Source organism: Cornus florida, unplaced genomic scaffold (assembly GCF_030987335.1).
Source record: "Cornus florida cultivar Cherokee Brave unplaced genomic scaffold, ASM3098733v1 CherokeeBrave_3.0.0_Hap2_Chr11, whole genome shotgun sequence".
Classification (NCBI taxonomy): domain Eukaryota; kingdom Viridiplantae; phylum Streptophyta; class Magnoliopsida; order Cornales; family Cornaceae; genus Cornus; species Cornus florida.
In genome coordinates, this window is record NW_026775581.1 from 133,294,039 (window position 1) to 133,438,217 (window position 144,179).

Genomic DNA, 144,179 nt, shown 5'->3' on the forward strand with positions numbered 1-144,179 from the left:
GATTTCACTAGAAAGATTGAATAGATTGACTATGATATCTATTGAAAAAAATATGTTGAAAAAAACTTGATTGGAGCACTTTAATTGATAATTTTGCAACTCAAAATGTAAGATGATCACATTTACATTGATATGAAGTTGAATTTTTTTTTTTTTTTTTTTTTAAGTCGTGTTGAATATATATATATATATATATATATATATATATATTCTTATGTAAACTATATCGTATTTTTTTATAAAGCACCAAGTCCGAGTTTTGATTTGTGTTTTTTTTAGCATTAATATATTTTATGTACTTATCGTCTAATTGTAATAAAAATTTTGCACTCTTATAGTTTTTTTGTACTTGCAAAATCTTATGTATAAAGGGCTCATATTTGAAAGTTAATCTTGAGTCTCTCAAAATTTTGAAAATATATTATGCTACTCCGTAAGGAGTAAGTTCCACCTTGTAAGTAAAGGGTATGTATTGTTCTATTACTAATAGTCACATTCTTTTTATTTTGACTATTTTATTTTTTATTTTTTCTGTTTTAAAAGTATTATTCTTTATTTTATTTATTCATCCCCGTATCTTTTAATTAGTCTGAAAAAAAGAGAGTAGAAAATTACATACAAATGCGTTATAGTTAACAATTTTTATAGACAAAATTATATGAAGTAGAGAATACACAAATATTTCATATGTTCCAATTCAAATAAATTAATTTATCATACTCACAAAAATAGTTCATATTTTGGTGACGTTGCAAGCCAGTCCCACCTTATCAATGGTATGTTTTGTTCTTTATAGCCATCCAACGTCTGTTCACACTTTAGTTGTGTCTGTTGTCATGGAGATCATGTTTATGAGATGAAAAAGGTGAAGATATTGGAGTATAAGAAAGTGCTTGATTTATTTTGTTTTCATAATAAAGAGTGGGATAATCTTGATTTTCTAATGGCCATTTATTTTTAGTGTTGATTTTATAATTGCAATTCAATTTTTTTTAAAACAATTTATTAGAAGAAAAAAATGTGTTAATGTTGAGAGATTGGAGAAAATTAATTCTAAAATCCGTAAGAGCCAATTTACAATATTTTAACTTATCATGGGTTGGTAACAAAATTTGAAGGGTTTTGAATGAAAAATAGCTCCTTGTTTAATTTGTTTTGTATAGAAAGTTTTTGACATGTTTTGTTTGTAACAAACCTATCATTGCTGATGAAAATAAATATTACCTATATTAATTTAACAAATAAAAATATTTACCCGTATTAATAATCATATTGTATATTAAATTACAGGTATTGATGTAGTTATACAATCTACTATCTTTATTTTAGACTATATTATAGTGAGTTGAAACAAGATATTATTGACTTACATTATTTGAGGATTGTGTTTCATTTCATCCCTAAAATATCAAGATATAAATCGAGATATACTTTCAAATCTATGTCAATAGTTTATTTGTTGAGTTTTTACCTATTTTATTTGTCCGGTGAGAATTAATTAGAAACTAGTCCAATACATATTTTATAACAATCTCTGACAACTGTTTGCTTCATAGTAATATATATATATATAATTTTGAACCTCTAATAAATAAAAAAAAATTCAGATGATCGTACATTTATAATTATCTTAAATCAATTTTATTGTTTGGTCACAAAATTTTAGTTACAGCTTTTCCCAAGTTTATTTACTACAAATGACTGGTGCTCCTTTTACCAAAATTTTAATATAGTTCCTGTTTGGATAAGACAATAGAGTAAGTATATGTTTGCCATTAATATGAAAATTGACATTTCAGTTTTTGCCCAATCAAGGCCAGAATAATTAAGTGACTTTCCGCCAATAAGTTTCAATACTTCAACAAAACTTCATATTTAATTTAAAATTCTAGACTTTGATCGAATTGATTGGTTTGAAATTTTTGTCCAAAACCTAAAATTTTATATGCCTACTCACATGTGATGTGAGGTTTGGATGATGATGATATGACTGCCTCCAAATGTTTTGACATTTAGTGAGGGGGACTATTTTAAAAATTTATTCTTAAGGTGGGGGCTCCTTCTATCTTTTTTTTTTCGGAAAGTGTGGGGGCTCCTTATAACTGCTGCCACTATAACTACAACAAAATTATACGAGTATATATATATATAAATATATGTATGTACTTATATCTATCTATATAATGGGGTTTGTTTTCATGGGCCATCTTCACACCTAACCTTGTGTTTTCTCCTTTGAAATTGAGCATCTTTTGGCTTGGCTTCTCTAGAATAAGGTCTCATTTTATGGAGAAGTATTTTTGTCATGTCATCCTTTAATTTCGGTGACAAAGTCATTTTAATTCCATGGACTTATGTTTAGTCTATCTGTAACGTTGAATGTCATATATTAAGACAAAAATAAACACATTTTTAAAAAAGTTATTATTATTATTTTCAATTAAGCCAACATCTCTCTCAAGTTAAACCAAATTACAGTTTTACTACTTTTAAGGTTTATGGTTTGATAACATTTTCTTCCTTTCATTGACTGTCAAAACTGGTCGGGCGCAAATTCTCTACTGTGAGAATCCTATACGGTCCCTATAGTGAGTTTTAAGTGGCCTATATTTTTCCACATCATTCTTCAGTTAATAACTCTTGAGGTAGCGTTTGGGTGCACCAATTACAAAAAATTAAAAACCTTCTTCATCACCATTTATAAGTATCTTCACCTTCAAAATAAGGTAATGCACATAATACAAACTAAGTAATGTCACATACAAACATAACTCAATTTAACATGCTGTGTTTGCTAATTATAGCACCATTTATAAGTAACATTTCACCATCATTTATAAGTATTTTCATCCTTAAATTTAGATATGCACATAAATGATGATGTTACTTTAAGAATTTTGCGATATTACTTTTTGGACTCCTGTGATATTACTTATAAATAGTAGTGAAATGTTACTTATAAATGGTGGTGTAATTGCCAAACACGACCTCAATTGTCAAATGATGGTGAATGACGTGACCAAATATAAATCACATAAGAACTCACTGCAGGAGACCGCATAGGATTCCACAACAGAGGATTTGCGCCCAGACTGGTCAATGTAAAAAATTGCATATGCTTCCATAACATTTGCTTAAATTTTGTTTTTCTTCAAATATGTGTAAAAGCAATCCCCCGCGGAAATTACAAAAGAAATTCACTTTTGCCTCCCATCACTAAAAATCCTAAATCCGTCCCTGAATGGGAGCTTAGCTATGCACCTCTTGAGTCTTGAAATTTATAAAAAATGAATTATTCAGTGGAAATGGTTATTCATATTCGAAAAGCAGCTCATTTGTATTCACTTTTAATTTACTAATTCTAACACCACCACTTATTAAAATTTCAAAGTTATAGGCGTACACCATGGGAAGTAAATGCCTGGGCTCGCCATTCGGGTTAGCCCGACTAGTGGACTGTGTCATTTATCGAGCTGGTCTGGGCCAAGGACCAGCAAAGTAGTTGGGCTCGTGAGCCTTGCCCATTTCGACAGATGAATAAAAAAAATAAAAAAATAAAAATCCATATATTTTGAGTTTTGGCATGAAATATTTATTACGTCTGTAATATAACATTGACCTATTATTATTTTTTATAGAGTGGCAAAAAATTTTAAACAATCATAACTTCGTGTCCAAATTATTTTGATTTTTTTTTACTCTCTTAATTAATGCAATAATAATATTATTTCAAATTAAAAATAAAGTGTAACAACTATAAAAAAATGTTTTATAATATTAATTAGATCACTTAATAATTCGTAATTAAAATATTTATTTATTAATAAACGTTGTTCACTTGGTAATGCCCTACTAAATATTTAAAATATCTATTAATAAATGATTCCAAACAATTAATTGATTGACTATCACAAGTGGGTCCCAATGGACTATAGTTTTGTTTTTGTTTTCGTCTTCCCAATGTGGAGAGCAATTGGATGGACATGGATAACGACATAGCCCAACCTAGAAAAGCCCAGCCCATCTACAGCTAGCTTATTCAAATCTCTTCATCATGGTAGATGATTTGGCACATCATAAAAAAGAAGCCCCCACACCTTCCGACTTGATTACGTGGAAGAAAATAATTGGAAACCGTTATGTTGGCGCATGTTACTTTTTGCATATGATTATGCTTCCAATGTGTTTTTTTCGGATTTTTTTTTTTATTTTTTTTATTTTTTTTTATTTTTTATCAAAGTCCACAATGATGAATTGTTTTATTTTATATATAATTATTTGTCAATGGTCTGATTTCTTAGAATAATATACTTCATACGATTTACATAAAATTCTTAGGCTTGTTGGGTATGTGTTTTATATTTTGCATTTTGTTTTAATCAAAAAAATAATAATACTGTTGTAAAGTATTTTAAATAGTATTTGAAAGCTTGTCTAGTAACGTTTATTTATTACAATATTTTTTTGAAACAAAAATATGAAAATATATTTAATAAAAAAAATATTATAACTTTAAAATATATAATAATAATTTTAAAATATCATTAATTTTTTTTTTAGAAAAAGAAAATTACTGTTAACATCAAACGCTACCCCCAAACATTTTATTACTGTACAAAACAAAATAATTTTTACTAAATGTGTTTTTATTATTGTTCACAGTTGCCGTACTTGATAAAAATAAAGATTTTGAAAATAAATCGTTACTTTTCAAATATTATAAATAGCTGAGATATCAGAAATATTCATAAAAACATTTGGATTTAATTTTATTTTTAATGAATTGTTTTATTTTATGTTTTACAATTTAATTTTCTGCCAATAGTGGTGATGTTGTACTTCTTACTTAAGTTACACAGTCTTCCTCTGTCATGCTCCAAACACGCTCTTGCCCTTACGCTCCTCACACGTTCTCGCTCAAATTATCCATACTTATAACTTAATTTTACCGCTCTTACATTCCTATTCTCGAATTTGCTTTTACTCCCGCTCTCACTTTATGTGACCTAACTTCTTACTACACTTAACAAATTTTACAAAAAGAATTTTTGATTTTATATGCACAAAATAATTTTATAAAAATTCATAGCATTCGAATAAAGTTAAAAAAAAAAAAAGTATTGTTTTATGTTTGAATGATATTGTCATTTTAATAAATCGAATAAAACACAAAAATAATCAAATACAACGCCTGCTACCAAACAGGCCAGAGAGAGACAGAGAGACAGAGAGAGAGATTGAGATTAGGGTTTGCCCACATTACTATGCCAGACGAAAGTTTACTTCTCTGAGCTTTGAACAGTTGTTCCTCACCAAAAGAATATCGGATGATTCAGTAGATCAAAAGGTAATTCATCTACAATCAGAAAGCTATCGTTTTGCAATTTCATATTGATCTAAAAGATTCAATCTTTCAATTCGAATCGTTTCATTATTTGTAAAATTTGTTCAATTGGGATCTGAGAGGAAATCTAGGGTTCTGGGTCTTAGTTTCTAATAATGCTGGTTTTGCCCATTGATCAACTGCGCTTTTAGTTTGTGGGTTTAAGTTTTTTTCTTTTCTTTTTCCCCTGTGGATCTGATAGCATAAATCCAATTCACAGTAAAGCTGGAAATGTTGGATCTTTCGGCTTATGGAAACATGAATTAGGGCTTGCATGTGGCATTTGAGTAAAAATTGAATCTTGGGTTATTGGGATTTTGAGTTTCAATGGCATGGCTGGAATTGGAGCATCTATTGGATCTGGTTCTGGGGTTTTGAGAAGTTGTAAATCTCTTTGTATATGTGAATGAATCGGGGTTTGGATTTGGTGGTTAAATAAGCCCTCGTTTTTGGTACAGTGAGGGTTTTTGTTGATTGATAAAATGGTTGCAACTGGGGAAACTTCTGTTTCTGGGTCTAGGGAATTGAGTTTTCAAACAGTTAATAGGGGGTCTTCTCGTGAGGAGGATAGTTCTCACAGCCAATTGACTCATTATGGGGGAGGTGGGTCAAGAAATACAAGCCCAATAGGCCGAACAGGTTCAAGGAATACTAGTCCTTCTAGGCAGAAGGTGATTAAGACCAAGCCACGGGGTTTAGATGAGGAGACGATTGCTACATTTGGTAAAGCCACTCTCCCGGATGTTCAAATGGAAGATAATATATGGGCAATGTTGCCCGAGGATTTATTGAATGAAATCTTAGTTAGGGTTCCTCCATTCATGATTTTTCGGCTCAGATCTGTTTGTAAAAGATGGAATTCCATTTTGCAGGATAATAGTTTTCTTAAATTTCATTCACAAGTGCCATCTCATGGGCCATGTCTTCTCACATTTTGGAGGAATCCACAGACCCTGCAATGCTCAGTATTTAGCTTGCCATTGAAACAGTGGTATAGAATTCCATTCACATTTTTACCACAGTGGGCTTACTGGTTGGTTGGCTCTTCAGGGGGTCTTGTATGCTTCTCAGGACTCGATGGGTTGACTTTCAAAACTTTAGTTTGTAACCCCCTCACACAAACTTGGAGGACATTGCCTGGTATGCATTATAATCAGCAAAGACAGTTAATTATGGTCGTTGATCGGACCGACAGATCCTTTAAAGTTATAGCCACTGGTGATATTTATGGTGACAGGTCATTGCCAACTGAAGTATATGACTCAAAGCTTGACCGTTGGTCGCTTCACCAGATAATGCCCGCCGTTAATCTATGCTCCTCAAAGATGGCATTTTGTGACTCTAGGTTGTATCTAGAAACTCTTTCTCCACTTGGATTGATGATGTTTAGGCTGGACACAGGATACTGGGAACACATACCAGCTAAGTTTCCACGGTCTTTATTGGATGGGTATCTGGTTGCCGGCACTCAAAAACGTCTTTTCCTAGTTGGAAGGATAGGTCTTTATAGTACTCTTCAGGGTATGAGAATTTGGGAATTGGATCATGCAAAGATCGTCTGGGTTGAGATCAGTAAGATGCCACCAAGGTACTTTCGTGCTCTCTTGAGGTTATCTGCAGAGAGATTTGAGTGCTTTGGACAGGATAATTTGATTTGCTTTACGTCTTGGACCCAAGGGAAAGGCCTTCTTTATGATGTGGATAAAAAGGGTTGGTCTTGGATTGCTGGCTGTGCTCTTCAGTCATACAACAGTCAGATCTGTTTCTATGAGCCAAGATTCGATGCATCGATCTTTTAAGCAGAGAACTTGGCTTCGTGGTTTCCATTTTTATTGTTGAAAGATTTGTGAGGGGTTATCACATTCACAGTGCATCTTCGTTTTTCTCTCTATTCCCTTCAACCCCTTCTGCTTTCCTGTTTTCATCTAGTACCAGGGGTCTTTCCAGGACACAGGTGTTTTGTTCTACTTGTAATAGCATAATTTTTGAAGGGCTGCGCTTGCTAACGGAGTTATTAGATGGATGATGACATTTTGGGGACTAACTGTAAGAAAAAAGTTTTGTCCAACTCATGTACACTGATTGAAATTGTTTAGCACATTCAAGCTCTCTTTCTGAAGTGTTTGCTACTTTTCTTACTTGTATATTACCCTGATGAATCATTTATATATTATTAGCTCATTGTCATACATATTGTATTTATGTTTTTTTTTTTTTTTTTTTTTTTTTTTTTTTTTTTTTTGAAATATATTGTATTATATTCCTTGAATCCAATTTGCAATTTACTAATCTTTTTCTGATTTTGTGTTACTTTACGACTACTTTTGTCTGTAAGTGATGGTTGGCAATATTTTAGTCTTTCATTTGGGGTTGATAAATTTCATGTTGTTACCGTATGCTCTCTTAATTTCTTTCATTTCTTGTAGTTGTGTTTCTATATTACCTGTTATTATTATTAAGTTTTCTTCATTGGCTTGTGACATATGCTTGTATCATATTATATTTTTAATTTTTTATATTCTGCCAGTAACTAAGAAACAAATGATTCCACTGGTCTGTGATACTAGTAAGTATCTTTTGTAGGATGTAAACACAAAGATGGTAGAACTAATCCAATTGAACTGGTTTTGGGTTCTTGAAGTTCATTATGTATGGTGTTATCCAGATCAGATCCTTCCATTGTTTTCCCGAGCTCTTGATCCTTCTTTATTATATTTTATATATAGTTCTCAATTTATTACTCAAGGAAACACAATCATATTTTGGATAAAATTTCCGTAGTGTTTCATCCTCTACCTTTGGAAAATGCCTAAGGCTTTGCTTCCCATTTTTCTTCTTCTTCTTTCGTCTTTCCATTTGAGGGATTGGGGTGCCATTTGGTGATGTTTGTAGTGTCTTACTAGGAAGCTTGCCTTTGACAAATACTTGTAGGGTGATTTTTCCTTTCGTAATTCTGGTACTGTAATTCGTAACTTGGAAAATGCCTAAGGCTTTGCTTCCCATTTTTCTTCTTCTTCTTTCGTCTTTCCATTTGAGGGATTGGGGTGCCATTTGGTGATGTTTGTAGTGTCTTACTAGGAAGCTTGCCTTTGACAAATACTGGAACTTGTAGGGTGATTTTTCCTTACGTAATTCTGGTACTGTAATTCGTAACTTGAGTTATGGTGTGCTTAAAAGCCTAGATAATCCAAGTCTAATGCTTTGTTTGGTACGAAGGTGGAGAATTTGGTGCAAGGGAGATTAGGAAGGGTGAATGAGGCATCCTTAGAGAAGGAAATGTGTCCTTTCCCCTTTTGTTTGGTTGAGTGAAAGGGAGCATATGGAGGTGACACATGTTATTGTTTGGTAAGATGGAAGGGAAGGAGAGGTTTTTTTTTTTTTTTTTTTTTTTTTTGCCCTACTATTATACCCTCATTGTATAATTTGGCAAAATTTGATGAAGGGTAATAATATCACCTTACATTATATGCAATAATTATCTTTCTCTTCTGTCCAATTTTGGAGATAGTGACATTATTTATATAATCCACCGGTACTCTCTTTTTGAGTTTCCATCTGGAGAGCTTGCCTAAATTCTGGAACAGTTGCCATGACATATTACTGATTAACTCTGAATAATCTAGGAGCTTGCTTTGACAGTACTTGAAGCTAACGATCATTCTTCCTAACATTAATTTGTTTGAGAAAATGTATTGAAATATATATCTAGGAATATAAAAATGCCTTTCTCGGACTTAAGTCCTACTTTGAAAGGACCAAATTCATTTGATTTACCAGTTTCCTTTGAGAGGGCTACTTTTGAATAAATTAAGCTGAAGTTTCTTGCTTAGCATGTAAAATTTGCTTGCTAGCCTTAGCTTAAAGTCAAGCTTGAAGAGTGGTGTCTCCAGTACGTTGATGTGTATTACCGCTTCTTCTAGCCAATTCCTCTTCTTTTAAGCTGAAAATTTTTAAAAAGGAAATTTTCAGGGAAATCATACTTTTAAAAATATAAGACTATCAAGTCCTATCAACGAACAAACTTACTGGGATATTTTTTATTTTTTTTATTGATAGGACTTGATGATCTTATATTTCTGAAAGTCTTTTTTTTTTTTTTTTTTAAAATGCTATTTTATTGAAAAACTAGAATGAAATTTCGTTCTTCAAGTTTCAAATGGCGAATTTTTCTGTACATTATAGGAGTTCACAGTACAAATCTGAACTACCGACTCCTTAAACCTTCTTAGGATTAACCAAAATGTAAAGTACCTAAAAGTGGTGGCTTATTGAGTGTAGAGTTTTTGATTTATAGTTTTGCCAGCTTGTAGATGTGATTGTGTTAGAATCTAGTCATGGACTTCCTTTAGCAATCAAAATGAGCCATGTACATCAAGAACAGGAGCATACCCCCATGTACAGCCAACGCGAAAAAAAAAAAAAAAAAAAAAAAGAAGAAGAAGAAGAAGATGGGTTTACCAGTCCTATAGAGACTAGCATTATAAATCTCTACAATATATCACTCACAAAACCAAAATGATCTATACTCAGAATTAAGGTTAGTCAAGATAGCTATACACAAAATATATCGAGGCAGGCTATGATAGCAGAAACACAATCTCCAAACAGAGAGGGGAGCTTGCAGCATAGGAGCAGAACAAAACCTCTATAGCACCTGGAATGTCCGCCAAAGAAGAAATGTAAGGGTGAACTATATAGCAAGGTTCCTTCAGAAGTTAAGGCGCAAGCAGTCAAGTGGTATATCCCCATAGTTGAATAAAGATATTGTTGAGCAGGCCCCATTCCCTTTGTAAACACAGACCCTCGTGGGATTGTTTAAACCCCCTTAGAGACCACATTCTATGCTTGACTGTATCCACTATGCTCCTTTGCAAGGACATAATATCATAATAGGAGTTAGAGAATAATCTGTGATTTCTCTCCCTCCAGATAGTGTAGATAAAAGCTGAGAAAGCAATGTTTATTAGAGTGGTTTTAATGCAACTTTCAAATAACTTATCTGTACAGTTTCAGTGCTAATTTTCAAATAATTTTGTTTGTGTTTGTTAGTTCTTGGAGTCACTGTGAATGGCTTAAATTATCAGTGCTGTTAAGCACACTCGAAAATGATTAACTATATGAATTTTGAAATTGATACTGTAATCAGCAACAGTAAATCCATCTGCAGAAATGGCATGGGGGAGGCCAAATTAACACGTTTTATTGTGGGTATCCGATTGTTACTTCTATGAGCAATCAGAAAAACATACAGAAACTAATTGTAAAGAAGAAATAAAGAAATTATTAGCACTTTATAATGACAAAATTGGGATTATCCGACATGCCATTTATTTGCCGATATGTTCACTTGGTTGGTGTCCACCGACCACAGTAGGTGGAAGACATTTTCGTCGTTAAAAAATGTGTTCCAAAGCCAAAAAGTAGAAGGAAAAAGTGCTATCAAATGGAAATCTTTTCTTGGGTTGTCAAACACATTCTTGGTCATATTATATATGATTAAATTTATATTACGGTGACAATGTCCTTAGTAGGCCCGCAATATACCATTTCACGTCAAATTCCCCAGCATCGCCTTTTTTTTTTTTTTTAATTTTTTTTTCTTTTCTTCAAAAGTTTAAACAACTGAATTAATAACGAGATTATGGGCTTTTGGCTAAAACAGCCCAGAAAACTGGAAAGACAAAGCCCTATAAATGTGCAAAACTAAGGACTAAGAACGGGCCCAGCCCATGAACAAATCAAATCACCTGATTTAACGGTCTAATTGTAGGCTTTGTAGCCGTTAAAGCTGGTTATCTGAGCAACAAATCCGCTAAACAAGCCCTAGCAACCACCATGAAGAGGCCGTTGTGGGTATTTCTGTTTGTTAGCGGCAAGTTCTGAACTTGACCGATGTGACACCATGAACTCTATGATATTGTGTGGTTGTTACTTGTTTCCCTTTATTGATTTGTGACTGGTTTAGATTGTTGTATTTGGCTTCTTGTTATTATTCAACTTTATTTGCTAAAAGATAGTACTGCGCCTGTTTTGGGTTCATCAAATCTGCTGGGCTAGTTCAGTGACTTGGTGAATATTAAACCCAATGACAAATCGAAAATAAATAATAATAAAAATTATAAGTGGTTATAGATTACTTCAGTAATATATAAATTGAGGAAATTAAATAAGGTTCAGAAAAATTAACATGTTCCCAGTTTCTCGCATTCCATCCATCCAGTTTTTTAGTATCATATTTTTTGTGGCAATAAACTCACATACTCGGACAGAGCCAGCTTAGGCCCCCCGGGGTAGGGGCCGTGTGTCTCCCCGGACCAAGCTGGTCCACTAAATTTTATATATATATATATATATATATAAGTATATAATTTGTAAATTATTACTTTGTGCCCTTCCTGAAATTAAATCTTGACTTCGTTCTTGCACATGCCCCTTTGAGAATTTGAATACTCGACCTTTTAATTTAGAAAGCGAGGATGTATCACTAGGCTACAACCCTTGGTTCGTCAATCCAATTTGACTTTGTAGACTAATTATAAATACACTTATTGATCCTAGTTTGCACACTACTTTTCTAATGAAAAAAGGATAGATTTCATCAACACTATAGCTTTAACAAAGGTTTTTAAAGTCATGATTGTGGAGCAAAATGTTGTAGTAGTACTTATCTTTTGATCAGCACACCAACCTCAACCCAATGGAACCGACCTGAGTCATGACTCATGATTCATTAGCCACACACTACTCTCAAGGAGCAACCACTAGGATCAGGTTGGAGGACACACCATGGTGTGTGGTGTGTCCTAAACTCCTAACACGAGTGCTTAGTTTATTATGATTGTACATTGTTTAAATAATGGTGGAGTTAGTACTTCTATGCATAGTCACTTGCTCATGTCCCTCAAGCTCTTCATTTGATGCTCATGCCTCTTTGGGACCTGGGAACCTTGCATGCCTTGCTAATCACCCTACCTCGCCTCCTCAAGCATTACTGAGAAGAAGAAGAATAATATTTATTCTTACTATCTTTTACTTGTGAATTTTTTATTTTTATTTTTATTTTTTTATTTTTTCTGAATTTCTAGTTTTCTCAAAAAAATCTTTGTATGAAAATGCATCTCTTATATATTTTATGATTTGATTTCATGATAATTGGACATTATGAATACTTTTTACTACGATAATATTCAATTAATTTTGCAATTGTCAATAGTGTATGAAGGGTTCTCAAGCTGCAGGTGTATACTAAGTTATATTCTTTGATTCATTTTAAATAGGCCTAAACCCTAAATGGTATCCAAGGGATAATTTATTTGTTTTAGTATACATTTCTTTACTTAATTCAATCTGTGGACCGAATCTCTGACTCAGACCTTTGTGTGATTGACCCTTTTATCTAATAATCTTTGACAGTCACATGTTCTGGTTTCATGTTTAATAATATGAAAGAAAACAGCTCATGGTTGATTTATCAAGATAAAAAAGCTCAAAAGTTTAATTAATTAACTTCAACTATTCTCCAATTGTTTGACTTGTCAAGAGATTTGATGCTTAAAACACTTCTAGAAAAATCTCAGAAACCTTAACTTAATAAGTGCAGTTCAGTTTAAACATTGAGCTTTAATAACCTATTGAAAATGGAATAATTAATAAATACAATAAGAAAATGAAAAGAAAAAAAAAAAAAAAAAAAAAAAAACTTTTTGGGTATATATGGCTATTTGTTCTTACACTTACTTTGTAATTATAAAAATATGAGTATTCTTCCCTTTATATACATGAATACTTAAAAATCATGTCTGTTCATGCATGGCGGTGGATAAGCACAAAACACCATTATGTCGCATCCAAAGTTTACCGTACGCCTCAGGACTAACAATTTTGGTTCAACTCAACTCATGACACCATATTCAAACAATTGAAATGAAGAAGACTGATTTTATTTCTCTCTTTCAGAACATATATATTAATTTAGTTAATTAAATATTTATGTTAGCTTCCCTAAGCCCTGCACATACCCAGGAGTCAGGACCCATTTTTTTTATTAAGCCAGGTGTTGGAAACCTAGCTCTGGTTTGAGGTTTGAACTCTATAAAATTCACATTGTGTTTTCATTTTTATTCTCTTTTGGTTGCTGAGCAACAAACATAGCTAGGGAAGAAAAGGAACTCATAAATGGTGACTATTAAGTTTGCAAGCTTAGTACTATGCCTTCTCTTTGTTTTGCATGCCCTCAGGAACTCCTCTGCACATGCTCATCAAGGTAGGCAGTTTAATTTCTTCTTCAATAACTATTTTTTTTTTTTTTGTGTGTGTGTGTGTGTGTGTGTGTGTGTGTGTGTGTGTATGAAACAAGCAGACTATGACAGGTTCAGGTGTATAATTGCTCTTTTCACCTCTTTTTGTAGGTATGATGATTGATGGAGCTAGGCCAACCGCGACTACTAAAATTTTTGCATCTGCTCAAAAGGTACCTAGTCTTGTTATTGTGTGTGTGTGTGTGTGTGTGTGTGTGTTTTAGCATGTTAAAAGTTATATATCTTTTATAAACTTTGATAAACAAGTGTAAATGTGATTGAACAGGAATTTTTGGACACAATTCCTGCTGCTGCTGCTAGGAAAATGGGGATTGGAGGAAGGAAAATGGCAGTAGATAAAGAGACTTCGAAGATATCAGGTGCAACCCATTCTTCCAGAAAATGTTATGATCTTGAAAGGAAGGGGGATTTGGATGTGAAATATATAGTCGGTGACAAAAGTAATATTCTCAAGAAGTTCAAATTGGCTGGTTTTGTAGCTTCAAGTGCTGATTACCATTTGCCAAGACACCACCCTCCTAAGAATAACTGAATGAGGAAAAAAAAAAAAAATGAAAAGAAAAGAAAAGCAATTGCTATGCTTGGAAGATCCCCTTTTGTTATTAGAAATGTTCTAATTAGAGCATAGTATATGGGAAATATCAAACTTGTATGTATGTAATGTAAATATCTCAATTTCTAGAGAAATTAACTCACTATAATGCTAAAGGTGCTCTGTTTTATTAGTAAATTCTGTTTTAATTCCATTCTTCAGTTTCATTTCTGAACCTTGTAGTGTGCTACTTGATAACACACACACACACACATATATATATACCAACTCAATCAAGATGTTTGTTTTCGGACAAGGTCCATTCGGTAGCTTATGGTTCCAACTTTTTTATTTGGTTAATTGGATACAGGAAAGGATACAGATGCTTCAAGTACATCACTTAAAAGACCTCAATATCGCTCGATTGATCAGGTCTCTCTCCCCCTCTCTCTTGATCATACACACGCACTTGCACTCGTTCACATAAGTCTGCAACTCAAATTTTTTTTTTCGTACTCAGAGGGTGTTGCAAATAGATGTTTTATGCTTCTAAACATCAAAATCTTCCTTAGGAAGATGGATGCATTTGTTATGTGACCTCACTAACATTGACATCAATGTTAATGTTTTAATGACAGAACAACAGCAACATGTTGGAGCCAAAGACATCGAAATCTGCAAGCTTGGGAATTCCAGGGAATGAGCCAGCCCATTTCCGAAATACTAAGACACACTACTCTCAAGTTTCAACTAAAGCCGGTCATGGAAGTTCTTCAAAGAAACAAGTCTCTCGAGAGCCTATTGATGCTATTGCTCATAAGGATGAAGCACAGAGACTTCTTAAGGCCACCCATGAGATTGTGACCCTGATGCATAAGGATTATAAAGGAATGGATAAGCCAGGCCGCAAGCCACCAATCAACAACGATGAGCCTATCGACTAAAGGATTAAAGATAGATGCAGTAGTTAGGTTTAGGCTCACAATTTTGCCCCCAGTAGAAGTGAAGTCCACTAAAAATATGTACAACTTAGCAGCTTCTTTTTGTCTTGCTTACAAGTGCTGTTTGTTTTTCATTCTTTTAACTCAACACTAAGTAGTAACATATATGTTTGTATTGTAAAATATAGAGTCTTGTGAAGTTAGATATTACCATAATGCTGCTAATGCTACTAAGTTTAGTCAAAATTATAACCATCTGTGTCTCTGCATTAAAACAATGCTTTCAATTCATGGTGCTAATTTGTGATCGATCTCTATATGAACATTAGGGTTACAATCTTTGATTCATTTGTTCATACCTTTTACATAATGCTGACCAACCTTGCTTGCATCAGACTACCATAGTTGGATTGTGACAATTTCTTCAACAATCCAAGAAAGAGTGTACAAATTTTTATCTTATTTTCAAGTAGCTCTTGGCCTCAAGATTAGGGTAAAGGGTGGGTTGGGGTGGGCTAGGGTTAGGGTGTGACAAGGCACTTGTCCATGAATTAGTCTAGATTAAGACCAAGATTAAAAGGGGGGAAAAGGTAACAATAGAACGATTGAATCCTCTATTTATTATTATTTTTTTTTCTTATGGAAAAAACTCTCATGTTATGTTCAGTTGCATGGGGTTGATGTCTTGAAATTGGAATTCAAATAAAATTAGTTTAAATGTTGAACTAAATCTTCTTCAATTTCAATTTCAAGACATCAATTTCATACAATCGAACATAAAATCGCTACAGACTGATATATTGATCCGAAAAGCTTGTGTGCTCCTTATTGAAAGAGAACAAGCTCAAAAACAATTGCAATCAAATGACCATGGTTACACTATATTAGGTGACAGCATTATTTTTCCATTCTTTATATTTGTTATAGTCTAAGTAAGGGGTTAGCTGTTACCATTAAGCTGCCTTTGGGCGTACATCAGCAATGAATTACAAATTTTTATTTTATTATTTTATTATTATTATTATTCTATTGCAAACAATAAGAATCAATCCCCGAGTCTTACATAGACTTTTACCTTTTGATACTTACTTGGAATAAGCCAACACAATTCCAAACCAAATTCAAATTCCAGTCTTGTTAATCCTCTGACCCTTTTTCTAAAGCATCAAAAATGTCTTTGTGATAACCTAACCCAGCAAGAGACAAGGTTTTGGTTCCTCTGCTCCTATTTGGGGCAAGTCAACTGCAAATTCTTTGTAGACTGGGCCTGAAATGCACTTGTATATAATACTAATATATTAAAGAATTTATAATTATTTAATTACTTTGTTAAAATTTTAAATTTAATTTTACTCTTGTGCAAAGCAAGTACAATTTCACTAGTGTGTGTGTGTGTGTGTGTGTGTATATATATATGTATATAAGGAAAAAAAATTGGCACTTAAAAGTCAGAACAGTGGACGTTTTCAAAGGGGGTTAGCAGACCCACAACCCTTCTGAGTTTGTTGGCCAGACTTTTGGCCGGTAAATCAGTGATATTTTGAAAAATATTTGTATTTAGAATTTGTTAGGCAAAAGTTTTTGTTTTACATTTTTGTTGTCATTTGAAACAGAAATAATATTTTTTTATTGTTATTTGGGAAGATGTTTGATAACGTAAATTTGTTATAAATTTTTTGGTAGCAAAAACTTCAAAAACATATTTAGTAAAAAAGTGTCGCAAACAAGTCTTTTTCTAAACAAAAAACAATTTTAAGAGAATAATAAAAGACAATTATCTAAAAACAAACTTTTTTTATAACTGAATTTTTAAAAAACTAAACCAAGCAGAATTTTTTGTACAGTTTTCTGAAAATAAAAAACTATTCTAAGAGTTACAAATCTGTCCAAAATGACTAGTTAAAAATGTTGTTTAGCTTGTTTTTTTTTTTTTTAGGTACAGTTCATGGACAAATATTTGGAAACCCTGCAATCCCAATTTGGTGTCTTCATTTTGACCTCTTTTTCGCAAACAAAAACAACATTATTCATATTGCAATAAAAGTAATCAAATGCGTTTTTGATGCTATTGACAAACTAACCCTTAAAAATTTGATTTAAAAATGTGAATAGCGAGACCCAATAATATGTCTGAATCACTTATAATATTTCAAATGTATTAAAACATGTATTTAGTATGACCTACTTTGAAACATATGATGGTCAGACTATTCGCTTTGAATAATATTGCCATTGTAATTTAAATGATATGTCTTGTTTGTTATTAATTGCTAGTATTTGAAATTTATTTACAAACTCATACAATATGGAATAAGAATTGCACTTTACTTTTCTATGTTTGCACTCCATTTTACTTTTTTTCTTAATGTGAATGACAAAAAAGATCCTTAGTTAACTAATGTATTATTATACAGTTAAAATCATAAAACTCCCACTACTTTTAAATTTTACTCATAAAACCCCAATCTATTTTTAAATTTTACTCATATAACCCCAACCTATTTCTAAAAACTCTTACATTTTTAAAAAGTTATCACATTACTCCAATATTCATATCGGACCCGTTAATCAAGGTATGAAATGACAAATTTAACCTTACTATTTAATGTTAAATTATAAACTAAAAACATTTTTTAAAAATTACAAAAATACTCTTTAAAATTACAAAAATTATGTTTGAAAGAAAGGGTGAAGAAGAAGATTAAAAGATATTTTGTAATTTTTAAAAAATAATTTTTAGTTTAGAATTGCTAATAACCTAATGCATTCCGAATTATTAATTCAACAATAAACATTAAGCCACAATTCAGAAAATTAACAAAATTCGGCCAGTGTAAATCAATAAAATATAAGAATAATAAATTGATAAAATCGAAGAGAATTAAGAGTGGTTCGTATGATTGATGGTTGCTACAAACTTTGTAGTGATTTGAATTGTATGATTATATATATATAACTAAACGGTTCGGTTTGGTTCGGTCTTAAAGGATTTCAAATCGTGACTAAACCGTTCACAAATTTAGAACCGTGATCGAACCAAAACGATAACAAATCGAACCACACTATCTGGTCCAGTTTAGATTTTCTATTTGACCGAATTTCTGTGTACTCTTAAGTGTAATTATAAAAGAGTTGAATGAGAATATGACCTCTCTATATAAAAGGATATTAATTTTTTTGTTACCTGTATAAAAATATATATATATCTCGTATATAGTTTCTAAGAAGATGGGTATGAAAAATGCTTCTTAATTGCCTAAATCATTGTCACTCGAGGGTTAGTCAAGGCATTTACAAGTCTTGTTTTATTGGTTGTTTTCTAAAGCAATTAAAGATCAACCAAAGTGACCGGAGAAGAAAACAGTAAAAAGAAAAGAAAAGAACGAACCAAACGAGAAAAAGCACCACACACAAACAAAGACGGATAGGTGCAAAAAAAAAAAAAAACAAAGGCGGATACATCTAAGACCCACATTCCCTCTCTCCTGTACGGCCAATTCTTAGACTCTCTAATACTCATTCCTAGACTCTTTAATTGCTACCAAAAACCATATGTCTTTTTCAATTCATCCGAGCAAAAGCTCTCTCTCTCTCTCTTTCTCTCGCTTCATCAAGTTGGTCTTCTGCAGGCAGACCTTCAAGTCTTCTCTTCTTCCTTTACTCATCAGTACAGCAGAACGGCTTTGTAGAGCACATAGAATTTACCTATGAATTGTTGGTTTCTCATCTATGAGGTATGTAATGTTGACCAGGGTTTAGGATCTTTGTCAATTTTCAATAATTCTTGCTTAATCGCGTTCTTTCTTGGTTTTCACTTTCTGGGTTTTTAGTATATTGTTGTTATTATGTTGTTTTGGCTTCATGGGTGTTGCTATTTTGGAGGTTTAGGAGAATTCGTTAATCCTTATTGATTGATAGATGATCGTTGTAATTCAGGCGTGCTTCCTGATTATGAGAATTATTACTTTGTTGTTATCATTCTTTGATTTTTGGTTCTCTGCTGTGTGTGTTTCCTTCTCTTTTTCTTTTTCTTCATTTTTTTTTTTTTTTTTTCTTTCCTTTAATCAGAAATAAGAAACAAACCATCCTTAACTCAATAACCCTCCCTTGTACCTGCTTTACCAACAGTTAATCACTCTGCTACATCAGCTGTGGCAGGTTTTTGCTCTCTTGATGTTCTCTTAGTGTGTTTTAGCCCTGTGGGTGTTGTCATTTAGGAATTTCAAGGGGACCCTTTAAAGAATCAGAACCATAAACCAAAATTCCTATTGCTGGCTTTAAGAAAAATTGTTTATTCTTGTTGGGTTTATTGTGTTCTTTTGGTGGGTTTGGTTTAATAGGTCTTTGTCGCTTTGGAATACCTAAGGGACCCTTCTAATCTATTTGATTGATATGTTGGTTGCCACAGTGGTTTGATGGAGAAAATCTTGATGGGTTTTTCTCTAATACAATTGAAAAACTTATGGTGTAATCCATTTTGAGTTTTCAAGGAGTGTTTACTTGCTAATATTAATACCATGAACATGAATGGTTACGTACTAATTTGAGTTTTCATGTCCATAATTTCTTTTTATAGAGCATTTCATTTTTTATATTTTTTAAATCACATAGCGTTTGTGATCCTTTTATGATGACAGTGAGCCTGTTGCATTTTCCCTACAAGATGTTCTCATTTCCTGATTCTCTAAAGAGACCAAAGAATGTTTCGTAAAGGTGACTTAGTTGTTATTGGGATCTCTGTTGGTGTGGCCCTTGGCCTTTTTATAGCATGTCTCATTTATTTTACCATACGGTGGTACAAAAGACGGGCTCATCTTCGACGCTGTGCAAATGAGCAAAGTGCAGCGACTCTTCCTATACGCACAAATGGCCTAGGTACAAGCCTCAACTCGAGTGCATCTCTTTCTAATTCTGTTACTGTTAAGGTATCAGATTACCTTGCCAAGAATTCTCCGCTCTCTTGGTGGAGTCACCACAGTAAAGATCGGATTGCTACAGCATCTGGCATACCAAGATACTCTTACAAGTATGTTCCTAATTTGAACAAGTTTCATCTTTCTGGATGTTATATTGAACATAAATTGTGTATTGCATTAGTAAAATCTTCCTTTGCACTTCATGTTAAATCATTGCAGCTTGTGTGAGTTCAAATTTTTTTTGACCTGTTTAATATCCTTGCTGACTCGAGGGCAAAATAATGTTTATTTTCTTGAGGATAGGATCTGTAGCATCTAGAATGCTACTTTTGTTTATCAGTCTGTTTGTTCGTTTATTTGTCTGTTTATTGTTGTTTTTGGCTTTTACTCCCGTGAAAGAGGCAACAATTGGCTCATTCACAAGAATGCATCTCTTACACTCTTTCAGGCTGAAAAAGAATTCTTGAACACTGAACAAAAATATCATAGCAACTCCATGGGTTCTCTCTGGTTAATTGTAAATTTACTGGAAATGCTATTATAGGCAATGAAGCAGTTGTCATACAATGGAAAAATTGAGAAGGGAAACCATAATTCTGGCATTGTTCCAGTATATAAAGGGCAACAGTCAGTTATGTTGGAATTGTCAAACCACTCAAAGATTACTTCCCAGTCCATTAGATTTTGAAGGAACCATGCAATAAAAACTAGTTCTTCTTAACTTGGTGTTTTCAGAATAAATTTACATCTCGTTGGGTTTTTTTTATGCTCAATGTTCATATTTCCTTATACATCCAAGTTATTATCTTAAAAAAGGAAACTTGATTTCAGAGATTTGTTCCCTTCATGCTACATTAGAGCTCATACTTGCAAGTTGGAATAAGATTCTAAGATCACTCTATAGATGCCAATCCTGACAGTGTCATTCTGGCAGCCTACATGGTAGTGGACAAATCTACAAAATTGAATTTGAACTCATCATTCTTGTAGCATTCTCAGCTATCTTTGTCAATCAACTTTGAACCTGTCCATTACTCTGCTTTTTAATGTTACGAATTCGTTTCAGAATGAGTCATCTAATTCCTTGAAAATATGCTAGCACAAAAGAAAATGTTATTTATTAATTGTTTGGTGTTTTATGCGATAAAAGAATATCTAATAAGTTAAAAAGGAAATTCTAAAGGATAGTTAATTAGGCTAACTATCTTGTACGAAGTAGAGTGTTGGGCTTTAAAAACAACATAAACAACGCATTCATGTAGCTGAAATGAGAATGCTAAGATGGATGATAGGAGTGACTAGAAGAGATAGGATTACTAACCAAAGTGTGAGGGAGAAATTAAGAGTGGTGCCTATTAAGGATAAATTAGAGAAATTAGACTTAGGTGGTATGGACATATACAACAAAGACCTAAAGATAGACCAGTACAAAGGCTTAACATGGGATGAAGTTTTTAGAAATGTTTTTAAACAGTTAAATAAAATAGGAGAAATGGCTTGTACTAGAAAAGAATGGAAAAAGAGAATTGATGTAGCCGACCCTATTAATATTGGGATTGAGACAAGGATGATGATGATGATTGCACACGTCATGGAAGGAGATAAGATTCATGAAGGTAGTCTTCAAGCTTCGCAATAGACATGAACTCAGGTTTAGGGAATTATAGTTCTCACACTAATTTTGCCAACTAAGCTAGTTGGCATCTTCTGTTACGTGCTGATCTTCAGAAAATTTATATAATATTGAGTAAGAATGCTATGGGAGTGATTGATCTTTTCCCTTTTGTTTTCTAGGGACATTCAGAAAGCTACACAAAATTTCACAACTATTTTGGGACAGGGGTCATTCGGTCCAGTATATAAAGCTACAATGCCTACAGGTGGAGTGGCCGCTATAAAGGTTCTTGCTTCTAATTCAAAACAGGGGGAGAAAGAGTTCCAAACAGAGGTAAGGGCTAAAATAACATCATTTTAGTAGTAATGATGATTTTTTTATCCTCCTACAATTAAACATGAAAGAAAGATCCTTCCCGACAAATTTTCTGGCATGTCTTTACTACACAGTTCTTATATCCTTCTATGTTTGAAAAATACTTGCTTATACCTACATGATCATGGATTTTTGCTTCGAAGTGTTCAACTGCATCATTTTAAATACATCGAAACTAGGCTATAAAGGAAACCTTTTCCAAATAAATGAATGCATAATTATGGGCTCAGTAGGCTGTATGAATACCCTTCAAATAGGAGAAAGAGAAAATGAATGCATAATCAAGGGCTCAGTGGGCCATGGACTACCTACTTTTTAGGTATTGCTAATTTCCAATCGGCAACTGACATCTGGCAACTTCAGAAATCACGATTCAAATTTTTCTCCATTTAGATGAATTAAATTTACTTTTTCATGCTATTTGGTATGTATTCTGACTGGAAGCCTAAAGTTTATTGAGTTCATGTATTTGGCCCGTTCTTTTTTCAGGTATCTCTTCTTGGTAGGCTTCATCACCGAAATCTAGTGAATTTGGTTGGGTATTGTGTGGATAAAGGCCAACATATGTTAATTTATGAGTTCATGAGTAATGGGAGCTTGGCGAACCTTCTATATAGTAAGTTCAAGAGTCCCTTATATATTTATTTGAGGTTCAATTGGGAGAGATCATATCCACTTGGAATAAACATGGCAGGACTCAGTTGAGTGTTTTTTATTTTTATTTTTATTTTTGTGTTTGAGGTAGATAGACCCAAAGAGATGGGAGTTTATCATCATTGCATGTCTCATGGTGATTTCAAAACTGTTGGCATGACCTTGGTATACTTTCTTTGATGCCATCTAATTGCTGGAAAGTACAAACATGAACCAACAATTTTATATGATAAGAATAACACTTGAAACCAAAACTAGAAGGTAAATTTGTTTATTTAGAAGATATACGGCAGCGAGTCTGGCCAAAACTAACTTGGGATGAAGTAATTAAGAATGGCTTTAGAAAATTAAATATTAAGAGTAGAATGGGAAAAGAAAATTCTTGTGGCCGACCCCATCCGTTTGTGATAAAGGCAAGGATGATAATGATGAAAAATAACACTTGAAACCAAACTCATAGCTCTGTGATGAAAGGAAAATCCTTTGTGCTTAAGAAGTGCTTTTAGACATGAGAATTGAAATGACTCAATTCATTTTTGTATCCTAGTGCTATTACTATTCCCTACTCTATTTATGTTTGGTGCACATGTGAATAGCTGGATAACCTATTAGGCTGGAGATTGCTTGAAAAGTAACTTATTAATTAAATTCCTGGTTTCATCATTCAAATGATGTATGCCATCATATCTGTTGAGATATACTGGCCTACCAATTGGACATTGAAAAAGTTAAGCACACTGCTACTACTGCTAATCTGCCTCTTTTGTTTTATGGCATAATCTTCATTTCTTTTTTCAGTAAATATTATTTTTCTCCCAGTAAATCATCATCATGTTCATTTCTGCCAACTATTCAGTGCTTGGTAAATGGATAAATTGTTGAATCATTTCTGAAATTGACGTGTATGCATGTATGTATATTCATGTGTGCTGGTGAACAAGTTTTGACTCTGTCATACCTTCTATATGATGATTTAGAGATGCACTTTCTTTGTATTTCTTCAATATCAAATTAGAAGAATCATCCTGCTGTACATGTGCGTAGGTGAAGAGGAACGGTTTTTGAGTTGGGAAGAACGTCTTCAAATTTCTCTTGATATTTCACATGGAATTGAATATCTTCATGATGGGGTATGCCGTGATCTGACAACTTCTTTAACTTTTTACCAAGAAAAAAAAATCAGTTTTTTATTTATATATCAATTCTTGGAACAGGCAGTCCCACCCGTCATACATCGGGATTTGAAGTCTGCTAATATTTTGCTAGACCAGTCGATGAGAGCTAAGGTAAACCAGTTGCAGAAAAATGATTTCTTTTTAAACCGATTCATTTCTGAAAGTAATTGAGTAATGGTAAAATCATCAAAAGGAGAATATAAAGAATTATTGCCATAATTTTGCTAGTCATGCCAGATCGGGGGGCATTAGATGCACCACACTTGTGTAGAATGGCAATATCAAGAAAATTAGACTATTTATTAGATATAGAAAATCCAATAAAAATGGTACCAAAAAATGATTATGTTTTCCTTATTTGAATCACAGGCACCTGCATATGATGCTTGCAGGCATTGTTATTAACAGGGAAATGCTTCCAATTTTTTTCCTATTATTTTTTTTTTCTTTGTTGTTCTCTGTATGCTACATCTGCTTTTCTTTTTTGTCAATACCTTCTGCTTGAATAGGTTGCTGATTTTGGATTGTCAAAGGAAGAGGCCTTTGATGGCCGCAATTCGGGCCTTAGAGGTACATATGGCTACATAGATCCCGTTTACATATCCACAAACAAGTTCACAATGAAAAGTGACATCTTCAGTTTTGGTGTTATCCTCTTTGAGCTCATCACAGCCATCCACCCGCACCAAAACTTAATGGAATATGTCAATCTTGTAAGTTATTCACCTGTACAGCAGAGTGCATCCTTCTGTAAACATTAATGCTGAATTTTCTAACTTAGAAAACCTTTTTGTTATTATTATTTTTAAGGCGGCTATGAGCCCAGATGGTGTAGATGAAATACTCGACAAGCAACTTGTTGGGGATTGTGACCTTGAAGAAGCGAGGAGCCTGGCTAGCATTGCTCACAAATGCTTGCACAAAACACCTAGAAAGCGCCCTTCAATTGGAGAAGTTTCACAGGCTATATTGAAGATAAAACAGAGGCGCCTTGCTAAGGTAGATACCATGTCTTTTGCAGACGATATTTCACGTGCAACGAGCAGGATAGAGTGTCAACAGTTGGAGTTGAGACAAATGGCCAGCATAAATGAGAGGGTAACTGACTGACTGACTAAGTGGAAGTTGTTTTTCTCCCCCACCTTCTTTTTCCCTTCCATTATTTTTTCTCTGCACCTGGAGCTTTGTTCAAGTAATACTGGTGATACCATATATGATACAAAAGAGAAATGAATCAACAAGCTTCTTCTGCAAAATTAGTGTGATGCGTATCAACTATCATCAAAGCTCCATGCTAGATATTCCGTGTCTGACCTGTATCATTTTCTTGAACATCACTATTTTTCGAACCACCAAGTGCAATGGTTACAAAATTTCATCCACAAGATGGACTATATACTAAAAATGTTGAGGTAAACACCTCAATTAGAACAGCAATGAGGAACCGCGAGTATTGAGTATGACTTAATCTAGTTTTCTTTTCCTACTTAATTATTTAGATAAAACCATTTATACTCGAAGCATTCTGTCTTGCTTGTGGTGGATGATGGATTTCGCTTTTTTTTAGAAGGTGTTGTGCTTTAACATCCTTTTTCGGGTATTGGCAAATTGTATGATAGGCTCATAGTTTTCTGGCTGATGTTATGGTAATAGCGAGAGAACAGTTCAATTCTTTTGCTGTTGTGAGGATACTGGAATCAGTCAAACAATTAATTAGAAAGAGCATACCAAAACTTCACTAGGTATGTGCCCTATTATCCGTGGTGGTGCAATATGGGCATTCATGGAAAAAAATAACTACTGAATTGTCTCGTGAGGATCCTCTTCAGTGCACAATTGGGTCCAAAATCCTCCTGTACAGTTAAATTGAAAATACTAAATTGAATATTGCAATAATGATATAAAGGTGTTGCATTTTCAATTTATGAATGTTACATTTTTGTTGCATAGGTGTTGCATTGTATTTGTCAATTTAAAGTGCACCTAATGTTACTGCAACCCAAAGCGTACTGTATAGGCGGATACGATACGAGTCTATTTCCATCGTTATACCAACGATAATTATGTTCACGGTCTGCAAGTCGCCATGTTTGATTCGAACCAAATCAAACCGTCGTTTGGTTATTGTTGAGTTGCAGTTGATGGCGGGTCAGATTTTTTAAACTGAAGAGTTCTATATGATTCCAGTTTAAATTAATGAATTAATAATTCATTTAAATATGCAAAGTTTGACTAAAACAGATTTCTTTTATAAATTTAATGTTGATGGTACGGTATCATTAGGTAATTCAATAGTGACACCGTGATACATAGTAGAGGATTAACTGAAATAGTTATAAATATGACTAACAAATTTCGATTGCCCTGATATCTAAAACCATGTTTAAATAAATTTTCAGTCACTTGAACTTTGATATATATATATATTGCGCTGCAGAAATTTCTGAGTCATTTTCCTCCACACATGATAAAAGTGTTGCTGAATCCAGCAACCTAAACTTTCCCACAGAAAACCCATCCCCACAATACATCCTTGTAGTTCATACAATGCAATCCATATTTCTTCACACATACACAAACAATAGCTTTGCACGTAAATAAGCAAATAGTGCAAACAAAACATTAAAAAAAAATAGACAAATGAAAGTTCGCACAGAGTTTCTTGTCTGTCCTCTATTTGGGTTTTATTCATCTCACACATCAAAAAAAGAGAAGTAGTAGAAGTAAAGCATAAACAACCTAGCACCTTAGTTCTCGTCTCTCTCAGCTGATCACCTCCAACTTCTATATGCAAACGGTTTTTGCAAAGCAAGCTTCTAAACAAACAAACTCACAATCTTCAACAAATAGTAGCTAGAAATCTTATTCTTCTTCTATTTTCTTGTTTCCATTAATTGTAAATTTCTCAAAACTTGCATGAAGTCCCAAGCCTCTGACTCTGACCCACACTCGCTGATTTGCGATTAGTGAAAGCTGGGTGCAGAAGCTTCTGAAAATTATCAAGGAACAGCACCCACTCCTCTTCATTCATATCTGCCAGATTCACTGAACTTGCACTTCCAGGTAACTGTTCATTCACACTTGAGTTGCCAGACCACGTACCAGCCGAATAACTCTCTCTTGGTGGTGCACCCTGGTGTTGCCAACTCTTTTTGACAAGGCTTATGTTTCTCAGTGACCCGGAAAGCTTAGAAACTGCTGGAACCTGGCCCTGCACCCGACCACTGTATTCTTCCAATTTCAAGGGTTTCTTGGCAGTCTCACTCTCTGCCTCCCCCCCCTCGGTGCTCTCTGCTAGTTTAGAAAGTGGTTTTTGGCCATTGCAACTTTTAAATCCAGAATGGTTTGACAGTTTGTTTAATGAAATTTCTACCATCTTTGGAGTTGAATCAGCCTCCTCCTCAGAGTCCATACAAAATTGAAACTCATCCTTATTCCCCGCCTTCCCCTCAAAACACCATGAATCACTCTCATCCAAAAGCTTCCTCGCCTCCATGCATATGTCCTCAAGCTCACTTGGCTCTTCCTCCTGGACTTGGAACTCCCTACTCATCATCTCACCAATCTCAGCAAGACACAGACCGAAAGCTGCTGCCTCCTTGAGAAAAATTGTGCAGAGAACCAAGACCCGTAGGCATGCCTCTCGAATCATGGGAAGCTCCATTCGTAGCATTTCAGAATCCCGAACAGGATCAAGACTAACTATATACTCAAGTTCATCATCTGAGAAAGGAATTGATGCCTGCGGCCAATGAATCCACTCAAAGTACGGGTCCTCCAAACTCTCTGGAAGGCAAAGACCATGATCAATGGGAACGAGCTCAACCTGACCAAACCTCCCAATCTTTCTAACCAAAAGATTCCCTGCATGCCTATCTGTATTCAGAATACGTATATCTAATATCCCAATTCTATGTACAGCTGTGACAGAGAAGCTAGAAGTCCCATGATCACTGGCATCAAAATCATGAGGAATGAACTGCTGGAACGATGCAATCTTGCTATTCAGATGCTTGTTCCCATAAACCTCTTCATTGACATTGAAAATTGAGTGTGTAATCTTCACAAGGGTGGTCGGGGGCACATTGGCAAAATGATCATAGTCAAGAAGGTAAGCCGCAACTTCTCTATACCCTGTCTCCCCAACCCGCACTGACTGTTTAAGACCCGGTTGACCAAGTACTTTGCCTACAAAACCTTTTGGGTTGTTTGGCGCAAAAGGTTCCTCATCTGTTGGCTTCACAATAGCAACATTGTCACCAGTGCAATTCCTGAAATAGTACGCACCTCCAAGCCCACTATGGACAGGGATCGGATCAATGCCATCCTCTATGGCCTTTACAATATCCTTCACCAATTGTTTGGTTATGGGATCTGAGCATCCTAATATCTCTACGAGACCACTCTGATCTCCCTGCTGAAGATCCTTTCCAATAGGTGAGAGACATGGAGTAGATGAGCTTCTGTGCATGGAATTCCTCGTCAGAAGAAGTGGACAATCATTTTTTACAGTGCTGAGATCATTTTTTAACACCGTATCTCCATAGATCAGCAAGCTCTCCTCAGTGGGGACATTGAGAGCAAGCTGCAGTCTCCTTTTCACTGTATGGGCATTGTCACTACTGTCTAACTCTATACCCAACACACAGCCAGTTTCAGTTTGAACAAAAACACGTCTTCTCCTAGAAGGTTTCCCGTCCATACTCTTATTCCCATGGCAGTCACGACCAAGGGGTAGTTTGAAGGTAGCAACTGCCATCTGGGTCTGAACAGTGCTATCCAGATCAGGAGACATGAAAGGAACCAGAAAAGTGGTGTTTTTCAATGCCGGCAGCAGAGGCAGAGGCAGAGGCAGCGCCAGCAGAGATATCCTCTCTCAGGCAGACGCCAATCTCTAATGCCGACACCAAATGCGAGAGAGAAAGGTCTGTATCCCACACAATCATAATCGATCCAACAACTTCAAATTCCATCCGAATTTCTCACATTGGAATAGATATGTCTATGACGCAGAGAACGGAACATAGCAAAAAGTCTACATTGGAGAAGCCACCTGCTAATGCTGGCTTAATCAGAAGAATCAAAATCATTGTGTAAGGAGAAAGTGAAGAACAAAAAACTTTCAATGTAGAAGTACTTTTTTGTCAACAAAGTGTATCCCGCAAAATACATATATAAACATTACCTTTTAACATCAGAAACTCAGAAGGAGATAAAAAGTTGCAGTTTGAAAATTTTACAACTGCAGTAACATAAGATTTTTTTGACTGATTCCAGGAAAACCAAAATAAAGTTACATTGCTTTTCACCAAAGATTAATAAAATACAGAAACAACAATCCATGTACAAGTAGAAAATGTCTCCAACAGGCCTTACAGATACAGACCGAATAGGCATTATCCCATGAGGGGAAAGCAGAAAATAAGTCCAACTCCAGAATCCTTAAGGCAATTCCAACACCTAAATGTGCTACCCTCAATGCTCATAGAACGGACTCAGGTTTAACTAGACAATCAACTTTCAAAAGTTCTTTTTAATCCAATTCTTTTACCATATTTATCAAAATTTCAAAAAAAAAATTAGTATTCCAGATCAGTATTTAATAATCAACAATAATATATGGAAATTCCCGGAATAACTTGAACTTAAGAACAAGAAGTTTGGAAATGAGATGGAGCATGGGGATGGGGTGTATATATATCTGAATCTACAAAATAATAGCAAATTATTTATGTCCCAATCCGATTATTGAAATATATTGATAATTTTCATCAAATTTATAAGCATGTACAAAAGATAGCTTCCCAACATCATCAATCATAGCAACTCGCCTTAGCACGATGCATCACTAATGCCCCAAGGAGTTTCAAACTCCCTACGATATCTCCTGCCCCCTACATGTAGGCCAAAAGGTCATTGGAACATATATTCATTGAAATAAGTAACAAGCAACTTTGCCAATACATTGACTCGAATCTATTAAACAAGACACTTTGTTCCTCCTAAAATGGACTTAGTTTCTATAACCTGCAACCAAAAAAACAAATAACCTATCCTACAACACATGGTCAATAATACGTTTGTAAAATTGAAAAAAAAATTCATTCTCTATTCTATTTGTTTTGACGTAAAATGCTTTTGGGAAAATATACTAGTCATATTTTGGTGTTGTGTTTGGTTGCACGTCAAATTTTACTGTCATTTTTACAAAAACAACTTAAAAACTAAGAATCAGTAAGTCATTTATGTTCTCTTTTCTAGATAGCCAAAACACCTCTCTTATATCGATCAACAGACCTAGAACATTATAGAGTGGCGCATTAATCTTCCCCTTCCCTTGCCAATATGTTCTATTTCGAGTACGACATATCATACTTACTATATTTACTTTCAGTGCTCTCTCATTCGTTTGCTTTTTGATGTGTATTTCTTTAATTCTACTTTTTTTGGGGCTGGGGGAAGGGGCATTTTTTAAACAAAACCTGCAGTGGATTTTTGGAAAAATAAGCAATCTGCTCCAATTGCATGCTCTGTGTTTTTAAAAATTTTTACAGAAAATATTTTTAGGCCCAAACACCAGAAAATAAGAAGAATAAAATACATGGAAAATGTTTTACAATGAAAATATTTTACGTTAAAACAATCAAATCCCAAATCTAACTTGAAATTAATGCTAATATCCATTTTTATTCAAGAAAAGTAGAAAACACATTGGAACAATATTAACATCTTTATTTTTTCTTAAAGCAATTAATAGATATCATTTACAAAAAAAAAAAAAATTACCGTGAATCAAACACACAAACTGCAATACCAACTAATTCATATATATATATATATATATATATATATATATATATATATATATATATATATATTTGATCTATAAATAAATTTGTATCTCCATCGGATACACGCGCCAATTCACAATTCCGTACCCATGAATTCACCAAATAGACGTTCATTTCTAAACGAAACTAACCGAACAGAAAAAGAAATTGTAAATAGTATATTGTTGAAAATTCCCAAAATCAAAATTTCAGCCCAAAAAGGTTGTGTCAAAACTGAAGTTCGATGAGTAATATAGATTATGTGATCAATTTCAAAGTTTTTCGCATCGACGAAAATTACTGAATACTACTAAAGCCAGTTCAAAACCGATGAAGAAAAACTCACCTGCGACTGGGAAGATCCGATGATCGAATGGTCACCGCCGACGGAGGCCGTCGGGGGAGAGATTGACGGCTATGATTCGAGTTTCTAATGGATCAACCGCTTGAATTCAATGGGCTGTCTCAAGTTCTCTGTGCATGTGTGTGTCAGTGTGTGTCTCTCCCCCCCTCTCTCTATGTATCCCGCTTTCGGAGAATTTCCAACTCCTTTTCAAGAGAAGAGGGAGGGCTAAAAAGTAAATTTGTAGGATTATAAATCTTGTACAATATGAAGTATTGTAAGATACCAAATACCATTCAGAGATTTTACCATTCACAGAACTATGGAACTTTTTTCTTTTTGACTTTTTGTAAGCTACTGTATTTTACAGTTTTAACCTCAGAAGAAAAGAAAGATCTAGAACGCTACTTTGAGGACCGTTGGATTGGTCGACCAAGATTGTAAGACGATTCGTTGATGGTCCAAGGGTGGTGGAATTTTTGTTTTCGAAGACCAAGAGGTAAGATATTAAGATTCAAGCGACGTAAAATCTAGTACAAAAATGAGACAACCAAGTGGTCCAACAGTCCCACTCAATGGTGTGACAGTATAAGGCCCTTTTGCCTAAGAGGATGAAGACACACGTTGCAATTTTAGGGACTCAGGACAGGGGAAATTTATTACTTCATTAAGATAATAATTTGAAAATAATTATAAAAAACTCTGAAATACAGAAGTTTATTTTAAAAAATTACAAACCATAATTATTGAAAAAATATGTCTTTTTTAAAAAAATAAATTTTCAGAAATTGTCAATTAAAAATATTTCTTTTAATTATTAATTTTTTTTAATCCTGACAAACTAGGGTGGAGGACTCAAAACTCGAGTCCTCTACCAACTTAGGTTAGAGTTAGTGATTTAATTGACATATTTATATATCCCTATCCTTATGAGATTCTTTTTATTATTATTATTATTATTATTATTTTTTTTTTTTTTTTTTTTTTTTTTTTTTTAATAACGAATGAAAGGAATGAGGTAGGAATGCACAATTTGAGCACGAGTAACAACTTGTTGAGACTAAATCTTCTTCTTGTAAGGGGAAAAAAGAAAAAAGAAGAATAGCCCAATTTTTTTCATTCCTTGTTAGTGAAGTTGTTTAATCTTCAATTCAGCTTTTGAAGCAACAATTTAGGCGCAATAAAAAAAATAGCACAACATTTACATTGATCGTGTGTGTGTGTGTGTTTTGCTTGAGCAAATTGTTTTGATCAAGATTGTGCTTTACTCAATTTAAACCTACTAGACACAAGCATTTGTTTTACCTTTAGGAGTGATTAAACAAATTAATCAAATCTTGAGAGCATTCTACTGGTCTGGTACTGAGCTTAGGAAATCAGGAGCTAAGGTAGCTTGGAATGCCATTTGTAGACCAAAAATTTGTGGAGGGTTGGGGTTTCCCTGCCTTGACCTCGCCAACAGAGTTTCAAGTCTCAAGCACCTCTGGAGGCTTTGCTGTAGAAAAGATAGTTTGTGGGTAGCATAGACTTACAGGTATCTCATTAAGAATAAATATATATGGACAGTCAAATCTTCATCATTGAGTTCAGGATTTTGGAGGAGGCTTCTCAAGTTGAGAGGGATGGCAAGGGGTCTTGTGAGGCACAGAATAGGGGCGGGAAATTGCACAAGCATGTGGATGGACTACTGGTTACCTAATGGACCCATCACAATGCAGCTTGGTCTCTCTGATGTGGAAATTCTTCAGTTGGACCCTAGAGTCACAGTTGATAGTCTAATTTCCAACAATCAGTGGGAAGTACCAATCTCTCTCCAACAAATCCCTTTTTTCCAAAGCCAAGCCTTCACTTTACAGCTGCAAAATATCCAACCCCCTTCACATGCCTCAGATAAAGTAGAATGGATCCCTAGTTCTCCCAATGAATACTCTCATAGGCTCACCATGGAGTATTTTACTCCTCCCAATGCTTGGGATCAGCTTGTATGGTTCAAACATCGCATCCCAAAGCATGGCTATATTGTCTGGCTGGCACTTAAAAAGAGACTTGCCACACTTGACACCAAACCAATGATGACGAAACACTACACCAATGCATGCTACCTTTGCCTTGCACAAGCGGAATCACTTGACCATATCTTCTTCAAATGCCAATTCAGCTCCAGAATCTGGGAATTTGTTCAACATGCAGCTGGGTTTTACATTAAACCTGACAGTTGGAATGACATGGATGCAGGATCACTTCATCACTCACAAGCTGCTACTTTCAAGTGCAATCTACTTCATTTGGCAAGAAAGAAATGCAAGAGCATTCAGGAATAAATCTTCTCCACCTACTCATGCTATTCACCTCATCAAAGGTTGCATCAGAGCAAGATTTGCCTCCCTTAAGCTAAAGCACAACTCAGACATTAGGAGGATTACTTTGCTGGAAGGAATGCATCAGTTATTCTTACAAGGTTGTTCATATGCTCATGGCCAGTCATGGTTCCTCCTACAATAGTTCTCTTATCAATTCGTACTGCTACTTGAAGTTCAACAATGAGAGTTCATCCTTGTGAATCAACAATGGGAGTACACATGTTATAACTATTTTTGGAAATTGGGAGTACACTTTGCTGTAGCCTGCTGTAGAATCCCCTTCTACCAAGGAGCATGTTCTTTGGTTTGTTTAGTTGGTTGGAACACTTTGTACATATTCTTTTTATTTATAAAAGCTTACCCTTTTAACAAAAAAAAAAAAAAAAATTTCAAATATTCAATTTGTGCATTTGTTTGCTGGCAGCTTGATGTGCTAATTTGATTAGTTGTACAGTCTTCCTCGTCTTGGTTTTCGTATTTGTTTGCTCAAAGGTGAGACATCTTATTCGCTTTTTAAAAAAAAATTATTCTTTCAACTTTTATGAACATTTTACAATTTTTATATGAAAAATTAACTGTCATTTTCTTAATTGTGGAAAAAACTTTTTTCAGCCCACAAGGCAAAGGCTAGAGAAGTACATCCATGCCCAAGTATGGTTGAGGACGAGTCAAGAAGGGGAATTCTGTGCCTCGGAATCTTCCTGGGTATGCTCCCAGCAACTTTTCTTTGATTCTTTTATTCACAGTACATTAAGCTGTCGATTTGCTAGTGGTAACAATAATTCTGAAATTGTCTTCATATTTTTTACTGTCATTTGATAATTTTAATGCTCATTCACATAAAGAAGGGATCAAAATTTTATTTTAGAGGGGACACAATGCACTTATTAAAAAAAAAAAATCAATAAATATGACAAATATAATTTTTTAAAATCAAAAGACAAACAAGAAAAAAAAATAATTATAAAATAATATGCTAAATAAGTATTGTAAAAAAATATACTTACAAATATAAAATGAAAATATTGATTAATAATATTTTAATTAAATACAATCACAAATGTCATCGATAGAAAGAAAGAAGTGAAAAAAATGGAACAATACATAATTATACATAATTGAAAAAAAAATAAAAAAAAAAAGAAACAAAAATTAGAAATGGAAAAATATATGGTGTACTTGATGAAGGGGATGTATGTAACCTTTTTTTTTAAAAAAAAAAGGAAAGAAAATTAGAGGAATTTGAAAATTTTAGGGGCACTATTTAAAACTACCATATAAATATATGTATATAACAAAAATATATAAATATGTATAGTAAGTTCCTGGGGCTTAATTGACTCCGCCAATGCATTCACAGTGTTCCACTAATCAGGTCGTCAGCATTTGCATTCATGTTCCCTTATTTTGTGCCCATGCAATCTATGTACAGTTTTTGAAATAAATTACTGAATGATGAAACTCATTTGATTAATGCTACGCTAACTTCTTTTAATACCCTACCACCTTTCTTGAGATTACAGAGAATGCTGCATGACTTGTTAGGCCAACGCCGCAATATGAAAAAGACTGCCTTGATTGCAGTTGTGACACAAGAGGCCCAATCTTCCAAGATCAAGCAGTAATTAGCCAAGGTTGCATGAAATTGCAGATTTGTTTCCGCAACTCTTTCAATCGTTTGATCAAATGAATGCTAATTCCGTCAAAACTGGTGCACGGAAAGAAGCATCCTTTGTTATTCTGTCACATTTGATGCATGGGAAGAAGCTGCCTTTACACACAATTTTTTTCATTCCTCGTTAGTGAAGTTGTTTAATCTTAAATTCAGTTCTTTAAGCAGCAAATTTAGGAGCAAGAAAAAGAAAGAGAAAAAATATATATAGCACAACATTTACATTGATCGATCATTAGGTAAGGTGTTCAATCAGCATTTTCAAGAGCATGTCAAAAGCAGCAAATTAAACTGGTTATAAAGGTGGCTAACAGACATGAATTTGTTAAATTCAGCTCTTTCAAGTATCAAAAGCAGCAAATTTAGGCACAAGAAAAAGAAAAAGAAAAAGAAAAAGAAAAAAAGAACACTGAATTATGCCTGAAAAAACACTGAATGGCATGGCAATATAGTCGTTGATCAATGGATTTTGTATGAAATCCAAACAAAATGGTTTAGCAAAGACCGCATCACCGGATACTGGAAAACAAGAACTGCACCGATCAAGGATTGCTTCGTAACTTGGATTGGAATCGAGCGTGAGACCAATCCGAATAATGCCTGAAAAATCATCAGAAAGTTAGTGAAGAGAAGTAACGACTTAATTTAACTGGCGAAGAACAATAGAAAATCCATGTCTGGTTTATTGTTAAGCTTGATCTTGTACTTCGTGCGATTACTGTTTGAACAAAACTGAATAATGGCATGAATGGTTGAAATGGAAAGTTTTACTTTGCCTAAGGTGTCAAATGTCAAGAAAGGGCATCCCCTGACAAGAAAGAACCTGAGATTACTAGAAGGAAGATCCAAAGTAACACTGAGATCACTGTATGAAGAGAGTTTATGGGTTGAATTGGGATTGGTGTTTTTATTTTCCGGTAAGTTGCCCAATAAGTTCATTAAACCAAACATTTCCGAGTGTAGCAGAGATTTGCCTCATCAGTGGATTAGTACTGGTGTTATTTGATAAAGCAGAGATGGCAAGGTCCGGTTTGAAAACTTGGTCGGTGAAGGCAGAGTTGGAAAAGTGAGGAGTGAGAGGATTTGATGAGAGGGGTGGATGTATTCAGCTTGATCACCGTTTTTTAGTACCAAATTTTGGAAGAATGAGTTGGTGGGCAAAGGGGTTGAGAGGAGGTGGGGAGAGAAGAAGCGAGATGGGTTAGGGAGGACAGTGGATTGGGTTTGAGGAAAGAGGAAGGGATGGGTTTGTCCTTTGTGGACTGGTGTTGGTGGTTGCGACATGGCGGTGGGTGGTGGTAGTGGACCGGTGGTGGAGGAGAGGGAGATAGATGGTGATGGCTCTGGTTTGAATTGGGGGTGGGTTTGCGAGTCTTTTGAAATTCCAATATGCCGTTTACAATTCCCACCAAATTCTTTGGCTCTGAATTCAATGAGATGTTTTTAGTTCTCCGTGCTCTCCGGGGGTTTCGAGAACAGTTGGATTGGTCGACCAGATAAAACAACGGTTTGCTGACGGCCCAATAAAGTGATCTATTCATGTCGGCCCAAGGGTGTAATTTTTATTTATTTAAAGTCCAAGAGACTACGAATTTATAAAATAGACTTCATTCGACCGAGGGAAAATAGAGATTTGGAAACCCAGTGGCCCAACAGTCTCACTCAGAGGTCAATCCAGTGTTAGGCCCATTTGCTAAGAGAATGGATTATATAGTTGGTGCCTGGTGGTTTGCTTGAATGGTTCACCCTTTGGTCGACATCAGTGGCTTAGAAATAATTTATTTACGAATTAAATTCTCACCCAGTTAAATATAGAAACATAAATTATTTTTTTAATTTACTCAATGAGATCCGATGGTTGGTTAATACTTGAATTGTACATATATTTTTATTTTTTGTTGTTGTTTTTCTTTTTTTGAATATCCAAAATGAAAAGAATGAGGTGGTGATGCAGTTGGAGATTTGGAGCACAACCAACTCAATATTTGAATTATTTATGAGCATTTTTGCATTTGGAGTCAAAACGAATTAAAATGGTTGGGCTCAAATTGAGATATTGCATGACCTAAACAGAACTTTGAGTAATCACTTATTAGAGATTCATCTCAATTAATAAGGATATGCTATTCAAATTTATAGCATTACTTTTCTGTATATGCTACAATTTGTTTATATGATAAATAATTTTGGCATTTCTTGAGATTTGTCCACTTGTATATAAATAATTAAATTAGATCTTAATTTAAAAAATAAAAACTTTATAAAAATTTTGCATGCACTCTAACGATGGACTTGCATATTGTATACAATTATCACGGGCCATGGGCTTGAAAGCCCGGGCCAACCAAGATCCTTAGGCCTGCTCGTGTTAAAATATTTGGTGTATTATTTATAGTGTCATTTAAGGGGGTAAGTTTCAGAGCTTCAACTACTCCAATCTGGTATGTCCCTTTCCTCTCATCCTTCAAATCTGGCAATAAAATCCAGCACCGACTTTAATACATTCACTGTTTATTCTGACCTGCCAAAAATAACCAAATATAAAAATTCAAAATCGATGTACAGTACGCTTTGTTTGGATTGATGGAAATGGAAGGTAAAAAAAAAAATTAAAAGAAAGGGAGGGATAGTGATATTTATGTTTGGTTTGTTAACAATGAGAGAATAAAATAATAGTAAATTGGAAAGATTTGGAGAAATACACTCTCATTAACTAATTTTTCAAAAATGAAAAAATTTAAAGAGTTAAGGGTAGTGACACTTTCATAATAAGTCTCACACTAACATTGAGGTATAATAATAAATTAATTAAAATATTTTTATATTATTTCTCTTCTTTACCTTTTTTTCAAATTAGAAAGCCATCCTTTTTTTCATAATTTATCCAAAATTACTGCTAACTTGGATAAATTACTACTAACTTTCATTTTCTTTTCTCTCCTTATTAGTTTTTTTTTTTTTTTTTTTTTTTCCTCCTGTTTGGAACGAAGCCGTACAATTACATATTTATCACATCAATAATACGGAGTAGTTTAGAGTTTCGAGATAGTAGATTAGAAAGTTTTGAAAAGAAGGGGTGGGCCCACACCTCGCTCCCTCTTTCTATACTTACTTCATTAATTGTCACATCAATATCAGTAAATTTATTTTTTTCTAAAAAACTTTTCTCCCCTAAATCATTTCACACTTCACGACACCCCATTAATTTCTTCTCCAAACAATTGCTTCTCAGTGCCCACATCCCACCAGATTCTTCTGGTGCAAACCCGCCATTATCAGAAAGGAGACAGACCCACCCACTGACGAAAGCCAGTGGGTTCATTGTGAAAAGCTTCAATGTCACGTGATGATGGACTCAACATCACGTGACTCTCCTTGCCTATGCAGTGGATAAAAAATATCCCACCAAGGCCTCAAGAAAAGAACTACTACTATCACGCGCATATAGTGGCGAGACAGTGTCAAGACAATATTCTTCCCATTTTCACAAGTCCGTGAACGCACGCTCTACCAGAGAAAGTGGGTTGGTTGGCACTTCCTCTTGTTGAAGCACGGTGGGCTCGAACATGTCCGAGTCCTCTCTCTTCGTCCAATTTAACACCCGAAGACAAGTTGCATACGTGTCTCCATCCTTCTCGGGTCTTGACTTTCACTAACCCCCCCTTACCTTCTTCTTCTCTGTTGCGCTTCTCTTCTCCTCCAAGCCTACAGTGAAGAGAGAGTGAGATTTGTCTGGAGAGAGAGGAGAAGGGATTTGTTTGGGGAGAAAGAAAATTGGTAAAGAGAGATAGAGGAGAAAGGGTTGTTTGGGTGGAAGACAGAGAGAGTTCTCTAGAGAGAGAAAAGGAGAGAGAGAGAGACTGTGGTTGATCTTTTGTGGGTGATGAGGTGGGTGGCAATGAAAGGAGAAGGGAAGATGGTATTCAAGTCTAGGCTGAAGTGGGTTGGGCTGGTTGGGCTTGTTCTGTCGGCTTTCTCTCTCTTCACCCACTTCTTACTGGCTAGATATACAGAGGAGGGTATTACAGAGTACCAGTCTTCAATCACAATCTTCTCTTGGAGGCCCATCTTTGAGAATGCCGATCTTTCCATAACTGTAATGTGCCATAAACCTCTTCAAGATCTCATCTTTATCTATTCTTTATTATTTTATTTTTTTCATTCTAAAATTTATTGGCTTTTATGTTTTTATTTATATGTTAGTCTGAATCTGATTTTTCTTCTCCCCGTTTGGTTACTGAGAAAACTGGAAAGAAACAGAATTTCAATCGAATGTTTTTATGTTCATCTGAACCAAGCCCTATGGTTGTTTGTGTGCAGTTGGAGCCCTTTGGACGGAATTTCTCTCTTTTATGCTGCTAAATAATAAAATGGGCATGGTTTAGAAACAATGATTGTTTCTTCTTTTTCTACATTATCTCAGCAAATAAAGAGTTTATCTTCTTTGTTAATCTTTCTTGTGTTTCTTGTGTGTTAATAATGTGACTATAGGTTATTGGGTTTTACCATTATTATTGTTAATTTGTTTTTCGAGCAATGCCGGGAAATGACCCATAGCCATTTAACCAAATGGACTATGGAAATTGAAAGAGGGCTAATTATGGTCTTATTATATGATGGTATCTTCATCAATGAAGCTACATTCTAGCTTTTTAATTTGGCTATCAAATTCAAGTGGTTTCTTCGTCCAGTGGACTAACACACTCTTTCCAGCATGTGGAAATTGTTGGGGCCCAAATCTAGGGGGGTCTTCTCTTAGTCCAAATAATCAATCTAGGAGGCCCTAATATTCTGGTACTATTTCTGCTTTTTTCTTTATTATATTTATGTATACATTTTTTGGGTGGGGTGGAATTTGGGACTATTGAAGAAGGTTCAGGTAAGTTTCCTTATTTCTTTTCAGAAAATGATCTTCAACATTATGTTTGCTTTGTACTGGTCAATTTGCTTAAATTTCTTGGTGTACTGTTGGTTTTTCTTAGTAAAAGTTACCCCTTGAATCCCTTGTTTTTTCTCCTAAATATATGTATACCATGCCATTCTCACCTTTGCTCGAGTATGCGAGGCTTCTTATTATCTTCTGTTTTGTTATGCAGAGTCCACTTTATAGGAGACTGTGGGGTCCTGTTAGGCATATTGAGTCTTTACATCCACATGCCAATCCCAGAGGAAACTACGCAGGTTACATGCATCTTTTTTAATGAATATAGTATTTGTTATATGTTTTACATGGACTTCTTTTGTCAAAGAAGCTTGAATCATATTTCATCTGTGAAGTCCTAGTTATTTAATAATTAAATTTATAATGTTTGATAACCTTGGATACAAGTAAACCAAGCCATGATTGTCTGATCAATAAATCAATGTATTACTTTTTAGTTCTATAATATCTATAATAATCAACTTTCTCGAGACTTATTTGTGTGACATCTACTCAACTCAACAAAGCCTTTACAAACTATTAGGTGTTATGAATCTTGTTTTGCCACTCCCTTCTATTGAAGACCATAATCATAGCAAAATAACATGCTGTCATATATTTCATTACTATCTCACACGTGTTATTTTTAGTTGTCCTTTTATCCTTAGGATTATCTTCAATGTGGACCACATCAGTCTTCCTTAATGATATAGTTATTGGTCTTCGAATTTGGGGACTTCGCCTGTAACCCTATGAGTCTCTTTTATCATTTAAAGTTCTTCTGGAACCCAAGTTGGCTGTGTTAGAATTTACAATAAAGCTACTGCTAGAAACTTTAAAAGTGTATATTGAAGTTGGTTTATTAATGCATTTAGGGAAAAAAAAAAAAAAAAAAAAAAAATTTGGTTTATTAATGTTATTTTCTCTTTATTGAGTAGTATTATCTCTAACTTAATTTTTTCCCCCTTTATCAGCTCCCCTGTTGCAAACAAATGGCTTTATTTTTGTTAGGATACGAGGAGGTTTTCATGATATCAGGAACTCGGTGAGGATAATATGATTGAATTGCCTGCTTGCCTTAAAAAGTAAAAGAACAACTACTGAAAAGGTCTTGATCTTGTAGATATGTGATGCTGTTGTGGTTTCTCGGCTTCTCAATGCTACCTTAGTTATCCCTGAGATACAATCAACCACAAGCAGCAAGGGGATCAGGTGTCCTTCAAGTGTCATTTAATTCAATTTATTTATTTATTTCATTTTTGGTTTAGACGATATGAGAAGTGTTATTTAAAGTTTGAAAATGTCTTAAATTGATGTAATGTGCAATCATTTTTTAATAATTTATTTTATCATCTATTTCATGCAGCTCCGAGTTTAAGAGCTTTGCCTATCTCTATAATGAGGATCAGTTTATGGTAGCAGTAGCAAAAGATGTTAGGATTGTGAAAACCCTTCCAAAGAACCTCAAAGGGGCAAGAAGAAAGAAAAAGATTCCTTCATTTAGAGTTTCTCACTCCGAGTCTCCATATTTTTATCTGCACAAAGTTCTACCGGTACTAAACAGGCACTCGGTGGTTGAACTAGTTGTTTCCAATGGAGGCTGTTTGCAGGTAATGACTGCTATGGTGCTACTATGTTTACTTTACCGGGTGTATAAACTAGGTTTGATAATTTCATGTGCTCTAGTGATGTTAACAAATTCCAAACACGGGACCATACATGTGCCAAATGGATTGTTGTTTATAACCATGAGTTCTGCGGAAATTTATTCAAAAATCCATGTGGTTTCGTGTGAAGTTGTCAACTAGCTGCTGGCCCTATGTTCTCCACCTCCCCTTCCTTCTCTCTTTTGGCTACATAACTGATCTTGTTGTATTTACTATTTAGAATAATTAAGCTTTTGGATGCAGTCAGCCGGCGTATGCTTAGCATATCATTTGTATTCTTATGTTTTCATTTTCTCTCAAGGTATTTATTGTATTGTTTTCACATTTGGCTAACTTGATTCAGACCTGATCCGAAAATGCAGTTCTGTTTGCTGGGGCTTAGAAGCAAAGTTGGCATAATAAAAGGAGTGAGGTACTTGTAGGACACGGGAAGAGAGGAACGTATTCTAGTTAACTAGGAGTTTCCAAGAATACCGTCTTGATTTGTTTTTCTATCATGCTTGTATATTAGTGAGGTACTTGTGGACACAAAAATTGGAGATTTTAGTGATCAACCGTCCTTGATGTACAAAGTTTTGGAAATTAGACACACACTTACATCCAACACGGCAACAGGTGTACCTGTAACATGTTTGAAGTAGAAAATGATTATTTTTTACCTGACATAGAAAATGATTATTACTAGTTTTGTCTAGAAATTCTTATGTCAGATGTCTTTCTTAATATTTTATTATTCTTTTACTATTGTAAAAATATCTACAGATGAGAGCCATAACTGTTGGAAACCCAAATAATGCTGATCGACACGATTGCACTTCAAGGCAACATTACATGAAATATTAATTTCTATGATCTCTATGTTAGTTGGGTTCACTTGACTTGATCATTTGATTGGTATGTAATATATGTTATTTCTTAACCTATAGATTAGGAATTGAGGATTCGCAATTCTTTAATTTTCTAAATGTTTCCATTTGATGTCACTAATCAAGAGACAAAAGGAAGGGAATTGTTTTGAATGAGCTAATTTAGCACAAATTGTTGTGTTTTACAATTTACCCCTTTTGTTAAAACCCTTGTCAACATGTATCTATTTACATTTTATATGCTCACTTTAGAAGACAAAAAGGAGAAAAAATAAGATTTTTTTTTTTTTTTTGTAGATTGCTCACTTTACATTGCGTGTTTCTGATCATGGAATCTGGTAAATGTTTTTGTGTTTTAGTGTATGATGAAAATTTTACGTAAAGATTGGCAATTGCTGAAAATCTCCTGGCCTTATATATCTTTAGAAATATCTTTAAGTAGGTAGTTGGATTTTCCATCAAGATGAGACAAATATTTAAAAGAATCTTGGGTAATGTGTTGAATATTGAGATATTACCATTTTTTATTTTTATTTTTGGTAAATGAGAAATCAAAAGTGACATATCACAATTTCTTTTTTTAGCAAATTAGAAATCAAAACATTCAATTCTGCATGTTTATGTTTATTTATGCACAAATATATCTTTATGCTATTAGGTTTTGGATGGAAAAAAGAAAAAGTCAATCCCATGTTTCTACATTTTGATCTCATATTTTTTTAAAACTTAAATTTCTTGTACTTAAATTTCTTGTTACTATGTATATAAAATCATTTTGACTCCACGTCTCCTTCATGAAAGATTTTGCTGGTGTCCATAAAGATGGCGACAGTCATTGTTCCATTGCTGTCATGATCATACCTTTCATCATCTTTTAATTCTTTTTCTTCTTCTTTTTTTTATTATTATTATTTTTTTAAAATTTTATTTCCCTATATGCAAAACATAAGGAATACAAGAAAAAAGTACTCTCATATGAATCTTGCCACCTTAGGAGAACAATGTTCATAATTTAATGTTGTTATATGGCCTAATAATACTATTTTGCATTTCCAACTGATTATCATTTTTACTGGGTTGGCTCAGGCTATTCTTCCCCCCAATCTTGAAGAGTATCAGAGGTTGAGATGTAGAGTTGCTTTTCATGCCCTACAGTTCCGAGAGGAGGTCCAGGAACTTGCAAATAAAGTTTTAAATAGGTCAATCACTTCCATTATCTATCGTGCAGTTAGAGTATTTGTGTGGCTTTTTGCTCATTTCTGTACTTTTTTAGGTTAAGAGCTCCTGGTCGGCCATTCATCGCCTATGATCCTGGGATGACGAGAGATGCTTTAGCATATTATGGCTGTGCTGAACTCTTTCAGGTACCTGCTAGAAGTTCTGAAGTCGTGATTAACAATGTGACTTTAACCTTTAAAATTCAAAGCTTATTTAGCATTTGGTGTATGTTGTCTCCCTTGACTCTTTTCTAGGATGTACATACTGAACTCATTCAGCACAGACGGTCATGGATGATCAAACGTGGGATTATAAAGGGGAAGCTTTCTGTGAATTCGGGGGAGCAACATCTTAATGGTTCTTGTCCACTTATGCCAGAAGAGGTAAGAAATTCAGCACTTCTAGTCATTATTGTCCATTTCTGCAATAAATCACTCATATTTAAGATGGAATAAATCTCATGTCCTCTTAACACATTAGGTTAGACAGTTCTCCAATTTGCCTGTCTGGTCAACCATGATCAAATTACAGTGTACAACATGTGAGATTGCTTCCGTCTTATCATACAGGATGTACATACTGAACTCATTTAGCTTTTAAAGTTCACTTTTTTTTTTTTTAACCTCAATGTTGTGCTGCAAACTTGTTATAAAATGGACAAAACAACGAGGAGTTAAGCCCATACAGTATACATGGTTGAAGACAACTTAATATGGTACTTTTACTATCAAATATGTTTAACAGGTTGGTATTCTTCTTCGTGCATATGGTTACTCCTGGGACACAATAATTTATCTCTCTGGAGGAGAGGTCTTTGGTGGCCAAAAGAAGTTAATTCCACTTCATGCTATGTTTGAAAATGTTGTTGATAGGACCTCCCTGTGCACGCCATGGGAGCTCAGTAAAATATATGGTCGTGAGGCCAACCTAATTGACAACTATCCAAGGACGCCACCTCCTGTTAAGGAAGAAATCAAACTTGAAGCATGGAAAACATCAGGCCCGCGTCCTCGCCCACTTCCTCCTCCCCCTGCGCGACCCAAATCATATAATATTGAAGGGTGGTGGGGTTGGGTAGCTGAGAGCGATAACGAGCCTGAGAGTACGGTTATGGAGTTGAGGACTAATGCTCATAAACTATTATGGGAAGCAATTGACTACACAGTCTCTGTTGAAGCAGATGTTTTCATCCCTGGGTTTGATCGTGATGGTAACGGGCGCCCAAATTTTGCTAGCTTGGTTATGGGGCATAGACTCTATCAGTCAGCGGGATCTAAAACATACAGGCCTGACAGGTGATTTTACTTCCAGAACTTTGTGTGTTGGCAGGTTTTATTTTAGCTACTTATTATTTTTTTGTTTTGTTACCTTTTTCTTTTGTTTTATCTGTGTGCTCTAACTCATGAAATTTTCTTCCTTGATGATTCAACATTACACAACATTCAAAATGATTGATAAAATGAAATCAAGATTTGACCTGATTTACTCTTAACTATTGTTACTTGGGCTCAACATCAAAACTTCTGGTGTTAGGCTGTGATGCAAACTTACAAAACTCAATCTGACCCTATCAACCACTAAGGCCTGTGGCCCGGTGGTATTTCCTCTCCTTTTAAAACGAAAGGTGGAGGGTTTGAGTTTCCCCAAGAGCATTGTGGGTTATTTGCCAGGACAAAAAAAAAATTTAAAAAAAATTCTGATTTTATCAATGACTGTGAGCATAAATAAGATTATATTCTGACACTTGTAGATCTATAAATGGGACTTTAGTGAATTTTTTCCCTTAAATTGTTTGAAGCAGTCCATGAGAGGCTTAAGAAAGAGTAAATTCAAATAAAGCAAATTATGGACGCTATATGATATCACGAGGCATAATACACTTTGGATCTTTCATGATTAGGTTTTGACTTGTATTGAGTCACGCAGTATGTTTTATTCAAGTTTATATGCTGCTGGTTCAGTAATTATATTTGTTTTGTTGAAGTTTTTTCCTGAAATCACATTTTCATAATTATCTGATTTTCTAGACATTGGTTGTAGTGGTGGTCCATGGTGCTTGTGCCAGATCGCGTTCTCCTCACCATGTAAATCAAAAGGCTAGGAAAGATCAACTGAAACTTTTATAGAGTCTGTAGTTGGTTTAGATGGGTTTAATGAGTTTAGTTATTAAGTTTCTAGTTTTCAAGTCAAAATCCTAGCAGGATTAGGAATATTTATCTTAATACTCTTTGCATTCATAAAATCAGTTTAAAAGTTTTAATAAAGATCAATTTTACACCCCTGTTGCCAAAAATATTCTAACAATAATGGGTGTGATGCCTATCGTAATCAAACACTTTTTTCTTTATATAACTTATTTTCCTCTTTAATTTCTGCTCTTTATTGGCCATCAAAAGTCACAATATACCTTGTTGAAGGATTTATATATTTAAGTTACACCCTCTCTAACAACTTAAGCTTTTGGAGTAGATGGTTGTTAACATGGTATCAGAGCCAAAAGGTCTCGATTTCAAACCTCACTGTCCCCTAATTAACCAAAAGAAGGCCACACGTGAGGGGGCTTGTTGAAGGATTTATATATTTAAGTTACACTCTCTCTAACAGCTTGAGCTTTTGGAGTAGATTGTTGTTAACAGACCTTATCCACCCTTTCTATGATCATAAGATCCTATTTTACGAGCATAATCCCTCAACTATTTCAACCTAGCACCAATAATTGCACAAACCAGCCCCATTACTCTTCATGGGTAGTGTTCTGTCTGAAATCAGCTCCAAAAACTTTTATTTTCTTAATTTCTTGCTTATATATATCCCGGAGCCCTTACCCATCATTTACACCCTTTCAAACCTTAAAACCCCATAACTCTGTGAACCTTTAGCCTTATAAAAATTGCAATAGCTTGCCTTAGAGAAGCCTTCTATAACCACTGCTCTACATCAATGTTGTTATCGGTCTTCTGGGTAAGTGTTTCTTTGTACCTGTCCTAAATCACATTTGATTGGTTTTCGTCTCATCCAAGGCAAAAGGATTACTTATATGGTATTGGATGGTTAGGACTTAGGACCATGTAATTGAGGACATATGCAGTGCACTAAGTTTTCCCGGCCTCCTTATCATCTGAATGAACATTTATATATTTTCCTGGGAGCACTCCCTTCTTGAGCGCCTTTAATTAAACCTTACTTATAAACCAAAAAAAAAAAAGAAAAACATTGTGCAACATTAAAATTAGTAACAAGTGTGAGACTGCACGAGTTTGGCTTGATTCTGACTGCTTTTTATGCATTATGTTATGTCACAACACAGTAATATTGATATAAATAAGAAACACGGTTTTGGCTTGATTCAATCTGTCACTCTTGCTACATCAATGAAATAAATATGTGAAAAGATCACATCTACTGGTTATGGTGAGAAAAGAAGCTAAAAAATAAACTAAACCAGAAAACAATTATGGTCATTGACTTGTATCCCATGCTGTGCAAGTTTAAATGATTATTAGATGCAATAGTACTTTTAGGACCAGGCTTCAAGGTTGTGTTTGTGCGTTTAAAATCTTCTGGTGGACCCATCACTTGATTGTCCAGCTTCGTAGTGGCTTCATTTATTTGTATTTCTTAACAGTACTTGTTCATGATATCAATTGCAGTTTTCTTATGCTAAGCCTAGGTATGCCAGGAGCCCAAAACAAAAGCTGGGAGTTATATGCTGCAATGAACGAGCCATAACAGAAAACCATATGTTAAAATACCAACAGGATATTTGTTTGTTTATTAACGTTCAAAGTGCTCTTGGAGTCTTGTCAATTTGCTATATTATTGAATTCCTTTTTTTTATTTTTTTATTTTTTTATCTCGGCACAGAAAAGAAGTTGCTAAGCTTTTAGAAGAGATCCGTGACCACTTATATGAAGCAAATCATACTTGGATAACATCAATACGCAGGCACCTGAGAAGAACCTTACTCGATGCATTGACAGAAAGGTCAACAAGATCGAAACCATTTTCTTTTCTCTCTCACCCAGTCCCTGAATGTTCTTGCTTAAGATCTGCCCACACCCAAACATCATCTCATGCTCCAACTGCTTCAAATCAATCACAAGTTGAGGCCATTCTTGGGGTTACACACCGTTGCCCTGCTTGGATGGACAGTAATCCGATCTCACAATCAAGGGATAAAGAAAGTGAGGAGGATCTTGATGAGGATGATTTCACCTCATCTGGACTGTTCTTCCAGTATAGAGGCGTAAATCATGAAAGCGGAGGAGAAATGAATAACAAAGAAGAAGCTCCAATGGAGGATCAAGAAGAACTAGAAGGTAGTGATAGATAATGGAAGGCAAGATTAAAATTGCAGTAGTAGTTTCCCTGAGCACCAATTTGTGTAAATATATTACCTTCTATTTGCTGATCCTAACAAGTCGGTCTGGTCCTTGATTTTAGCTCAACTTGGGTCGGATCAATCTTGTTCTGGCGTGCAGCATTTTTTTTGGTGAATTATAGTTAAAGTCCAAGTCCCCTGTGGAAATATTAGTGTAGTTTGAGGTAACCTCAACCAATTAGTGTAGTTTGAGGTAACCTCAACCAATTTTTGATGTAGTTCAACATATTTTTAGTTGCACACTCAATATTTGGATGACATTCTAACCCTGCTTCAAATGGATGTAACCTGGTAAAGAGCATAAATTGATGAGACTTGTTGGCCTGACATCTATTTGAATGTTATATATGAAATGGTTTTTTGACAGGATAACAAGGTAGGTACTGGGTTGTGTAGTCTGTGATGCAAAGAGATGTTTACAAGCCTAGTTACTTGTCATAACAGCAATTTGTGACCAATGCTGTTGTCATCAGTACATTTTTTTTTTTTTTCAATCATTTTAATTGCTAGTACTGATCAATAAAAACATGGTTTACACTTTCATGTTGTACTGTAAGGTGCCATTGATTGGTGCAGGAATACAAATTTGGATTGACAACTGGGAGGACATATAATTCATGTTATATTACAAGGTCACTGGTTGATGCCAGCGATAAAAAAAAATTGGCTTGTAAGGTGTGAGGACAACATATGTTCGAGTCTGTTTAAGTTTGAATGTTTTTAGAATTTATCTAACGTTGTTTCTAGAGTGTCGAATCGGTGTTATGGATAATTGGAGAAGTTTGAATTCATCCAATTCCAAGTCTAAGACCAAGTTTGAATTCATCCAATTCCAGTTCTAAGACCGAGTGTCGAATTGAAAAAGTTTGAAGCTCTCAAACATGACATAAATGAATCCACTGTGCATTCATAAATATTACAGTAATCTCAACAAAAATGGATGGGTGAAGCATATCTGACATATCTAGAATACTCAATCTTAGCCTAGAGAAATGAATAGAACAAGTGGGAATTTTCAATATATGCAAAGTCTCATACTAACATGTGAGCTACGGTCTACAAATAGAAGTGTGAATTAAATAATTCAATGTTTACATTTAGCTAACTCTCTGTTGATTTAAAGGTGTAAAATGATTTGGTTTAATAGCTAATGTTTGCATTCTTTACAACGTCAGGCTTGTGTTAGAGGCACTGAGAGGGTAAAAAAAAGAAAAAAGAAATAAAAAATAAAAGGCCACCGTTCAGTGTTGAATCTACCAGGTGCTGTCCAAAATCCAAATGCATTGATATTGTTAACCTAAACGTAGTATTATTTCTATAGAAACATCTATATACTTCTGAAAGGTGTACATTGTTTTATGAGTCTTAAAAGGAAATCCATTTGAATATGATAACAAAATTTTGTTTTTTATTTTGCTATTTAATAATAATATAAAGATCAAATGATTTTTCATTCATTTTATTTTCTACCAATCAAACAACACCATAAAAAGTCTTTTCTTTTAACTTTATATATCTTGTTGTCTAAATTTTTTTATTTTTTATTTAAATCGGTACCCCGTTGCTTAACTTTTTAACTCGTTTACATCATTATCCTTATTACAAGAAATATTTTATTGCTCGTATTATATTAATAACTTGATATCACCAACTAATTAAAATGTGACACGTAATGATAGGATTCCCCACTTATATGACTCAATGGATAATTTTTTTGTTTTTTTGTCACTCTCAAAACCGAACAAAACAATGCTACAATTTTGATAGTTCAAATCATTTAATAGTTTACAAATATTGATCATAATTTTAAAATATTCTAAAATAATTTTCACCGTACTCACAATTTCAATAGTGACGGCTAAATTAAAACTCACTTATCCTTCTTTTTTTTTTTGTCACTCTGAAAACCGAAACAATTTGATAATTCAAATAATTTATAAATATCGATCTTAATTTTAAAATATTCTATAGTGACTATTAACTTAAAACGGACTAGGATTCTCTAAGTTAAACTTCTCTATATTATCCTAAGTTGAATTGTTATGGTTTTAAAACGTGTCATTTCAATATATGGCTGACAACGCTCCATGTAATTTAGTGATAAAAAAAGGCTTGAAACGACAATGTTTTGAGAAAGAAAAACAACAGTTTTAGGTTTCCAACCGCCCACCTCTCTACCAGTATTCTTGGTTTGATTTTTTTTTTTTTTTTTTGTTTCATCCCATGCAATTATATTCTCCTATTTTTTTTTCACATTTCATTGTCTAGCCTCTATTCTAATTATTTTTTTATGTTTAAACCTGAACTCTGCTTTTCCAATTTCCTTCCACTGGACATAAAGGTTGGTTGTTCAATTTTTATTTATTTTTATTTCTTTATTATCTAAATCAATGAGATAATTGTGTTCTTTTGAATATATGATTTGTTGTTTACTACAAATTGGTAACTGCATTTGATTCCTTCTAAGTGTTAGTTATTCAATCTAAACTGAAAATTAGGGTTTAAACTCATCGATGATCACCACAAATTTGCAAATTTCACCACCAATTCTATACCAATCCACGAAGAACCCATTAGTTTCATGCATAAGAGACAAAAAAAAAAAAAAAAAAAAATTGGAAATTGAAAAAGTTTTAGCATTGATAATGACGTCTCTCTGTTCATTAGTTAGATAACTTTAGTTTTTATTTTTTTATTTTTAATTTACTGATGTGATGCATTATAAATCATAGATCTGTGTGACAAAGGCCACATGTCAAAGTTTCTAAAATTCAACTTGGGATGGGATAATGTAGAAAAGTTTTAATTTAGAGGATACTAATCCCTTAAAATCCATTTATCTACTTTCCAAATTTTATAAAACCCCTTTTTCCCTACTTTTATTTTTCAAAATTAATATTACTATTGTAAAAATAAAAAGTGATTACCAAACAAAAGTACAAAGTATTTTCAAACTTTTGTCACTATACTTTATATATACCGTGTCGGTTTGCCCTAACAGTGATTTTTATCAGAATAATAACCATACAAAATACTAAAATAGTGGTTCTCATCTATAATTTGTTTTTATGAAAATGACATTCTCATAAAGTCAATGTGTTTTTTTTCATTATAGATTACCACTATTATCCATGAAAACAATATTGGAAGAAAGCATTAAACAAAGGTTTGGAGAAGATAAATTACGAAGATGCAAACAATTGATAGAAGAAATAGTTAAAAAATAAGAAAAAAAATTTAATTTAATCAGCAATTAGAACCCAAATTAGCGTGTATATTATATACATAATAATACAAATAAAGGAACACGAAAAAAAAATAACCAAAAATAAATCTTTTTTAAAAAAGGAGAAAACATGTAAAATACTTATAATGCCACTAGCGACATGTGTACATAAAAGAAGCTAGATTTAAATGTAATTAATGTCCAATCCCAAATATTTGTTATTCATCTTATCCATTATGTTTTCAATATAGGAGCCGCATGTGATTTGCATGTAATTTTTATATCCTTATTTTATACACAATTCAATATACGGAGTAATAATTATCTATAAACTTCTAATTTGAAATAATTTAGCCCTAAAATAAAAGAAAGTTTAAAAATATTGTATATATTAATTCAAAAAGTATGTATAAATTATTCATATTCCTATTGTTAAATAATATGAATAATTTATATCAATTACTCATATAATTACATATCACTTGAACTAAAAAAATAGACCATTTTATACTTACTTGTTTAAGTATATCATTACTAGGGATGGCAATTTCCTCCAACCCGCTAGGTTTTTGCCCCGCTCCGCTCCTAATGGAGCAGATTTGGTAGCTCCATAAATGGGTTTGGAACGAATATGGTAAAAGAATTGAAAACCCGAAGCGGGTTTGGGGCGGGGGCGGGGGCGGATTTAGTGATGCCCCCACCCCAGCCCCGCCCCCGCCCCAACCCAGATTATATATATATAATATATATTTAATTTAAGTGTCCATTAATATATTTTGACTAAATATTCGCTAGAATCACTACTTACTAAAATTCTACAATTGCGCACGTTCAATATCTTAGTATTCTATTCTAAGTCCAGGAATTAATTCAACAGTTTCAACTTTACCGCAATTAAACGGAGTATGCAAGGCGGAGTTGGTATTTTGTCTGCCGAAATTGGGGCGAGGATGGTATACCAATTATAAACCATCCTAAGTCCAGGAATTAATTCAACAGTTTCAACTTTACCGCAATTAAACGGAGTATGCGGGACGGAGTTGATATTTTGTCTGCCGAAATTGGGGCGGGGATGGTATACCAATTAGAAACCCGTCTCGGAGTTGGAACGGAGTTGGTATGACGAATTTTTTAATGGAGCGGAATAGGGTTTAGCCAACTCCATCCCAACTCCGCCCCATTGCCATCCCTAATCATTACCATCCACTTGGAAAGGGAAAGAAGATATTATTGAACCAAAAGGCCCTTAGTATATTATATATAATTAGTATTCGTATTAAAATATTACTTAGTAGTTAACACTTTGAGAGATAGAGAAAATATTATTGGACCAAATGACCCTTAGTATATAATTAGCGTACAAAAATAAAAATAAATACTTCAATAATAAAACTCCTTCCGTATTAAAATATTACTCAAGTTAATACTTTTCTTAGTATATAACTAGCGGTATTAAAATATTACTCAACAGTTAATACTTTTCTTGTATATAACTAGCGGTATTAAAATATTACTCCGCAGTTTTTATTTTTGTTAGTTAATTGTCGTCCAGTAATATCTTCTCAGTTAATAAAGTATTTAGAGAAAAAATTAATTCGAAATATTAGCTTAAAAACAAAGCTATATCTGTAATACTCCGTAGCTTAAAAAGAAAGCATTATCACATCTATACTATTATTAAATGTGCAAAGTATTTAAGTGTTTTAGTATTTCAGTATTTATTTATTAATATAAAAAAATATTTATTAATTGATATAAAACTCTTAAAATTACTTAATAAAATTCAAATTATTAAATGTGCAAAGTGTTTAAGTGTTTCAGTATTTCAGTATTTATTTATTAATATAAAAAAAATATTTATTAATTGATATAAAACTCTAAAAATTACTTAATAAAATTCAAATTACCTAATAAAATTCAAATTACAAATTACATAATAAATCTAAGAGTTTCTATAAAATAAAATAAAATCTAATTAGACAATAATAAGTCTACCACAAATTACCTATTTTTATTTTCAATAAAACCCTATTAGACAAAGATATATTTAAATAGTTTTCATAAAACTCTAACACGAATTACTTATTTATCATAAAAGAAAATCTAATTATACGAGTATTATTAATATAAAAAATTATTTATTAATAGATATAATAAAAGGAAATCTAATTAGAGGAAGGATATATTTGAAGAAAATAAAATAATATATTTATATAAAACTCTACCACAAATTACCTATTTTATCTTCAAAAAACTCTATCACATCAAAAAAGATAAAACTTTATCACATTAGACAAAGATATATTTAAAGAGTTTCTATAAAACTCTAACACAAATTACCTATTTATCTATGAGTTTTTAATAAAAGGAAATCTAATTATATGAGTATTATTAATATAAAAAATTATTTATTAATAGATATAATAAAAGGAAATCTAATTAGAGGAAGGATATATTTGAAAAAAATAAAATAATTTAAATAAAACTCTACCACAAATTACCTAATTTATTTTCAATAAAACTCTATCACATCAGAAAAAGACATATTTAAAGAGTTTTATTTTATTTGAAATTCAATCAAGAGGGCACGTGTCATCAAGCCTATAAATAGAGGCATAGAGGAAGAAGAAAATGAGACAAAATTTGAGAATTCTAGAAACCTCCATAAAGTATCGGTCTTGAGAGACTTAAAAGTGTAGAAATTCATAGACTTGGAGTATCAAACCATCTCTGCCTTGAAGATGGAATTTCTCGCCTGTGAAATCCTAATTCTCATAAATTGTTTGAACTAAATATTGCCATTCTACTATTCTTTTAGATGTACTCCCACTTCATCAAGCAATTGGACCCTGAATTGTGTATGGTTGTGATTTGTGTTATTGGAAAAACACTTGTTGGGAGACTATTAATTGCAACTTCAGACTTGATACTGGAAGGAGAATTTGGAAGGTTTTGATTTCTTAGATCCCCATGTCCTTGAATTGTGTATAGTTGTGATTTGTGTTATTGGAAGAACACTTATTGGGAGACTATTAATTGCATTCAGACTTAGGGTTTACAGTTGATGCTGGAACCAAGTTAGGAAAGCCTAACAACAAAAAAGTGAAATAATTAAACCTCTGAGACCAATGCTACTGAAAGGAGAATTTGGAAGGTTTTGATTTCTTAGATCCCAAGCTCATGTCTTGTTGAATTTTGTCGAGTAATTGTGAATACTTTACATCACTCAACAAAGAAAAACTGTATACTATTAAATACTTTAGTTCTATAAAGAGTTTTATAATGTTTATTAATTAATATAAAAATAGTCTTTATAAAAAGAGTTATTTATGAATTAATATAAAAATAGATTTTATAAAACTCTAAAAATTACCTAAAAAAATACATCACCACTTTCAAATTACCTAATATTCAAATTACCTAATAAATCTATTCTATTATTAAAAAAGTTTCTATAAAACTATAACACAAAATATAAAAAAATATTTTTAAGAGTTTTATAATATTTATTAATTAATACAAAAAATAGTTTATATAAAAAGAGTTATTTATGAATTAATATAAAAATATTTTTATAAAACTCTAAAAATTACCAATTAAAATAAACCACCACTTTCAAATTACCTTAAAAAATTTAAATTATAAATTACCTAATAAATATATACTATTATTAAAAGAGTTTCTATAAAACTGAAACACAAAATATAAAAAATACACGGTGTTCCTTTTGCAAAAATAAAAAAAAAAACAAAAAAATTTATCAGGCAATACTGTTGAATACTTTAGTTCTATAGAGAGTTTTTATAAAAAGAGTTTTATAATAATTATTAATTAATATAAAAATAGTTTTTATAAAAAGAGTTATTTATGAATTAATATAAAAATAGATTTTATAAAATTCTAAAAATTACCTAAAAAAATAAATCACCACTTTCAAAATTAACTAATATATCTAAACTATTGTTAAAAGAGTTTCTATAAAACTGTAACAAAAAATATAAAAAAATATTTTTAAAAGTTTTATAATATTTATTAATTAATATAAAAATAGTTTATATAAAAAGAGTTATTTATCAATTAATATAAAAATAGTTTTTATAAAACTCTAAAAATTACCTAATAAAATAAACCACCGCTTTCAAATTACCAAATAAAATTCAAATTACAAATTACCTAAGAAATCTATACTATTATTAAAAGAGTTTCTATAAAACTGAAACGCAAAATATAAAAAATATTTATTAATTAACATAAAAATAATTTTATAAAAAAATATTTATTAATTAACATAAAAATAATTTTATAAAAAAAGTTTCTATAAAACTCTAAAATTTACCTGATGAAATCAATCACCACTTTCAAATTATTTAATAAAATTTAAATTACAAATTACTTAATAAAATTCAAATTACAAAAATAGTTTTTATAAAAAGTGTTTCGATAAAACTATAAAATATTTATTAATTAATATAAAAATAGTTTAAATAAAACTCAAAAAATTATAAAAAATTAATTAGTATAAAAAAATCTATACTATTATTAAAAGAGTTTCTATAAAACTCTAACACAAAATATAAAAAAATATTTATTAATTAATATAAAAAGAGTTTCTATAAAACTATAAAATATTTATTAATTAATATAAAATATTTATTAATTGATATAAAAAGAGTTTTTAAAAAAAGAGTTTATAAAAATAGTTTCTATAAAACTCTAAAAATTACCAAATAAAATCAATCACAATTTTCAAATTACCTAATAAAATTCAAATTACAAATTACCTAATAAATCTAATTTCTATAAAACTCTAACACAATATATAAAAACAAATTACATAATAAAATTTAAATTTTAATAATAGTTTTTATAAAAAGAGTTTCTATAAAACTATAAAATAATTATTAATTAATATAAAACATTTATTAAAAAATATTTATTAATTACTATAAAAAGAGTTTCTATAAAACTTTAAAAATTAACTAATAAAATCAATCAACACTTTCAAATTATCTAATAAAATTCAAATTAAAAATTACTTAATAAATCTGTACTATTATTCAAAGAGTGTCTATAAAATTTTAACACAAAATATACAAAAATATCACCATTTTCAAATTACCTAATAGAATTCAAATTACAAATTACCTAATAAAATTCAAATTATAAAAATAGTTTTTATAAAAAGGGTTTCTGTAAAACTATAAAATATTTATTAATTAGTATAAAAAAATCTATACTATTATTAAAAGAGTTTCTATAGAACTCTACACAAAATATGAAAAAACAATAAATTTATTAATTAATATAAAAATAATTTTTATAAAAAGAGTTTTTATAAAACTATAAAATATCTATTAATTGATATAAAAAGTGTTTATGAAACTAGTTTCTATAAAATTCTAAAAATTAACTAATAAAATTAATCACCATTTTCAAATTATCTAATAAAATTCAAATTACAAATTACCTAATAAATCTATTTTCTTTAAAATTCTAACACAAAATATAAAAAAATATTTATTAATTAATATAAAAAGAGTTTTTTTAAAAAAAGTTTCTAAAAAATTCTAAAAATTACCTAATAAAATTACGTAATAAAATTCAAATTACTTATACTATTATTAAAAAAAAATTCTATAAAACTCAAATATAAAATAAAAATTTATTAATTAATATGTAAACAATTAAAATATATATATATATAAAATTCGATAAATTACCAAACATTAATTACGCGCACCTTTTCCTTGTATATTTAAATACCGTTCCGTACCCATATTAGCTTAAAATTAGTTGCTTCCTGGCTTTTGACGAGGGAGAAATGGGCCTCCGATTTGTAGAACTCGAATATGGTCTTGCCCCTCGATGTTCGGGTGTCTCTGGTCGCTGCTCTCTTGCCATGCACTCTTTCTCCTCTTCAAACTCTGTCCTTAGGGTTTGCTTCAATGGCGATCGCCGCCGCGCATCTTGTTATTCTTTCTCTCCAAACGCCTCTTCGTTAAGTTCCATAGACCCAATCGTCGTTCCTCTGTGTTTCTTTTTCTTGCTTTTCTATTTGATTGTTTATGATTTATGCGAGGTTTGCTATATCTTGTGTGCCAGACCATCATCTTTTCACTAAAACCCTAACCCTAACCCTAATTGCAAGCAGATGATCAAACCCCACCTCACCAGCGAGGCTTGGTTAGTGTTCCCCTTCTTCTCTATATATCTCTCTCTCTCTATATATATATACACGTGCACACAAATCTGAACATGAATATTTGTTTGTCCAGTTCTTATAATTTCGTTTGCTTCGATTAGTTTAAGATTTTTCGGTTGATTTTTTTATTTTATTTTATCTTATTTTTGCTAAGAATTTTCAGTGGTAACATGTTTGTATGGTTGGTTCTTCGAACATGTTTGTATCTATCTATATACATGTATAGATCCTATTCGACTGATATGATTTATGCCCGGTTTGATCGACTATTATTCTTTATATAAATTTATTTATATAAATTTATGTCGATACGCAACCCACTTAATAGAGATTTTAATGCCGGGAAACAGGTTGGCACTTTCACGATAGCACTTCCAAAATCTGTCTGCTCATCTCACTTTTCCTGATGTTTTCTGCACTAGATGTCGGCACTTATATATATTTTTTATTTATTGCACTCACTAACAAGATTTAAATATTTTTTTGAGCATAATCTTGCTAATTGGCATGAAATTATCCCAAACAAACATTTATGTATAAATTTCCAGGTTTCCCTTGCCTTTTTGCGTTATTACAGAAATGTGGCTGCTTAAAAGTTCCCTCTAACGAGGTTTGTCTATATCTAGTTAGAAGCAAAAAGGTCCTTTGTTGAATATATATATATATATTTTGTTACAACATACTATCATAGATTGTTATCATTTGCAATCTATATTTTTGGCATCATTGTAGGTCAAATTATGGGTACTTCATTTGTACTCTTGGTGTAATTTCAATTCTTTTGTTAGTTGCTACCGTATGTGTTTTGGTGTGGGGTGACAGTATTTGCTAGTAGGTCGGAGGGCTGGATGTTTGGAAGGAAAGGTAGGGGGGAGTTGGATATGGAAGGAAGAGTTGAAAACTGGGGAAAGAGGTTATGGAATTAGAGAGGAGGAACTGGGTTCAGTTGAGGTTGTAGTGGTCCAAAGGAAGTCATTTTGCCAAGAGGAGGTCCAAAATGACAATTTATCATAATAGAGAAGAACAATAAGTTGTAAAATGTCCAATTTGATGTACCCTGCTAGTCATGTTTTAAACTGCGAACCATCTAAATCCTGTACTGAAATGTATCATGGTTCAAGTCCTAGATTAAATGATGGCCTTCTATATGCTTGCCTGCTGGTTACTCCTGCAGGATTGCCTCAGGATTTATATATATATATACATACAGATTTCTCAGTAATGGAGTTCCAGTTGCGTGCTGAAAATTGAGCAGTTGTGGATGGGTTCTTAACCATCAAGTGAAATCATTACAGAGTGGAGGTGCAATGTTCCAATAGCAATTGTTTGGGTAGGCCAGAGTGAACCTTCTGGTGTGATTGGATTCAAGTTGAAGCAAGTACAACAGACAAGATACCGAAAAGTACGACAGTTGTGGATTGACGTCGTGAATAAAGATGAAACTTACTAGGAATATGTGGATTTAGAACTGATAGCGAAAGTAACAATTTGTTATTAACCCTAAGTAGTTGAGATTTAAGATTTTGTGTCGAAAAATGATTCATCATCATCATCCTTGCCTTTGTATATTTATTTATGTAATGTGATTCATCCAGTATTTCGTTTGCCTTGAGTAAGTTTAGACTGCCTTAGTTAATGTATTGCTCTCACAGGAAGCTCAACATGAATTTTATCTACTTATTATTTCTCTCACAAAATTTCTCCACAATTTCTGGTTTCTGCAGGGTGTACTTGTGCAGAGAGTTGAGCCCATTTCTGAGTCCAGTAATGTCGTGAAGGAGGTATGCTTCCTTTAAGAGTTTACTTGAACATTCTTAATATGCATCTATATTTGCTAAATGTGATCGTGTAGGAAAACTTGCACTGTTTGTAATTGCAGTGCTTCTGAACGTAGGCCAATGGATCTCCAGATCATAACCTCTAAATTATTGGGCACTCTATCAATATTCTTTTCATTTTTGCTCTCTGCCACAATCATCGAATCAACTTATAGATATGATTTCCGACACTCCCCCTCAAGGATATCAACCTCAGCTTGACTTATTCGAGCCTTTACACAATTCTCTCCTTTTTCTTATTTTTACATTTCTACTTGGTATCAGAGCCAACACCTTTCCACACCTTTCAGCAGCCTTGCTACTTGTGTGACAGCCACCTTAGGCTATTTGTGACATCGTGTGACGTTGCTACACATGTTTTTCTGTGTTGCTGTTTTGTGATCGAAAACAGGTATTTTTAAGTTTTACAATTTCTCTTTTACTCTTCTAGGGTTGGGTAAATTGGGATAGTTAGTCTCCAACACCTAGAAGGGCTTGGGTAAAAAAAATTTAGCCTATATGTGTGTAGTGAGCCTCTTGTAGTATTCTTGTTTGAATTTTGTTATTCTTTTATTTCCCCACCTAACAAATAATGATACAAGTTTCTTGGGTTTCTGGCTTTTCGTAAGATTAAAATTCTGAGAATCAACTAATACTTGTAAATTTCATGTTTTTTCGGGGGGATGTGATTGTAAGCTTTGGTGGTGTTTGTGTAGGGTGTGAAGGAACAATGCCATTTAGATAAACTGAGCACATAACATTTCGCTACCTCATTAGTTTAAAGTAGCATGTTCTTATTCTTTGTTAAGAAATTGAATTTCTTAGCTCATTTTAGTGGCCACACAGTAATAAATGTAACAAGTCCTTGCAAATAATATTTAAGCTGTCAAATACCTTGCAATGACTAGGTCTATAACTGAACCAAGCTTCCGACAAACTGCTCGAGTTCGGCTCATTAAGAGCTCGGTTCGTGTTCGTTTATTTAGTTAACGAACCAAGCTCAAACATGATTTTGAAGCTCTATTAATAAACGAGCCAAACTCAAACAATCCCCTACTTGGCTCGTTTGTTTGTGAACAAAGCTCGTGAACATGTTTGCTAACATAAGTAATTATATAAATAATAATTATTATAATTATAATAATAATGAGAATCTATATATTAATATATACCCAACCCATTTAGGATATATCTACTTGGCTCGTTTGTTTGTGAACAAAGCTCGTGAACATGTTTGCTAACATAAGTAATTATATAAATATACATATTAAAAATAATAATAATGAGAATTGATATATTAATATATACCCAACCCATTTAGGTTATATCGAAAGCCCATTTAAATAGAATTAAAATTAAACTTAACTCTTAGCCCAATTGAGGCCCATACACAAATAAACTCTTAAGCCCACACACATATATATATATGCCAAACCCTAATCTAACCTCCCCATCTATTTTTCTTCACATTGCGGCATGCAGTAACTGAAGAAAGCTCTTCATCTGAAAGTGTCTCTCTTCTTCTACAACGTGTTTCTCTCTCTTCAACGACTGCCATCCAAAGCTAATTTTACCTTCTACCAATCTCTATCTCTTTCGCACATAATGTGTATACAATGACCGACAGCCCGTAGAAAGCTAAATTTTCTCTAGAAAATCTATGGAATAATTTTTTTTAAAAAAATTACACTTGTGTAATATATATATATATATTTATATATATGTATGATATGTTGTATTTCTTCTGAATCTGTACTCCAATATATGTGTGTATGTACAATATGAAGCGTGTGATACACAGTTGCAATAATGAGCTTCAAGCTTGGCTTGATTGGTCGCAAACTTTGTTCAAGCAGAGCTCAAACACACTCTTGTGAAAGCCGAGCCGAGCTCAAACAGCCTAGTACTCGGCTTTGCTCGGCCCGTTACAGCCCAGCAATGACACATTACTTTCTTGGCAATTTACATTTAACAATAATACTGTTGCACTTCGTTACTCTAGCTTTCCTACTCTTACACTTCAATTTATCGGGATATGTGCAAAATGATTTATTGACTGAAATCATGTTTATTTTACGTGTATAATATTGTACAACATAATCTACTTAAGCTAAGAGGATCATGTCTTGTTGGCCCAACTGGAAAGTCCCTGCAGTATTGTATGTTTCTCTGGTTGAGACATGTTTTTACCTATATCGCTGATACTATTTGTCCAATAATCACAAATTTGTAGTTTTCGTCTTTGGTCGATGTTCCAGTTCAGGTTTGCAGGTGGTGTAGTGGAGCTTGGTATTATTAGAGCTGGACCTTTCTTGAAAGTTCAAGCAGTTTTGAATCCATGTGTGCATTTGGTATGCAAAGAGAAACTTGGTTTTCTAATGACATGAACTTTGATACCTTGATAACATTAATTTTGTTTTGGTGTTGATTAATTTGGGTTCCTAATGATCTTACCTCAAGTTCCCTATCACACTAACGGGGCTCAACCTTAGTATTTGATAGTTGCTAGCTTGGTTTTTTCCACTCATAAGAGTACGTTTTATGAGATCTTTGTCTCCCAACAGTATGACAGTTACATGTCTCAGATTTATTTATTTTTGGCAACTAAAGTTATTACCGAGCTAACTGAATTCAATTATTTTGACAGTGAGGAGTGTGAAGACAGATAGGAGTAGGTTGTTAGAATAACCGATGACACCTTATACCATGATATTAGAAAACTACTCAATACCTTGCTCTGCCGAGCCCAAATCCACCAATTTTTTACCGCATGTTCTCAACAAAGATATGTAGGGTTTGGTAAATGTCATGTTGCTGTTGGGGCAGTTGTGGGAGGTAGCAGTCAATTTATCTTGGTTTGTGCTTATCTACGTTTTGAAAGATGTGAAACCGTATATGTGGTATTATTTCTCCATCTTTCCATTTTTACTGCTCTGCTTAGTTCTTAATCTTCCTTCATCTATATTTTCTTTTCCACCCTTTTGTTATGAAAATTCATGGATCCTTCATCCATGTTTCTCTTTTTGCTGCTCTATTTAGTTTTTAATATTCCTTAATCTATATATTATATATATTTTAATAATTTATCAATGTATTCTCAATAAATTCATCTGATTGCAAAGGTTTTTATTTACAACCTTTAAAAGTTAAATTTGAAGTTGCATTATTCATCACCTTGTGTAATCAATAAGAATTCATTTATAAGCAATCAATTTTTTATATATAAAAGATTTCAAGGTGTATTATCACTGCATTGAAGGCGACTAGGGTTACAGGGGGGAAACTAGGGTTATTAGATTCCAATGATTGATTTTGAAAATTTAAATTTCATGGATTTGTTTTTTCTCGTTGCTTATCATCAGAATAGTAGAGGGGCACATTCAATCCATGTTTGTCTATTAGTTCTCAGTTTTTCTCTTCAGTGCGGAGTAGAGCAATTAGGTTGCTTGCAAGGTCATCACCTTGAGATCACGGGTTCAAATCCCGTCTCCGCTATATTTTCTTTTTATTCTCGGTTTTTATTTTTCCGGCAGTGCAATGGATTGTTTTTTATTTTTATTTTTTTGTGTTTCACTCTTTGAGTAGCTGTTGGTTTTTCTTTACTTTTTCCCTTGTTTTTGCAGTCACATTGATGAACTTGCTGAAAGTTAAAGAGCCTTTTGTGTGGCTTGACTTCATAATTTTATTGGACTATATCCTGTGATTAGTTGAAAACAGAAGAGAAAATCCAACTATCTATTTTTTTTGTTCTTTCCTCCTGTGAATTTTTTTCTTGAACTCTCTTTTTGGTGTTTACAGGCACTTAGTTATTCTGCTTGTTTGTAATGCAATTCCAGTAGACAGGCTTTTGGAAGAGCTAAAGAATCTCTAACTGATCAATCTTTTGCTTTTTAAGTATTTATAAGCTAAAGCTGTTAGAGTGCCGTTTTTGCTTGTTAGTTTGTCTTGTAAGGGTTCCAAGACATTGGACCACTGCTTGATGTGTTTTTACAGAAATTAGAGAATCCATCTCTACATGTCTGCATAAAAGTCTCATTAGGTTTGTCTATACCTAGTTAGAAGCCAAACGGTACTTGGATTTGCTGTTTTAAATAATGACACACGCTCACATTTTTTTTTTCTTTTTTCAGCTTACCGCTTATCATAGATTTGCTGAATAAATTAATGTTATATTTTACTGAATTTTCTGAATAATATATCCTTAGAAACTAGAAAGCAACCATTGTTGATTCATAAACTAATATTTGGAATTTTAATGTCATGGGTTTGTTCATAATAATCTGTGTTATAGCAGCAATTTATCATCTTCCTGATCCATATTAAAAGATTGCTTATTCATATTTCTTCTAATGCGAATGATACTCTGTTATGGTAATTTGTGAATTAAAAACTTACGTACACTTCAGGTGGAACAAAGAGGAAATATGTTACTCGTGTAAAATTGATCATAGTAGTCTTTTGCATGGTGAACATATCTTAGAGTCAAAAGTTTGATTAACTCTTTGACTAAGCTATGTACACACAAAAACCTTCATTGTTACCTGCAGTACTCCTGAATGTTAAAGTTGTGATATATCATACTTCACTTTTTCTCTGATTGAGTTATCGTTCCCTAAATTAACCTGCCACTGAAATTAACTTAGCGTGATTTTTCTACTATCTTGATGACTAATTCATTTAATATTCTTGCCTTTCAAGTGAAGAAGTGTCTTTTTTTCCTATTTGTTATCATTGCTGTTTTCATTTATTTATTTGTGTTGATTGTAAGAATTTCATGCAACAATGTTGTGAATTTGGCAGCGATTCTTAATCTTGGATGAACATTTTTTTTCATAAATATTTCTGATGAACATTGATGAGCTTGAGGGCAGTATTACTGGTTGATTTTAAGTATAGTTATTGCTGCATCATTTGCCCACTCCATCTGGAGGAGGTCTTGGCAGTTTTCTAAGTTATGTTGTTTGTTAAAGAGGGTATTGGCATTCTAGGCTTTGTTGTTTGGTAAAGAAGGTATTGGACTGTGGACTTTCCTAGATTTATTTGTTTTTTGGTTGGACGGTGTAACCTCCTTTGGAGGCGTTGTAATGCTCTTGTTTCTGTTAAATTATATGCACCTGAACAATACACACACACACACACAATTGATGTTCTAGTTTGAAAGCTTTCCTCTTACACATCATTGATTATTTTAGAATGTCCTGGAAGATCATGAATCTTCTTTCTTTCCATGTTTAGTTTCCTCGTAGTCACGACCTTGGAGATAGTTTCGTTGGTTTAATGTATTACCAAGTCTGAACACTTTAGAGTGCCTGTTGTTCAGTTGGACGTGAACCATGAATACTTTCTTTTTCATTCCTCTCTTTTGATTTCTTGGAAGTAATTAGGTTATTATCTATAGTCTCTAACATTTATATGGTATAAAATTTTTGAATTTCTGCTTTGTAGGGTTACATGCAAAGGCTTGGCAGTGTTACAGAACCCCCCTAATGGTTGTGCTTTGAAGTGTTTCTTGCAAAGGCTGTGGTCTGCTCTGTCCTTTATTTCTTCTTCTGTTTTTTTTTCTTTTTTTTTTTTCCCTTTGTAATTCATTCTTCACTTACTGTTCCATTTCATGAGGTAATTCTGCATATTCTGGGCTTAGTGCATTATCTTTACACAAGCTGTTCCAAGGTTCATTGCATTATCAGACTGGTACTTTCACCAACTCTGTTTCTTTTCAGGTTGAAGGCTTATTTTCAAGATAATTCAAGAGAACAACTTATGGGTTTCATGAAACCCTATCTGCGGGCAAGTTCTTTTTTTGTTTTTTTACCACTGGTATTAGTCACATGATCACATCTGGATTGCAGTATTTATTACAAGGGAAAATAAAAATCACATATATATTTAAATTCTGAAATTATTGCAATCGCATCCCCCAATTGTCTAAAAATTTGAGCTATGTACAAATTTTAATACTAGATTATTGGGAAAGGAGAGGGTAATGTGTATTCCTTTTATCACCTTATCTTTTCCCGTGTCTTACCATGCCTCCGGTGGAGTTTGTAAATTTTTTCTTCAAGAACCTACTGAAGCAAACACTTAGTGAGCGGTGAGCTTAATTAAGTGTGTGCGCGCAAGCAAGTTTTGCAACACAGACCAAACTGTCCACACATGCATGGTTATGTTCATCTAGCTAGAATGATTGTTAACAGATTTGGAATTTTAAAAGAAAATCACTTCATTTTGCACCATATAGGCTATATACCATCAAGAGTCGTATAAACACACAATAAAACAAGCACTAGCCTTACGGCCCTTACCCTGCCACCTAAACAATTTTACCTTGGTGCATGCGGTTTAGTGTGTAATATTTGAAAAGGTTTGTTTTGTTATTTTACATGTGTTACCATTGCTTCATCTATGGTGTTCTGAGCTAAAAGGCTTGTTTTGTTATTTTACATGTATTACCATGGCTTCATCTATGGTGTTCTGAGCTTTCCTTTTTCCTTTTTCCTTTTTCCTTTTTCCTTGATGCTTTTTTAGCTTCCATAGGCAACCAAGCAAAGGTGTAGACTAATGCTTTTTTAGATTTTACTTTTTGCTACTTGTGAAGTGACTTGTCTTTTGGTCAGCTGAGATCGAAGTGGTATACGAAAACCCCAACTTGAAGATAGCTGTGAGGACTAGATTGGTAGTGTCACCATATGTAGCTCTTGTCTAAGTGAATTGAAGAAACCATTTGCTAACATGTACTTTGTTGGGTATGTAGTCATTTTATTCTTTTTGTTTTAGTTTTATATCATGATTTTATTAGTGTTGGTCTTTTGTAATTTTTGCTAGCATAATGAATTTGTCGTGGCCAAAGAAACAGACTTTATTAAAGGAAATTTTATGCAGATGGTGATTCTTGGTCACACTGGGATGCTTTAGCGTTGAGCATATAAATTGAAATATGTTGAGTTATGCAGTTGGGCTAATGGCCCAATGATTAATTGTGAATTAGTGACGGTCTTTACTGTTTGTAATTATTCATATATTTATATGCAGAATGATGTATGAATGTTTAGCGGTGATATGTTTCTATTTATTGTTTGTCAAAAAATTGACCGCATTGTTGGTGACTTGGTGTAATGCGTGGGTCTTGTCCATTTACCTAAAAACTCAAATTGTAAGCTCAAATTGTTAGGTAGTGCTGCATATTTATCCATTTATATCCAATTACTTTCCTATCTGGGTCCGATGCGCTGCATATCTACCCATTTATATTCAATTACTTTCCTATCTGGGTCCGATGCGGGACAAATGATCCCCGGTAACATTCTTCCTCAGCCAAACTCGCAATGCTCTCGTTGCGGTCTGGTCACCTTGTCTACTCGGGGTAATTCACTAGGATGCCTTTCGGGTCGGGCGCTTGGCGTGCCACCGGATCAAGGATTGAGTTTGACTTTGATACAAACTGTAACGGGGTGTGCATTTGTCTATTTATTCAAAAGTTCAAGCTGTTGGGTAGTGTTGCGTACTCACTCATTATACCTAATCACTTTTCTATCCGGATCCGATGTGAGACAAATGACCCCTTGTAACACTCGGCCACTAGAAGCACATGCTGAAGTTGTAAAAATTGAAATGTTATCAATGGGCTAGTGGTTCCCGATTTTTCAAAAAGTCTCAGTGGCATGTATGTGTGAGTATCAATTACGAAAATAAAAATAAAAATTGAAATGTTAGATATTGGTATTTTTTCCATTAAAAGTGTTCTAATTTGCTCTTTTGTATTTTTGTGTACTTGTTTTGCTTTTGTTTTCAATTGTAATACACATAAAAGGGTGCGATTTTGTGACTTGATTAAGTGATACATGCAAAGGCTGCTAAAGAAGTTCAAAAAAATTGTGAAAGATTTAATATTTAATTATTAATGAACTGAAAATTAAAATTTTCTTAAAAAATGGATACTTTTCAAACAAGTAAGAGAAAAAAATGTTAGCCTACCCGGTTGCATACTTGTTTTTGGGTTGGTAGAACTCTAATTAATGGTAAGAATGATGCAACTGTTCTGACTCACATTTATATTTTCAAATTTTTCTTTTTATATGAAAGATGTGTACAAATAATTTTTGGGAATTCGATAAATTAAAGAAGTTAACTTACCTGCCTTAAAAGAAGTTTTATGGGTATGACTTGAAAGAAGTTTTATCGGTATGATTTAGTGGATCAAATTATTATTATTATTCTTTTTATCTTGTCAAAAAGTACTATATCATTAAATTATCAAAACTAATGAAAATTGGTAAAAAAAAAAAAAAAAAAAAAAAAAAAAAACTAAAATTTGTTTGTTTTTACGGAAAATATTTTTTTGGGAGAATAATTTTTTTTTTTTTTTTTTCAAGTAAAATATATATATTTTTATATTTATTTTTCATGGCAAATGATTAGATCGAAGTTGAGATCGAGTCCATCGGTGATGTGTAAAATAGCTTACTGAAAATTTATGAATAAATTATTTTTGTTAAGTTTTAAATTTTTTTTCCTTTATAAATATTTTACGATAATCAAATACTAAAAAATTAAAAAAAAAAATTATTTTTAAAAATTATTTTAGGCTCAAACAAAACAAGAGTACGTGTGTTTTGATGTTTCCTTTTTCAGGTAAAATATATATTTTTTTATTTTTACTTTTTTGGTGTTTGGTAAAGACCTAGATCGAGGTTAATGACGAGTTCATTAGACGGAACATGTAAAATAAATCGAAAATTAATACGTAAGATATTTTTGTTAAATTTTTTTGAAAATTTCTTCGTAAATATTTTATGAAAACCAAATACAAAAAATATATATTTAGGCTATGTTTCTTTGAGCGCAAAATATTTTTTTTATTGAATTTTTATGTGAGAAAGTTTTGTTTGTTTGAGTGTAAAATATTTTAACGAGAATAATGGTGACTGCTAAGGTGCGCACGCTAAGTGACTGCCATTAAATTGACTCCTTATTTGGTAGTGATCTGGTAGATGGGGTGGTACTGAATTTTAATGTGAATGAATTTTCACTAGGGTCCACCCTTTAACGGTAAATTTTTTTTATGTGAATGAATTTTCATTTAGGCTTCAGGGTAAAATTTTGTATGTAAATGAATTTTTATTTAGGTTATGTTTTTTCGAGCGCAAAATATATTTTCTATTGAATTTTTATGTGAAAAATATTGTTTTGCGCTCAAAGAAACATAGCCTAAATAAAAATTCATTCACATACAAAATTTTACACTGAAGCCTAAATGAAAATTCATTCACATAAAAAAAAAAAAAATTTACCCTCAAAGAGCGGCCCCTAGTTAAAATTCATTCACATAAAAATTCAGTACCACCCTATCTACCAGATCACTACCAAACAAGGAGTCAGCTTAATGGCTGTCACTTAGCGTGCGCACGTTAGCAGTCACCATTATTCTCGTCAGTATTTAGTTTGGGAATGCGTTGTCTAGGGTTTTATATCTGCACAAGTGTACAATTCTATTTTCCGATTCCTGGAGAAGTTGTCTGCTTATTGCCGGAGCGCCATCGCCGGATTCTTTAACCAACCCGTACACCTTAATCTTTCTCGCATACCCCAAGTTAGTCTCTTTCTGTGTCTGTCTATATATATTTATATATAATATATCTATTTTTATGCGACATACTTTATTACTGTCTTTATCATTCATTTCTCATTTAAATCATTTTCTTGCTTCGTATTTGGACTTAGTCATCATTGAAGACTTGAAGTTCTAAGGAAATGGTGAGAACTGTGAAAAATCGCCACGAAGAGGAAGAAGATGATGACGAGGAATTCGATTCGAGGACAATCGATGGCTCTTCTCAAAAAGGTATGCCATTGGGATCTTCTGTCTTGTACTCAGAGTTTTAACACCCTTTCTCTGTGAGTATATGTGAACACACGCATATATATAAATCTTTATTTTATTGTTATAATTTTGTAATTAACAGTAAGAGTAGATGGGAAGACCGCTGATCAAAAGACGAACACTCTTCGTTCGAAGCATTCCGAGACAGAGCAGCGCAGAAGAAGCAAGATTAATGAGAGGCAAGCATGATAGACCTTTTATTTAATTTTCTTTATTTATTATTATTTTTTTTCTTTGGGGAAGAGGGATGATATGCCATAATTTGATTAAAAGCTTCATAATTGGAATGTGTGTTTATTTTATGAGTGTCACATAGGTGACTCTGTTATCAAATATCTTAAGATATTCTTTAGGGGAAATTCGGGGCCTCTACTACAAGGCTTTATCCAAGTTATATTTCCTCCTCTTTTCAAATGAAAGGTTGAGGGTTGAGTCCTAATGTCCCATTAATGTGTGAGTATGTCTTACCTTCCTAAAAGAAGAAAAGTAAAAAAAATGAAGAAAAAAAGTAGGTCCTCTTGGAGTTAAGAGAAGACTAGCCATATGGGATATAATTTTTTTTTTAAGAGCTAGATTCACCTTAATTCAATCTACCCTTTTACACTTCTTCCCCATCGCATGATGGTATACTGATTTTCTGGACAGCAGAGGCCAGAGGGAATCAACAATACTTTTATTCAACTGAATTTAAGCTAGCAACGTTTCCATTACACACTGGCGATTGGTAAGAACTGAGGGACAATGCCCCCTAAGCTAAGTGGGGCCTACCAGCGAAGCAGTAGGTACTTATCCGGCTGCCCTTGTAGCAGGAAGAGGGAGTTGTCATTTGAAAGGAAACGCCTCCTCTGAACAGGGGTGGCTCAAAGAAATATGATCTGGTTGGCAGCACCTTAAGTTGTCTAGAGGTCTTTTTACTGGTCATTGTGTGGATAGTCAGAAATAATAATTGGTGAATTTTGGTGATTTAAGAGGAACTGAACATATTGCTACGAGGTGTTGCAAGCATGCATATGGTATCTGCATAATTGGATTGATGCTAATCATGCAAATTATTGAAACTTGAAGAGTACTGTGGAATGGCATTCACAAAGTTTAAGCCTCTCACCTCTTTCATTTGTCCATTAGATATTATATGGAATCCGTAGGAGTCACTTTTAGATTGATATTTGGTGTTGAGGAGTCCATTCTATTCTTGACTTCGTTATCCTTGTTGCCGTCTGAAATCTTGTATTGTTCAATTTTGTCCTGTTACCCACTTGGCCTTCGTGGGAGTTTATCTTTAGGAGAAACTTAAATGTCTGAATCATAACACTTAGTAAATGCTCAATAATGTTATGTTTCTACTTAATTTGAAGACAATTGAATTTGGGCATTTGCATCCAATGGTGTTTCTTCATGCACATGCTTTTTTTGAAGCCAATTCTACGCCTACTTTCTCTTCGTGTCCCTCTTACAAATTCATTTGGATTTTTTTTTTTTTTTAAAGAGAGAAGAAATGACAAGATCTCTCTGTGCATTTGGTCTTATTCTAAGAAAGTGGCGGGAAAAAACCTTCCTTCCACAATGAGTTTGGGAATTTTTCAACAAAGGTGGAAGTGTTTGCTTGGATATAAAGCCGTTATGTGGTTCATAAGGAAAAAATGGCACATCCATCCTTTGAAAATTCCTCTGGCTTCAAGGAAACATTCCTTTGAAAATTCCTCTGGGTTCAAGGAAACAATCATATACAAAGTTATTTACCAGTTTCCTTAAGGCTTCTATTTCACATTCATTCAAGGGGAATTCCTTTAACCTTGATTTCTAGTGATTGATAGGCAGTCAATTATTCTTAAAGAGCTAGAATTTTGTTGCTTTGAGAAGGCTATAGAGACTAAAGGTGGGGCTCTCTGTGCAAGGTTAATACATAATGAGTTTTGACACATTCTTAATATAATCAAGGAAGCTTTTGATGTTTTTAAATCATGAGTAGTCTGTTTTATAGATATCTTGCAAGAATAACGTTGGAGCGGACTATATATCGTGAAGCATGTGGTGTTCACGTTGCAAGATTAATTGATGATTGTTATTTGCTCGATAGACTCCATGTAATGGGAAATGTAGATGTTTCTTTTTGTTGCTCTTTTTTTATGTTTATTATTAAAAATGTACCTTACCTTACCTATTTGGTTCATTTTTTCCTTTTTAATTTTGAGAATGGGATAGTTGGCTTTTCGATTTTGATGTTGATTCAGACTCAGGAACACCTTTTCTCTATAGAGCTTTAGGAGTAGAGGTATTGCATTATGGAAATTTACATTATTCAAGTGTTTTTTGGGTGGTTATCCTGATTAGATCTCTGTATCTAATTAATTTCAGTGTCATATTCCAGATCTGCCTAATTCCACCACTCCCTGTGTCATTCTCCACAGTAATGGCTTACTACAATCCTTCCCAAGCATCTGGTAATTTTTGGTTGCCTTTCTACCATCACTTTGGTTTTCACCAAGCCAATCAAATCTACATCTTGGACTTTTTCTATGAACTTTGGCTTCTAGTGCTATTGCATGTCTTAGTGGTGGCTTTGGGGTAGTTTTGGCGCATTTCTTATATAAACAAGGAAACCATTGATGTTTATAAATTTATGAGTATTCTGTTTTATGGATAAGTTGCCTTTTAATAATACAATTCAACATTTAATTCTAAACAGATTAATTGCTTATCCAATCAGGTGTGTTTGATAATGCAATTTAAATATCACTTAAAAAATAAGAACTGCTTAAAAAGAAAAAAAAAATAAAGTGACAATGACATCACTTATTACTGAATGCTGATCATTTAAAAGCCAAAAATAATTATTAAAAAACTCTCAATTTGCAATTACCACTTATAATTTTAGCACTTAAAATTTAGATCTTAAAATTTTCATTACTTAATTTTCATTTTTATCAAACAACACCTAATTTGAGTGCGGCACACATTTTTTATAAGAGTGGGGTGCCAAAGTTGCAGGATTCATTGATGATTTTGAGCTGCCTTGATAGAACACCATGTGATGGGATATGTGTTTTTTTTTGTTCCTTTATTTACTAAATATGTATTTCACCTTACCCTTTTCTTTTTTTTTTTTTTCTAATTTGAGAATCCTTTATCTCATTATTTTATTCTTAATTCTACCACTACCCAAAAATGAGAAATGAAAAAGAAAAAAAAGCTTATGGCAGAAGGGTATAGTTGGCTCTTGTATTCTGGAAATTGATATATTGCAAATTGATTCAATTGGTTGGTGGTGGCTACGCACATTCAAGGTGCTCCCTTAATTGTTAGTAAGAACATTACATGTCTTCGCTTTCATCTTTTAAGCTGTTTACTTTTCAAAAAAACTCGAGGCGAATGTGACTTTTAAGAGTGTTTGGTGTTACATGCAGCTGCATCATTTTGATCACATTTTTTATTAGTTTTGCTGCTATCTTTACCTGGTTTCGCAGTGATCACACTTTAATTTTTGACAGTACCTGTCTGAGTGGGTTTGAGTTACAAGTGATTGGTTTTTAGATAGAAACTCTATCCTATGATAAATGTTTGAATACTTCTTGCTCTTCCCCATATGCAGTTTTTGTGAACGTAGTTCTGCATGAAGTTGACAAATATTGAATGTGATGCAGATTTCAGATGTTGAGGGATCTTATACCTCAAAATGATCAGAAGAGAGATAAAGCTTCATTCTTGTTAGAGGTTCACCATTTCATTGTAACTGATTATATTATATTATTTAAGTATTCTGTGCAATTATTTTATTTCGTGAAATGAATTGAAGAAATGTATATCATTTGCAGGTTATACAGTACATTCAGTTCTTACAGGAGAAATTAAATATGTACGAGGGATCATACCAAAGTTGGAGTCAAGAGCCCTCAAAATTGATGCCATGGGTAAAATCCTATTATGTCACTTGCGTGTGTGTGTTTGTGTGGAGCTGTATGTTATAATATGGAAATTTTGATTCTGTTGGCATAGCAATGTTCATTTGTTCCTATTTGGCGCTTTCTGTTTGTTTATGGTGTGTGAGGGCTCTTGGTTTTGGACCTCAAGAAAATTTTCATGCCTTTTTGTCAGTTAGGTATGAAACCAAGTTTAAGACCGTTTTTTGAATTAATATTGACATCTAGCAACTTGTATATTATATGTATATGTCCTTTTTCCTTTTTTATGAGTTTCAGTCGCTGGATCTAATTTCTTTTCTTTTATGATATAAATGTTGTGTGAGTAGGCTATGTATTTTTCTTCATTTTGGATATTGACTTTTAGAGTTCCAGGTGTCTCCATTTAGAATTGTAGATTGGATATGACCTCCTCTATTCTTTTATTCTGCATGGTTGTTTGGTTATATGATCATTTCAGTAATTGATTTTTGTCCAATAAATTAGCAGAATTTTGATCGTATTCCCATTGCACTTCTTTAAGGGGTTTGTTCTTAGTATTTTTTTTTTTTTAATTAATCGATTTATAAATGTTTGAGATGCATTTCATTTGGTGTTTAAACTGTAGTGGTGAACTGCACTTTAAAAACTTGGATGCAATTGGGCTTTGTGCATTTTCTTTTACCCTCAAACTTGCTTGTTTGCAAATGAATGCTTGCCAATTGGAATGAAATATGATCATGCGATGTAATGGCATGTGTCTGAAAAATTCACCATGGGTACTCTTTTTCTTCTCATTTGAACTCCTCCTTGCCACTTTAGACAGACATTATTTTGTTTATGGATAGTTTTAGTTTGATTTTTCAAGCTATTTTACTTCTTGTAAATCGGAGTTATAGGATTCTGAGTGTATGGATTCACATCTTGCTTTTCCGAGGGAAATTTAATAATTTTTCATCTGTTTGCAAACAGAGAAACAGTCGTGGGCCTGTAGAAAGTTTTCTCGATCAATCTCAACTCATAAAAAATGGCTTTGGAAATGAGGACAATATTGTCATTACCCCAGCAATGCTCACTGATGCACAAAACTCTGTAGAATCGGACTTGAGTGCAGCCGCTTTATACAAAGCAACAGATAATGCCCCTGCGGCAGCAACCCAAGCAATTCCAGTTAATATGCCATTGCAGCCAAATGTTCTCTTGGACATGCCCACACAACCTTGTCAGGGATCTATTTCTGATGCCGAGCACTTGGCTTCCCAGTCACAAGCCCAATTTTGGCAGGGTAGGCCATGTACAACTGAAAGTGCTGTTCCTAGCTATACTCTCAATGAACAGGAGGAACTGAAACTTGAAAGTGGAGAAGCTAGCATTTCAAATGCTTACTCTCAAGGGTGAGTGTCATCTGCATTAACTTTTGGAGAATTTTGTCACACATATTGCAATATTTGATTGTTAATGATTTAAGTTTGAAGGGTTGAATTCATTTCTAATGGTTATATATATATATTTTTTTTTCCCTGGGAAAGTTGGAAAGCATATATAAATGAACAATATAGTACAAGACTTAATAAGTGAGGGGGGTACCAGTACAAGGATTAGGGCGGTACCCCCACTGATTACAAAAAGAAAACCAAGTCCAATACGAGAAAGTATGGACCCTTAAATAACAAGACAACATAGCATCATAAGAGAAACATTGAGGACAAGTCCATAAGCTAAAGACCTGAGATATCAAGAACCTCCCAACAGATTTGCTTGGCAACTTCTTCTGCAATTCTGATCTTCCCATCATGTAGTCTACTATTCCCTTCACTCCAAATATTCCAGATTGAAGTGGAGAAAACTCAATTAGTGATCTTAGTTTGAAGGTTTGAACCTTGAAAATTTAAGAACATGTTCACCATTTGATCAAATGAACTAAACTGCATATTCCAATAGAATAAACCAACAAGCCAGGACCAGACCTCGCAAAGAGGTATTCTCTGCGGTCTGCTACAGCATAGCAGAGGTGACACACAGGAACAGTACACATACCTCTATTCCTCAAATTAACTAATGATGAAAGCTTATCATGAAAGAGAAGACAACAAGTGAAAGCAACCCTTGGTCTTCTAATGGTTATATAATCTGAAAAAATGTTTGTGCTACGATATGATCGGCAAAGCCTTCTTGTTGGTGGTGGGGTTTTTTTTTTTGTGTTGATCTTTCATCATGTGGGTGTCAAACATGCTGCTCTTCTTGTTCTTTGAATGCTACTTCCAAAGTTAAAAGGAGGGTTCATGTGAGAATTTCATTTGTTATAGATGTAATTAACTGTTAATGCCGCCAACTAGATGCTTATAGGTGAAAGCTCTCTCTAATATCAAATGTCTTAAAAATTGTGGTTCTCTTGCCATATTCATTTTGGATTTGAGGCTTATGTGATATTGCATGATGCTAGCGATCCATATTTGGTTTATTGATGTGCCTTATGTTTTACCAATAATAAAACCACTCGCAATAGAATGAATCCTAGTAGGATATGGCTATATTGAGGGTGTCGAACCACGGGGACTGTGTTGGTTATCTTGCTAAGTATAAGAATATTTCCGGTTTAATTATAGAAGAAAGAGTTGATTTGTGTCGTCTATTTATAATTGCAATGAAATTTAAAAATAAAAGTAAACTAAATTTAATGATGAAAGATGTCCAAGAGAAAAGGCTAGAGCGGACTTATTCTTGAACTCAACTGCTTCACTGCCCTGAAAGTGCTTGAGCGCCAAAAGGCTGCGCTCAAGCCCTTTGCTGAGAAATCCAATAACCTTGCTCCTTTAGTCCCGAATCGATTCTAAAGCGCTGCTATGCTTCTAAATCCATAGAAGCATCATCAAAGGCCCGGAGTCAACGTAATTGACTGCATTTTTGGGGTTACGACCTAAAAATGATAAGAACAAGAATAAATTATCAAAACAACCTATATAAACTTCACTAAGGCCGCTAACATATGCAACTTAAGGCGCTCATCATTTATCTTTTTCTTTTTTCCATTATCTAATTCTGATTCTTTTAGTGTCTTAACTTTCATGCAACATGATTATCATAGGGTTATGTTGGACCGGTATTTCTATAATGGGTTCTCATTATATTTCGTAGCTTGACACCTAGTTGCTTTACTTCCCTTTAATTCTGAAATTCCTTAAACCAAAATTAAACTAGCAATATTTCCAATTTGAGCACATAGATTTCCTTTTTGAAATTGGATGCTCATACTATCATTTTGCTCTTTATCAGGTTGTTGAATACCCTGACCCATGCGCTGCAATCTTCTGGGGTGGATTTGTCGCAAGCAAGCATCTCGGTACAACTTGATATTGGAAAACGAGCAAATAGTGGACTTACCGCTACAATGTCCAATACGAAGGTTTCCTTAATAATCTTTTATTTATTATTTCAAGCCCCATCTGTATTTTTCAACTACCTTTTCTAAAGCCTCTTGTATTATACATAAGAAGTTTGCCACTTCTGGATGTGCCCTCCACCTCACAGCAGTTTTCCTTTCCTCAAACAGGAGAGTCATGTAACAACTTAAACACACTCTTGGCCATGCATTTTTGTGTAATTCACAATGGTTAGGACAATGCTTTATTGAATTAAATCGTGTATGGCTGTACTAAAATCAATACCAAGTGTCATCCACTTTCTCCCTATAGCCTGGAAGCCCATATGTGCAATCAAGTAAAGATAAAACCTCTTAATCATATTATGAACATTGGCGTTCTTGATTCCATCAGCCAAGTGATGTGTATGTCCACACCTTATTATGGAATTAATACACATAACCTCCAACACTACTTGTAAATACAATATTGCTAATGTTGCTACACAATTGTTTACCTTTTTCCTTTTTTTTTTTTTTTTTGGGCAATGGTGGATGTCTCCAACCCCTTTGTGAGCGGGAACTAATCCCTTCGGGTACTTCATGGGGGAAGGTAGAGGGGTTTGGAGGTTCTTAAGCAGATTGTTATGTCAATTCCTTTGGCTTGGTAGAAAATATTGTTTGCCAGTGTTATGGAAATAAATTTCACCGCCAGGATTGGGTAGAGGTTGACGAAGAAATTGAAAATCCCCCCCCTCCCCCCCCTCTCTTCCTTTTCTCTCTTGCGACTCTTTTATAAGTTTTTTTTTTTTTTTTTTTTTCTTTCTGCACAACTATTAGTAGTTTCATCTGCAGTTAATATATATATATATATATATAGCTACATAGTTGTCTATAATTTTTTTTTTCCTTTTTTCTAATTTGATTTTAATTTTGATTTATTGTGTATACAGGATCATAATAACTTATCTCCTGACGATCAAGCAATGGCGCATTATGGGGTTGGGAGCAGTGGCGAGGATTCTGATAAAGCTCACAAAAGGCTTAGAAGGGAACAGATTTAGCATGCATTATCATACCCCTTTTGCTTCTGATATTTTCCCCCATTTTGTTCCTATTTTTTAGGTTTCATTCCATGTGTTGTTATCATTCTTGTTGGGGTATATTTTCCCTCTTGATTTGCTGGGATGTTTATATACTCCTAGTAGAAGCTGTCATATATCATATTTGTACTTTTATCTCAGATAGAGGCTTCCATGTAAATATTGAGAAGCTGCTCTTTGGTTTCCAAAGGTGTCATTGCAGAAAATGAAGCTGCTTGTGCTCCTCTCTTGTTTTGTTGCTCAGTCTGATGTAATCTTTTGTATATTTCTTCTACGTATCTATTACATGTTTGTGTGTGCTGCCAGTCATATTTTCTGTCAAACTTCTATTATAATTTGGAATTGCCTGGTGCAATTTCTCAATCTTAGGCGGAATTTAGGTTTTTGAATATGATGCTTTTGTTAGGAAAATTTGAACAAAAAATAAAAAAGGGCAAATTGTTTGCAAAAAGATTAAATGGTGGTTGGCCAGTTAAGTGAAACTTCGCCAAACTTATCTCCCATATGAAAAAGTATACCACAGTGAGTAGCTACCTTTTGTAGCTGCATTTGATCTGAAAACAGGAGACTGCGCCGAGTGTCATCAACCTTCTTTAGATGCATTTGTTTTAAAACTTTGGGCTCAAATTTTAGGTAGGAATTTTAATGGCATTTGAACTAGATTTATTTCAATTTCATGCTACCGTACATAATTTAAAAATATTATTACCCCAAAGAAGTGCAAAATTGCATGAAAAATTTGCTAAAGGCTTTCTACTTTCTAGTGTACCTGTATTAGAAAATTTAATTCAGTAATTCAACTATTTAATTTTGTTTGATTCAAAAGTTATTCAAGAAATTTTAATTTGGAAACCTTGTAGTATGCCTTAAAAAAGTACTTTAATTCATTTACTGTGCATCGAAGTTTTGGAGTACTAAATTTGTGTTTAAAAATTAAACTCAAATACGTAAAATGGAAATAGTAAATATTAAATAAAAAATCAAAACTAAAAATTAAACGCAAAATACGTAAATAGAAATAGTAAATATTAAATATATAAATGTTAAGAACTAGCCCAAGCCTACTTTTGTCATTATGCCAGCCCAACTAACCTACAAAGCCCGAACCACTTTTGTCATAATGACAACCCAACACACCAGCCAAAATTAGGGTTTGTATACTTAAAGGGGGCGGGGTTTGTAAAGCTTTTCGTCAGATTCTGGGTTTAGGCTCCCTCTCTTCTGGTTTAGACACTCTCTCTCACATATTACAAAAGAGGGTCAAGTATGAGAAAACTCAAGTTTCATGAGAAGAAGCTGTTGAAGAAGGTGAATTTCCTAGAATGGAAGAGAGAAGGTGGCCACCGAGAAGCCTTTGTTATGCAACGTTACCACATCACCGGCAGAGACGACTACAAGAAGTACCGATTCATCCACCAATCTCTCTAGTATTTGCATCATATAAAAATATTTATACTGCGATCTTGATCTTGTTACTTGAATTTTTTAGAACATTGTGTTAGTTTCTGTGAATTTCTGGACAAATATTCCTAGTTTTAATCATTTTTTTTTTTTTTTTTTTGAACTTTTGGTAGATTTGTTCATAGCACCCAAAATTATTTATTTATATATATATATATATATTTATCTGTATTCAATAGGTATTCGAGTATGTGTAGGAGTGTGCAGAAGCTAGTCAACATATTGAAGCAGATGGACCCAAAAGACCCATTTCGGATTGAGATGACCGATGCACTCCTGGAAAAGCTGTGAGTTTGTTCGACTGAGTCTCAATTTGACTTCAAGAAGATAAAATAGGCCTTAATTATTACTGTTATTGTTCTAATCTTGATATTCTAACTAATTTTTTTTTAAAAAAAACCATTTTCTGAGTGTTGTTTCTATTGTCTTTAATAAAGTGATGACTTTGTCAACGGAAAGCATTCCACATTTTTGTCTCCCCAGGTGTATTTAAAAAAAAAAACCATGGTTGATCTTCTAAATTTGTATTATGTATACATGTCCATGCTTCTTGGGGGTACAATCCAGTATATATTTTTAAGTGATTAGTAAGTTTTGGGGGAAAAGTTGCCTCAGGCAAAGAGAAACACTTGTTCATTTACTAACAATGGTAACGCATAAAGAGTTTCTTTTTGAATGGTAATTTGGATGAGTAATTAGACTAAGAAGAGGTCATGCAAGGGATGGAAGATAAGCTCTCCTTGACAGGACATTGATAAGTTATCACCACAGCATGGGACATCAAAAAAGGGGGTGAATGAAGTTGAGATTTTATACTTGTTGAAAAGATAGGAAGTACTCTTGTAAAAATAAATGATGTGTGTACTTATCAAAAAAAATATAAATAATAAATGATGTGTGGGCGGTCAATGCAGTGACAGGGCTAGCATTTTTAATCCTTTTGATACTAAATCTATGGGGATGCGTCCACTTCATTTATGCAGCGGCGATCTGAGAGTATAAAAATAAAATAATATTTAAGGGTTTCAGCTTTAGCACTTGGCAATTCCTTGAAGGATTTGTTTTTCTGGTAATAATGATACAGTGGAATTTTTTTTTCTTTTATTCATTTATTTATGTTTTTAGATCTTTCTTTCTTTGTTTCTTAGCTTTGGATCAGTGGTTTAGAGGTTGTACTCTGTTGATTTCTTGAAGGGTGCAGGCCGGGGCCTCCACTGATTATACCTCAACTGTATTTAGGTTGCATCCTTTTTTGCTCCAACCCACACCCCCAGCTAAGATAGATACATGTCATGTCAATTGCAACTGGCAAGAAAGTGGTCTTCACTGGCTGATCTGCCATTTGTACACCTACATTGTGTTTGTTGCTTGAATTGTATAAAGAAATAGCTAGGTAGTGACTAGCGATATAAAATTGACTAAGATTATCCGTAGAAAAATTAATGAAAAACTTACAAAAATGATGGAATTCAACCTTCTCATTGGTTATTTGTTTCACAACCTGTTTTCTCCTCCTTATTTCCAGATATGTCATTATAACTCTCATTCTTAATTGACTATGGTAATTTGATAGTTGAGAGACTTTATGCTTTGTTGCAGGTACAACATTGGTGTAATACCAAGTAGGAAAAGTTTGGCCTTGTGTGAGCGATTAACAGTATCGACCTTTTGTCGGTAAGTATGCTGCATATGCCATTTGAGCGCAGTTAGATATTTGGATTCTTCTAGAACTTCTATATTTCACTTTTCTATTTCAAGGTGTTCACTTTGGCATCATGGTCTTGATTTTTAGATAATATAGTATTGACTTCTATTGATGATGTGAGGCAGTTATACTACCAAGAAGTCATCAGAAATCTGTTCTTCTTAAAAATTTATAAATAAACACTCTGATGCCATGGTGTAAAATAAATTTATTTCTAGGTCCATTTGATTGGCTCGATTCTTTCTAGTTCATTGCTTTGTGTGAGATGTGTTGTTTCTTTTTTGAATATTTCTCCATTTGCAGTTGTTCTTGCTTGAATATTTCTACATTTGCAGGCGTAGGCTTTCAACTGTCTTAGTGCATCTAAAGTTTGCTGAACATTTGAAAGAAGCTGTCACATATATAGAACAGGGGCATATCCGGGTGGGTCCAGATACAGTTACTGACCCAGCATTCCTTGTAACAAGAAACATGGAAGACTTTGTTACATGGGTAGATACATCCAAGATAAAGAGAAAGGTTCTGGAGTACAATGAGAAGTTGGATGATTATGATGCAATGAACTGAGTATTCCGTTGTTAACCCTCCCCCCCCCCCCCCCCCCCCCCCCCCAAAAAAAAAAATAAATAAAAAAAGCTTCACTACCTCTTTTTGTAACAAGTCTGCCCTTCAGAAATGTAGGAGATTTTATCTACTTAACCTTGTGTAATACATATCATTCGTCGAAACCCTAGCAAAATATGTTATGTAATGATTCGGTATTGTTATGCCTGCTCCTTTTTTGAGGAATTCTACTTCAGGTTCTGTTAAACGATATTAAAATTTTGTGCACCACGCATTTGCTATCTTTCCATTTTGTGAACTCTGCTGCTTTCTTTGATGGAGAAAAACTTATCAATTGTTAGTAACTGCCAAATGGACCATCAATATGTTCTTCACAAGCAAAGTGCAAACAATCACATAAGCTCGTCATCACTCTCAAGTCTAAACTCGTAAGGCATTTGAACAGGGGCACAAAAGTAGCCAGCAGGTCCAGCCCTTCAAGTTTGCAACCCAAACCTAGTACCTCGGTTCAACTAGAAACCAGACAACCCACCTGCAACCTAAGATGCTCAACGCCTTTTGGTGTTGCTCCTCAGTAACATTCTCTGTCAAATGATAGACATGACGGACGCCTTTTCTTGTGATTGTACATTATGTACAATCAAAACAATTGTCAATGAAAAATAAAATAGAAAATACTGTTGTTACAAGGTCAATTTTATTTATTTTTTTATTATTTTTTTTAATGAGTAGGGGAAAAATTCTGGTAAACCAGTACAAAATGGCAAAAGATAAACATGACAGACGCCAATCACAGTTGGCATACAACAATTGTAAATGAAAAATAAAATAGAAAATAATGTTCTTAAAAGGACAAGTTTTTAAAAAAAATATAAAATAAAATAAATAAAGAGTAGGGAAAAAAAATCTGGTAAACCAGTCCAAAATGGCAAAATAAACCTGTTGCTGCCCAGGCTCGAACTGGGGACCTTTAGTGTGTAAGACTAACGTGATAACCACTACACCACAGCAACTCTTATGTCAGGACCAACTGAATAAATTATTTGACTGAGCTGAGAAGGAGCAAATCGATTAAAAAAATAAAAAAAAATGAAAGAAGGCCCACTATTCTATTATGGATGGTTACAATTCTGGTTCTCACTGACGTAAATATATGTATGTATATAGAGCAATATTTATTAGAGAAGCTTTTTCTCACACGCACAGTGAACACAAAAAAGAAAAACTTTATTCAAGTCTTTACCAAGCAAGTGATACATATAGCCTATTTATAGGCTCCAGATAAAGCGTCCCAAGCAAGCTTATACTAAAGCTTTCATTGTAAGTTAAAAGTTGGTCTTCCTGTCCACGCCAAAGATGACATATATGGATGACTTACACTATTATGGGCCCCATAAACATAGATATATATAACACTCCCCCTTAGGGTCCATAATACTACACTAAGAATATGCCTCGTTAAAACCTTACTAAGGAAAACCCAGTGGGACAAAACCCTAGTGAAGGAAAAAAAGTACAGTATTCTTGTGTATCTGAAAATGGTATTGCATAGATTAAAATTGCCTCATTAAAACCTTGCCAGGAAAATCCAGTGGGATAAAACCTGGACGAAGGAAAAAGAGTACAGTATACTAATACCTCTTTGATCAATTGTTCCCCCTCATTAGTTCAACCCTGAAGATCCTTTAGTTGACGCATTCCAATATTGTCCACTAACTTCTTGAATGTTGTAGTTGGAAGCGCTTTAGTGAATAAATCTTCTAGATTATCACTAGAGCGTATTTGCCGAACATCGATATCACAGCGCTTCTGGAGCTCGTGTGTGGAAAAGAATTTTGGTGAAATGTGCTTGGTTCTGTCACTTTTTATGTATCCTCCTCTTACCTGTGCAATACATGTTGTATTATTTTCATATAATATTGTTGGACTATCTTTGATTGGGGAGAGTCCACATGATTCTCGGATATATTGTATAACAGATCTCAACCAAACACACTCTCTACCTGCTTCATGAATTGCGAGTATCTCAGAGTGATTTGAGGAAGTTGCAGTCATGGTCTGTTTCATAGATCGCCATGATATAGCAGTACCACCACAAGTAAATAAGTACCCTGTTTGTGATCGGGCTGTGTGAGGGTCAGAAAGATAACCTGCATCTGCATATCCGATCAACTGGGGCTTTGATTGTCTTGAATAAAACAACCCCATATCAGTCGTTCCACGAAGGTAACGCATAATGTGCTTGACCCCATTCCAATGTCTTCGAATTGGTACAGAACTATACCGTGTTAGTAAGTTGACTGCAAATGCTATATCAGGTCTGGTACAATTTGCAAGGTACATTAGAGCACCGATTGCACTAAGATATGGTACTTCAGGACCAAGAACTTCTTCGCCTTCTTCCAGAGGACGAAAAGGATCTTTCTTAACATCAAGTGATCGGACAATCATTGGAGAACTTAAGGGGTGAGCTTTATCCATATAAAAGCGCTTCAGGACTTTTTCGGTGTATGTTGATTGATAAATAAGAATTCCACTTGGTAAATGTTCGATCTGCAGGCCGGGACAAAATTTTGTTTTACTAAGATCTTTCATTTCGAATTCTTTCTTTAAATAATTAGCAGTCGTGGTGAGCTCTTCAGGAGTTCCCACAAGATTTAGATCGTCAACATATACAGCTATAATGGCAAATCCAGATTTTAATTTCTTGATGAAAATGCATGGACAAACTTGATTATTCACATATCCTTCTTTGAGTAAATACTCGTTGAGTCGATTGTACCACATGCGTCCGGATTGTTTCAATCCGTACAAGGATCGTTGTAACTTGATTGAATACATGGTACGTGGTTTCAAGCTATTTGCTTCAGGCATTTTAAATCCTTCAGGGTTTTTCATATATATGTCACTATCTAGTGATCCATATAAATAAGTTGTAACCACGTCCATCAGACGCATATCCAGTCCTTCTGAGATTGTCAAACTGATCAAGAAGCGAAATGTGATTGCATCCATCATAGAAAAGTATGTCTCTTCATAATCAATACCAGGTCTCTGCGAGAAACCTTGGACTATAAATCGGGCTTTGTATCTTACAAATTCATTTTTCTCATTATATTTCCTTACAAACACCCATTTGTATCCTACAGGCATGACATCTTCAGGTGTCTGGACTACAGGTCCAAATACTTCACGTTTTGCTAATGAGTTTAGCTCTGCCTGTATTGTTTCTTTCCATTTTGGCCAATCATTTCTACATCGACACTCTTCGATGTTTTGAGGGTCAGGATCCTCATTATCACCTGCAATATCAAAAGCAACCGCAAAGGAGAATATATCGTTAATAATAACTATATTTCTATCCCACAATTCTCTATAGTTTATTGAGATCTCATTATTTTCAGGTACCAGTGCTTCTTCAGGGGCTTGTGCCATTTCCAGGGCATGTGCCACTTCCGGGGCATGCATATCTTCTGGGGCTACTTGCTTATAAAATTTAGATTGATCAATCATTTTCATTGTTTCTTTTGCAAGTGTGACCTCTTCAGGAGTGCCAATTTCTTTTGCAAGTATGACCTCTCTAGGAGCGCCAATTTCTTTATTTGATTTCTCTTGCACTTTCCTCTTCCGGGGAACAGTGTCTTTTGCACCGACTGGTCTACCACGCTTCTGGCATGTCTTAGATACATTTGCAACAGTACTGACAGACTGTCCTACAGGGACATCAATTCTTGCTGGAATGTTTGCAGCTGGTATATGTGATTTCATCACTTTCTTTGTGTCAGTGAATACATCGGGTAATTGATTTGCAATACTTTGCAAATGAATGATCCTTTGAACTTCTAGTTCACATTGATTTGTGCGAAAATCTAAATGAGATAAAGTTAAGACATTCCAATTAATAACTCGTTGCTCTTCTGGCTTTTTCTTTTCTCCCCCTAATGTAGGGAAAGCAGTCTCATCGAAATGACAGTCAGCAAACCGCGCCTTAAAAACATCACCTGTCATAGGTTCAAGATATCTAATAATAGATGGAGAATCAAAACCTACATAAATACCAAGTCGTCATTGATGACCCATTTTGGTGCGTTGTGGGGGTGCAATAGGAACATATACAGCGCAACCAAAAACTCGTAAGTGAGAGATACTTGGTTGTTGACCCATCACAAGTTGTAATGGTGAAAAACTATGATATGCAGTTGGTCTAATGCGAACTAGTGATGCTGCATGTAATATCGCATGTCCCCAAGCAGAAACAGGTAGTTTAGTTCTCATGAGTAATGGTCTAGCTATTAACTGAAGACGTTTGATAAAAGATTCTGCAAGACCATTTTGGGTATGAGTGTGTGCAACAGGATGTTCAATAAGAATGCCAATTGACATGCAATAGTCATCAAATGATTGAGATGTAAATTCCCCGGCATTATCAAGACGGATAGTCTGGATTGGATAATTCGAAAATTGTGCTCGTAATCGGATTATTTGAGCAAGGAGTCGAGCAAATGCAACATTACGAGTAGAAAGTAAACTTACGTGTGACCACCGTGTTGATGCATCAATTAAGACCATAAAATACCGAAATGGTCCACACGCTGGATGAATTGGTCCACATATATCCCCTTGAATTCGTTGTAAAAATGGTGGGCATTCAACGACGACCTTGGAAGGTGATGGTCTGACTATTAATTTACCCTGTGAACAAGCGGTACAAGGATAATCATTTGCTAAAAGAATATTCTGGTTCTTTAGTGGATGACCATGTGAATTTTCAATGATTCGGCGCATCATTGTTAACCCAGGATGACCAAGGCGATTATGCCAAAGTACAAAAATATTTAGGTCGGAGCACTTCTGGTGTGTCACTGCATGTGACTCAATTACTCTTATATTTGTATGATATAACCTAGAAGATAAAGCAGGGAGTTTTTCTAATACATGATTCTGGCATGTAATACAGAGATAATCAACGCCCCCTTCATTTATAGTCTCAATATGATAACCGTTGAGACATATATCTTTAAAACTTAATAAATTTCTTTTGGATTTGGTAGAGTATAGAGCATCATCAATATTCAATTGTGTTCCACATGGTAACACAATGATAGCTCTTCCGGAGCCTTCAATTAGGTCTGCTGGACCTGATATTGTATTGACACGAGTTTCAACTAATGTTATACTCGAAAAATATTTTCTATTTCGGAGTATAGTGTGCGTTGTTGCACTGTCTGCCAGACATATATCTTCACCATTTTTCTTGGGTACACTCAATGCCTTAGTCAGATCCATGCTTCTTCATATACACAAAATATATATTTCATTAGTTCAAACTTGAAATACAAACTAGATTTACATGCAAGATAGCCAAAATAAAAACATACTAGTACAACCTGGATAGAGACATATTGATACAGATAAGATAAAACACACAAGGGATAACATGCTAGAGAAGGACACATTAATTGGTATGGACATTTCCATCACCAATCAAATGATCAATACTACTACTAGTATCAGCAAAGAAGTCAGAAACATCAAAGTAAGTAATATCAGTTGTTAAGTCATCATCCACAAAATTCATTTCAATTTCTTTTCCTTTTCCCTTATCATTCATTGAGGCACGGTAAAGATCAACTAGATGTTTGGGCGTACGACAGGTACGCGACCACTGACCTTTCATTCCACATCTATAGCAAGGCTTGTCATCATATATCTCAGGAGCTTTGTTCTGCAAAGCTTTTTCTTTTGCTTGCTTGGTCGCATTTGAATTCCACTTCTGGTGGGACGGTGTGGAGTTCCTTCTGCGAACCAATGAGGAATTATGACCACCACGATTATTATAATTATTTCTATTGCGACCATATCCACAACCACCACGACGTCTGCGTCCACGTCCACGTCCACGTCCATGGCCATGAAGTGATGACACATTCGCTTCTGGGAATGGTACAGATCCAGTGGGATGAGACAGGTGGTTTTGTATCAAAAGCTCATTATTACTTGTAAAATCCTGCAATCGCAGGTGGATCCAGTCATAGCGAGCTTTTGGAAGGATCACAATTTTCTGATGATCATATCGTTCTTTTAGATTTTTCCACAGTGTAAGTGGATCCTTAACCGTGAGGTACTCTGTTTTAATTCCTCATGGAGGTAAAGGCGAAGAAAGATCATGGTTTTCGCGCGGTCCTGCAGGGACGCATTATTTTCTTCCTTAATTGTTTCACCGAGATTCATGGTATCCAAGTGGATCTCGGCATCAAGGATCCATGACAAGTAGTTTTTGTCCGAGATATCAAGTGCCACAAATTCAAGTTTGGTAAGATTTAACATTATGAACTATAAATGATAAAATAACATAGTTAGAATTATTTCACAAAAAGAATAATCAACTTGAGATTATAAAAATACTGCAGTCACTATAATGTGATTTGTCAGTAAATATATAATGTCAAAAGTTAGTCATGTGCTTTCAGTAAACAAAACAACAACAAAAAGACAATATATGTTTACACTAAAAGGCACATATAATTTATATTTCTACGTTTTACAAAACTTCGGGTTTGTAAGGGTACTCAGTGTAAATAACTTCAGGTCAAAGAATTTCAGATTCATTTGGACTTCAGGCCAACAAATTTTGCGGAACTTCAGGTTCGCAAAGAGTACCAAATACTTGTGAAGCTTCAGGCCCACAAATTTTGCGGAACTTCGGGTTCGTAAAGACTATTTGTGAAACTTCAGGCTCACAAATAGTAGATTAATATATGCAAAACTTCAAGTTTGCAACTTAAATATTTTAGACAAAATATTTGCGAGACTTCGGGCTCAGCAATTTAATTTTCTATAAGGAATAGACAAAAGTACTCTAACATAAATAAATAAATAAATAATTGCGAGACTGCAGGCTCAATAATGTTAATTATATGTGAGACTTGAATAATAACAGTTTAATATAAATAATTATTTTTCTTACCCTTTGAAATGAGAAAGAAAAATAGAATTTTCTTCTCAGTTGATAGAGCCTCGTGCTGATAACGCGGCGTAAATATATGTATGTATATAGAGCAATATTTATTAGAGAAGCTTTCTCTTACACACATAGTGAACACGAAAAAGAGAGAGAGAGAATGATGAAAAACTTTATTCAAGTCTCTACCAAGCAAGTGATACATATAGCCTATTTATAGCCTCCAGATAAAGCGTCCCAAGCAAGCTTATACTAAAGCTTTCATTGTAAGCTAAAAGTTGGTCTTCCTGCCCACGCCAAAGATGACATATATGGATGACTTACACTATTGTGGGCCCCATAAACATAGATATATATAACACTCACGTGTTTTTTCTTCTTTTTTTTTCTTCCTAGTTTTGTGTATTAGCACACACCAATTTGGCTTTATAGGAATAGATGTTCTTGCACACACTGTGGGGACATTAAGGGTTTGCTTGATTTGTAACTCTCTGTTTTCAGATAATTATGAAAAATAGTGAAATCAAACCTTTTTATAACTGAGTTTTTAAAAAATAGTTTTATCTTTTCTAATTTTCAATAAAAAATAGTTTTATCTTTTCTGATTTTCAGTTAAATTAATAATATTCCTAATACATATATGAGGTTGCAAATCAACAAGACCCTGTATATCTCTTTTATTTTACTTTTTATTTTTTTCCTCGCAAAATACAACACTACATAAAAGGACTACATATGTTATCCCTTGCCATCGCAAGGCCATATGTGGTCATGACAACATACAAAAACCCATCAGAAATAAACACATTATCCCACTACACAACATGATAAGGAGGGTTCTTCATACTGCAGTCCAATTTGTACGGGACAGTTTGATATACAATGAGCAAATTTAAGCTAAGAGTTAGGACCACATTAACATTAACATTAATTCCATGTTGCATCCCAATAAGCATTGTTTCTCCTCCACAGGGATGGCAACGGAGCGAATTTGTGTAAACTCATTCCCGCCCCGCGAACCGTGACGGGTTGAATTTCCATAGTCCATCCCTGCCCCGTTATGAAATATTTATCCCCGTGCTCTACCCGCCCCCTCCCGTTAACTTCTTCTTTTTTTTTTTTTTTTTTTTTTTACTTAATTCATGTCCAGATCATTTTCAGACTTCATGTATTGGAAAATAAAAAATTTCCTCATCATTATATGGCAAATCTTTTGATTTTTTGTTTTTAAGGAATCACTTACCCAAATTGCAAGATAAGGATCATTATATACCAAATAATCACTTAACCAAAATTGGAAGTATGATAAAACCTGTATATACTAAAACGTACAGCAGCAAATGACAAAAAATAAAAAATAAACCCTTCACCCATTCTAGATTTTAGATCTGTCGTCGGCCTCTAGCAGTGGTGGTAGATCGTAGCCTCAATCGTGAGTTGGGATCGTTTACACAGAGGAAATAGAAGGGGGAATGAGATAGAAAAATTAAGATTGCAAACTTCTCTCTCTAACCTCCAATGGGGTGGTAGATCACAACCTCAATCTGTATTTGATTGCAAGATTAAATCACTCGCCCAAAATGATTTAGTTGTAGGCGAGTTTGGTTATGGAGGATATGAGAGGTTAGAGAGAAGAGTTTTGTTTGGCCTTTGACTACTGAGGTGAATGAGTGAGGTGGCATGAGTAGGTGTTATTAACTTTAGGGTTTCAAGTGTATAAGTTATATATATATATTATAAAAAAGGATGGTATGTAAGGCAAGGCGGGGTGAATATGAATCAGAACCCGTCCTCGCCCCGTGACCTGCGGCGAATACAAAAATGTATCCATGCTTGCCCCGACGGTATGAAATTTGTTCTCATATCCCGTTATTGACAGGGCGGGATGAGGCAGAGCCCCGGCTGGGCAATAAAAATTGCCACCCCTAGTCCTCCACGCACAATTGACCAAGTCATTATGGCCTTTGACATTTGGACAGTTAGCTTGACAATAAACAAGTTTAGGTTCAGCGTTGGATCCACGTTAACATCAAGCCCATGTTGCAGCCCACTAAGTTTTAATTGGCTTCCAAGCACAATTGACCACATGATTATGGATATTGGACAAGTGGTCCAAAATTTGACACCGCACAGTACGCCTCAATGCTCGAGAACAAGATGGGATCACCGGAGCCCAAGATGGAAAAAATAACGAGTTCACCGGCAATACAATAGCATCGAATTTGCTGATGTCCATAACAAACCTCTACTAAGTACTGAAAACATAAGAATATCCATTCTCCGAAAGCTTGGCGACCTTAGGAAGGATTCTTGTAACACCCATCCATGGTCTAAACTCCAAGGAGGCACATGATCATCACTGCCAAGTCGGTAACCTGACTTGGAAACCCAGAGAGAGGAAACCCTCGGATGGAAAGAGAAAGAGGAAGGCCAGAATAGATAGTAGGAAACAAAAAAACTTAGCAATACCCGGATCAAAAGGAAATAGCGGTAAAGAGGAACCTAATAATATTTTCGATGATAAAAACAGAATAAAGACACAAGTCCCAGTAGAAATTCAGTACCAGTGGAACCATATTGGTAAAACAAATTCAGCTCCTATTTGTAAACCGATGACAATAATAGCAAGTAAATAGGTTCCGAAATAGAGTCACACAAAGAACAGTTAGTCCGCCTTCCGAAACCCAAAAAACTGTTGTAAACCTGAACAAGAGGAACTCATGGAGCCCAAAACAAAGAAATTGGGACCGAAAAAGGATTGGATAATAAACAAGAAGTCCCAATTTAATAGATTAGGCCGTATACAAACGTGGATATAGCAATCCCGATGAAATAAGCATAAGCCTACAGAGAAACAATTTACATGCACCGAAGGCTTACCCACCTTAGGAAGAAATCCTGTAACACCCATCCATGGTCCAAATTCCATGGCGACAGAAGTAGGCACATCACTGTCGATCGGTGACCTGCCATGGGAATCCACATAGAGGACACACTTGGACGAAGAGAAAAAATGGAAGACAAGCATATAGAGTAGGAAACAAAACACCACAGATAGAAATTTAGCACAAAAAAGGTAACCAAGAAAACTATAGTAATACCAGGATAAAAGAAAAATAGCGCTACTATCTCACCGTAGAGTAAGTATGGAAGCCAACCCATATAGAAACCTTTTGGCAGTGGTTCAAAATTCCAAGCCCAGACCGGGCGCGCGTATGGTAAATGGCTTGGACCTAAGCTTGCTTAGGTCCTCCCCTTCTTAAAAACTTAGGTGCCTTTAGGCCAAACACAAATTCCAAACTTGGGCTATATAAACTCCAATTTGTTTCACTTTATTTTCAATGTGGGATAACCACTTCCTACATTTTGCATACACATTTAAACTTATCAAACACCTTATTTTGGAGCTTATTTCTCATTCACCCAGAAACGGATTTGAGAAAGTAAATATACCACGTTCATTTCCTTACGAAGAGGAACACGTTCGTCTATAGATCCTCAAGAAATTCTTAGCAGGACATATTTAAAATTTCACCCAAAGTTTATGTTTTGTATGTTCCGTTTTCAACAATCCCCCACATGAATGGAAATTGGCGTCAATTGCAAATGATGAAAATGCAGACACTATAGCGAGTACTATTAGAAAGTTACTGCATCATGATAGGCAGCTTTTGGCCTTGAACCTTCCTTAGTGTACTACTATCGGATTTACTGGCTAACTAGTGAATATGATGCCTTGAACTGTTCAGCCGTTGATGTAAACCAAGACAATAGCAAACACATAATTCCTTCCCGCAAAAAGGTCGGTTGTTGTATTCATATGGCCCTAAACAACTCCTGGTATTTCATGAGTGCTCTAGAAAATTTAGCCTTCAAAGTTCTCATAGAGCAGCCCCACTTTACACTTATATATGTGACCTTTTATTAAGAGTATTCTACCATACCCTACTTGAATTTTCAAGATATAAGAGTCATTAAAAGTGTAGTTTATCCTAATCATCTCTGTAGATAGCACTATCTTATCATAGAAATGGGTAGAAGATTAAATCTTCTCAATACTTCTGGTGAGTCATTCAGAATTTCCGTTGTCCATTTGAACCTAGATTTTGGGATCTCCAGTTGGGTTTCTATTAAAATGACTCGTTAGCTTTTGACTTTAATCCCATTCCCCTCGATGAACTATACACTTGCTCTCTTGTCAAACTTTTTGTAAATGAATCTGTTAAATTGTCTTTAGACTTGATATAATCTATTGAGATTATCCCACTTAAGAGCAACTGTTTAACGGTATTACGTCTTCGACGTATACGTCGAGACTTACCGTTATACATATTACTTTGTGCCCTTTCAATTGTTGATTGATTATCACAATGTATAAATATAACGGGCACAGGTTTAGGCCAATTTAAAATATCTTCTAAAGAAATTACAAAGCCACTCAGCTTATTCACTAGCTTTATCCAAAGCATACCGGATGTGGTAATACAAGTTTGTTTTGAAGATTTCTAAGATATGGTACATCCTCCAATAGTAAAGACATAGCCATTTGTAGATTTAGAATCATTTGTATCTGATATCTAATTAGCATCACTGTATCCTTCAAGTATTCTGGATTCAGAATCCTTTGTATCTAACATCCATATCTTAAGAGAACCTCAATGCAGCGAGGAACAAAAAAACTCTGATGAACAGAAAACACCAAACAAGAATTATTCAATCTTGAAAGCAGTTAGAAGGAAACGGTGGATGGTCAGAGGAGAATTTTGTGTTTCTCTCCCAAGAAGTTAGAGAGAGAAAGAGGAAGCGCGGCCCATCCTTCCGTGAGGTAACAAGAATTAGGAAACCTTGCCGGACTTTAATAAATTTTTCAATATTTAAACAAGGAAAATGATTTAGAGTCATGTAATTATTCTACCAATATACACTGCTGAAGCCCACATCCCTATCTGTCCTACTATCTAACTCTCTTTCAACGCTCTTCAAATAATTGCATACATGGTATATTTAGACACTTGCATGTTGGAAAGATAAATTTTAATAGGTACGCATAGAGTTGGGAAATAAAAAATGCCTATAATTTTATTAATTTATATTTTATACCGCCAAAGATGTAAAACAATATTCTTTGAAAATATAGCAACTTAAATTTCAACTGCCTCCTTCAGTTTCACTGTTTTATTGGGTTAAACTCATCCAACCTATCCATTACTCCTTGAGGTAAATGCTTAAAGACTCTCTGCTATAGTAGAAATATCATGTTGTCCAAAAAAAATACTACAATCACCAATTTATTTAGAACAAATTAGAAGTACACAAATTACAAGGGCAACTTCTACAAGTTTCATATTGTTAAAAAGATGGTGAACAGGAATCAGCTTTCAGTTAGAAAATTTGCACAGGAAAGAATCAAACAAATTCTTCAGTTAAATTACAAGACCCTTTAATGGCATTGATCAACTCTCACAAAAATAATGCAGAGGAATTCCACCCCAGAATAAATGGCCTATTACAATAAAGACCCTCCAAAGAAAAAACTATCTACACAAAGTTGAAGAGAACAGAAAGAATGGTATTGCTGCACTTTGGCCGTGAATAACCCTTTTCCCACTCTATTTTCCTATAACAACACTGCAACCATATTGACAACAGATGACCCAGTGCCCCCAAGTTTACTAGGGCATAAACACTTTATCAACGGATACTCATGTGGCATCCAAAACTGCAATAAAGTGAAGAAACAAATGGAGGCAAGCGATGGAGATTGGGCATATACATCCTATTGCTCTGAATGCCCAAAGGTCAAATTCACAGGAGTTCCTTGTCATAAAATGTGAGAAGTTGCTTCACATGATTATGCCAAGCAGCCACATTTTGCCCATCAACTGCAACCCAGTCAACAACAGTTGATGCAGGCTGTTCCCACCATTCATCAAGCTGCAGAAGGGTACAATGATATAAACAGTTGAATAGAACATAAAAGAATGAAATAATAGAAACAATAAATGAACTACATCACCATAAATTGAATGGAGAAGTTCGACAATGGAGGGCGGGTTAAGAAATAAACCACAAAATTGAGGTTGAAATATGTACTTTGTTAATACCAATTGCTCCCAAATTGTCACTATTATCAGTTTCTCTAGCATGTTAAGGATATAGAGAGTATGGGACACAGCAATGCACCAACAATTTAGGTCCAACCATCGGCACTATGTGTACAGTGTACTTAAGAATGTGCTATAGTCATTGCGTCTGTGTAAAAAGCGCTATAGTCATTGCGTCTGTGTAAAAAGCATAAAGAATATTCTTCACCAATCAAGTCAAAATTTATCAGGCTATAACTATGAATGATCTCTTGGGTGGTGAGGAGAGTAAGGTTCAGAAAATGTCATCTTCTTTTACAGTTCTTTACAGCTTCATATCCCTTGCTTAGAAGTTTTAATCTAACCCATGAAGTCATCAATATTTCTCTTACACCTTGTGATCCACTCCATAATTGCCAGACAAAGAAAATTGCCTAGATCTGCCATTGATAAGCATCATTTTCTTTTGGCTTGTATGCCCTTTATCCAATGGCTTTCAAACATCGCGTGTCATTGTCTGAAATTATTTATTTGGTTCACTGAGCATCTATATCAGAAGCCACAAATATAAACTACATGTAACCAATAGTTTTTTGATCACATTTACTGAAAAAAACAATTATCTGACCACAACAAGAAGCACTCCACCCCAAACAACAGGAAGCCTCATGAATTAAAAACTTCATAGAACTAATAGTAATAAGAATGCCACAATAAAGTACAACTCCAGAAGTTAAACATCAGTGTTTTTACTTTCAACCCCCAATTCCAAAATAGGAAGAGAGAGAGAGAGAGAAGGAAAAAGCAGCCAGACCAGACAAATTTGTGTGTAAAAGTGAAAGCGAGCCAACTAAAATTAGAAGCTCAAGCTTTGCGCAACAGGTAAAAATGCTTAAAGACCAATAATTCTGAAATAAATATATATCATAGGAGGTACTTACCCCACTCCGACCCCTAAAGTAGGTCAGAGCTGGCATAAGCACACACTTTATCATATAAGCTTTAGTGAATGGTAATTACTTACCAAACCCCTGACATATTTGCAATCTTCCAGGCATTTTTGAGCATTCAGAACAGCACTCTTAAGTTCAGGTAACCATTTCTCTATGACAGTTTTCTCTTGCTCAGCAGCTAAGCTCAGACAGTAATTTGTTGTCCTGGTGATGATAAAAATGAGCATCAAGAAAGTAACACATGCCAGCTCTAAAAGTTAAAAAATAAACTAAAAAATAAAAAGGGAATAAAAAAAAAATTGGTGTGTGATTGTGTTTCTGCTTGTCTGTGCACGTGTAGTGTGGGGTTAATGTGGAGGGGAGAAAAAAAGAGAGACTAAGGTTGCAAATGAACCAAGCAGCTCATGCTTGTTTATTAAGTAAACAAGCTAAGCTTGAGTCCTTTGTCAAAAAGCTGAGTTCAAATAACTCTGAGTCACCTAGGCTCGTTTACAGGACTTTTTAGTTAGGGTTCATCAGGACTTGTAACTTCAGCTGTACCTTTCATATTCGTGTTGTGCACGGTAAGCATGATTTAACAATACATGACCACTTTCAACAAGATCCCTTCTTATATGGACCAAACCAATTGCCTTTGCCAAATCCTCCAACACACAAGCCTCAGAACCACGAAGCTTCAAACAAAATTCAAGGGACTCTAACACTGACGCTAAACCAGCATCTGAACCTTCCAAACCTAATAATAAATTGCGATTCAGTTGATATAAGCATGAGAGCAGATAAGTGAATACTGCATCAAGTAGGCTCAAAGCATTTCAAAATTTATCAAGCAAACGATTAGAGAAACTCCTAACAAGCCGGGTCACACAAACTTTTTCTTTCTAGCAACAGAATTTCATAGAAATCTAAGTCTAGTTTTCTTCTTTGCTTTCTATTATATTTTGCAAACTGATTACAAGTAAAAGTATATTGAGGTAGGAATAGAGGACAGGAACATTAGGAGACATTTAAGAAAGTTTTCAGATTCATATTCAGTCATGCAAAATTAGAGACATTTGATCTTTATCCTATATTTTCAAAACAACCCCTAATATTATATTGTTTCTAGAGACAGTTCTCAATATTGGATGCAATACACTTTTGCACACGGGTTGTACACTTTTGCACACGGGTTTCACTGACTGTAAGGTTGATGTCTGTGATTGCACTGGCCACGTGGAAGTAAACCCTCAGGATAGCTTAACGGGTCAGGTGGTCAGGCAACCCCACTTGATCCTGCCTTCACTTGGACAGGTACAAGGTATCAAGATTTGAGGTAGGAGCAGGTATGGCTGAATCATATAGCATTTGGGAAGTAAATAGACTTTAACAAGCTCAGTCCATCCAACTGCAAAAATTGTATTATTTTTTACTTAGGTCTGACCTGTATGAGTCATGACCTCACACAAATAGAAATGAGCAAGGGGTTTCCACTGCAGTCTTCTAGTAAGAGCCAACCCCTGATAATATGTATAAAGGCATCCACTTATTCAGAGATGCAGACTCCTATTTTCAGCCCAAATATACGTTATAATTTTGTGGTCTTTTAGGCACTTGACATTGATATGATTACACTTCTAAAGGCCCATGCTCTCACCCCACCTCAATCAGGCATGTGATGAGTTTGACGAAAATTTCCTTATTGATGGGTCAGGGGGCAATCCCATCCCAAATTTCCATCCCTAGGTAGCAGACTAGCAGTGCATACATTAGCCCCATAGGTCCATACTTACCATTTATTGAAATATATATGTGAATAGAAACCACAAGATTTATATAGTTCGTAGATGGTATAAATTTGTCAAATGGTGAGGACACCGCTATATTAAGACATGTGATATCCGTCTCCGCTAACATCAGCTTAGGAATAAAAAGGCTTCTAAATACATTAAACCAAGAGGCAAGAACTATTAAGGTGTACTTCTATAAAGAGAAAAAAGAATCACCAGCAGGATATTGAAGGGCAGCAGAAATGCGGCATATGGAAGGAATAGCGGATGGGTCTCTGGCACCAGCTCTTGCAGTCAACAGAGCAGCACTTTTTTCTGCAGCAGCAACCGATTCAGGTCCTGTAGATCCGTTAGCACCCATGGACTCCAAGAGAGCCTGATTGAAAATCAAAGGACATATAAGTGCACTAGAGAATTGCAAATATGAACTGCATTTATGTAACCAAACCATTATATGGTCTGCCACATGCAATCCACTTGTCGCCACCATAAAAATAATATAAATAAATATATTAACGCTATTTTAATGATATTAAGATGAAGACAGAACTGTCCAGAAAGCAGCAAAGGAAAACCATCTAGTTGGGCCACAAAACAAGAAATGACTTAATTACTACAAAGGGCAAACTAAGAATGACACTAATATCCTTCTAACCAAACCATTATACGGTCTGCCACATGCAATCCACTTGTCGCCATCATAAAAATAATACAAATAAATATATTAATGCTATTTTAATGATATTAAGATGAAGACAGCACTGTCCAGAAAGGAGCACAAAGGAAAACCATCTAGTTGGGCAACAGAACAAGAAATGACTTAATTACTACAAAGGGTAAACTAAGAATGACACTAATATCCTTCTTTGCACATATCAAATGAAGCCACAGCCCTCAACTGATGATCAAGCTTGCAGAAAAAATCTTTCCCAAGCTATAACCAATCAGATCTCCATAATTTATGGCCATTTATTTCAACCAAAAAAAAGAAAGTCAGCAAAATAGCATCTTCACAAGACAGTAATTGCCACATACTATATGCAGTTATCATATAGAGGCTAGTTGGGCCACATACTATATGCTACATAAAACTGTACTCTTCAGTTTTACAGACCTGTGGGGTTGACGGAAGCATGTAGAGGCTATTGTCAGGACTTCGGTAGAAGGCTGACACTTCTTCATCATTAAGATCTTTTGCATTATTTGATATGTCCACAACAACTGTGCATGCTGGAATTATGGTGCTTGATGCATATTCCCTTGCAGATAATGGCTGTTGATTCCAGAATGTAGCAGCATCCTACGAGGTGAATGAAATCAACATAAGAATTCATTACCTATACAGGTATACTTTTGGGGGAGGAATCTTCTAGTCTATTTGTTTGTTTTTGTATGTAGTTCTCTAAAATGTTGCCAGTTGGAATTGCTACAGAAATTTTGATCAGAAAAAGACAACTGAAACAATATAGTGAGAAATAACTGAAATCATAGAACAAGAAATACTACGGAGTAAGGAAAATGCACATGGCACATGAAGCCACTATAGCTTCCACGACTTTGAGAAAAACACCACGTCAAAGAGGTTTTATTACTTCTAAAGATAAAGCACTTATAAATAGAAGATATGCTGCTTAATTTTTTTTTTTTAATTGCTAAATATAAAGAAAACTATGAGAAATCCCAAGCATCGATGCTAAGTAAAGGTAACATAGCCTCACCACACATATCCATTGTCAATAAAGATTATCCAACACATTCTCATCATGGTCAATTTTGATATAACCCAAGTCACATGGGACGGGAGAGTGAGAGCGTAGAAGTCTAAAATTAGGTAAGAGCGGAAGCTTATCAAGAGCATTCGTATATTACAATATATCATTTGTCCTATATGATATATTAAATTAATTATTAATATTTCATTATTATGGGACCGTATATGTAAATAAACATGCAACCGTATTATAAGAGGTTAAATAAATAACTGAGTATAAAATTGCATAAATATCATGTGATGTGATGGTAGCTTCCGTTCATTATTATAAGTGAATAAATTTCAATCCTTCCATCTCACACTTTCACGTAATATAAAATGAGTTAAAGCATCCCCACGAATACAGGGGCAGAGTCGGAACAAACACTGGACATATAAAATGCAAAGCAGGCTCCAGCTAACCCAACTTGAGCAATATCCAATACTAGCGCAAACCTCAAATAACATCCAGTGAGCTCAATCCGTGCCCAATCTGCAAACTCAAAAATTGAGAGCATGGATTTGTGGACGATCTGCTCCCAAAGCACAGAATCGAGCCTACGAAGTGATAAGAGTGCCCACTAGTTTGTGTAAATTGTGTGACTAAGGATGTAACTACATGTACACCAAGCTACAGGGTATTCCTCTAAGGCAAAATGAGTACTTCCATAGATAATACTCAAGTACTCCATAGATAATATCCAAGTAATTATATATATATATATATATATATATATATATATATATATATATATATTTTTTTTTTCTCTTTTTTCACTATTGAACAGAGAACAAACTTGCAACCTCAATGTTCAGAATGTAAACCATCAAGTAAGAGAGACGGAAACTGAGAGGAATGAAAAGGGCATCCCTAAGGAAAGAAAATTACCTTATTCTTTTGGTTAAGTTGAACGGGAAGGAAAGGTCAAAGGATGAAAACGGATGTTAGTTTTAAATTTTGTTACCATTAGGCCCTTTAATATATATATTTCTTTTTTTGATAGAGTAATATTTCATAAAAGAGAGCTCAAAGGGGAGCATAGCCCAAATAATAGCCTTTAATATGTAAGCAAGGGTGTCATCTGAAAGGGAAAAGGAAAACATTAAAAAGAGGCACCTTCTTTTCCTTCTGCCTTTAGCCCACTTTTGAGCCAAAACACTATGATGGGCCTAGAGGAGAAGTGATTCCCTCTTTTCTTCCTTCATCTTTCTTTCCTTCCTACCAAATGACTGAAACTCTATCCGTCCCTCCCCTTTTCCTTACTCCACATGTTCCTTCCTACCAAGCAGACCAGAAGAGAATAAAAGAAATGAGGACATTTAAGGTTTAAGTTTCAAGATCACGGAAATTCTTGACGCATGCTAGTGGTCAAATAGGGAAAGGAATGGAAGTGGGAAAAGAAATACCAAGAGTGACCAGTGAAACCAGTCACATACTACATATAAATAGCCTTCCAGAAATCTATACAATAGGTACTCATAAATCCATGTTACATTTTTCATGTTACAATTAGGTATACTTTTTATGAGAAGCTCATAAAAGTTGGCCTGAACCAAAGGCTTTCCTCTGTAACCAGGTTGTCACCAGTTTGGTAAACAGATTGGATTCAGGGTAAGAGCAGGTTGGGTATGGCCAACAAATTAACTTAATTATATTTATATTTTTCCATTGCTTATAGCCTTATATATTAGTAAGCTTCAACTAATCTGGGTTGAGCAGTTCAAAGTTCAAACCAAAACCCAACCCAGTTCTAGCTCTAATAACAGCCTTACATTAACTGGTCCAACTGAACAAACTTATTAGACGAATAAATGGAATGGGATATTCTTTTCTCTTACTGGTCAGATATCAGTCAATCACAGCTAATTCTTTAGATATTTGTATTCAATTAGACAGGATTAACAGTTACTGTTTGGGCTTATTTTACATCAACCAAGGGATACAGTAGACTCATAAGAATGTAATTTGTTGGCATAGTAATTTCATTTTTAATTCAATGCATGAATATTTGATGCATAACCACTACTAAGAACAGTTTCACAGTAGATAATTAATGAAGAGCTATAATACCATGTTAGCCCTAAGTAAAGCAGTATATATTGATTCGAGTTCAGATCTGCGAGCGTCAAACTCTTCAATCTTTTTCCACTTCTTTCTCAAAGAATCCTCAGCTTCCTTCCTTTCTGCACATAACTTATTCAACCGTTGTACTTCAGACATCAATGTATTCAAGCTAGCCCGCAGGCCAGTAGCTTCTCTTTCCTTGGCCCAAACCTCCAACTGCACAAATAATATGAGAATTGCTAAGAAACACACACTTGCAGGTCCGCTTTAAACAGATGCAAGCCAGTCATGAAATTTTAAAAAGATAATAAAATAAAATAAATAAATAAATAACTATAATAAAAAATTTACGACCATGTATATAATTCACAAATAAGCAACCAACAAAAATCTTCTTTTAACTGAAAGGTAATGATTATTTTGAATGGTTAATGGCAGTAAAGAAGATGTCCATGTGAAGATTCCTTTATTACAATGGGGACAAATTCACTCTTTTAAGTGTTCAAATACAATGTCACTAGAAATTTCAAAACATAATTCATTAACAAGTACGGAATATCCAAATACAGATGAGAGTATAAATAAGGGCACCAATGACTAAACATCATATCCAAGTAATGTTTTATACTATCACCGGTAATTAAAACTTAACAGAGCCTATTTACCCCTTAATAAAGTTACCAATTACCAGTATATTATTACCTCAAGCTGCCTGATACTACTCATATTCTGTGATGCGCCTCCAACAAGTGAGTGTGAAGAAGCTACATCGCCACCTCCATGCAGCCGTTTTATAAGCTTTTGACACATATTTCTAGCTTCTGAAGCTTTGTTGAGTGCATCTTCAGTAGCCACAAATTGTTCAACATGTGCTTTCTGTAAGCAAGAAGATATATTAGATATATGAACAAAACCCTAACACAAAAAAAGTGAACTGCAACAATAACAGATAAACAATCATAAAAGTAACAGAATCCTGATCAATATAGTTACTAAAATTGGGGATGAAGATGCCTCCTATGATGTGAAAAATTACATGTGCAAGCAGAATTTAATAAGTAGCAAAAAAGATTAAACCCGACTCGCAAAGTTAAAAGAAGAACAGATAACATGAAGGCTACCCAGTAGAAAAGAAGACCTGTCTTTCAAGAAGTTGATTTTGAGATCCCCTTGAAGGTACATCATTTCCAATCTTTCCACCGCCATAAAGCTGATACTGCAATGGTGAGCTCGCGTCAGGAGAAGCATCCATCACTCTGTCATTCTCATACTTGTACCTGATTAAGAAGAAATAAATTAATTAGTCCGACAGAAGCTACTCATGGCAAGAATGAGACTAGACCAAAACACATACATTTAGAAGTAACAGCAGACCCCATCTCTTGTTCTAGAAAGACACAATCTTGGAATCAACAAAATGCATCACCTAAGGATAAATATTCAACTATATGATACTTCGGACTGATACAGGAAAATATGGTACTTGATAATGACAATTGACAAGATAAACAAGCTTTTAGGATATAAAGACGAGAAAATTTGAATCTATAGCAAAAGATAATCTTAAATATGTTCAACTATACAATACTTGGACTGATACAGGAAAATATCGTACTTGGTGCTGACAAGATAAACAAGCATTTAGGATATAAAGACAAGTAAATTTGAATCTAACAAGAAAATCCAAGGTTCTCACTTGCAAATACGCAAGCATAATTGAATGATGACTATGATCTATTCTAATAACATGAGATAGATGTCAGTTTGTCACATGGATAGTGGGCTCCTGATGCAACAGCATGAGAAACCCACAAGGTGACTTGCTGACACATGTCGACATAAAGACACAGTCAATTAGACACTTTGATATATAGATTCGAATGAACTACATGTTTTAGTTAATAAATTCATCTCAAATAATTCAAGAAATCTAGTGTCCTGTATGATAAAAATACAATCCCCAAATTTTGACTTGCCGAAATAACAGGATGTGTGGTCCTTGACCTTCTTTAGCCAGCATATACTTCATGACTTTACCACTTCATTCATCACTTGAGAAAAAAGAAAAAGGAGCACAAGAAAGCACCAAAATATTATTAATATATAGAATGCACACTAGCAATCAGGATCCATTCCCAAAGTATTGGTACTGATGCAAATTGAGCAAGTAATATCGATACTCAATAAGTTGAAAGCACATTCAAATATTATTAGGAGGTCTTAACCAAGCATGTTTATTCATCTGAATGAAACCATAGGTTAGGTATATGGGTGTGGAACTCCAAATAATAGCAAAAATACATTGATTCTATATTTGACCACAAAGCCTTATCCCCCACAGTTGGGGTAAGCAACAAAAACTCTGGGTCATTCAGAAAAGGGAAAAAATATTTTACAATCATTGATCCAGCACAGAAATGAGCAAATTAAAAAGAAAAGGCCCCACAAATCTTAATTTTACACAAGCAATATTAACAATGAATGTAGAGTAAGGTGAACAACCACCGAATCAATAGAAAGGGCTCCAAGGATCTCAATTTCCATGTAGAATTATTTGAAAGCCTTATTCAGACACCCATAATCATCTAAAATAAGTGGAGTTGTTACCCCCCAAAAAAATGGAACTATGAATATACCTTAAGGTTTCAGCATCAGCTCTAACATCAATTTTTTCTATTTCTCTAGCAATCAGAGTTTTTAACCGATGAGTGTAGGCAGTGATTGCGAGAAGCAACTGAGGAGGACTCTTCAGGCAGTTGACAATTACATCTCTAACCTCATCAGCTATGTCTCCATCATAATCAAAACCCAATTTTGCGGCTTCTAACTGAGAATTCAAATGGATTCCACTTCCTTCGTAAGCCGGGAACGAGTTGCGGATCTTTTCAATCATATGTCCTGCAAGAGATTCACATGCCTTGCGGATATTTCTTTCTCTAGTTGTTTCTATAAGAATGAAATCATCTGCAGATTTAGTGCCTTTAACGGTTGAATAAACAGCCTCTTTCTCACTGTTTGCACCAAAACTGTTAGCTACTTCAATAGAAGAGTCAACACTTGACCTCTGAGCATCCCTTGCTTGATTAACATAGTAATGAAGACGCTTATGATACTCTGCAAATATTTTTGCTGCTTCATCACACTGTTGATCGTAAGCCTCCAACATCACCTGTTTGTGCCTGCATCACGCATAAGAACATTGTCCACTCAACATTACAAAAACTCCCATACAAGTCTGTTATTTCAGTTTTTTCAAACCAATAATCCACCAAATGACCCTTTTTTCACCAAAAAAAGGAAATTTAAAAAATTTCAAATCCCATAAAATTAATTGCTTAATGCTGTAATTCAGTCATGTAATTGTTTGCTTCTAATTATCTAAAAGTTAAGTTCAGAAACACTTGAATAGCAGGAGTAGTAGTAAGTTCTGAGCTACCATGCGTTAGCATATATAAAAGTCGAAGTAGCATTACCATAACTATGTACTAAACAATCTGCTCAAACCTCACTGATCAACCATTCTTAGTATACAGAAGTAAAGTAAAATTAATTATGGTTCAATTTAACTACACTTATTATTATTATTATTATTATTATTTTGTTAAGTTAATCAATTTAACTATCTGACAATCTAATTGTTAGATATCTAAAACTAAGTTCCAAAGGCACTACGGTCGAGTATATGGCAATGCCGTCCACAGCACAGTGATAAGGATACTCGAGATATGCCAGATTCAATTCCTTTAATCAGACCTTCATCACTTACTCATATAGCATCAACATACTTCACCATTGCATTATCCTCTCTTCGCAACTAATGTTTGTTCTAACTGGAAATAAAGTTTCTGGGTAACATTCTAATAACAAGACAGTGGCAACTACTTTACTTCATCTAAACATTTAAATTATATGAAGCAATAGGTCATGACATTTCACACAATTCAGGTGCAGTTTTCATAAATCGTGAAGGGAAAAACAAAAATAAAAGTATACTGAATTTTTTTTAAGGGCCAACCTGTAATTTGATCTCTCATCCAGCATCCGCTTACGCTCTGCCTCCTCCCGTGAAACCTCCAACATGCGGGCCTTCAATTCCTTCCGTTGCCTCCTCACTATATGCCTCAACTTCTCCACCTCCTTCTCTGCCAAATTTCTTTCTTGTAAACCAATCTCTCTACTACTCTCCATTGAATTTGAACTGGAACTCTCCCCTCCCACCCCCCGTTTTTCCTTCCTCCTTCCTCTAATCCTTCCCATCTCACCGTCTTTCACAGGATCAACATTGCCGCTGCCACCCTCATCACCGCCGTGAACGAGTATGTTCCGCCGGATATTGTCCACCGTCTTCTCCGATCTCACTCTCTGCAACAAGAAGTTCCACACCGGGATCATGTTTCCACGACAAATCCTGCGAAGTGAGTCCGTGGACGGCATCGAAGCCTTGTTGGACGCAACGTACGGACCTAACGGGCGATACCCCATCTCCTTCTGTAGCCAATCCAGTATGGCCTCGGGTTGGGCCATCGAGCTCGTTGAGCTCTGCATTCTGTAGAAAAACCCAAATGTCTTGAAATTTGAATAAATATAAACTAGGTCATCGTTGTATCCAATTATAAACCCTAACTCGCAGATCCGAACGTCAATAAAACATGTATATATATAGAACAATGACGAATGCGGTTCTAAATCCCTGAAATTTTGTACAGAAATATCTGCCGATGTCTACAAAAAGTGTTGGGCGTTTTCGCCGGCGAAGGAAGGAGATCGATGATTATAAAAAATGTGAATGGTGTATATAACTATATATATCTTTAAGTAAGTTGTACAGTGGAGTAATTGATAAACTATACAAAATGATATTAGGACAACAAAGTTTCAAGTTTGACCCAAGGACTCGAATTATATGTGAATTTTTTAAAATAAATAGGTCCCGCCATCATGTTAATCTTATAGGTTTAGCAGCAGCAAGCAAACGCTCAAATCTCATTATCACCAGATTTTTTTTTTTCTTTACCCCAAATAAGTTTAATTAATCTATTGTACCAATGGTTATTAGTGTAATGATATTCCCTAAACCAAATAAATAAATAAAATCTATTATTTGTAAATGATTAGGTAAGGAAATATTACGTGTACCAAAGGGTTTTATTTTAGATGATTTTGGGAGTGCAAAAGTCTGTTTTTAGATTTTCTGCCCTTGAAGTCGTGTTTTATGTAGAATAACTTTTTAAAATTAAAATTGACAACAGACATTGAAATATGTCACTTAAGTGATATAGACATCTGTGATATAAAAATAATAAATAAATATTGAAAATAAAAAACAGCCACACATATATGAGATTGGGACACATTTAATTTTTTTTTTTTTTTTCCACACATTGTATTATGCTGGGAACAATCTCCTTACAGGTCATATCCATTCGGTGAAAATAAATTGATTGTACACCAGATGATGACTATCTAAAAAAATCTTTTTTCTTTCTTTTAAAGTTTTGCTTCAATTGAGTAACACCTAACAATGACTATCAGTAAAAGCTTCTTCGAAGCTAATTCAGAAAACTCTCTCATAACATTTTTGAGCGGGGAATATTGAAAACAAATTATTATTTATTTATTCGTTTATTTGTTTGGGTTCCATTTTAGTTCATTGTTTTTGTGAGGACCACGCAAAATCAATCTAAAAAAAGTCCTCTAGTAATATGAAACCTCATAAAAAAAATATATAAAAATACAAAATAAAGTAAGAAATATAAAAAAAAATGATAAATGATTTTTCTTTTTGGTGATATGAATCTTAATCACTGACACAGCGATACACTAATGATATGTGGACCACGTAATAATTTCTCATAAAACTCAGTTTCAGAAGAAAAAAAAAAATGTACTTTGACCTTTTATAAATGTGCTTCTTTCTATGTATATTGTTTTTTTGATAAAATTAAAAATTAAGTGCTGAAAATTTTAAAAGTTTAAGATTTTAAGTGGTAATTATTTATTTTTTTAATTTTAATTTTATTTTTAGCATTCAACATCCAGAGATAAGAAATATCAATGTCACTTAAAATTTTATTTTATTTTAAGTGATAATCAAATTTCATTTTTGAACGCAGATAAATGGTTAATTCACTTATAATTAAGTACTGAATTGAGTTATCAAATTACACATTTTATGTTGTGTTTGATAAATTTTAAAATTTTGTGCTAAAACTCTTAAAAGCTAAATTTTATGTATTGAAGTTTTAAAGTGGTAATTAGAAATTAAGTATTTTTTTATAAATTTTTTAATTTTCAACATTCGGTAATACGTGATACTTACCGTTTTCAGTAATATTTAATTATTTATATTACATTATAAAACACACTTTTAACTTAGAGGATTTGGTCTGCTCCATGAAATGATATATAATAGGGCAAATTGCAAAAAACCATTAATGACTTGTAGCCATTAGCAATAAGCTCTCCTTTTGAATTTTGTTGGCACGAAACCACCTCAACTAACATAAGGGGGTGCTCGACTATTTTTTTAGACAAAAATACCATTTATTTATTCATCCACTGTGCACCTATTCTCATTCCTTTTAGCCTTCCATTTTTCACAAATCATCTTTGTCACCTTTCTAATAATTGCTAATGGGAGCTACTAGTCACGATGAGTTAGCCAATTATTTTATAAAAAATAATTCTTATACTTTTTAAATTTCAACAAATACATTTGTATGTCATTATATCAATTAAATAATTTTTAAGGATTTCACCTGCCTACAATGTGGGGTCACTGTAGCACAAAAAAGTAATTAATTATTTGCAAACCAGGGTTAACAGTTCAAAAGACCGACAAGAAATAAGCAAAAGAATAAAAAGGTCCAAAATAAAAAATAAATCAATGGACTAGTACAATAATAAAGTGAATTAAAGACTCAAAATATATATATATATATATATATATATATATATATATATATATAATGAATCACAAAGAGTTAATTATACCTATTAATCTAAAGTAGTATATGTTCGCCCTTCCAAAGAGACGTATTTTTTAAACAAATGGATGTTTGTAATGAAAACTTTTGCACATTAAATGATAAAAAAGTATCAACAAAGGCAATGGTTAATTAAAAAATATACATACTCCAACTTTTATGGCCGGATGCAACGTCACGTAAATATAAATATTTGAACAAATCATAAAGATGATTTGTATAAATATGCATGACATGTTTCACATTGTTAATAAAATATATATTAATATAGATATATTTATTAGGAAAAAACATTAATATATATAGTTGAACCAATTATATGATCTCCATTCATCAACGGTTTAATTTACAATTAGCTCACTGTAAACAGGCAAGGGGTTTTTTTGATTAAAAAATAGTTGAGTATCCCCCCTCAGCCCTTTAATTTACAATTAGCTCACTGTAAACAGGCAAGGGGTTTTTTTGATTAAAAAATAGTTGAGTATCCCCCCTCAGCCCTCTGGGTCGTGCAAAAAAAAAAAAAAAAAAAATCAAAAGAAGGGTTTATTGCAAATAGTTACAAGTCTTTATTATTATTATTATTTTTTATTTTTTTTACAATTTGCCCTATATTATATCTGAAACATGAAAGAATGTATTAAATAAAAATATATTATAGCTGAAACATAGAAGAATGGAGGAATTCAATTCGGGTAACTACTCATTGTTAAAATGATAAAATCTGAACTTAATTGTTGTTTTTTAGTGATCAAATTAATGTTTCTAGTTTAGAAATGTGTATTATGGAATGATTTAGAAATTATAGTACTTTGGAATTGTATTACTCACAATTGGAATTTGTATAAGTCAGATTCTCAAACTCTTAACCAAAGTCTAATATACTAATATATCCAAGTTTCCAATTTGGCGGATGATCAGTTTGGTAATTTACTTTTTTTATTTGTATGGTGCAAAACATGGATAAAAAGACAAAAACAATTTATCATTGTTCATTTATTTTACATGTCATTTTCTAATTTATTTATTTATTTATTTGAGACCGTTTTATGTAATTTAACTTATTAATATAATAAATAATAACTACTCCTCCCGTACTAAATTATTACCATTAAACTTAGGCCATAATTAGCGACCCCGATTGTCCATATTAAATTCCTTAACATAACTTTTGTCCTGTTTACCTAACACGCCTGTTCTATAATAATATTATATATACGCGACATTTATAATAATGTTTGCATAAAGTTGAGATTATATTATTCCATCATACCATCAACCACCAGAAGGGGTCGCTTTAATTCCGCTCTTTCATTGGTTTTCTCGCCGAAGAATCCAACACGCCGTCTCATTATAGAATCCGTAGCATCTGACTTCGGGATTTCTAGGTTTCTTGTCTACCTTTCACGATTCAAAAATCATTCTCTCCGTCTTATTTCTCTGTACATATTTTCTCACTCTCAAGGTACTAACCCTTTTCCCTCTTTTCCCAATTACACAGTTTTTTTTTGTCTCCCAATCTCTCACTCATCGTCACGGCTTGATTCTTTGTCTTTTTTTAGTCATTTGAATGTTGATCGGTGTAAAATTCAATAATTGGAATTGGGTCTCTTTAATCTTACTCATCAAAATAATATTTTAGGGCAGATTCTTTTATTGGGATGTAGGTTTCATTTTAATTTCAATTTTGAGTTATCTGCAATGGGTTTGGTTGAACCTTTCGTGAAATGTTTGTCTGCAGAGCTATAATAATTGTTACTGGATGAATTATCCCATTCTAGTCATTACATATATTGTGTCATTCCTTAACGTTGTAGAGAATAGAAATTATTAATTTTGGATAGACCACGAAAAATTACTCAATTCCTAAACAATTTTGTATTTTTTTTTTATAACCGGTGATTATTATCTGATGTCATGTATCTTGCTGGTTGATAATACATCTATATATATGTTTTCCGAAAGTTCAAGCAAACACACACACACCTACAATATTGCCCCTAGCGGGCTGAATTGCAGTGAATGAACCTTAATTAGCCAAAATAAATGTTCTTTTCCGCTTTCAAATAGTCGTGATGTGGTGAATGTTTGATTCATATGATGTAGGATGAGCTTTGAATTGATTTCACTATTAGTGGATAGTTTCAATATCCAGAATATTGATATAGTTTTTACAGTTGAAGCTTAAACGTTAATTAAGTTACTTTAGGACGGCATTGTTGGCTATTTCTCTTGTCTCCTGTTCTCAAATTGGTATCTTATTTTTTCAGGTGAAAAATTTATATTGGTTCTATTTTTTGAGGTCCAGTATAAAAAGGTTATTTGGCATTTGTCTCTAGAAGAGAGAGGGTACTGGTTCGCGGATTTACTGCAGCTGCGAGCTCAGCGTCCTCTCTCACCTCCCCTCTCTATCTTCATGTTCTTATTACTACATGAGATGCTCTGTTGATATATATACCTTCAGCGTTTGAGCTTATTGGTGAGATTGGAGAAGGTAGAGGGATTGAGTGAGCAAATAGTTTGGAGCTGGCATCATGGGGGCTGTTTGTTGCTGTTTGAGTGAGGACTGTGAAGATTATGTTAATCCAAATAGTTCCATTTACAGGAACTGTATATGTCTCAGTTGCTTTGTTCAGAACTTCTTACATGTGGTATGCTCTATAGCTCTTGTATTTTTGCTTTCCCTCTCGTGTTTCATTTTATTTTCTGTGAGTGTGACTTGGTTGAATTAAGTGTTTCAAGCATTTGTACCCTTTTGGTCACACTTGTGTGTTTAAACATACTGTTTTTGGTTTCAACAGTAGGAGTTTATGGTTTTCTCAGACCTCATTCCTCTGCAAAACTAGAGGGAAAAAGTGTTGTTTCTGGAAATATTATATGATGAAGATTACACTTGATTATAATGCTACTTGGATGCCATACACACTAGATTTTTAGAGATGTTGGTAATTGATACATGTATTACCTGTTGTAGTTGTGATTGGTAATGTGGGGAAATTTTTAGTAGTCCACTTTTACATCCATTGAAAAAGGTGCCGTGCAATTATACTATGTATTGGCAAGATAAATAGGAAGAGAGTGACAGTACTGCTTTGAACTTCAGCAATTTCAGACATTGAGTGGAGGTTTTGATGGACTTCGTGCATTAATGAGTGATACCAAAGAAGTGAATAGAGTGGTCCATGGCAGTAGTTTCTCTACCCCTCTCTCTCTGTCTGTCTGTTCCATTTTTATTAGCAGAAATAATATGATTCCATTCCACTATTTTCTCATTATTCTGCTAGATTTCCTTCAAATTCTTTTCCTGTAATACTTATCTCACTTCTCTAAATATTTTGGAAGATAGCACTTCACAAACAATTTACTTGAATCTCATATGCAGGTGTGGCATTAGTTATATTTGCCAAAATGACTTGCATGCTTGGTTATGGAAGTCCATATATGAGTAGTTGCAAGAAATGAACATCGGCCTACTTCTTGTTACTCATAATAGGAATGGCCATCACCATGTTATAACTTGAATTTATAGGCCAAACATATTTAAGGCTTAGTTTATAATGTTAAAATTGCAGCACAGGGCAGCTTTTATTTTGAACTAGCTGTATTATTTTGAAAATTCTTGCATTGTGCCTAGTGTCTTGTCCTTACACACAAAGTAGTCTCAATTCTGGAGAAAGTAGGAGGGTTGTGCTAGGTAACCGACATTTAACATAAAACCTTGTCACATGAAAGTTATCAATACATATTATGTAGTTCTTGCTAAACTATACCTTGTATCAACTTTTTAGTATTTAAAGAATGGTTAAGGAGTGCTCCGCGTGTTTGGATGAGGTGAAGAGTGTACAAAGGTTCCCTTGATAGTCTGACGAGATTGCATAAAGGAACTAGTTCATGGTACTTAGCTTATATTTGTGGTTGGACTATTAGAGTTGGTAGACGCTGTGATTAAAATGAACATTAATATAACATGTCTACAAGATGCTAAGTGGATAGAAGAGGAGTTAAGAAAATTAGAGTTATGGGATATAAAACTCTATTACACTGGAAGGACAGACATATAAATATCACAGGGTAATAGTTGATAAAGAATTTTAAAAAGTAGAAGTTGTAACTGTTATTAGAGAAAAGGGATTGGATGCAACAACCACCAAGCATTGTCCCAATTACTTGGGATCGGCTACATGAATCCCTCTGGTCCACTCTATATAAGGCCATATCCTCAATCATCATGTATTCATAGGATTATTGTTCATCACAAAGTTTTACGCCAGCTGTCAAGCTACTTGACGCAACCCCCCTACTTTATCCGGGCTTGGGGCTGGCTGTGTAAGGAATACTAGCGGAGTTAGAAAAATGACTAGATAATATTTATAAAACTTGTATTGCAAAAAAATTCAGTTAAAATAATTATCACTTATGCATTGAAGGAAGATTAGGCGAACGCATTAAAGTACAATTTTGAATTGGAAGAAAAGATTATGGAGGGTATGAGATGGTGCATGGTGGACATGGATTTGAGGATATGAATGAATCTGGGGAGGTTATCATAGGCTTTTAGTGACAAACAATTTATTGTAGCAAATACATATTTTGAAAAGAGTGTAGTAGTTAATAATCATTAAAGATGAATCAAACATTAATCAGATTGATCTTTTAATAAGTAGAAGATTCAACTGACACTTTTAGTCCTTTGCAAGGAGTATAAGGTTATTTGGGGAGAGATATTAACGCTGCAACATTAGTTGACAATTTTTTTTATGCATATCTTAAAGGAAAATAAAGAAAAAGAAGAGATTAGAAGTCTAATTACCAACTACCAAGTAGTGGAATTTAAAAGAGAACATTAGTCAGATTGATCTTTTAATAAGTAGAAGAGTACTTATAAAAAAAAAATTAAGTAGAAGAGTAAACTGATTCCTTTAGTCCTTTGCAAAGAGCATAAGGTTATTTGAGGAGTGTTATTAACATTGCAACATAAGTTGACAATTTTTGAAAGGAAGATTAAGAAAGAGAGAAGAGATTAGAAATCTATTTACCAAGTAGTGGAACTTAAAAGACAAGAAAGTATAATTATTAAATAATAAGGTGATGAAAGAAAAATGTAAAACTTAAAAGTCAAAACAGATGTAGTGTGGAATAGGATCGCTGAATGTATTAATTGAACATCAAATAAGTTTCTTGTAAAATGGAAAGGAAAAGGTCCAATGTTGAAAGAAATTTAGTGGTGAGCTAAAGATGTCCAAACCATAGTAAGAACAAAAAGAGTGATAAAACTTGGATTTAGAAAGTTTGAGAAGTGTAATTATCCAAAGAAGGAAGTCAATGGAGTAGTAAGAGATGCTACTTATATATATAGTATAAGGCATACATTTTAAATTAGATATGAGAAGAACGTATACAAACTTGTTTATTTAAGGACGGGACCGCCATAGGTTTGTAATAATATTACGTGTTTTAAGAGTGGAGACCTAAGAATCGGTGAAAGATGATGAAATTAGAAAAAGGTGAAAAAGATGCCTTGAGATTTTATTGAAGTAAAATAATTTGGAAGAATATGGAATCCTTGGCTAGGATTCAAACGTGAGTAAAGAGATGCATGTAAAGAGTCTGGGAGTAGATGACATTGGCGTCGAAGTTTTTAGGGATGTTGTATCTTGGTCAACAAGAATGTTTAACAAGATCATAACAATAAAAAAATTCCTGATGAGTGGTACCTGTATCTAAAATTAGTGGGGTATTCAGAGTTGTATCACATTATTAAATTAATGAGTCATAGAACAAAACTTTAGGATTGATCAGAAGGCTAGGACTTGAAACGATAATATTAGGAAATCGATTTGGATTTATAGGGAAGTAGACAATGGAAAGTTATTTATCACTGAGGATGCTATTTGGAAGATGTACAGAGAAGAAGACAAGTCTGCATATGGTTTTCACTTTTCACAGGTTTGAGGGAAAAAAAAAATAACATGGTCCCTAGTGGGTTTTACTGTTTTAGAAAAGAAAGAAGTCAAAGATAGATATATTTATATATTTTTTTGATAAGTAACTAAGTATTAAAAAGCGTTCAAAAGGGGAAATTATGATGAAGTAATGAAAAGAAATGCAGAAGAAATAAGTTATTTATGGTTATTTTAGCCTTACATAAGGTATATGTCTCTGCCCTTTTGTCTCGGTTTTTTTGATTGAATAGAAGAAACACATTTAGGATAATATTCATGTAGAAACAATATTTATGTAGCCATACCCAAATAGTTGAGATGAGACTATGTTGAGTTGGTATTATTTTGATGGCAAATACAATTTGCAAGTGACGGGTACCTTATCATTGTTAGAAAGTATTATAATTGAAGTGATTGGAAATTGATTTTATTATTCAGTTTGTTGAGATAAATACCTTCTCCTTTTCTTTGGCGTAGTATACATCATTATTTCGGAGTGGGGAATCACATGCCAACCTTACATCCATTCAGGGAACAACATCTTTGACTTCTCCGTCATCACTTGATGATTCTCTATCTGACATGTACCGTTCTCCACCAAGGCCTTTACCTTATGATGCTGATCCTACTAGATATATCCGTTTACAACGGGATGGACTGGTTTCAAGACGTGAGAAGGGATCAAGTCATTTACATGAAGAATCTGAACCACTGAGAAGAAGTGATAATGATGCTGATTCAGAATCTTTAAGTACAGGAAATAAATGGAACGAGTCTACATGTGAAGAAGGATTAAAAGAATACAATTCTAAGGCATCAGTGAAGCTTTCGTCAGCAAAAATGGCAACTGGATATGCACATATAAATTCTTCTTCAGAAGATGAAGATGTCTGCCCAACATGTCTTGAAGGTAAAATATTATGTCTCAAATTTTGAATTCAGATGATCCACAATTAAGATATATATATATATATATATATATATATATATATATATATATATATATATATATATTGCTTACCTAGTGGCACTCTTTCTCAGATGTAAGTGATTTATTTTGAAATAAAGGAAAAGAGAGGAGATTTCTTTCTTTCTTTCTTTTTCCTTGTCAAGAACAGAAGAAAAAACAAAGAGGTCCTCATCTTTATTTTTATAAATCCTGTACAAGGTAAATAGGCAATTTTTTTCAGATTTGTTCAAGGAGGGTAAGGTTCAGTTAGTATACATTGATGCTTCAATAATTATTCATCCCTCTTACCTAGTAATTGTGTCCTTCCTTATTGTGGGGCCAAATATGGGAAACAAAAATTATGGTCATTACTAAGCATGAATGATGAAGGTCGCTACCTTCGTCTGGGGCAAGGACTTCCAAACCTATCTGGAAGCTTAAACCACTATCTTGTGATGGTCTGATGCTTTTGATATTAATAGATGAATGCTGTTGTGATATATATCTTATAGTTCAGGATTTATAAAATATTATGCTTATGCCTTTTTATGTCCCTTTTAAATGCAGAATATACTTCAGAAAACCCTAAGATAATTACCAAATGCTCTCACCACTTCCACCTTGGTTGCATATACGAGTGGATGGAAAGAAGTGAAAATTGTCCAGTTTGTGGCAAGGTAACACTTTCCCCTTTATTTCCCCCCCTTTTTGGATTAGGCTTCCTTCTTTAGGTCTGTGAGTTTTGTTAATCTGAATTTTGGGATTAATCTATTGATTGACATGCTTGGTTGATATTATGATATACTTTTTCACCTTCCCTTTCTGCAAGTTCTTCTCTATGGCTTAATGTGTCCACAGTTATGGATTATTATTGTACCTCTTAATTTTGTGCATGTCCCTTTCTTGGACATTCATTCATACTTGTTGGTAGTTCCATATAATGGAAATTACCACATTCTAATCAACATATTTTTTATATTAAAAAAAAGAGAGAACATCTCATTGGAGTGTTCTTCACTATGTTCAGTAATGCCAGTTTTGTTTTATAAAATGTCATTAAGTATGCTTAATAGGGTAATCGATACTTTTGGTAGTATCCATGTTGCATGATCAAGCCATTGCTGTACTTTAGTCTTCTGATTTTCACTTCCCCTGTAATTTACATTTGAAGTTAGTAATTTGTTTACTTGTATCTTTCTGGCCAAATAGAGGTTGAATTGGAAAGTGAAGGTTGGTAACCCACTCTAGTTTGCCAATTATCAGTGCTGGCAAATTTACTGATTTGCAACAGTAATGCATTTGCTAAACAAGTGTTTAGAAGCCACAAGAAAATTGATCATTCTATTTACTTTTAGCACTTAAATTATTTCATCTTTTTGTCATGTTCATCTAAAACAATTCTAGTATTTTTATTTTTATTTTTAATTAACCTCATATGTAATAAATTATTTTATTGGAAAACCTGGTCACTCTTTGATGCTTATAAGTAAAAATTGGCGTTTATACCTTATCCAATTGTCATTGGAGCCTAGATTTCTAAAGAAAATATGAGAGAAACCTTAGAATGATCAAATATCTGTTGAAATACTGACATACATTGGAGAAAACTTGTTAGAAGAGTGTGTGGGTGCTATCACTTCTATAAATTTTGTTTTTTTGGGATAAGTTCACTTCTATAAAATGAAAGCTAACGACCCTGAATCTTCCTTAAGCTGACCTTTAAAGTTCCCAAACAACATTAATGACACCTTTTAGTGTTTCCACACAACATTAGTGATACCCTTAACTGTTTCTCACACAAGATTAATACTTTTTACTTTCCTAAGTTATCACTATCATTTTGTGACCTTGATTGTTACTTTTGCAGAAACAAGGCTAATTCTTTGACCCTTCATTTAATATCACTACACTTTTACCAAGGATCTCAAACATATGCGCATCAACTCGTCCTCCTTGGGGAAAACTTGTCCCGTGCGTTATTGTTGACCTGTAGTTATTTTTTATTGTAGGATGCTAAGGTGTTGAGACAAGTCGATCTAATAAGTAATTCTTCAATCTTCTTGATGATGCATTGGGATTCAATCTTCCTTTGCTCAGTTTGGAATTAGAGCCAATTAGAAATCTCTAATTGCATAGGTATACCATCATCATTTCTCCTCCTTGAAAGCTTTTGGCATTGCCTTTCTTGTTTGCTTTCTCCTTTAAGACACTTGGATATACCTTTTCTACCTCTCTTTTGGACTTGGGAAAATCTTCATCTTTTTATTGGGCCTAGTACCAATTCAACTCTATCCTTATTATACAAGGGCATATATGTTTCTTCTCTAAGGTGGGTAGGCTTGTTACTGAGCTGCCGTGGTCTACCATGCAGTAAATGACAAGCTCCCATTTTCACCACATCACACAAACTTTATCTGAATAAATTTTCCCATAAAAGAGCAATGAGAAATTGCTATTAGAGATTGCCTTTTTGTCTTCATCTCTTTTATTGAACCAGATGGTCTTGGATACTGCTGCACTTGAAGGTTCATGTAATATCACCATTTATTGATATACTTATTTCTCAAATTTGCCTTCATCAAAGACTTGCCGTCTACGAGATAAGCACATTTTTCTAAAGATGATATTATGATTTCAATCACCTTCCGGTGCTTTTGGTTTCATCAACTAACAAGGTTTGGAAAATCCTCATCTCCAAGTGTGATTTCATCTTCTGCAAAGCCCACCAGTGCTTCATCATCATTTGCCTTTATCAAAAAGCCTTTTGTTTTGTTCATCCCATCTTCTACTTTATTAATAAAAAAATTGCTGGTTGCCTCTCGACAATCATACGATCTGTGACATTCTTTATTACATTTGTAGCATATTATTTCGTTGTTCACAAACTGGAAAAGTGTGCGCCAGTAACAGTATCCGCTTCTAAGACATACTCGGCCTTGACCACGACCATGGACTTTAGGTTCTCTATTAGTTTTCTTCATTACACAGGTGCTGCTTCAGGTCTGTTAATATTTCCTGGACCTTGTTTAACATCCAACTTTAGCTCTCCTATTCTAAAGTAATTTGAATGTTTGCAAGGTCAACTTTTTTGGGCTTAAAAATTAGATAGCACTAACATTTAGCAAAGCTACACTTCTACCAAGTTTCTTATATTTTGCCTAGTCTCATCAAATAACGATCCATTCAATTAATTGTAGTGGAGTTCTCATTTTGTAGAAATCATTACAGCAGATTGAGATCCTTGTTAAAGGGACTGATATTGTTTCAAGACTTCCTCGTGTTCTGCCAGTAAAGTCTGGAATTTCCATGCCAGTACATGCACTCAATTGAAAATTAGCTGCTTTATGCAGGATTAAATTCCACATTCTTCATTGAAGGCTTTACTAAAGGCTGCTGATGTTAGTGGATTCTTTGTACATCAGGCTAGTTTCTTGAATTTTACGTTGACATACATTTATTCACTTCCCCTCTGTCTCTCAATTGTCAGATTAGGATGAGAAATGGTTCTGGATTGCTGTAACATATAGTGCACAGCTGACTCCTTTGCTGTTGCAGCTATCCAGATCCTCTATTCAACACAAGTACTTCACCTATTTCGAAACAATAACGCGAAGAAAGGGACATAATAAGAGAGATTTTGTGATGATTATAAAATAGATTTGAATATTTGATATGCTTGTTAGGTGCCATTCCAATCAAATGTGCCAGACACATATGCCATATTTATGTCGCTGTGTTATGTGTTCGACAAGGGCTACTTTCACGCCCATGTAGCATAGAATTCACAGCAATCATGCATTTGAGAAGGGGCTGTAGTACTACTTGATACAAAGAAAGTGGAGATATCCACTTACAGTAGTACGTAATTAATGAGTGCCATTGCACCAATCACTGCTTGAGCCTATATTTTTAAATGGAAATATGGAAAAAGCCTTGGAAGAACCAAATTACTGATGAGATACTGAACTACTGGAGAGAACTTGTCACAGCATATCAAGGATGCCGTCTCTTCATTGAGATTATGAATGACCCCTGATCTTCTCTAAACAGACTTTAGAGTTCTCACGTGACGTTAGTGCACAGCATATCAAGGATGCCGTCCCTTCATAGAGATCATGAATGACCCCTGATCTTCTCTAAACGGACTTTAGAGTTCTCACGTGACGTTAGTGACACACTTTAGTGTTCTCATTGAACATAAACGTCACTCTTTAGTGTTCTCTTACAACATTAATACCTTTTAGTGTTTTCAAACAACTTAGCATTTCCAAATCTTAATTGCTACTTTTGCATAAATAAGATGAACTTGATGGAATTATCAACCTTAACGTCAGAGGTCAGTGGTGAAGAAATGTTGCTTAACATCACAAATTCAGTAGAGTTAACTTGGTATATTAGCAAAACTGGCACCTGAAACTTTAGTCTTGTTGCTTGACATGGGTAAGCAGAAGGAAACATTGATTCACCTCTTCTGAAAATACTTCTGATATTCTTGCTGTGGGGTTAGTACTATTGATGCGGTGATCGGTGCTTTAGTTGAAGCTACAGTAAGTGGGATTTTTGTGTGTCCCCTGTACAACCCCCCCACCCAACAATATAAAAAATATATATATATATATATATATATATATATATATATATATATATATATATCCCACCCACCCATAAGATGTGTGTCCCACCCACCCATACGATGTGTGTCCCGAACGTATTACGTATGCTGCCTTAGATTAAATAGGGAAAAAGGTTATCTAGAGCACAACTGACTTAGAAATGGAATATTTATTCTGTTTTCTCCATGATGCTTTACTGCGATGGTTCTCATGTAATCATTGTAATTGCTTATGATATAGTTCATTTACTTTGTGAGATAAGGTTTTAAATAGAAAATAGGGTCATCGATAATTTCCACAATTCCCCCCTCCCTCCCCTTTGAATTTTCCTTTTTATTTAACTTAGTTGCATCTTCAATAGAAAACCTCAATTTAGTATAGCATCAAAATTTTGAGATTAAAACTACAGCTGGGGATTCCAGATACACACATACAGAGTGTAACTGTAATAATCTTCCATGCTTATGTGGTTTTCTATATAGAAGCCATGAGAAAATGGGCTTATCCACCTATCTTAGTATTATTTTAGGATTTACCAAGTTATAGTACTTTTCTACTGGAAACTCTAGCCCATGGGGAACATGTTTTTCTGGAAGATTATTTTGAAAACCAATGGTAAACTTCTTCAAGATTAGAGCTTTCTATTTGCTGACAATCTTTTCAAGTACCTGACTCTTTTTGACCTTCTGTGCCTTTTGTTGAATTTAAAAATGGTCACAGCATACTTTCTTTATTAAATAAATTTAAGATTCATAACAAGCAGCTAGGATAATTTGAGCCTTACAAAAACCCAATCGCTAACTATGACATACCTCAAATTCAACAAAAGCCAAAAGCCGTTTGTATTCCTGATGAGAGAAGTCAAAAATTCCAGTGCCCAATTTGACGTATCACCTTTTTTTTTTTTTTTTTGACAAGTAAGATTTCATTAAAAGACGCTTAGAAAGTAAGATTTTATTGACTTATCACCTTTTTGAAGAAAATGTGCTGCATTAGTGCCCAAAATTTTCTGGATTGGGGTGTTTGCAGGTCGATTTGGAACTTTACGAGTCAGTCTGACATGATTACATAGTTAAAAATGGATGAATGGATTGGCTTATGTAAAGTTCAGTGTGAATATTTGTTGGTTGGTTTCATTGTGTGTCGGCATCTCATATTTGTTGGATTCGGGCAGAGCAGTTTTTTTGTATTGACAAAAAGGAAAGGAAAAAGAGCTGAACAATGCAGTTTTTAAATTTCACATGCTTTCCTTGGGAGAAAATATCCAAAGTTTCGATAAAAAAGAAAATCCCATTCTTCACTTGCTGTTTATGGTATCTGTTATTGTAACATATTTTTGAGAGAAAGGAAAGAAACGATATAAAAGTGGAAACATAACATATAAGTTGGACATTTCAGCAAAAACATATTTTGAGTTGGGGCTCGGCTTCTTTTCGGCCAACCCATGTCAGGTATTGATCTGCCTAGCTGAAACCCGCCCCTTCTCCATTTCGTCCCTCACCAAACCCATTCCAATAATGATGCATTGGGTGCTTACCTGAAAATGTCGGCTGATTGCCTTCCCCAAGGAATATGTGATGCAATCTGATCTTTAATTAAAAGGAACTAAATATGCTTTCAAGTTTTCTCACTTTGTGCTTCTTGAGATTATTCATATTGGCATGACCCTGCATTAGTTATGTTGTTGCCTCTAGTTTAGGTTTTTATCTCTGTGAATTCTTAAAGCAAACATGCAAGTTAGTAGTTCATTGCTTGATTTTCTTGATGACTCCTCAAGTTGTAAACAGTATAAAATGTCTTTGTTCATAATAGGGAAAGAGAATAGCACTTGGTTGTATTGAAAATGGAAGGAGGGAGAATAATTTTTAAATCTTGTATTCCAATCCAACCTCAACTAGTTACAAAATCCCATTTTGTTTCCATCAACTCCTTGGCAACCAAATAGAACTTAATTGTTTGTAAACTGGTATCTGGCAAAATATGGTTCGAGATGGGTATGTGCGTGCGCATGGAATATGGACAAAATGGTAAGTATCTCTTATATGAATGTATGCATAATTCTGAACATGCTTTTGTTTTGCTGGCTTTTGTAGGTGATGGTATTCGATGAGACGACTTGATCTTCCGTCGTGGATGAAGCCAGCAACAAACAGGAAAGGAGAAAGGAAAACAGAGAGAAAAAAAGAAGCAAGTCTGTGAATATTTCAACTTAAAGCGTTTGTCATATAATTAAATGCAAAAAAGTGTGCAGTATAACCTTGTTGCACGGTATCTTGTGTATATGTTTTCTTTTTTCTTCTTTCTAGCATTTCCACTAGGGAAAAAAAAAAAAAAAAAAATTACCTGGGTACTGCACCCTTTACACTGTAATGATGAAAAGTTCTGAAACCGAGGAAATATAGGCTTCACACATGGTGCAGTTCTCTGAAACCAAAAGGGAAAGATAGACTTCACACCTGGTGAAGTGTTTGATGTTAACTAAGGTCTTCAACTCTTCGTGAACCAGTGGATCATCTTGTTAGGTCCGGGCTACGAACGGTTGTGACTGATCAAAGCATTTTGCATTGTGTGTATAGAACTGAGTCTTTTCCGGAGGGTGTATCCTGAAATTTCATAAATTTAGCTCTGATTGGCGATTTATGTCATTACTCTGCATGTTTGTTCATATATTGTAAGTGAGAGCAGATGATGTATTGTCTTAATGAAGGGCTACATGTGATATTATCTCACAGCTATGGAATGATGAACATGATTAATTGAAGAGGAATATAAAACCCAGACACAAATCTGCATATCTTGGAATATAAAATGTAAAAATTGTCTCAGATCCGGAACATAATTTTAGAAGGCAAAGATCATGTGGTAGATGAGACGAATGTAAATATGAAAACTGGAGCTGAATATTTTGGACACAAAAGCCTTTTCTTTTCTTAATTCCGGAACAAATGCTCAGATTGGCCTGCAAAATATCCAAAAGTATTCTTCTTTCATCCGTCGCGAACCTGAAGTTAAATATGGATATTTTTATGGTATATGGTAGGCAGGTTGTGTCAGAGTGATTCGTTGTAGGGGTGCACCTTAGGTTGAGCAGTCCGAGCTCAGTCCGATTTTTTGTGGGCTTGGGCAATTATTTTTACAATTAGAATTGCACTTGGGTTGAAAAATTGCAATCCAAATTTAATTAGGATTGGACTTGGATTGAAATGTTAGCAACCCGAGCTAACCTCCGAATTCTAATACTATTTATATATATATATATATATATATATATATATATATATTTACTTTTAAATACATTATATATAATATTTAAACTATGATTATCTTTTTTCTTTTCAACTTTCTTTGTTAAATTTTAATTTATTTATGTTAATATTTAGGGGAATTAATTATCTAAGATTTTTCTTTGTAATTTATTAAAAATATACAAAAAGTCTTTAAATTTTTTCTTCTTTAAGAGTAATTTAATTTAAAACTAATTCAAAATAATATTAAAATTTCGGTTTGAAGATTAGCCATATGATTTAATTCGAATTAACCCGAAGTTTTAACCTATAATAAAAGCCCAAGTTGTAAACCCGAATTTAAAAGTAGAATGATGAGTTGGGTTCGAGTTGAGTAGTTAAGGTTGATGATAGGATTATGATTGAGTTTGGATTTAGCATTTTATAAGGTGAGTTGGGCTCAAGTTATACCTCAAACTCGCCTGAGTTGAGCTCTAATTCCTTGTGCATCTAAAAATTTCTCCTTATGCCGTAAGTTTCTTATATTTATAGTTAGACATTGAAGGCTAAGGACTAATTAAAATTATTATATTAAAAAGTGTCTGGAAGGAATTTATTATTATTATTATTATTATTATTTTGTTGTGAGTAGGAAAAGGTGTCATCATGAACCTTATCACGGACATTGTATTACAGCCCCCTTTCTTTTTTTTTTTTTTTTTTGTACCCTTTTCTTTTCGGTGTTTTCAATTTTGAATCGGAAGAAATTCTTTTAAAATTTAAATTATTATTTTTTTCAATTTAAATTTTAAGACACTGATTAGATACTTCTAAACTAAACGTAACACTAACATCATTTATTTAATAAATTATATATCATGGACCGTTCACACACACCATATTCCTAATTAAAATTAAAATGGATATCACTAAATTGATATATCCTTTCAATTTTTTCTTATCCTGTCAAGCCATCTCTGTTTGGACTCAACTTGTTTTTTAATATCAAATTTAATAATTAAGTTTGAAATTTTTTGTTTTTGAGATTGGCCTTTCCACTTGAAAAATTCAATAATCCTTTAGATGAAAAAGGTCCCTTATCATGAACCAATTGGTTCGTTTGCAGCCTTACAATGTCAGATCACTGAACTTAAAACATTGATCGAATTTGAGCTATTTAGCTTTAAATGTTATTGCTTCAGAAAAATAAATGAATAAATAAAGGACCACATGCACAGTCCGTCTAAAATAATTTGACTAGTAAGAATGATGAAGCTACACACTTGAAAAAGTACTCGTGTTCGACTTGATGCATAAACTGAAAAAGAGGAATATTAAGGGATGAATTAATGTTGGTATGATGTTCATAAACCATGCACATACAAACAAGAAAGGCTCACTCTCTCTCCCCTCTCTCTCTCTCTCTGTTTATGAAGCATACAAAGCAGCACTGGATTTCCAGTGAATGTATAATATTGTACAATAAATATAGAAAGTAGGTTCTAGTGATGATTTCTTCCACAACATACCATTTAAAATTAACTCGATCAATAGCTGGATAGGTTCTCCTGTAACTTAATGAGTCACATGCCGGATCATCCAAGGTGGCATGAGTGAATTCGAACCACGGCGACCTTGAGTCGGTCCGTCCTCTTCGCTTGTAGCCCCTCCTCTTGCCTGGAAATTGCCGCTGCATAAATTAACACCAATGGTGGTTACTTCAATTTACCAAAAAGTTATAAGCTTTTGAGACATAAGTATTCGTGGTTCTACCCAAAACTTCTTCAATCTAGCTTTGTTTTCCTGTTGATGGTTTCCTACCATTGCTGAGTTTCAGGCATCTAACTGTGTTGCTTCATCTGGGTTAGGCCTCCTGTACTCTTGCTTTTAGTTATTTCCTTTTTGGTTTGGTTCTTGTAATGTTTGGCTCTTTGTTTTGACTTGTGCTTTTGAGTCCTATTAAGCCTCTGACCTGTTTCTTACATCATTGGAATTTGGAGGACGTTGGGGTTATATGCATGGATGGAGGTATGTAATGGTATCGGACTCTTAGAAAATGTTTATGAACCGACTGATACGTCGCGTATCGACTGAGACAACGAATCATACGTATGTGAGAGGGGAGCTGAATCCTACTGCATGACATCACCCTAATACTGGCGATGGAGGCCTATGCCCCACTCACATTCTCTTTGTCGGCTTTAAATTCAGAAAATGTATCTTTTTTTCCTTTTTTCCTGTTTGTGTTCCCCTTTTTTATTTTGGTACAATTGTGTTTTCCGTTTTATACAAAGCAGCTAGATGCTAGACATGTCACCGGTGGGTGTGGGACATTTGGTTCCCTTGGGCCATAGAGCCAGCTGCAACAATTGTTCACCCACCCATTTGCATGCTTGCACATGACTATGTACCTTGTTCAATGCCCAACTAACATCTTATTTGGATATTTTTATTAATATTCAGACCTAATAATTTAGTCGAAGGAGATTTCGACCATATCTAATTCTGCGGTTAGAATTCTCGAAACTATTAGGTATGAGAATCATGATCTTTTTGTGAATGTGTGTGCACATGTGAGAGAGAGAGAGGATACCCAATAGTAAGAGAAGGAAGGGGTAGTGATTGTGGTTGTGGCAACATAAAAGTGGGTGAGTTTTGGTCCAGGCCTTGTTGCTCCCACTGTGCACGCGCAGCCAGTGTCTTCTCATTCTCCTTCAGCTGTTTCCATGATACATATATATATGTTAGAAGATACAAATAAAAGAATTAAAGATAAATGCATTATCCTTTCTTGAATATTAAAAACAAATAACTTATAACTACACACATTAACAAACTAAAATACTAAGATAACATTCACCTTCTTTGATAGCAAGTTGTTTTGCTCCTGCAATGCCTTTTCCTGCCACGTACAAAACTGTTATGTGAGCTGAAAGAAATGACTGTACACACACACACATATTTTCACATCCATTTGTTTTTTTTTTTTTTTTTTTTTTTTTTGTGCTTAATTAATGAGTTTATAATTGTGGATGATAGTAACATAGTATCAAAATAAGTAAGGTTGTCATAGAGTTGAAATCACACGGTCATCCAGAATATTATATATAATTGACAATTTACTGTGCAAAACTTAGTCCAAAGTCATTACCCTTTTCTGCAGCTCTGATATGGATTCGCGCATAAGCTGGTTCTGCATGTACAAATGGTTAAAAAATCTATCAGCTAAAATGTAAACTAATGAAATGAAAAGTGTATCTTGGATAAATTATGATAATAATAATAAAAAAAATCTCTGTGATTTTACGTACCTTTCTTGTTCGTATACGCTTGAGGGCAGTGTCTATCTGCTGCTCCAAACTTTCAAGCTCTCTCAGGCTCATCGGATCAAGATCTTCTCCCACATAGTGCCTGAAAATCTTGATCAAATGAGTTATACATTGTTTGTGTTTTGAACATCGTTTGATCTGAAGATACTTTCCATAAAGAATTTGTATATTTTCTCTTCCATCACCAAGATACAAGTTGTGAATCTTCAAAAAAAGCATGCCGGGGATAAAGCTGTGAGAATTAAGTACCTTATGTTCCTTTGCAGAACTTCATTCTTGGCCATGAGTTTCCGGTATTCCAGAGACCAGCTTACCTGCATTGCATCCAAAAGAGGGCCACAAAGTCCTTAAGAATATTTATAATTAATTATCATTTATCTGCTGTAATAAATCACCTTATGGATAAGAGTTAACTTGTTTAATACATTCCACAACCTACATGGACATTTCAACTAACTGGTTTGTACAAACACACACACACACACACAAATGTCACTTTGTATCCAGTCTGTCCATCCCAACATTCTCCTATCAACAGGGATCACACTGGGTACTGACCACATTAGATAAAAAAAATTGGTTGCAATTGAACATCAATACCAAGCCCAGCAAAAGAACAAAAACAAATGAACACCATATTGTTGCACAGGACAGAAGAATTTGAATGATTTATCACCATAGTCACTACTACATCAAAAGGCGCAGATAAGATTCTCTACGCGCAATTCAAAAGAAGATCTTACGCCCACACTTCTAACTGCTTGATGAACTTGGGATTGCCTAAACTGCTTGCGTATCCCGGGATGTGGGAATCATAGTTCGGTATGGACCATCAAAGAGAATTTGCAAAGTATGGGAAAAATATACAATCAAGAGCCTACCTGTTAAAATATAGCTCAATCTTACTACCTTTGTTCTTCTAAACACATACCCAAATTAAATTACTTCATGACACTCATAAAGTAAATGTATATAGTTGTGCTTTTGGTTTTCATATCCAAACAAGAAAGAAAAATAAACAAAAATAAGCTATAGTTTTTTTATTGCTAACTTCTTGTTAATGATAATAATACAGCAACATTTGAGTCTCTTGAGTGACATAAATTTGAGGAGATACCTGTGAATCAGAGTCAGATGCAATAAGACGTTGCTCTGCATAAGAGTATCTCTCGTATCTTTCCAGAATACTTTCCATACTGTACAAAAGCAAAGGTTAGAATGTCGATCTTCACAAATCTATATATGCATGCATGTCATTTTATTTTGTGTTGAATATGCTGGTGCGCGCGGGAAAAGAATGGTATACCTCTAAATGGATGTACCAAAGATAAAGAGCCTCTAACTTCTCACTAATCATTGATTTATAGTTAAACCATTCTTTTCCATCACATAATAAAAAAGAAATCTTATCTTAATCATTCCATCACACAAAGTAAAAAGAAAAAAAAGAAAGACTAATGATTTGGAGCCGGAAAATTGAACTCAGACTGATTTATGTGAGAAGAGACTGATATCATAATAATGTCATTAATGTTTTTGACGTCATGACAGTATCAGTCTCTACTAAAATAAAATAAAAAAGAACAATGATATACATCATGAATAAATTTCATGATCTGAACCTTGAATGATAGGTGGCTCTCTTTTATAGGCCAAATTTCTTATATATATATATTTATGACATATATGGTAACATGAGTGATTTTAGACTATTTTCTTATAAATAAAATTCTTATCTTTTACAATAGTCTAAATCAGAGTGAATTGTTCTAAATGAAATCCGGTTAAGAAATGGACAAATGAATGATTCAATACAACAACAAAAAAAAAAAATCATAATATCGTTTAATTAAATTTCGTTTTCATAATTAAGTTTAATTTAATGGTTTTTTTCTCTTGTGATAGAATTTGAGTCACAGGGAATGAAATTAAATTTTTTTAATTAACATCACGGAAACGATTAGCGGAGAAGTTTATTGCAAAGACAAAAAATTGATTTTCATCCCCAAAAAATTGATAGCGTGGTTATATATTCATGGAATAATCCTTTGTCTAACTAAAAATCCCTCTTCACAACTAGTCATCTCTATCTCATCTTATACATACATATATGTATCATATTCTTTTCCTCCAAGACACAGAGAGATGCGTTCCTTAAATAAATCTATATCTACCCTTTCTTCAAAGAAGGAATAAAAACTTTCCAAATTAAAAAAAAAATAAAGAGAAAAATATAAATTAAAAAGAAAAAAAGGAAAAACGTGATAAATAGAATGCTTCCAATTTTTCTTGATAAAAATCATGAAAGAACTTTCATGATGCTTATCATTTTTCAATAAAAATTGATACATATTATGAATTCATATTCATGATATGCATCTTGAACAATGTGAAACTTTATTTCTTAGTCACATCTCTTTTCTTTTTCTCTCTCTTTTTATTTTGTTATTTTTTATTTTTCCTTATTTCCCTGATATAGAAATTTCTTACCTCATCACAATCTCTCCTAAATTCAGACTTCAGCAACAAACTTTTCATCCAAATTTAATTGTTTGAAGATGATTATCTCAAAGTAAACAATAAAAATAGATATATGCTACAACCAAATCTGGCTAATGTAGAAGAAAAAAATTAAATGAAATTAAACTTATTAGATTTTTCTATAAAAAAAGTCATTTGATTCGATATAATATGTAGTTCCCTCTGTGTAATGGACATAATCTCCATAGATTGACGTTCAAAGCATTTTGTCAGAAACAACGACCTAAGAATTTTAATGACTTTTTTTTTTTTTGACTTTCATAGCATTTATTTATTTATTAAGAATGCTTAATTAGAAAACAAAATCTTAAATTAGAAAACAAAATCTTAAATTGAAAGCATCCATTTTTTCCAATTGCATATGCGGTCTTTTAATTAGAAAGTAGTCACATCACAACAACATTACTTCCACCTAAGTTCAACATACACATCTTGAATTACATTCATGGTGTCGCAACTCACATAAAATTAGTTGAGTTGTTCAACTGCCGTACTTGCTATCATTACTTAAAAAGAAAATAAATTCTATTTTGTGCTCTTGAAGACGTTAAAGACAGCTTGGGCCAGATCCAACTCACATAACGAAGTATGGGCCTGACAATTGACAAGGGCCCGTTCTTGACGTCCACAAAGCCGACCGGGTGTACTGGACTGATTAAAAAAGGGCTCCGGGAGGATTCAGGCCCATAACTACTAAACCTTGAGGATAGGCCCAGCAACGAAAATTAGTGAAGAAGGCTATAGTGTAATGTAAATGATTTATAAGTAGAAAAGAGAAATGAGGAATGAGGGGAGAAAATTTTTTGGAGTGTAATGAAATTCTGTCAACTTAGAGAGAAAAAATTCACGCATCTTCAATGGCGCCGTCTGTGGGAAACGAAGATGATTGATTGATGATTCACTCAAATTGACTTGATCTAGTAAGCGCTTAAGGACGCGGCCTGATGGTTGAAGGCAGAGTTGAGATCGATAAAATTGAGACCGGAGAAATCGGCGTTTGTTCCACGCAGTTCAGCTTTGGTGCTTGTTTTGGAGAGTTGAGCGGTCAAGAGCCGTTGAAATTGCCGAATTTGGCAAGTTCATTGCCGGAGCAATTCAAATCTGGTTAGTCATACTCAACATTCAGCTGCACTAGAATCCAGATCTAGAGCGTCAGCATTGGCAAAACTCGGATCTGATCAGAAATTTGCGGTTGATGACTTTGCTATAATTCGGAATGATGATCGGAGAAGAGAATTCAAATCCAGTGGAGAATAATCAGCAGATGAAGCTTGACGAACTAATGAACATGATCGAGGCACTAAGAAAAGAAAATGCAGAGTTGAAAGCTGGAATGGAACGTCGAGAGGTTTCGGTTGCGACGCGACCGCCTTCGCCTCTGGGAGGTGAAAGAGGTGTGCGACCTGATGACGCACATCAAGGTGAGTAAGAAAGAGATAACCGCGTCAATCTCCACCGCGAAGAGGTTAGGATGGAGAATATGCCGCCAAACGCTCGTCGAGCCAAGGATCGAGAAGGATCTGTACATCACGATCCTCATCGTGAGCATATCAGGCGGAATGATAATACAGCCCTCAATCCGCATCAGGAAAGGCACAATCGCGAGCAGGATATGGAGTTTGATTGTCACAAGGTTAATTCACCGTGGTTCACGGCGGAAAGGTCGGTCGATCCGCCTTATCGGCCTTTAATGGCCACCTATGATTATAGGAGTTCGGAAAGAAGATCTACAGACCATAGAGTTGTCACAAGGTTTGAAAGAGAGAATGAAGCCCTCTGTTCGGCAGCACGGATGGTTGATTTGCCGTTCACCGATGAGATCCTGAATGCTCCGAGCCCGAGGAAGTTTTCCGTGCCTATTTTTATTCTTTTCGACGGAACGACCGATCCGATTGATCATGTCTATCACATTCAGTTGAAGATGGCACTGAACACAGAGAACGATCCTTTGATGTGCAAGTGTTTTCTTACAAGCTTAGCTGGACCGGCGCTCAATTGGTTTAAGAACCTCCCGAGGGGCTCGGTAGACAGTTTCTGTAGCTTGTGTGATCGATTCATAAGCCAATACTATGGGAATAAACGTCCGACAAAAGATATCTCCAGCTTGTTCACCATGAAACAACATAACGACGAGCATCTCCAAGCTTTCCTTACTAGGTTTAACTTGACCAAGAGCATGGTGATAGAGTGCCATCCTTCCACAGCAGTTCAAGCATTCAAGTTAGCTATGACCCGAGGCACACCGTTCCATACCAGTCTTGTGGTAAACACACCGAAGACAATGGACGAGCTGAATGAGAGGGCCGATGGTTTCATGCGCCTAGAAGAGGAAGAAGCAGCTAACGCTAGGAAGACATCCATCATCTCCACAGAAGAAAAGTCTAAAGTAAAGATACGGTAGAAACAAGTTCCTACGCAACGTCAGACCTCCTGGAAGGTAGAGAAGAGGCCTAGAGAGGATGACCTGATTACTCCACTCAAAGTAACACTCGCAAGGCTGTACCAAGAGAACAAAGATAAGTTTCGCCCTCCCTTACCAATTAAACAACCGCTTGAACAACGGGATCAAACCAAACATTGTGCTTTTCATAGTGATTTTGGTTATCAGACTAATGAATGCAGGAACTTAAGGAGACAAGTGGAGATGTTGATCGCTAGGGGAGAGTTTGCAGGGTATGTTCAAGGATCCGCACAAGAGCAAAGTCGTCCAGCTGAGCAGGTAAAGAGAAATCAAAAATTGAACCCCCATAACGCTCAGCCCGTACGGATTATCAACGCAATCCATGGCCGACCTGAGCAAACCGTAGAATTTGAGGAATTGCTCCGAACACGCCTCCGCCAAGCGCAAATGAAGAGGCGAGTGGGCAGTGTCAACACACTGCATCAATAGAGTTCGGCTATACAGAAACGGTTTAATAGGACGGACCTGATGCCAGTTCAGATTCCGCATGGGGATCCCTTAGTTGTCAGTCTGACAATGGCAGAGTGCTTAGTACGCAAAGTGCTTGTCGATCCGGGTAGTAGTGCGAATATCATGCCTAGAGTCACTTTTGATCGGCTTGAAATTAAGCCGGAAGAGCTCAAGTCTACTGGAAATCCGTTGTTGGGTTTCGATGGCAAACGAGTCGAACCAGTCAGCACAGTGGAATTGGTGGTCCGCGCAGCTGAGAGGGACTTGGTCGAAAGTTTTGTCGTGGTGGAGATCTATCCCTCGTACAATCTGTTGATGGGGAGAGGATGGACCCATAGGGTACAAGGAGTCCCCTCAACCCTACACCAAGTGATGAGGTGCCTGAGCCCAGACATGAGCAAGGTGATTGATATCCATGGGGATCAGGTTGCGGCAAAGGAGTGCTATTCAATGACCCTAAGGGCCGCAGGCAAGGGCAAGGCTCCCATCCAACCAGTTGATGCCCAATAGCAATTACAGGAACCTCCCCTCGGCGTGAGCCGGGAGGAGGAGTCCACGATGCTGACCGAAGAGCCTCTGGATGAAGTCCAAATTGATCAATTGAGGCCAGACCGAACCACAAAAGTAGGGTCGCGACTTTCAGATGAGGAAAAAGCCAGTTAATTGAGTTCCTTTCTTAAAATGCAGACGTGTTCGCTTGGAGCCATTTAGACATACTAGGGATTGACCCTGCTGTCTCTTGTCACTCCCTTAATGTTGATCCAAACGTTAGGCCTGTGAAGCAGAAGCAGTGGAGATTCGCCCCGGAACGCAACCAGATCATCGTTGAGGAGGTAAACCGATTGTTGGAGGCTGGGTTCATTCGAGAAGTACAATACCTGAGCTGGTTGTCAAATGTGGTCGTAGTACAGAAGAAGAATGGAAAATGGAGAGTTTGCATTGATTTCACCAATCTAAATAAGGTCTGCCCGAAGGATAGCTTTTCACTTCCAAAGATTGATCAAATGATGGACGCTACAACAGGATTTGAGCGGTTAACTTTTCTTGATGCTTATTCAGGCTATAATCAAATTCCTATGGATCCGAACGATGAAGAAAAGACTTCTTTTATTACCGAACGAGGGATCTACTGTTACAAGGTCATGCCGTTCGGATTGAAAAATGCTGGGGCTATATACTAAAGGTTGGTTAGCAAAATTTTTAAAGAGCAAATAGGCAAAACAGTGGAGGCATACATTGACGATATGGTGGTAAAGAGCAAGTAGAAGGGACATCACTTGAAACATTTGCGAGAAGTGTTTAATGTATTAAGAAAGTATGGAATGAGGTTAAATCAGACAAAATGCTCGTTCGGCGTGCGATTAGGGCAATTCCTTGGCCATGTGGTCAACAACAGAGGGATTGAGATCAACCCAACCCAAGCAGAAGCCCTACTTAACAACACAGAACCGTGCACTATTAAGGAAGTTCAAGCTCTTACCGGGCGCATAGCGGCATTGAGTCGGTTTATTTCCAAGTTATCTGATCGGTGCAAACCATTCTTTGATATAATCAGAAGTCACGGAAAGCAGTGTTGGGGGAATGAGCAGAGGCAGGCACTGAACAATTTGAAAGAATATATGCGGAACACACCACTCTTGAGTGCCCCAGATCCAGGTGAAAAACTCTTCTTGTACCTCGGAGTGTCTAGCGTTTCAATCAGTGGTGTTCTGATCCGGTGTGTTGAGGGTAAGCAATTCCCAGTCTTTTATGTAAGCAAAATATTGGCCGAGTCAGAGCGAAGATATTCAAAGGCCAAACGGGTAATCTTGTCCTTGGTAAACCCAAAAAGGAAGATCAGGCACTATTTTGAATCCCATCCAATAGTCGTTCTGACCACATTTCCCATAAGGGTGATCCTGTATAAGCCCGATCTGTCCGGACGAATGACGAAGTGGGCGATAGAGTTAAGCTCTTTTGATATCACGTATGAACCCCGAATGACCATTAAAGGGCAAACAGTGGCTGATTTCTTGCTAGAGTGTGATGTGGAAGAGCCCGAGGCCTATTCGGAAGAAACCTCATGGAAGCTCTTCGTTGATGGCTTCTCAAATCAAATGGGGGCAGGAATCGGGATCAAACTGCAAACGACAGAGGGCACTGCGCTTAGCTAAGCAGTCAAGCTTGAGTTTAGGGCAACCAACAATGAAGCAGAGTATGAAGCGTTATTGGCTGGGTTAAGGTTAGCCAAGGAACTAAAAGTCAAAAACTTAGTCGCTTTCAGTGACTCACAGCTGATCATTCGGCAAGTGACTGGGGAGTATGGTACCAAAGATGAGACTATGGAGGAATACCGTTCAGCCGTTATGCACGAGGCCAGAAATTTCGATAAGATCAAGTTCACGCAAGTGCCGCGGGAGTATAATGCAGATGCTGACCGTTTGGCCTACAGTGCGTCTAGCTCGGGTGAGACATTGGCAAGGGTGATTCCAGTTGGTGTGCTTCACCAACCATCTATATTGGAGCAGTCGACAAGTTAGGACTCATGGCAGGTAAACGTCATACCGTATGAGCCAAGCTGGATAGATCCAATTATGGCATATATCCGAGATGGTGTTCTGCCTGAACAAAGGGATGAAGCAAGGAGGGTCAGATCGAACGCTACAAAGTATGCTGTGGTACATGACCAGTTGTACAGGAGGTCTTATTTGGGACCTTATCTAAAATGCGTAACCCCTGCAAAAGCTCAGCAATTACTGCGAACCATTCATGAAGGCGTATGTGAAAATCATTCAGGGGGGAGATCCCTAGCGCATAAAACAATGACACAAGGGTACTTTTGGCCAAATATGTCACGGGACGCGGAAGAATTTTTGAGAAGATGTGATAAGTGCCAACAGTACGGACCCCTGATCCACCAACCACTAGAAAACTTGCACGTAATGGCCAAACCATGGCCTTTCGTGCAATGAGGGATGGATGTGGTTGGCCCGTTACCAACCGCTAGGTCACAAAATAAGTATGTTCTGCTCGCAACAGATTACTTCACCAAATGGGTAGAGGTGGAACCGTACCCTAGTGTCACTCAGACTCACGTGAGGCGTTTTATTTGGAGTAATATCATTTGTCGGTTTGGTATACTGAGGTCAATCGTCATGGACAATGGGACAAACCTAGATAGCAAGAAGGTGAGAGAGTTACTGGAAGAATATGGAATTAATCAGAAGTTAGCAGCGGTCAGCCATCCATAGGCGAATAGTCAGGCTGAGATCACAAATAGAACGATCTTCGCTTGCATAAAGAAGAAGCTTGAAAATGAGAAAGGGAAGTGGTTGGATGAATTCCCGAACGTTCTGTGGGCATACAGAACGACACCGAGGCGACCGACCGGGGAAAGCTCGTTCGCTATGGCGTATGGTACCGAGGCAGTAATACCGGTAGAGCATCAAGTTCCCACCGTTCGAAGCTTGGCATTGAATCAGGAGCAGAATGATCATATGCTGAGGTTTAACCTCAATTTGCTGAGGAAAAGAGGAATACTGCGGCAGTAAGACTTGCGTCATACCAGCAAATACTTATGAATAGCCATAACAGAAGGGTAATGCATAGGGATTTTGTACTCGGCGATTTAGTTCTGAAAAGAAAAGTTGGGATTGTCAAGAAAATGATGTCACCTTGGGAAGACCATATAGAATTGTGGAAGTTGTAGGAAAGGGGGCATATATGTTAGAAACTATGGCTGGAAGGCTGGTAAACAAGCCTTGGAATGCCATATCTTTGAAAAGGTATTATTAATGAAAATAAATTTGTGTTTTAAGCAATATTTACTTTATAATGTATAATTGCAAAGTGACAAAACCTTGAAAGATTGGTAGAAACATCGCCCTCTCAAAAGAAAAGTGGCGTTCAAGCCGAGCGCCAGGGATTTATGCAAGAAAAGTGGCAGCTGGCACTAAGAGCCGAACGCCAAACACTTGCCAAAAAAAAAAAAAAAAAGCAAAAAGCCAAGTGGCAAGTGGCGTTCAAGCCGAGCGCCAGACACTTATGCAAGAAAAGTGGCAGCTGGCACTAAGAGCCGAATGACAAACACTTGCAAAAAAAAAAAAAAAAAGCAAAAAGCCAAGTGGCTAGTGGTATTCAAGCCAAGCGCCAGGCACTTATGCAAGAAAAGTGGCAGCTGGCACTACGAGCCGAACGCCAAACACTTGCCAAAAAAACAAAAAGTCATGTGGCAAGTGGCGTTCAAGCCGAGCGCCAGGCACTTATGCAAGAAAAGTGGCAGCTGGCACTACGAGCCGAACGCCAAACACTTACCAAAAAAGCAAAAAGCCATGTGGCAAGTGGCGTTCAAGCCGAGTGCCAGGCAGTTATGCAAGAAAAGTGGCAGCTGGCACTACGAGCCGAATGCCAAACACTTGCCAAAAAAATAAAAAGCCATGTGGCAAGTGGCGTTCAAGCCGAGCGCCAGGCACTTATGCAAGAAAAGTGGCAGCTGGCACTACGAGCCGAACGCCAAACACTTGCCAAAAAAGCAAAAAGCCATGTGGCAAGTGGCGTTCAAACCGAGCGCCAGGCACTATTGACAAACGATTCAAAGTTTGAAATCATGAGTAATAGAAATCATCATTCTCATTCATAAGGAGCTATGAGAATTACAAAAAAGATGATAAAAAGAAAATACAGGTGCAATCAAGCTGTGCTCGTCTCTTCATTGACTTGTTCAGCCTCATTAACTCGCTCAGCTTCAGCGATCTCCTCTGGGTTGTTATCGTTCCTTTCCCCATCAGTGGCTGCAGCTTCACTTTGAGGGGGGGAATCCAACTGGATCATTGTTTCATTTTGCAGGGTTCCACCCTCGGCAATGGGTGCGGATGGAACCACTACTGACAGTGGAATCTGCAAGGTTCTGTCCTCGGCAGCGGTTGCTGATGGAACCATGACAGACAGAGGAGGAGTGTTCAAAGGAGGAAAATGAGGGGCAGGAATGACCCCAAAAGATGCAATCCCTTGGCATTCATCAAAGATGCGCTCGGCAGGAGAAGAGTCTGGGTCAGTATAGATTCCTGGAGGATCAATGATGAGTTTATTGTCAATGTCATCCGGAGTGGAACCAGTCTGACCCTCAGCCAGAAGACGGTCGTTATAACCCTCTCTGAATCCTTCGGCGTACCTCAGGGCACCTATTCTGGAGAAGCGACCATGCAGAGCTGCCACTCCACTGTTAACCTTGCCAATATCGCCGAGCAAGGCATTGCGCTCATCCAGAGCCCTCTTCTCAAAGGCCATGCGCTCTGCTTGTTCGTCGTAAAGCAAGCGTTGAAGGTTGTCCCTCTCGGCCTTAAGCGATTCACGTTCGGTCTGCCAGATACTCTTCTCAAGCTGAAGGGCGTTTCTCTCGTCCTGAAGGGAGTTTACCTCCTTTTTCAGACGATCCTTCTCAATCTCAACCTTGTTCAGTTGCACCATGAGTTCAGCATTCTTGGTGCTAATGATCTTGTTTTCCTTATGACCTACCTCAACGTCTTTGGCAAACTTTCGTGCCTTAACGTTGGTAGCCTCAACATGTTTTTGCATGGCCATCATGCCAAATAAAGTCTGCAAAACAATACATGAATACTAATTGAGCCGAGTGTATATTCAGGAAAATTGTAAAATGAAGACATTTCTAAGGTGATTAAGACCAGGTAGGAAATTACCTCCATAGCAGCCAAAGGAAAATGGCCGAACACTTCTTTCTGGGAAAGAGCTTTGGCAACCTCAACATCTTTGGGGGACCACATGTTCTTGTAGTAGGCCATAGCGGTTAGGCCATCTTTGAACATGGTGTCGCTCGGTTTAACAACCGATCCATCCGTTCGGACGAATTGAGGAGTCCATGGAGCCTCACCAGAGGCAGAAGCAGTGGCCGTGCTAGTTCCAGAAGGTGCGATCGGTCTGATCTGGGGGGGAATGGGCACATTTGGTCCTAAAGTCCGAACCCTCCTCGTCAGGGGTTGATCATCAGGATTGCCTTCACTGTCAACTTGGGGCCTTTTTCCTCGCTCCTTGTCTTGAGCAGGTGCAACGGGGGCAGAGGGACCCCGAGTCCGAGGAGCGATGCTAGGATTGACAGAAGGAACATTAATGATTGGATTAGTGTTTATTGCATTTGGAGTCATACTGGAGGTGGTAGCAGAGGACGACGCTGAGGCTGGAGAGGAAGAAGCTGCAGGAGTCATCAGAGCTTTGGGGGGAGCCTTCTTCCTACTGAAGGAAGGGATCTGGAGTTGACTCATTGTAGAACCGAGGACTGAAATGTCACTAAGATTTTCAGAAGTGAGAAGCTCCGAACAAGAGGGGACGTTGCTCAGCACGTGTTCCTTCAAGTATGTGATCCTATCCCTGCAAATGCTGTAACTGAGTTCATTATCCAAATTGATACCTAGGGAATTGCAAAGAAAAGAACAAAAATGGGGAATGCAAATTTCACAAGGGTAGTCAGCCTTATGAGTCTTGAACTTCTTATAAGAAGAGACTGAGCATTCGCCAAAGGCGTTCGGGATAGGGTAGTCATTGGCTGCTGGAGCAAACCAGACGCCTCTTTTCCACCCTTTTTCAGATTTAGGTTTGTCAGTACAGATGGACATCTTCTCGAACGGATAGAAATAATAGTAAGCCTCATCCAACCTAATCTTGCTAACTTTGTAACAAAGGAGAAGATCGATTAAATTAAGATCCAAACCTCTGTCGCGATTCAGAAGCAACAGAACGGATAAAACCCTAAAAAAGTTGGGGTTGACTTGAAGAGGAGAAATCTTCAACCTATTGAATACATAACAAAAGAAAGGATGCAGAGGGAATCTAATAATATTCAAATGATGGAGGCAAAATAAGGTTTCACCGGGAAGAAGGCCTTCATCAGTTCTGATGTTTACATCTGCAGGGCATTCCCTAACATGAATACTGCTAGGAAGATGGAGTTTCATGCGAAGAATATCTAGATCGATGGGCATGGTGAAAGATACTATAAGCCTTGACAAAGAATGCAGAGATTTTAGGGGGGGAAGGGCAACAAGACTAACCTCTGAGAATATCGCAAGGAAACTGAGGATGAAGAATCTTTCGCAAGACTCACCGGAGAAGATGAAATTTGACCGGGAAAGATGATATTCTCCTTGAGAAAATGGATTGAATCGATTGACGGCAAGATGTGAGTGATGCGACAAGAAAAGTTTTGGTCGTGGAAGAAGGGTATTTAAAGGGAAAGTGGTCCCATTTGCCGAGACATCAGGAAGCTAAAGGGATTCGAATTTCAAAAAAGGGCATTCATTCCGAGGCCGACCGCTCGGTGCCCCATACAATCGTCTTGATCCGTCGAATCATCATAAGCCGTCAGGTCATCATTGAGATTTTAAATAATCACACCCTAATCAATGAGGGAGTGATTATGGGGGCAGTTGAGGACGTTAAAGTCGGCTTGGGCCAGATCCAACTCACATAACGAAGTCTGGGCCTGACAATTGACAAGGGCCCGATCTTGACGTCCATAAAGCAGACCGGGTGTACTGGACTGATTAAAAAAGGGCTCCAGGAGGATTCAGGCCCATAACTACTAAACCTTGAGGATAGGCCCAGCAGCGGAAATTAGTGAAGAAGGCTCTAGAGATGTAAATGATTTATAAATAGAAAGGAGAAAGGAGGAATGAGGGGAGAAAATTTTTTAAAGTGTAATGAAATTCTGTCAACTTAGAGAGAGAAAATTCATGCATCTTCAGATCTATATTTACTTATTTTGGTAAGGTTATGATTTGTACAAATGATATAACTGTAAAGAGTACATCAAAAGGGAATTTATCCCAACATACAGCATCACATGCGTGTTATACCGTTTGATCGACAACAACCACGATCATTCACATGTGTGCCATTAGAAAAAGAATTTAAGAGAATTTACCCCGACATATAGGTGGGTGAACCCTTTGTTGTTATAGGACGTGTGCTGCATCGTAGAGGTTCTAGACTCAACTCCAGGGGCTGGCAAGCCCAGACAATTCATACACAATAACAAAAATAAGCTATCCCAACTCAAAAAAGAAGCAGCCAGCGGCTAAACCACAGCTATACAAAGAAGAGAAGTACCAACAACACTTCTAACTACTAAAACCAAAGCCAAATGCTAGTAGAAACTACTCTTTCCTCACAATATATAGAAATAAAAATAAAAATTGGGAAAAAAAAAACTAGATTGTCTGTTTGAGTATGGCAAATTGCTTTAAGTCATAGTTTGTTCACATGAATCGAAATAAATAGGATCGAAAAGTACTGGGTGTATTTTAGAAGATGGAAGGTAGCTTTAAAATTGGAGAACTGAAAGACTATGATTAAAGGTAAGGCCTGTTTTCCAAATGAACATTCTTACTACTTGTTTGGCAATCATTATTGTTTCTGTGTTTTATTGTTAAGCCATTTGAATATTACGTACTGTATTTATTACGGAAAAGAGGGCCAAATTGGAAACAAAAAAATTATTGTTTGTGATAAAATTTATGTTACCAAACATGCTTTCAATCACTCTTTTTGGAGTTTGGAATCCAAACAAATAGGGTTACCAAAGAGACCCTAGACATTTTAACCAAAAAAAAAAAAAAAAAAAAAGAGACCCTAGACACTCGAATTAATAATTAAACACTCTTAGACACTCCAGACACTTACAATATTGACTCCAAAGTTATTGATAATTAAACTCTATTAGACACTTTAGAATTTAATAAATCTTAGTTGATACTCACACCCCGCCCCTCCCTTCACTTAGGAAGAGTCGAATCTTAGACGAGATATTTCCTAAAGCACCAGACTCACTTGAGCCAACCCCTTCGAATTGCATAACACAATATTTAACTTAGCTCAACCAATCTTTTAGGCTACCTCCATAGAGAGAATAATTTTTACTATTATGAATCAAGAAAAGAATATAATAATAGTAGATAATGCCCATACTGCCACTCACTCAATCACCCCTATCATTGGCGTTCTACTGCTCACATTTGGCCACCAATTTCAATGAAGGTGGCGTATTATCTACTTTGTACTCGTTTCCCTTTCCTCACATCACATCCCATCACTCACCCAAATCCTTATTCTTCTCAACTTTCTTCACCCAATTCCACCTCTATTTATAGAGTCACATTCCTTCTTAAACAAGGATTCCCTTACCTTGTCTAACAAAAAGTTGCCAAATGGATCACAACTCTAAATAGAGGGAGTATATGTAATTTATAGGGATGTAATCCGAGTTAGTTAGTGAGTGAGTGAGTTTTGACATCGAGTATGGATGTAGCCCAATTTAGGGTTTTGACATATGGGCTGCACATTCTATTCCTTGATATATAATAGTGAAATATTTTTTTAATACTTTGTATAATTGATATGATGATGATTTGCTGTGTGTGATGAATGAATGATTTAACTCTCAATAATAGCCGATCTTTGAGGGGGTAGAAAGGAATTAATATTCCCAGTATTACAGTAAATGAGAAGAGATGAAGAAAAAATGTTGCAAGAGAATCAATTTTATTTCACAAGTTGTTTCAATTTTCAAAAAATTCAATTTGTGAGAATAAGTTGTAAGTACTTTGATTACACTTGCAGAAAGATATATCATTATTACTCCAATAAAAAATTAAGTAAAAATAATTTTAATTAAACAAAATCTCACAATCTGTAACATTCATATATAATATATGATATCATTATTGTCAGGATCGGAGCCCGTGTATGTCCAGGGGGAACTTGCCCCTGACCCAGCCCCGCCCACTATACATATAGAATTGTTCTTATATTTTATATACGTATATATGGAATTTTTTATATAATGTCCCCCCTCATATTATTAGTTTTTAAAATTATCTCTTATTTTTCTAGTTTTTTCCTAATTTATTCTTCAAATTCCTTTAAAGAAAAAAAGTTAAATTTTCCGTGTTAAATTAAATTTTAATTGTTTCCTTTTTAAGTGGCGGTCATTTTTATTTTTATTTTTATTTTCTTTAAATAATTTTATTTTCATTTTTATTTTATCATCGTGCCCCTTAAACTAAAATCCTGGCTCCGCCCCTGATTATTATTAGCATTTTCCCATCTTCGCCTCATAATACTTTGTTTTTTTTTTCTTATTTCATTGCTCCAAGAACCGCTGATGTGTGTGATGAATGTTTATTTGTTGTGATGATTGGATCTCCATGTTTGTGATGTGTTTGCCTCTGTTGTGCCGAATGAAGGGAATTTAATTCCCAACAAGTGGTGTCGGAGCCGAAGGTTGGTCATAGGGAGTTTGTCAGTGCCGAAGTTTGGTCATGGAGAGCTTGTCAGGGTCGAAAGGCATAGAACTCTATGTTAGGAATTATGTCTCAAATTCCCATTATTATTAGTTTATATTTTAGAGTGTATTTTTTATAGTAATTTCTTATAGAGATGTGAATTGGGCTCTAAGAAATTGTAATTCTTATCCACAAAGGAATTGGGTATGTGACTCTATAAATAGACACTTAGGCTATTGTTGAGAGTTATGAGTTAAGAGAGATGTAGCCTCATGAGGGAGTACGTTGATGGTAGGGGTGAGTTACGGGTTTGATAGAGTGAACACTGATGGCGAGAGGGAGTCTCGTGGAGTACACGGAGAACTCAGTCAAGAGTTTGTGTGCATGATCCGGTGTTAAAATTCTTTACTATTGTAATATCTCTACATATATAGTGAATCTCTTCTCATCCGTGGATGTAACCCTAATTTTGGGTAAACCACGTATATATCTTGTGTTCTGATTTGAATTGCTGTTTTGTTTCTTTCTTTTGCTTCCATTGTGCCCCAACACTCTAGTAGTCAAAGTGGAGCCTTGGAGGTTTGATTGAACGAGTAATGTATAAGAGGATGATTAGAGTTGAAGTTGCACGCATTGTCCGATTCCATTGTCTAGGAAGTGATAATTGATCTAATGAAATTTGAAGCCAAGGTGTAGACACACACATTACTTTCAATGCATTAAACTAAACGTATTACGTATCTACATAATATATACACATTTCAATGCATTCAACCACATGTATCGAAATATTATATATATAAATATGAACATATATATGCGTGTGGGACTGTGATTACTCGTTAGATAAATGATTTGATGGAATTTGATTCAAGATGAAGATTAGTTAGAAATTATATCTCAAATTTCTATTATAATTCATTTTCTATTTCAGAGGAATTTTTTTAGGTATTTTCTTGGTTGGCAAGTTTTGATCTTTAAGGAATTTTTTGTCGTGGGCTTTAAAGAAATAAATGTAATCCTTGGCCACTAAGAAATTGGGTATGGAACTCTATAAATAGAGATAGAGTTGAGTGGAGAAAACAGAGAAAAAAAAAAAAAAAATGGAGGTGTGAGTGAGTGAGAAGAGAATAGAGTGAGTGAGGGTAGAGAGATGCAAAATAAGTGGGTGAAAATTCTCTCTATGGTGAAATTTTTTCTCTTCGTAGATATAGGTTGAGTTCGGTCAAACCGCGTAAAATATTGTGTCTTGCATGTTGTTTGTTTGTTGTGATGATTGTAACTCCATGTTTGTGATGTGTTTGTTTTCGATGTGCTTGGATCTCCATATTTGTGATGTGTTTACTTCTGTTATGCTGAACAAATAGAATTTAATTCTCAACATCTTCCTATTTTAAAAGCAATGCACGATAGCCTCATTATCTATGTCACATCGGGCAGTTGTCCTCTATTTTCATAGGTCTAATTAGGCACAGTCAATTTAGCAATGCATGAAAATAGTAGCCAATAATCTATTTCAGAAAAGATAAATTGAACATGCAAAAATAATAAAACATGATGACTAATAGTACAGCAAGACCGAAATAGAAGTGCAATAATGGTATATTAATCAAGATTCAAATGGATGTAATTATTCTCAAAAACTTACAGTAAAAAATTTCAAAAATATAGAATACACACATTGCAGTTCATAAAATCACACTAATAAATTTAAATAAGAAAAATAAAAAGAAAGAAAAAAAAAATGTTATATTACATATATCTCAAGTAAGTGCAAAATGAAGAATTTAAAAAGTGGAAAAAAATAAACAAAAGAGGAAGAAGGATGAGGAGGAGGAAATTAAAGAAAAGAAAAATGAGAGAAATTTGAAGGGAAAAAAAAAAAAAAAAAAAAAAAAGGATTTGATTGAGGAAGTGGAATGTGGTTTTTGAAAATTTTAGAGAGACATTATGCAAAAAAATTTCATATATATATGAACGTAAATATATATGTATTGGGGGAAGCCAGGGAAGGAGCTCCGAGCGTTGGTGGAGCCTAGGCTCTATCCCTGTATGTAGACATGTATATACGTAGATGAAGTAACAATGATAATGAGGTTGGGGATCCTAGGCTCCGTCCTTGAAAATATATATGTAGATGAACTAACAAATAACAATGGTAATGAAAGTATATATGGGGACAATTCAAGGATGGATCTAGAAATTCATATAGGGGAAAATTTATTTAGAGGGGTTTTTTCATAATTTTAGTGGGGACAATTTTTTTTTTTTTTTTTTTTTTGAGTATAAATGCAAAAAAGTATAAATTTAGGGGTAGACAATATAATAATAAAAAAATTTAGTGGGGACGCATGCCCCGCTGAGCCCTTCACAAATCTGTGTCTGGGACAATTACATTGAATTCATTACCACAATCTAATGAGCTAATCTCTCTTCTCCTTCATAATCCTTTAAATCTA

General features: G+C 34.7%; 10 protein-coding genes, 1 long non-coding RNA gene and 1 other non-coding gene across 21 annotated transcripts in view; 8 read left to right on the forward strand and 4 right to left on the reverse strand.

The window, feature by feature from the left end:
• Positions 1 to 5,046: 5,046 nt before the first annotated feature.
• LOC132284856 (F-box/kelch-repeat protein At5g15710) lies at positions 5,047 to 7,572 on the forward strand. Its single transcript, XM_059786993.1, has 2 exons — positions 5,047 to 5,347; positions 5,604 to 7,572. Exon 2 carries the CDS (start codon positions 5,866 to 5,868, stop codon positions 7,180 to 7,182), a length of 1,317 nt encoding a protein of 438 aa, XP_059642976.1. The 5' UTR covers positions 5,047 to 5,347; positions 5,604 to 5,865; the 3' UTR covers positions 7,183 to 7,572.
• An 11,063-nt stretch (positions 7,573 to 18,635) lies between these two features.
• Positions 18,636 to 25,429, forward strand: LOC132283145 (calcium/calmodulin-regulated receptor-like kinase 2). The gene is made up of 8 exons (XM_059785053.1): positions 18,636 to 18,908; positions 19,812 to 20,200; positions 21,885 to 22,038; positions 22,570 to 22,696; positions 23,779 to 23,864; positions 23,949 to 24,020; positions 24,419 to 24,622; positions 24,720 to 25,429. Exons 2-8 carry the CDS (start codon positions 19,875 to 19,877, stop codon positions 25,017 to 25,019), a joined length of 1,269 nt encoding a protein of 422 aa, XP_059641036.1. The 5' UTR covers positions 18,636 to 18,908; positions 19,812 to 19,874; the 3' UTR covers positions 25,020 to 25,429.
• A 945-nt stretch (positions 25,430 to 26,374) lies between these two features.
• Positions 26,375 to 31,295, reverse strand: LOC132281883 (phosphatidylinositol 4-kinase gamma 7-like). Of its 3 annotated transcripts, none has more exons than XM_059783543.1 (2): positions 31,086 to 31,295; positions 26,375 to 28,962 (listed from the first exon to the last, which is right to left on the reverse strand). In XM_059783543.1, exon 2 carries the CDS (start codon positions 28,702 to 28,704, stop codon positions 26,815 to 26,817), a length of 1,890 nt encoding a protein of 629 aa, XP_059639526.1. In that variant the 5' UTR covers positions 28,705 to 28,962; positions 31,086 to 31,295; the 3' UTR covers positions 26,375 to 26,814. The 3 variants fall into 3 exon arrangements, with proteins under 3 accessions (XP_059639526.1, XP_059639525.1, XP_059639527.1); XM_059783542.1 differs by having other exon boundaries at positions 26,375 to 28,971; XM_059783544.1 differs by having other exon boundaries at positions 26,375 to 28,975.
• A 1,409-nt stretch (positions 31,296 to 32,704) lies between these two features.
• Positions 32,705 to 33,403, forward strand: LOC132282173 (uncharacterized). Its single transcript, XM_059783795.1, has one exon. The coding sequence runs from the start codon at positions 32,705 to 32,707 to the stop codon at positions 33,401 to 33,403; it is 699 nt and encodes a 232-aa protein (XP_059639778.1).
• Positions 33,404 to 38,550: 5,147 nt separating this feature from the next.
• On the forward strand, positions 38,551 to 48,498 carry LOC132280777 (O-fucosyltransferase 27). Its single transcript, XM_059782515.1, has 10 exons — positions 38,551 to 39,210; positions 40,211 to 40,295; positions 41,010 to 41,080; positions 41,159 to 41,247; positions 41,402 to 41,645; positions 43,655 to 43,767; positions 43,842 to 43,932; positions 44,041 to 44,169; positions 44,531 to 45,081; positions 47,651 to 48,498. Exons 1-10 carry the CDS (start codon positions 38,998 to 39,000, stop codon positions 48,117 to 48,119), a joined length of 2,055 nt encoding a protein of 684 aa, XP_059638498.1. The 5' UTR covers positions 38,551 to 38,997; the 3' UTR covers positions 48,120 to 48,498.
• Positions 48,499 to 57,221: 8,723 nt separating this feature from the next.
• Positions 57,222 to 66,458, forward strand: LOC132284431 (uncharacterized). The gene is made up of 3 exons (XR_009472269.1): positions 57,222 to 57,576; positions 59,320 to 59,376; positions 64,858 to 66,458. It is a non-coding gene; the product is annotated as an uncharacterized LOC132284431 (long non-coding RNA).
• Positions 66,459 to 68,853: 2,395 nt separating this feature from the next.
• LOC132283841 (transcription factor BIM2-like) lies at positions 68,854 to 77,957 on the forward strand. Of its 4 annotated transcripts, none has more exons than XM_059785867.1 (8): positions 68,854 to 68,998; positions 69,130 to 69,250; positions 69,372 to 69,468; positions 72,931 to 73,015; positions 73,102 to 73,197; positions 74,158 to 74,579; positions 76,459 to 76,588; positions 77,497 to 77,957. In XM_059785867.1, exons 2-8 carry the CDS (start codon positions 69,160 to 69,162, stop codon positions 77,605 to 77,607), a joined length of 1,032 nt encoding a protein of 343 aa, XP_059641850.1. In that variant the 5' UTR covers positions 68,854 to 68,998; positions 69,130 to 69,159; the 3' UTR covers positions 77,608 to 77,957. The 4 variants fall into 4 exon arrangements, with proteins under 4 accessions (XP_059641850.1, XP_059641851.1, XP_059641852.1 ...); XM_059785868.1 differs by having other exon boundaries at positions 72,931 to 73,000; XM_059785869.1 differs by lacking the exons at positions 68,854 to 68,998; positions 69,130 to 69,250; positions 69,372 to 69,468 and adding exons at positions 70,772 to 71,561; positions 71,658 to 71,730.
• Positions 77,958 to 78,787: 830 nt separating this feature from the next.
• LOC132284749 (uncharacterized) lies at positions 78,788 to 81,408 on the forward strand. Of its 3 annotated transcripts, none has more exons than XM_059786881.1 (4): positions 78,788 to 79,046; positions 79,305 to 79,394; positions 80,707 to 80,781; positions 81,148 to 81,408. In XM_059786881.1, the coding sequence occupies exons 1-4, from the start codon at positions 78,913 to 78,915 to the stop codon at positions 81,377 to 81,379; spliced, it is 531 nt and encodes a 176-aa protein (XP_059642864.1). In that variant the 5' UTR covers positions 78,788 to 78,912; the 3' UTR covers positions 81,380 to 81,408. The 3 variants fall into 3 exon arrangements, with proteins under 3 accessions (XP_059642864.1, XP_059642862.1, XP_059642863.1); XM_059786879.1 differs by having other exon boundaries at positions 78,789 to 79,046; positions 79,221 to 79,394; XM_059786880.1 differs by having other exon boundaries at positions 78,790 to 79,046; positions 79,287 to 79,394.
• A 908-nt stretch (positions 81,409 to 82,316) lies between these two features.
• On the reverse strand, positions 82,317 to 82,389 carry TRNAV-UAC (transfer RNA valine (anticodon UAC)). The gene has a single exon. It is a non-coding gene; the product is annotated as a tRNA-Val (tRNA).
• An 11,294-nt stretch (positions 82,390 to 93,683) lies between these two features.
• Positions 93,684 to 105,802, reverse strand: LOC132283356 (AUGMIN subunit 5). 2 transcript variants are annotated; one of them, XM_059785294.1, is made up of 10 exons: positions 104,973 to 105,797; positions 103,594 to 104,136; positions 102,096 to 102,234; positions 101,660 to 101,833; positions 100,964 to 101,173; positions 98,257 to 98,442; positions 97,359 to 97,518; positions 95,914 to 96,109; positions 95,445 to 95,577; positions 93,684 to 94,271 (listed from the first exon to the last, which is right to left on the reverse strand). In XM_059785294.1, the coding sequence occupies exons 1-10, from the start codon at positions 105,500 to 105,502 to the stop codon at positions 94,143 to 94,145; spliced, it is 2,400 nt and encodes a 799-aa protein (XP_059641277.1). In that variant the 5' UTR covers positions 105,503 to 105,797; the 3' UTR covers positions 93,684 to 94,142. The 2 variants fall into 2 exon arrangements, 1 of the variants encoding a protein (XP_059641277.1); XR_009472014.1 differs by lacking the exon at positions 95,914 to 96,109 and having other exon boundaries at positions 94,133 to 94,271; positions 104,973 to 105,802.
• A 3,370-nt stretch (positions 105,803 to 109,172) lies between these two features.
• LOC132282495 (E3 ubiquitin-protein ligase At3g02290) lies at positions 109,173 to 122,092 on the forward strand. Of its 2 annotated transcripts, none has more exons than XM_059784201.1 (5): positions 109,173 to 109,405; positions 110,211 to 110,591; positions 114,414 to 114,792; positions 115,399 to 115,508; positions 121,538 to 122,092. In XM_059784201.1, exons 2-5 carry the CDS (start codon positions 110,475 to 110,477, stop codon positions 121,562 to 121,564), a joined length of 633 nt encoding a protein of 210 aa, XP_059640184.1. In that variant the 5' UTR covers positions 109,173 to 109,405; positions 110,211 to 110,474; the 3' UTR covers positions 121,565 to 122,092. The 2 variants fall into 2 exon arrangements, with proteins under 2 accessions (XP_059640184.1, XP_059640183.1); XM_059784200.1 differs by having other exon boundaries at positions 109,175 to 109,405; positions 114,360 to 114,792.
• Positions 122,093 to 123,912: 1,820 nt separating this feature from the next.
• LOC132286112 (agamous-like MADS-box protein FUL-L) overlaps positions 123,913 to 144,179 on the reverse strand; it is a 27,804-nt gene continuing 7,537 nt past the window's right edge. The window contains exons 2-8 of the mRNA XM_059788376.1: positions 127,115 to 127,193; positions 126,247 to 126,311; positions 125,980 to 126,079; positions 125,820 to 125,861; positions 125,529 to 125,570; positions 125,262 to 125,386; positions 123,913 to 124,358 (exon numbers count right to left, since the gene is read on the reverse strand). Coding sequence (XP_059644359.1) covers positions 124,244 to 124,358; positions 125,262 to 125,386; positions 125,529 to 125,570; positions 125,820 to 125,861; positions 125,980 to 126,079; positions 126,247 to 126,311; positions 127,115 to 127,193 — 568 coding nt within the window. The 3' untranslated portion in view covers positions 123,913 to 124,243. The remainder of the gene's footprint in view (positions 124,359 to 125,261; positions 125,387 to 125,528; positions 125,571 to 125,819; positions 125,862 to 125,979; positions 126,080 to 126,246; positions 126,312 to 127,114; positions 127,194 to 144,179) is intronic.

Coding starts and splice junctions, on each gene's coding strand:
- LOC132284749 (XM_059786879.1), top strand. CDS start 78,913: ATGAGAAAACTCAAGTTTCATGAGAAGAAGCTGTTGAAGAAGGTGAAT. Junction 79,047..79,220: donor GGCAGAGACGACTACAAGAA/GTACCGATTCAT, acceptor AACTTTTGGTAG/ATTTGTTCATAGCACCCAAA. Junction 79,395..80,706: donor GATGCACTCCTGGAAAAGCT/GTGAGTTTGTTC, acceptor GCTTTGTTGCAG/GTACAACATTGGTGTAATAC.
- LOC132283145 (XM_059785053.1), top strand. CDS start 19,875: ATGTTTCGTAAAGGTGACTTAGTTGTTATTGGGATCTCTGTTGGTGTG. Junction 22,697..23,778: donor CTTGGCGAACCTTCTATATA/GTAAGTTCAAGA, acceptor ACATGTGCGTAG/GTGAAGAGGAACGGTTTTTG. Junction 23,865..23,948: donor TTGAATATCTTCATGATGGG/GTATGCCGTGAT, acceptor TTCTTGGAACAG/GCAGTCCCACCCGTCATACA.
- LOC132280777 (XM_059782515.1), top strand. CDS start 38,998: ATGAGGTGGGTGGCAATGAAAGGAGAAGGGAAGATGGTATTCAAGTCT. Junction 41,646..43,654: donor CCAATGGAGGCTGTTTGCAG/GTAATGACTGCT, acceptor GGGTTGGCTCAG/GCTATTCTTCCCCCCAATCT. Junction 45,082..47,650: donor AAAACATACAGGCCTGACAG/GTGATTTTACTT, acceptor ATCTCGGCACAG/AAAAGAAGTTGCTAAGCTTT.
- LOC132284856 (XM_059786993.1), top strand. CDS start 5,866: ATGGTTGCAACTGGGGAAACTTCTGTTTCTGGGTCTAGGGAATTGAGT.
- LOC132281883 (XM_059783543.1), bottom strand. CDS start 28,704: ATGTCTCCTGATCTGGATAGCACTGTTCAGACCCAGATGGCAGTTGCT.
- LOC132283356 (XM_059785294.1), bottom strand. CDS start 105,502: ATGCAGAGCTCAACGAGCTCGATGGCCCAACCCGAGGCCATACTGGAT. Junction 98,443..100,963: donor CTTTACTTAGGGCTAACATG/GTATTATAGCTC, acceptor TTCACCTCGTAG/GATGCTGCTACATTCTGGAA. Junction 96,110..97,358: donor TGCCCTTCAATATCCTGCTG/GTGATTCTTTTT, acceptor ATTTATTATTAG/GTTTGGAAGGTTCAGATGCT.
- LOC132282495 (XM_059784200.1), top strand. CDS start 110,475: ATGGGGGCTGTTTGTTGCTGTTTGAGTGAGGACTGTGAAGATTATGTT. Junction 110,592..114,359: donor TTCAGAACTTCTTACATGTG/GTATGCTCTATA, acceptor TCTTTGGCGTAG/TATACATCATTATTTCGGAG. Junction 114,793..115,398: donor CTGCCCAACATGTCTTGAAG/GTAAAATATTAT, acceptor TTTTAAATGCAG/AATATACTTCAGAAAACCCT.
- LOC132282173 (XM_059783795.1), top strand. CDS start 32,705: ATGGCAAGGGGTCTTGTGAGGCACAGAATAGGGGCGGGAAATTGCACA.
- LOC132283841 (XM_059785867.1), top strand. CDS start 69,160: ATGGTGAGAACTGTGAAAAATCGCCACGAAGAGGAAGAAGATGATGAC. Junction 69,469..72,930: donor AGAAGCAAGATTAATGAGAG/GCAAGCATGATA, acceptor AATGTGATGCAG/ATTTCAGATGTTGAGGGATC. Junction 76,589..77,496: donor CTACAATGTCCAATACGAAG/GTTTCCTTAATA, acceptor TTGTGTATACAG/GATCATAATAACTTATCTCC.